The following is a 114,046-nucleotide window of genomic DNA, read 5'->3' on the forward strand; positions in this document are numbered from 1 at the left end:
CTGGTCACCCCATTGTCCCCATGTCTCGGTGCCAGCTCTGCCCTCCTCATGCCACCCTACAAATCATGGGTGGCTGGCCAAGCAGCGTCCTGGTGTGGGACACACCTGTCCCTTGTCTCCCCGTGTGTCACTGCCAGCTCTGCCCTCCTCATGCCACCCTAAAAATCAGCCAAAACATGGAATATACACAGATCTGTCCCCTGCTCTGAAAGTTCCACAGTGACACCTCCCCTCAGCCCCAGCGGGGCTCTCCCAGCTCCCACCCCTGTCCAAGCTCCTCACCCTTGGCCTAAGAGCCTTCCCTGTGGATCTGAGCTCCCTGGGCAGTGCCTGGCACAGCCACCGAGTGCCCTGGCACGGTGGCTTTGGCCAAGGCTCTGGAGCGAGCAGGGCAAGGGGCTGTCCCTCCTTCCCCGTCACCGCATCCTGCGCACGTCAGGGGCAGAGTCCAGCCTGGGATTTGCTCCTGGCAGAGCCAGCAGAGCGCTGGCTCCTGGCAGGGAGTGGGCTCCAGGCGCCCACCACGTGCTGGATCCATCCATGGATTCACCAGGTGTTGGAGCATTTTGCTCAGAAATGGCTTATAGAGTTTTGTTCAGACATGCCATAATCATATACAGCTGATGGAAAAGTAAAAGGCTGCTGTAAGCAGATAATTCTCACAGCCTGTTTCTGTAAACAACAGAAGTTCTCAGGTTGTTTTTAATAACAAGTAAACATCTTGTCCTTGGATAAGTTTTGGGAAAGCAAAAGTTGACAAACATGGAGGCCTTGAGAACTTTCATATCAGGGTGAGAACACAAATCTTGGTTTCAATAACAAACCACAGGTACTGAAAACAAAAGGAGGGGTTAATGTGTAATCTGTGACCTATGGTGAGCTCGGATTTTGTAATATGTATAAGCTTAATTAACACCACTATAAAAAAGTGTGAGTGAGATCAATAAATCGGAGTCGATGCTGATCAACAAAGATGGGTCATCTCCCTTCACTTCAACAACCAGGAGGAGCAGCGAGGGTCACTCCTCTGTTTTGCTTCTCTAAAATCCCAAATGCTGCAGTTTGGCTGCCTGGATGAGGCTGTGAGGGGTCTCCTTGCTCAGGACAGCTGCTCCAAGCACCCCATGGCCCATCAGCAGCCAGGGAGGGAGGTGGCAGCTCTGAAAAAATGGAATTTACAGGCTCAGTATCCAACTGGAGCTGGGAGAAATCTTCAACCAGAACTTTGCAAAAATGGCAGAACCCAACCTTGGTGGGGGAACAGTGGGGACACACATTGGGATGTGCCACCACACTGGTGGGGAGCAGAGCCTGGGGAACAGCTGACACCAGAAGGAAAGGTCTAAAACAAGCAAAAAAGAACATTTTTGCACCTTCCATCCCCTGCCCTGCCAAAGCAGCAGGGGCTGTCTGAAACCAGGAGTTTGGGGGGCTCTGGAGATTCCATTGCATGCAGGAATTCTCTGTCCCAGCTGGATGCCGTGTCCCAGAGCTGGAATCAGCCACCTGACACCTGACAGCTGACACCAGAAGGAAAGGCCTAAAAAAAAAATGGAATTTACAGGCTCAGTACCCAAAGGGAGCCGGGAGAAATCTTCAACCAGAACTTTGCAAAAATGGGCAACCCAGTCTTGATGGGGAAACAGTGGGGACACACATTGGGATGTGCCACCACACTGGTGGGGAGCAGAGCCTGGGAAACAGCTGACACCAGAAGGAAAGGCCTAAAACAAGCAAAAAAGAACATTTTTGCACCTTCCATCCCCTGCCCTGCCAAAGCAACGGGGGCTGTCTGAAACCAGGAGTTTGGGGGGCTCTGGAAATTCCATTACATGCAGGAATTCTCTGTCCCAGCTGGATGCCGTGTCCCAGAGCTGGAATCAGCCACCTGACACAGCTCACCCTGCCATCGACAGGGCTGCAGAGCTCAGGGAGCCATCGCTCAGCTCATAAATATTTAAACCCACAAGGAGCCGTGTGCGCTCCTGTAAAACGCAAACTCCTCGCACAAGCCCAGCTCCCTTCGCCCCAGCACTGAGCTAATCAACATTTGGGGCTCTCCAGACGGATCTTTACAGCTAAAAACCAGGTCAGGGCGAAACTCAAGGTCTTGCAGGATTTCTGCTCCCTCCAGCTGGGATTTGCTGTGTTTCCCACCCCAAAGAGCTGCTGGGGTGGAACCACAGCCGAGGTTGCGTTTCCAGCTGTTTGTTCCCGACACTCCAAGCAGATTTTGGGGGGCACAGCCGGCCCCACACCCTGGGAGAAGCTGCAGCTGCAGCCTGGAGCACTGACAGGCTGCTCCAGGCAGGATTCACAGTTTCGTACAGCATTAAGAGCTGCTGACGCCTCGTGAAAAAACTGTGAAAAGCTTCTATTTTGGGGAAAGTTCCTCTCCTAACGGTGCATCCTGTGGCTTCTCTGTTTCCCTTTTTCTCCTGGTTTCTCTTGCTACGGAGAGCAGAGCAGAAAATAGGCGGATAATGCTGCCAACCAGCCTGGGCTCTTCGTCAGAAAGGGAAAATAACCCTCCAAGCCACCCCCAGGCAAGGAATTCATTCCAATGCCACACCTGGGTGGGGGCCTGGGGCCAGAAGGGAGAAAATGGGACCCTCCTGGGATTTGTTTTTGGGCACAGAGCGTGACAGGGCTTGGTGGGGGTTGGAAATTTCCTGATGAGGGGAAAATGCTGGTTTTGCTCGGTGTAGACCTTTCCCTCTGGTGTCAGATCTTTCCTGGACTCTCCTCCCCCCCAGTCTGCTCCCAGCCAGAGTGGTGGCACCCATCTCCCACCGTTCCCCCATTAAAAAATAAAAGGGATTAAAACATCAAAGAACCAGGAGTCTGTCTCCAAGCAACTGTCTCCAAGTGGGGATGGAGAGCAGAGAAGCTGAGTGGGGAGAAAACTTCTGGAGAGAGGAAGGGAGGGAAGAGCAGGAAAGGAGGAACGTGGGGGTGCCAGCACTGGGAGCTGAGGGAGCCCCGGGGCAGGAGGATCTCCCTCTTTCCTCATCCAAGGCCGGGCTTGTGAAACAGCTCCGGGTTCCCAAAGGCACTTCCACACCCCAGGGGCGAGGGAGGCAGCGCTGCCTCTGCTGCTGCCCTGCAGGGCACAAAGGCGGGGAGCTGACACAGACCTCGGTGCTGGTGAACTGCTAGGACAGCCCTGAGTGCCTTCATGGCCATGCTGGTGACTTGCCAAAACAGCCCTGAGTGCCTTCATGGCCACGCTGGTCACCTGCCAGGAGCCACCAACAGCCCAGACTGGCTGCATGGCCATGCTGCTGATCTGCCAAGAGCCACCAACAGCCCTGAGTGCCCTTGTGGCAGTGCTGCTGACCTGCCAGGAGCAGCCAACAGCTGTGACCGAAACAGCGAGCAGAGCCCGGGGAGAGCTGCCTTTATCTCGGCTTTATCTCGGTTTTATCTCCCCTTCCCATGGGAGAGCGGGGCCAAATTCCCTGCTGGAAAACTCCTTGCCCGCGCTCTCTCGGTGGCTCTGCCTCCTCTCTGTTCTGAGAGCCACCAGGGCACCTCACAGGTCCCACACCCCAATTCCCAACAGCTCCAGGGGGCTGTGAGGGAAGGAAGGGCTGTGTGTGCCACCTGCATCGCCCCTGGGCACTGGCAAAAGCCTCGAGGGTGCTCGGAGCATTCCTAGGGCAGGATCCAGCCCCTCTCCCGCACATCTCGGTGTCTCCTCACACGTGGCTCTGCCTGAGCAGCCTCTTCTCTGCCCTGAGGACCACCGGGGTACCCTACAGGTCCCACAGCCCAATTCCCGACAGCTCCAAGGGGTCCTGGGGGAAGGAGGAGCTGCCAGTGCCACCTGCATCGCCCCTGGGCACCGGGGTCCCTTGGAGCCGTTCCTAGGGCAGGATCCAGCCCTTCTCCCGCACATCTCGGTGTCTCCTCACACCTGGCTCTGCCTCTTCTCTGCCCTGAGGGCCACCGAGGCACCCCACAGGTCCCGCACCCCAATTCCCGACAGCTCCAGGGGGTCATGGGGGAAGGAGGAGCTGTGAGTGCCACCCACACCAGAGGGGCTGCATCGTCCCTGGGCGCTTGGAGCCTCTCCTAGGGCACAATCCAGCCTTTCTCCCGCACAATTCCCCCATTTCCCAACTCTCAGAGCCTTTGCATTCCCCCCCAGATTGCCGACAGAGAAACCCTCACCCTCTCCATTCCCCCAGGGCAATGGGGGATGATTGGCCCCGGGGTTACCTGAGCGCAGCGCCTGCTCTGCTCTCTCTGCTCTGTCCCGCGGCTCTTCCTTCCCTCCGCTCCAGCAGCTCCTTCCCTTTCCAGGTGCAAACTAGCCCGGACAGGCAGCACCCATTTTTATACGCTCGCCCATGTGATCCAAACAAATGCCCTAGGGATGAGTTTTTGCACTGACACAACTCAAGGGGCTGGGACTGAAAACCTGTTGAACCACAATCCCGGCTCAACGGACAGGAATTTTCCACTCGGAGCCGTTCAGGCCGGCTCTGGGTGCGCCGGGGCCTCAGTCTCTCTGCTTCCACCCCAAAAAAATCCTATTTTTGTCCCCCAAGCCTTTCAGACTCGTTCCTAAATGTTTTCTGGAGAAAAACAAACCATGGGATGGTTCCACGGAGGAAGGGATGGATGGGGAGTGTGAAGGAATATGTTTGAGGCACTGATTGCACCAAAATTCTGCAAAGCTTTGAATTTTCTCATGATCTATGGGAAAAATCAAACAAACAAACAAACAAACAAACAGAAACGCCCCACAGCAGCAGATGGCAGCTAGGGTGAGAAATGGGGAGAATCCTTTGCTCCAGGAAAAGGAAAGTGGCCTGGGAATAGCATTTCTGCACAGGCTGGAAGGTGATTTTGGAGCTGCCTCCTGCTCTGAGAAGAAAATGCTGGAATATTGGAATACCTGATGCTTGTGGGTCTTGTTAGTAGCCCAAGGAGCATTTTTATTGCTCAGAAATAATTCTGCTTGGGAAAAGCAGAATAAATCCTTGTTTTCCAGAACTTTGGCTCGCTGGTGAGGAAGGATTTGAGGTTTTAATGGCTTCAGTGGTGACTTAAAAATTTTGCCCAGCCTGAAACTGGGAGCAAAAAAAACTCCCACAGGACTGGGGACACCGGGACAAAGTGTCACCTCCCCGTCCCTGCAGGGAAGGAATCAGGTGCCAGGTGAGCCCGAGTGACCAGAAATGCCCTGGAAAAAGAGAGGGTGAGCTCTGAAATGGGTGAGTCAATGGGAACCGAGGCAGCAGCGGGGAAATGGCCACGGGCCACGGAAAGGAGGCACGAGAGTGACTCAGTGGGAAAGGAGGGAAGCGATGGGATAATGGGGCAGCCCCAAATGGGATAACCATGGGATAATGGGGCAGTGCCATGGGATAATGGGGCAGCACCAAATGGGAAAATGGGGCAGGAGGGGCCCTATTGAAGTGAAGGGAGAAGGACCATCCGATTGATGCATCGAACTCCGATTTATTGATCAATCAGTCACTTTATATAACAGTGTTAATTAACCTCATGCATATTGCAAAATCTGAGCTCACGATAGGCTAACAGAGAAAACTCTAACCACTCCTTTTGTTTTACAATGCCTACAATTGTTTATTAAAAACAGTTCCCACTGTGATATGAGAGTTTCCCAAAACTTCCATATCTGTTCCCAGGGAGCCAGCTTTTCCCAGACAGAGTGCTTTGCTTGTTATGGGAAGACTGTCTGAGAACCTTATTATTTATAAAATTAAGCCTGGGAACTGCTTTAGGAACTGCTTTGCTTCTACCTTTTACTTTTCTCTCAATTGTATGTCTTCATGGCCTTTTTCTATAAGCCATTCTCCAAGAGGGCCCCTCGGACGCGATCCTCTCGCTGCAGAGCCCTGGCACGGGAGCCAGAGCTGGAGCTGATCCCGATGGGTTCGATAAGAGCAGGAACGTGCAGCTCTGCACACACGATGCCAGCCCTGGCCTCACCTCCACCCCGAGGTGCTGCGGGGCTCTCCAGGGTGCTCTGGCCTCGCTGCAGGCGCAGCTTTGCTCCGGCTCGGCTTAGGGAGGGAACTCGGTGGGATTTTTTCTGCCTAATTTGGTGGGAGGCACTAAAAGGCCCCTCCTTTGCAGGGTCACAGAGCAAGGGAAGCATTCCCAGCCCGAGGGATCTGCAGATGGTCCCAGTCTCGCCCAAATTGTTCCCAAATGATCACCCTGGGGGGATCCCAGCCCTCACTGCCTCCAGGCTCAGCCCTGGCACTGGGGATGCTGGTGCTGGAAAGAGGGACAGGTGGAAAAGGGGGGCCTGGCTGGCTGGTTTGGGGACCCCAGGCTGTTTTCTGTCACTTTACAGTTTAGGGTTTTTTGGGGGGTAGAGGCAGCAGGTGTGACCCTGCTGGTGTGAGGAACGCTAAATAGGGGAGATTTTGGGGTCCCCTTCAGAGCCAGGAGGCCAAGGGGCTGCGAAAAAGCATTTGGGCAGGGGAGAAGCTGGAAAATGTTCTGGAAAAGAAAGCTGGAAAATATTATGGAAAAGATGCTCACGCTGAAGGATTCCCTCCCAATATGGGAAGTGCCCTCACTTCCTTCCAGCCCCCAAACTGGTTTTGGGGCATCATGAGGGGGCTCGGGGCTTCCCAGGAAAACACCACCACTAGGACTCAGCTGAGAGCTCATTAAAGCTCCACCAGCCCCTGCTGCAAACCAGTTAAACCCATTTAGGGAAGGGTTAAGCCAGTTCAGAGTGATGTGGGAGCCTATTGAAGCAAAGGTTAATCTGGTATAAGTGCATCAACAGCGGGGATTTGAACCAATTTAACCGCTCCAGCTCCAGGTTTTCCCTGCAGGGTTTGGGGAAGGGTTCAGCCAGGCTGCGGAGAGCCTTGGGAAGAGGGAGGAAACCAAGCAGGGATGGAAGGGAAGAGCTGAATGTGGAATGAACAGCCCCCCCATGCCCAGCCGGGGTTCCACGGGGGTCCCGATGCCCAGCTGGCACAGGGGGCAGCACGGTGGGCACTGGGACCCTCCCAGTCCATCCCAGCTCGTGGGACCGGGCAGAGCCCGAGCTGAGTCAGAGCAGAGGATGCTCCTTCCTCATGCCCTCATCATCCCGCTGCCCCAGGGCTTTCCCACGAGCCTCATCCAGCCGGGCCCTGGCACCTGGGAGCGGTGTTTGTTTATTTTTTGCTGTCATCGCTGAAGGGCTGTAATCACAATTAGAGCGTCCACGAGGCACGGGGCAGAGATTCATCCTCCTTTCCAAGGCCTGGATGCTCAGGAGAGTGGGAGGGGAGGAGGGAAAAGGTGGAAACGCTTCCATGCCGATTCCTGCACCCACACAGGTTGGCAGAGGTCACACCTGAGCGTTTCCCAACGCTTTCCCTCCGAGCTGCTGTCGCGTGTCGGGGTTGCAGCAATTCCCGGTGGCTGCAGGAGCAGGGAATGGGGGATGCTTCATGCAGGAATGTGTGGGGGCCTGAATATATGCATTGTTATGGAGAGAGTCCCTGTTAAGGTCTATGTATTGTAAGATCTATGCATTAAATAAGTGGGTCTTTATGGAGAGAGTGCCTGTAAGATCTGTGTGGGTCCGAGTTGCTCCAAACGAGCCACAGCTGCCAAGTCCTCAGCTGGGCAGCAGCTGCAGCTCGTGAAGGAAACTGGAATAAACAGGGGTGGGTTGAGAGCCCAGGAGGAGCCCCTGAGGAGACACACGAAGGGCTGTGCTGCGGAGAAGAACAGCTTGGTACAGTGTGGGGACTTGAGAAATATGGAATACAACGAGATAACAACAGGAATGTTCCTTAATGCGGGAATTTGGGGAGATCCTGAGGGGCTCAGAGTGTGGGGACGGAGGGATGGGGCTGGGATTGGATTGTGCCAGGCTGTGCCAGCCCTGGTGGGATGAGGAGTGTGTAGGAATGGAGGGATGGGGCCGGGATTGGACCGTGCCAGCCCCGGTGGGATCAGGAACGTGTGGGAATGGAGGGATGGGGCCGGGATTGGGCCGTGCCAGCCCCGGTGGGATCAGGAACGTGTGGGAATGGAGGGATGGGGCCGGGATTGGGCCGTGCCAGCCCCGGTGGGATCAGGAACGTGTGGGAATGGAGGGATGGGGCCGGGATTGGGCCGTGCCAGGCCGTGCCAGCCCCGGTGGGATCAGGAACGTGTGGGAATGGAGGGATGGGGCCGGGATTGGGCCGTGCCAGCCCCGGTGGGATCAGGAACGTGTGGGAATGGAGGGATGGGGCCAGGATTGGGCCGTGCCAGCCCCGGTGGGATCAGGAGCTGCCAGGCTGCGGAGCTGCTGCTGCCGCCGGAGGAGGAGAAGCGGCTCCCGCGCCGCTCTGCTGCTGCTGCGCTGCCTTGTGACTGCGAAATGAATGTGCTTAATATAGGCCAAGGGAAAACATTCTGCCCAAAATAGCAGCCCTCGCCCAGAACGCGCCGCAGCCCCGGCAGCAGCAGCAGTCACAAGGTACCTGCCGTGGCACCGGGGCTGTGCCAGGTGTGCCGTGCTGTGCTGCACATCCCTCCCTGCTGTCCCCAAGGTCACCTCCCCCGGCTGCAGCTCCCCGAGAGCGTGCCAGAGGGGTTCAGGGATGGGGATTGGGGCTGGGGTGAGGGGGTGATGGGGTGGGGGCAGCATCCCCAAATCCTGTGATCCGACGGGTGCTGCAAAGGATGGGATTGGGATAATTCCTGCTGGACCTGAGGTTTGGGGTGGGAAGGGAGCGGCTTTGGGGGCGGATTCCAGGCTCGGGATGGGGATTGGGGTTGGAATTTGAGTTGGGATTGGGGTGGGGTGCGGGGGTGATGGAGTGGGGGCTGTATCCCCAAATCCTGTGATCCCATGGGTGCTGCAAAGGATGGGGTTGGGATAATTCCTGTTTGTGCTGGAGCTGAGGTTTGGGGTGGGAAGGGAGCGGCTTTGGGGGCGGATGCCAGGCGGGGGGGGCTCGCCAGAGGAGTTCAGGGATGGGGATTTGGGGCTGGGATTGGGGTGGGGTGCGGGGGTGATGGGGTGGGAACCGCCTCCCCAAATCCTGTGATCCCATGGGTACTGCAAAGGGTGGGATTGGGATAATTCCTGTTTGTGCTGGAGCTGATGTTTGGGGTGGGAAGGGAGCAGCTCTGGGAGCTGCTGCCAGGCTTGGGGGGCTCGCCAGAGGAGTTCAGGGATGGGGATTGGGGTTGGGATTGGGTAGGGGTGAGGGGGTGATGGGGTAGGGGCTGTATCCCCAAAGACTGTGATCCCACGGGTGCTGTAAAAGATGGGATTGGGTGAGATGGGGTTGGGATAATTCCTGCTTGTGCTGGAGCTGAGGTTTGGGATGGGATGGGAGCAGCTTTGGGGGCTGCTGCCAGGCTTGGGGGGCTCGCCAGAGGAGTTCAGGGATGGGGATTTAGGATTGGGGTGGGGTGAGGGGGTGATGGGGTGGGGGCTGCATCCCCAAATCCTGTGATCCAACGGGTGCTGCAAAGGATGAGATTGGATGAGATGGGGTTGGGATCATTCCGGCTCGTGTAAACCTGAGGTTTGGGGTGGGAAGGGGGCAGCTCTGGGGGGCTCACTCAGCTCATTGCTTTTCCCCAGAAAATATCAGATATTCCTCTTCTCCTGCTGCAATACCTGTGTCAGAGGAGGGGGGGTGATGCCAGGGAAGGGTTTGGGGGTCACAGCAGCCCCAGGGCTGCCCTGGTGCTGCGTTTGTGCTGCCCTGGCAGCTCCTCCTGTTGGGATCCCTGCAGCAGCTGAGCTGCTGTCATCTCCAAAGGCAAAAAGCACCGTGGATCCCTTCCCTGATCCCACAGAGATTCTTGTGGGTCCAACCTTTTCCTGTGGGTCCAGTCCCTTCTGGGGGCTCTGAGCTGTGCCCTGCGGTCACTCCTGCCCTTCCTGGTGACAGGGTTTAATCCAGCCCGACCAGGAAAATGGGCCAGGAGGGGCTGAGAGTTCAGCGCTGGAGCTTTGGCAGGTATCAAGGGAAAAGCCAGAAATCCTCCCCTCTTAATCTCAGGCTGCACCAGGGATCTGCATTCGGTGTCTAAAGCTCTGCTGTTCCAGCCTGCGGCTCACAGGAGGGGTTTGGGGTGGATAAATTCAACCCCCTCACTCCAAAGTTTGCCCCAGCATCTCATAAATGCTGGAAAAACCCCAAAATTCCCTTTAAAACCTGGCTCTTTTTATGCTGTGGGCTCTTTAACCCCTGCCCCTCAAGCGGCTCTGGACAGACCCAGGGGAACTCCCAGCCCCATAAATCTGTCACATCCCTGAAATCCACTGAAAAATCCCCCAAGGAGCAGAGCCAGCCCCGCCAAACCGCTTCAGATGCAAATTTATGGCGTGGCCGGGGCCAAGTGGGGTTTTTGATTCACAAGGCTCCTGCCCAGGGGCTCGGCCAGGACAAGGTGAAGGCGACCTTGGGCTGGTTGGCGTGGAGTTCTTGGCCAGGGAAGGAGGGAAAAGTGAGGACAAGCCATGGAGGAGGGAGATAAGAGGCACAGGGAGCCAGGGCACAGCTGGGTGAGGAGGGAGGATGTGGGTTTTGTTTCCTTTTCTGATTGCTGGGCTTCCTGCAGGGCCCAAACTGAGGGAATTCCCCCGGCCACCGAGGCCCTGCCAAGTTTGCTTGGCTTGCTGCTCGGTATCAGCAGTGTAAATACATTTTTTTAGTGATTTTTCAGCCCTTGGGTGCTGTTTTTTTGGAGTGGACTGTGGAGCATGGAGGTGCCACCTGGAAAAATTCAGATTTCTTCCCACATGAGAAGAAAATTCTGGAATATTGGAATATCTGGTGCTTGTGGGGTCTTGTTGGTAGCCCAAGCAGCATTTTGATTGCTCAGAAATAATTTTGCTTGGGCAAAGCAGAATAAATGGTGCTGCCTTGCTGCTCGGTATCAGCAGTGTAAATACATTTTTTTAATGATTTTTCAGCCCATAGGTGCTGTTTTTTTGGAGTTTGCTCATGTGGGGCATTGAGGTGCCACCTGGAAATATTCAGATTTCTTCCCACATGAGAAGAAAATTCTGGATTATTGAAGGAAGATCTGATGCTTGTCGAGTCTTGTTGATAGCACAAGGAGCATTTTTATTGCTCAGAAATAATTTTGCTTGGGCAAAGCAGAATAAATGGTGCTGCCTTGCTGCTCGGTATCAGCAGTGTAAATACATTTTTTTAGTGATTTTTCAGCCCTTGGGTGCTGTTTTTTTGGAGTTTGCTCAGTGGACTGTGGGGTACAGAGGTGCCACCTGGAAAAATTCAGAAGGAAATTCTGGAATATTGAAGGAAGATCTGATGCTTGTGGGGTCTTGTTGGTAAAAAGAATGATTGTTGTTGGCAAAGCAGAATAAATGGTGCTGCCTTGCTGCTCGGTATCAGCAGTGTAAATACATTTTTTTAGTGATTTTTCAGCCTGTAGGTGTTGTTTTATTTTGGAGTTTGCTCAGTGGACTGTGGGGTATGGAGGTGCCACCTGGAAAAATTCAAATTTCTTCCCAAATGAGAAGAAAATTCTGGATTACTGAAGGAAGATCTGATGCTTGTGGGGTCTTGTTGGTAGCCCAAGGAGCATTTTTATTGCTCAGAAATAATTTTGCTTGGGAAAAGCAGAATAAATCCTTGTTTTCCAGAGCTTTGGCTCGCTGGGGAGGAAGGATTTGAGGTTTTAATGGCTTCAGTGGTGACTTAAAAATTTTGTCCAGCCTGAAATTGGGAATAAAAGAAACCCCACAGGACTGGGGACACCGGGACAAAGTGTCACCTCCCTGTCCCTGCAGGCCATTCACGCCTGGGGACAGCTGAGACATCAACAAAATGGGATGGGAACAAGCTGAAAATTCCAAGAAAATGACAAAATTGCCTTTTTTATGGAGCAGGGAGAGCAGAAAAGCCAAGGTGGGCGCTGGTTTATCTGGGTTTCACATCAACAGGAAAGGGAGGAAGGGGGGGAAGTTCCAAACAATGCTTTCCTGGGAAGTGAAAACAAGATTTTTAATGAACTTTTAAAGTGAAACTCTGCTCGGGAAGTGACGGTTCTGCATTAAATAAACAAAGAGCTGGAGGCTTTGCACGGGTGGGGGAAGCTCTGAGAGCTCCTCACTCTCAGCTGATGGTCATGGGGAGCCTCGAAAATTTTCTATTTTTGCCTCAGCTGCATCTTAAAGCTCCTCTAAAAAATATTGTGGCCCCTTGGCAGTGATGGAACAGCACCCAGGTGGGATGTGCTGGGGGTTTTTGCCTCTTTTGCCCCTTCCTTTCCCTCTCACCGCCCCATTTGTGGCCCCATGGCTCAGCCCAGGTGGAATTTGGCTCCCAGCTCGGCTGGTTTGGCTTTCGCGGGCGCTTTGTTGCTGTTAAAACAAGCCCCAGACCTCTCCCTCCCTTCCCTGCCTTCAGGTGGTTGCCTTTTATTAAAAGCATTTTAATCTCTGATATTAACAGGAAAATAATTTCCTCATCCACCTCTCTGTTTTGTCAGCTCTGAGAGGCTTTTGAAGCTGTTTGCTGGGGATGCAAATGCAAAATATATTTATTTTTGTATGTCTATTTAAATATCTGCTCCCAAATGAATTGATGTTGGGACTGCAGTAATTTTATTCTGTTGATTCCTTCATTGGATTAATTAAATTAATCTTGTGCTGATTACTTTGAAAGCTTTATTTTATTTATTATTTATTTATTATTTATTTATTATTTATTTATTATTTATGGTTTTATTTATGGTTTTATTTATGATTTTATTTTTATTTTTATTTTATTTTTATTTTTTATTTTATTTTTATTTTATTTTTTATTTTATTTTTATTTTATTTTTATTTTCATTTTTATTTATTAATTATTGTTATATAATTTTGTTTGGTTTGGGTTTTAAAATTTTTTTTTTATTTCCAGAATATTGGGAAATATCCCTCATAAATCTGGGAGAACAGAGAGGTTTTAAACAGGTTTTCAATGGTGTTTTTACCCCAAAAAAATGTGAAAATTTTGAAGCCCAGGGCAGCATCTCTTTGTTTCTCATCCCAGCCTGGAATGAGGGGGGAATTCCTGGACTTCCCTGGGCTCTGAACATCACACCCAGCCCGGTGCCAGAGGCTTCCCAGCTGGAAAAACCAGATTCCTGCAGTCCCACAGGGTTTAGTCAGGACAGGGAGCCTGGGAACACCCTGGGGTGGCCGGGACAGGAGCTGGGATCGGGTCTGGTGTCCTGGGAGGGCTGAGCTGGAACAGAGACCAGGCAGAGCTAAAGAATAAAACAGGGATTTATTAAAAGGATCTCCATAGATCCACCTTGGGCAGCACAGGAACCCAGCCAGGGCTGCGCCGAAAATGAACCAAAATGGAATCAAAATGGTCCCAAGATGAACCAAAATGGTCCCAAAGTGGTGCCAAGATGAACCAAAATGAACCAAAATGTTCCCAAAATGAACACAAGATGAATCAAGATGGTCACAAAATGAACCCAAGATGAACAAAAATGGTATGAAAACAAACCCAAGACGAACCAAGATGGTCCCAAGATGAACCAAAATGAACCCAAGATGAACCAGAATGGTCAGAAAATGGTCCCAAGATGAACAAAAATGGTCACAAGATGAACCCAAGATGAATGAAAATGGTTCCAAGATGAACCAAAATGATCACAAAATTAACCCAGGATGAACCAAAATGGTCCCAAGACGAACCAAAATGGTCAGAAATTGAACTCAAGATGAACCAAAATGGTCAGAAAATGGTCCCAAGATGAACCAAAATGGTCAGAAATTGAACTCAAGATGAACCAAAATGGTCAGAAAATGGTCCCAAGATGAACCAAAATGGTCCAAATATTAACCCAAGATGAATAAAATGGTCCCAAAATGAACCCTAGATGAACCAAAATGGCCCCAAAATGAACCCAAGAGGTCCCAAAACAAACATAAGATGAACCGAGTTGGTCCCAAAATGAACCCAAGATGAACGAAAATGGTCCCAAGGTGAACTAAAATGGTCCCGAGATGAACCCAAAAAGAACCAAAATGGTCAGAAAATGAACACAAGATGAACAAAAGTGATCCCAAAATGAACTCAAGATGAATCAAAATGGTCCCAAGATGAACCAAAATGGTACCAAAATGGTCCCAAGATGAACAAAAATGGTCAGAAAATGAACACAAGATGAACCAAAAATGGTCCCAAGATGGTCCCAAGATGAATCAAAATGGTCCCAAAATGGTCCCAAGATGAACCAAAATGGTCCCAAAATGAACCCAGGATGAACCAAAATGGTCAGAAAATGGTCCCAAGATGAACCAAAATGATCCCAAGATGGTCCCAAGATGAACCAAAATGGTCCCAAAATGAACCCCAGATGAACCAAAATGGTCACAAAATGAACTCAAGGTGAACCAAAGTGGTCACAAAATGGTCCCAAGATGAACCAAAACGGTCTCTAAATGCACGAGGTCGCGGGGTCTCTCACTTTTATAAGTTTTGGTCCATCAGCACATTGGAGTTCATTGTCCAATTCCAGCTTTAGGTGATGAAGTCCCATCCTCGTTGTGTGTTTGTGCTCCTGTATTGATTGTCCTTGGTGCCCAGCTGGAGCAGGAATTGTTTTGTCTCCCTGCTCTGTGCACAGAGCTCCCCATCCCCTAACACGAACCCCAAACCCCCACACTAAAGCAGCACAGAAAATGAAAAATACAAAATCTCAAACCTGAGGTGCCATTTCCCCCCACCCCAGGAGCTGGTTTGACACCAAATCTGCCTTTTCCTGCAGCAGGATCCTCTCCAGAGGGGAAAATGCTGCCTGCAGCCTCTGCTGGGGATTTTTTCTGCTTCTCCCAAGCACAAACAGGAGGAGGAGGATGGAGGAGGAGGATGCCGGTGGAAATCACCCATCCCTGGCGTCAGATTTCCAGGAATGTGGCAGGGACAGCAAAGCCAGCAGCTCTGGAGTCACCCTGGCCTGGGTTTGGAGACCACAGGGGTTTAAAAATTAAATATTCCAGTGGTTTCCTGCCTTTCGGGAGCATTACACAGCAGAGGGTGTCCGGCCCTGGCATTTTTCCATGCATTTTTCATCCTGGTAGAAGCTGGACAAGTTTCCTGTTGCCCTTTAAACTCTCTCCTGAGTGGAGGAAATAAAATCTTTGTTAAAAAAAAAAAAAAGTTGTGTTTTTTTTTTTTTTTTTTTTTTTTTTAGGGAGGAAGCCATGGTTTGCCTTACATAGGAAGATGAAAATTTGTAAAATTTTACATTTTAAAAAATGTAAAATAGTTGCTCCCTTGAGTTTTGCTTCCTGAGCATCCCTGGGAGATCCCCCTGCACCTTTTCCATCGGGAAAATAGAACCGTTCCTTTTGGGATGACCTGTGAGAGGCCTCGAGATGGGAAGGGGCTGATTTTGGCTCTGCAAAGGGCTTTTCTCAGCCTCTGGGCTTGGGGGGGGGAAAAAAAAGAAAAAGAAGGAAAAAAAAAATCCCAAATCCTTGTTCTGAGTTCATCCCTTTTTGGGTTCTTGGTGTTGTTTGGGGAATCTTTGCAAAGGGTTCACCAAAAAAAAGAAAACCAAAATACTGCAAAGGGTCTGGAGAAGATCCTGAGCCAGACCTGGGGCCATGGAGCTGCTCCAGGGCTGGAGCTCCTCTGGATCCAGAGAGGGATGGGAATGTTCTCCTGGAGAAGGGAGGGATCCAGGAGAGCTCAGAGCTCCTTGCAGGGCCTGAAGGGGCTTCAGGAGAGCTGGGGAGGGGCTGGGGACAAGGGATGGAGGGACAGGACACAGGGAATGGCTTCAAACTGGGAAAGGAGAGATTGGGGTGGGATTTTGGGATGGAATGAGGGTGAGGAGCCACAAGAAGCTGTGGCTGCCCCTGGATCCCTGAAGTGTCCAAGGTGAGTTGGGAGCACTGTGGGACAATGAGAGGTGTCCCTACCCTGGCAGGGGTGGCTCTGGATGGGAATTCAAGTTCTTCCATCCCAAACCATTCCATGTTTTGCCAGGAGCTCCTTGCCCACATCTCCACCTCTCCCTGCGCCCAACTCCCTGCCCTGCCCCTTGCTCAACTTCCATCCACATCCCCATTTCTCCAAGGCAATCCCTGCCTTCCTCACCATCCCATGACCACATTTCTGGGCATTTTCTGCTGATCGCCAGCTGTGCCCTGTGCTGGGCACCCCGAATTTTCATCCCTCCCCATCCATGTGAGGATGTAAACCCCAAGCCTGACTCAGCTAGCCCGGCATCCCTGGGAAAAGCCTGACTCACGTGAGCCCATTTGCCGGCTCAGGGCTTTAATTACGGGCTGTGCCCATCTCGGCAGCGTGGGAACGGGACCCATTAAGCCCCTACAAGCTCCCGATCATTCCCAATCCATTAATGTCCCTAATTAGTTAAACCCGGCCGCCTCTTTCCCCTCGCCGGGCTCTCCCGTGTTCCCTGAGCGTGCAGCCGCCGCTCCATTATGTAACGATCCCCTCGCTGCTGTAATCCCAACTCACGCCGGGCTCTTTCGCACTATTATTTTATTTCATGTGCCTCTTCCCCCGAGCCCATCAGGCAATGGGCGAGACGGGCAGAGCCCAGCGGGGCTCGCAGCGCTCCTGAGCAGCCCGAGAGGCGCGGGCGCGGTTGGGGGGCAGCGCCCGGGGGTTGGGGGGCAGCGCCCGGGGCCGTTCGGGGCCGTTGGGGCGGTTGCCGGGGGTTAAAGCCGTTGGCAGAGCCGGAGCAGCTGCCCGTCCCTTCCCTGGGCTTTGCCTCTCGTTCCCGGTCCCTTGCGTCCCTTCCTGCCAAGGAAACCATCTCCACGGCAACCTCAAACCTCGGGGCTGTGCCTCGGAGCTGCTCAGCCGTCCCCAGGACCCCGGTAAGTGGCTCACTGGTGGCCCGGGGCTGTCAGGTTTGGCTGCTGGGCTCGGCATTGGGGTGGGCACTCAACCCCCTTATCCCCTTATCCCCATGTCCCCGTGTCCCCGTGTCCCCCTGGAGGCTTAAAAAGGGGTGGCCAGAATGTGGGAAAAGCGCCGGAGGGGTGGCTGGGTCAGCCTTGGATTTGGGACATGTCCCGCTGTCCTGGCTGGGTGTGAGTGCCCGGACAGACCACAGCCATCCCCGACCCCGATTTTCTGTCAGGTTTGGGAGAGCAGCAGGTGGAGATGGGGATTGAGCAGCAGGTGGAGATGGGGTTTCTGTCCCCTCTTGTGTCCCCGGGATGGCGGCGGTGTCACCACGTGGGGACATTCCCGGGGACACGTGGAGGGGAACGAGCACCAACAAGGCTCCTTGGAGCTTGGCTGGGCTCGGGATTGGCCGGAAAAATAAATTTCTCCTGGAAAAGAAGAGTAGGACACAGCTCCGTTCTGGAATAAACGGGATTAAAGTTGTGGAGCTGCAGGAGGAAATGACGGACGAGCGTCGGATTTGGTTCTTTTTTGACTCGGAGATGGGGTAACTGAGAGGTTTGCATCTGTTTGTGTGAAAAACGCCAATCACTTGGTTTTAAAATTTTAAAAGTTTAATAGTAATAAAACGGCTGTAAAAATAGTAATATAATTAGAGTAATAAAATTTGGACAATTGAGATTAGGACCATACGAGACAATAAGAATAAAGAGTTACAGACAGTCCAGGTACCTTTTCTGGGCAAAATAAGCCCAAAAAAGGACCCATGTTAACAGAGAATTAACCCTTAAAAGCAATAACCTGTTGCATATTCATACACCTCATACATGATGCGTAAATTCCATTCAAACACAGGATTCTGTCTGGGCAGTGTCAGCTTCTTCCTCGGAATCCTAAGGTGAGTGAGGCAGGAAGAAGCTGGTTTCTTCTGATAATGGAGCAATAAATTCTCTTTCTCTGAAAGATTTTGGTGTCCTGTGGCTGCTGTCTGGTGCAGATACCTCATTCCTCACTTTAAAAAAATATCCCACATTCATAGTTTCCATTTTAACTACAAAAGTTCCATTTTTAACTACAAAACTACACTTACCATCCTATTAAAATGTTAATACAGCACTACTAATCAATACAACATAATACATATAGTAAATATCTCGTAGAGCCATATAATATGCACTTTTCACAGTTTGCAAGCCTTGAGATAAGAAACTTAGAAATACCATAGAATAGGACAGACTTTGTTGAGAAATAAAACTAGGAGCAAGTTTCAAAGGATGGCCTCACAAATAAAACTAAATACTTTAGAGAAATAGAACTGTGAATGATGCATTAGAGTAAAAGCCACAAGGAGTAATTCCAGATAATGAACTTTAAAGCATTTGCAGTATGGCATAGCAAAAGCTGATAGGCCAAAAAATGTACTGTAATATATGTTTTATATAATACATATATTGTGTGTATATATATATAAATATATATATATATATACACACATATATTATATATATAATATATGTGTTATATGTAGTATATATATAATATTATATATTATATTATATTATATTATATTATATATTATTATATTAATAAAACTTATATTATAATATTATATATTTTTATATTATTACATATTACAATTATTATAATAAAATTATAATTTTATTATTTAAATTTTTATATTTATATATAAATTATATATATATTTATATATAAAAATATATATTATATATATATTTATATATATGGTATGTTTTAATTGTAATTAAAAATAGCTGGCTTCTTACTGTAATGGTGCAAGTTATAACAATTGAATATATAATAGATATAAAAATAATATATATATTAGATATATATGTATGATTTTATATATATATATATTGTAATATATATATTATTATATATATAATAAAATAGATGTATAAATTGAATTATATCTGTATTGTTTCACCCTTCACATGGGACTAAAAATAGAATAAAAGTTTTCCAAGTGCCTCTCAGTTGCCCCATGTCTAAATCAAACCAGACCCTGATCCGACAGACCAGGGCTGGGCTGGGCCTGGGCTGGTTTGGGCTGGGGGTGCTGGCTGCCCTGGGCTGACCCTGCTGTCCCCGTGTCCCCAGGGCAGGATGAAGCTGCTGGGGGCCGTGCTGGTGGCGCTGTCCCTGCTCCTGCCGGGGGCCCGGGCCAGCGAGGCCTCCCGGACCTGCATCTTCCAGACCCTCAGCGAGGCCGACCACGAGTTCTGCCGGTGAGCCGCGCTCCGGGGCCTCTGTCACCTGCCATTCCCTTTGTGTCACCTCCTACCTGGCCTCTGTCACCTGCCATTCCCTTTGTGTCACCTCCTATCTGGCCTCTGTCACCTGCCTGTCCCCTGCCAGTCTGGCCTTCATCCCCTGCCTGGCCTGGCCTCTGTCCCCTGCCTGTCCCCTGCTTGGCCCGGCCTCTGTCCCCTCTCTGTCCCCTGCCTGTCCTCTGAATGGCCTCTGCCCATCCCCTGCCCGGCCTGCCCTCTATCCCCTGCCTGTCCCCTGCCTGTCCTCTGTCCCCTGCCCATCCCCTGCCTGGCGTGGCCTCTGTCCCCAGCCTGTCCTCAGTCCCCTGCCTGTCCTCTGAATGGCCTCTGTCCCCTGCCCATCCCCTGCCATTCCCTTTGTGTCACCTCCTACCTGGCCTTCTGTCCCCTGCCTGTCCCATGCCTGGCCTCTGTCCCCTGCCCATCCCCTGCCTGGCCTGGCCTCTGTCCCCTGCCTGGCCTGGCCTCTGTCCCCAGCCCAGCCTGGCCATCCCCTTTGTGTCACCTCCTGCTTGGCCTGGCCTCTGTCACCTGCCTGGCCTCTGTCCCCTGCCCTGCCTGCCCTTGCCGTTCCCTTTGTGTCACCTCCTGCCTGGCCTGGCTTCTGTCCCCTGCTCAGTCTGGCCTCTATCTCCTGCCTGTCACCTGCCCGGCCTGGCTTCTGTGACCTGCCTGGCCTCTGTCCCCTCCCCTGCCTGGCCATTCCCTTTGTGTCACCTCCTGCCCAGCCTGGCCTCTGTCCCTTTCCTGGCCTGGCCTCTGTCCCCTGCCCAATCTGGCTTCTGTCCCCTGCCTGTCCCCTGTCTGGCCTGGCCTCTATCACATGTCCAGCCTGGTGCCTGTCACCTGCCTGTCCCCTGCCCAGTCTGGTTTCTGTCACCTGCCTGGCCTGGCCTCTGTCCCCTGGCTGTCCCCTGCTCAGCCTCTGTCACCTGCCCAGCCTGGCCATTTCTTTTGTGTCACCTCCTGCTTGGCCTGGCCTCTGTTCACCTGCCCAGTCTGGCCTCTGTTCACCTGCCCAGCCTGGCCATTCCCTTTGTGTCACCTTTTGTCCAGCCTGGCCTCTGTCCCCTGCCTGCCCCTGCCATTCCCTTTGTGTCACCTCCTGGCACAGTTCATCCCAGTGTCCCCTTGCCTGTGAGTTTTGGCTGTTTTGCTCCTTCTCCCTGGATCTGGCATCTCTGGGGTTGTTCCCCAGCTGTGCAGAGGCCCTGGAAGTGACTTTGGCCGCGTCAGGAGTTTTCCATGGAAAGCTTCAGGGGAAAGAGGCTGCTTTTCCATGGAATGCTGGGATGCTTTGGGTGGGAAGGGGCCCTGAAACCCATCCAGCTCCAACTTCCCACTGTCTCAGGACTTAAAACCCATCCAGCTCCAAACCCAACTATCCCAGGCCCTAAAACCCATCCAGCTCCAACCCCAACTGTCCCAGGCCCTAAAACCCATCCAGATCCAATCTCAACTATCCCAACCCTAAAACCCATCCAGATCCAACCCCAACTGTCCCAGGCCCTAAAACCCATCCAGATCCAATCTCAACTATCCCAACCCTAAAACCCATCCAGATCCAACCCCAACTGTCCCAGGCCCTAAAACCCATCCAGATCCAATCTCAACTATCCCAACCCTAAAACCCATCCAGATCCAACCCCAACTGTCCCAGGCCCTAAAACCCATCCAGATCCAATCTCAACTATCCCAACCCTAAAACCCATCCAGATCCAACCCCAACTGTCCCAGGCCCTAAAACCCATCCAGCTCTAACCCCAGACTACTCCAGACCCTAAAACCCATCCAGCTCCAACCCCAACTATCCCAGGTTGATCCAGCCTGGCCTTGGACACTTCCAGGGATGGGGCAGCCACAGCTCCTCTGGGAATTCCATCCCAGCCCTCTCCACCCTCCCAGGGAGGAATTCCTTCCCAAAATCTGCTGAAGAACACACCAGAAGCACAGGAATTCAAATGTCCCTCAGCAGATTTAGGGAAGGCATTTATAACTATAATAATTTATAATAAGGGGAAGAATCCCTTCCCAAAATCTGCTGAAGAACACACCAGGAGCACAGGAATTCAAATGTCCTTCAGCAGATTTAGGGAAGGTATTTATAATTATAATAATTTATAATAAGGGGAAGAATCCCTTCCCAAAATCTGCTGAAGAACACACCAGGAGCACAGGAATTCAAATGTCCTTCAGCAGGTTTGGGGAAGGCATTCAGAATTATAATAATTGATAATAAGGGAAGAATTCCTTCCCAAAATCTGCTGAAGAACACACCAGGACCACAGGAATTCAAATGTCCTTCAGCAGATTTAGGGAAGGCATTTAGAATTATAATAATTTATAATAATTCCCGTTCTCCCACCCTCTCACCCCGCCGGCATTCCCAACCCCATCCCGAGCCCTCCCTGTCACCCATTCCCACCTCCAGCCTCATTTTGCTCCCTGTTCCCTTTTTCCAGGGGGGATTTGGAAATCATCTACCCCGAGGTGGGCGACGTGAGCTGCTCCTACATCCCCAAGTGCCACGGCTACCGCCAGAAGCTCAGCGAGGAGTGGGGCAAGCCCCGCGTGCGCTACCCCTGGGCCAAGAAGGTGAGGTTCAATTCTGCTTTTCCTGGGCTCAGGGGGACTTTGGGAGCTTTTTTCCCACTTTTCCTCATTTATTCAGGGGTTTGGTTGAGCTGTGGATAAATTGAATTGGTTTTTTTTGTGATTTTTTTGTCATTCATTTTTAATTTTTTTCCTGCACTGTGGCCATTAAAACATCTTTTCTCACATTCAGCCTTTGTTTTACTACAGTGAAATCAGTTTTATATTTTATATTAATATAATAAATGTAATGTAATGTAATGTAATATAATATAATGTAATGTAATGTAATATAATATAATGTAATATAATATAATGTAATATAATATAACATAAAATATAACATAACATAATATAACATAACAATATAACATAACATAACATAGCATAACATAGCATAATATATATTTTATAATATATATTTTATAATATATATAATATACATAATATATAATATATATAATTAAATATAATTTATATTATATTTTATAATATATTACATTATATAATATATACACATATATTATATAATATATAATGTAATATTATATATTATATGTACAATATTATATTATACTATACTATATTATATTATATTACATTACATTACATTATATTAATATTATATTACATTATATTACATTATCTTTGTATTATATGCTATTTTTTACATTTTATTTCTATTTTCTTACTTTTATATTTTATGTTTATATATTTCCATACTTTTCTATAAATTTTATATTATATTACATTTCTATTTTTAATTTTATATTTGATATTTTTTCCTTTGGCCATTTACTAAATAATTTTATTTTCCTACACCATACCCATTTTACAGTTATTCCAGCCACGTTGTAGCCATTTAATGAATTCTTTTCACCATATTACCACATTTCAATTTAGAATATTTACTGCATTGTAACCATTATTTCCCCTATAAATGCAGTAATTTATAATTTCCCCTACATTCACTTTTAAAGCAATTAATTAAATTTTAATATACTGTGACCATTAAAGTGGCCAGAGCATAGCAAAGCAATTAAGTTATTTTTTCCTGCTACATGGGCCCACTTAGTAATTTAATTTTTTGCTATTTGTGGCCTCCTAATGATTTAATTTTGTGCTCCATCACGGCTATTTTTAAAAAGGAATTAAATGGCCACAATGTAGGAAAAATAGGAATTAAGTGGCCAGAAGTAGAGAAAAGTTTAATTAATTTTATATCTATGTTGTGGCCAATTAATATTTATAATTTTTGCTACATTTTGGCCATTTCAATTTAGTTTCCTCTACTTTGACGACTTAATTTTTGATATATCCTGACCACTGGATTTTTTTCACCCCATTGTGGCAGTTTCAATTTTTGCCACAACTCAGTCAAAAAAAAAAAAAAACCTCAAAAAACTCAAAAAATTCAATCTAAAATTTTCCACCGCGGATTTTATTTTTATAATTTTTTGTAGTCAACTTTTCAAAGCCCTTCTGGCTTCGGGGTGGGATTTGGGATCGGCGATGAGATTTGGGATCGTGGGTGGGATTTGGGATTGGCATTGGAATTTGGGATTCGCAATGGGAATTTGGGATTCACGGTGGGATTCGGGATTCTCAATTGAATCTGGGATCGGCGATGGGATTTGGGATCGGCTGTGTGATCTGGGATTTGACATGGAATTTGGGATTTGACATGGAATTTGGGATCGGTGATGGAACTTGACATGGAATTTGGGATCGGCAATGGGATTTGGGATTTGACATGGAATTTGGGATTTGACATGGAATTTGGGATCAGCGATGGGACTTGACATGGAATTTGATCTGAGGTGGGGATTTGGGATCGGCATTGGGATTTGGGATCCATGATGGAATTTGGGATCGGCGATGGAATTTGGGATCGGCAATGGGACTTGACATGGAATTTGGAATTTGGGATTTGGGATTTGACATGGAATTTGGGATCAGCGTTGGAATTTGGGATCAGCGTTGGGATTTGGGATCTGTGATGGAATTTGGGATTTGACATGCAATTGGGATCGGCGATGGGACTTGACATGGAATTTGGGATCCACGATGGGATTTGGGATCAGCATTGGAATTTGGGATCAGCGTTGGGATTTGGGATCCGTAATGGAATTTGGGATCCGTGTTGGAATTTGGGATCCGCGATGGAATTTGGGATCCGCGATGGAATTTGGGATCTGTGGTGGGGATTTGGGTTCCGCGATGGGATTTGGGATCTGTGGTGGGGATTTGGGATCCGCGATGGGATTTGGGATCGGTTGGGGGGGGAATCCCTGTGCTGCTGTTCCCTCCTGTCACCACCAGGTGGCAGCATTGAACTGCCCGAGCTCCAGCGCCGCCCGGACTGGGAGGAACTGGGAGAAACTGGGATGAACTGGGATGAACTGGGAACGCCGGGATCTGTGCTGAGCGTGCCGGGGGCACGGGGAGGGGACAATAAATGGGGTGACACTGGGGTATTTTAGGGGACACCCCGCGCAGTGCCCTGCTGTGATCCCAAATCCATCCCAGGATGCGGCACCGTCTCGTAGCGATCCCAAATCCCCGTGGAATCCTCGCTGGCACCCCAAAACCGCCCTATCCCAATAACTTCTGTCATTCCCATGGCAGCTCCAGCCCCGGGAGCTGCTCAGGCAGAAGTCAGCTCTGCTGGCGTTACCTCGCAGTGTGCACAATCCGTTTTTCCGCCTCTTCCCCCCCTCCTGTCTGGGAAGTCTCTTCCCCCTGCGGATCACATGGTTGGAAGGAGAACTTTTCCCTAAAGATGTCTGAATCTCCCAAAAAACCAAAAACTCCTTCTTGCTGGCAGCGGCTGCTGCGCACAGACCCATCGCCGGCTTTCCAGGAGTTTGAAGTTTCCCAGGGATGGATGTGGGCAGTTTTCCCTTTAATTTTAGTCCTGGAAAGCAAAGCAGGGCCGGGAGAAGGGAGGGAACTCTCCGGGGATGGAACGCGGCTGTGGGAAGGATTTTGGGGAGCAGAGCCAGACCCTGCCAGGCTGAGCATCCCAGAATCCACAAAATCCACATGGCAGAATGCACAGAAAGCAGGGGAAGGCAGAGCCGGGAGCTTGGGGGTGGCACCTGTTTATTTCGGGCTGGAATTCCAGCTGTGCCTCGGGGGTGGCAGGTCCCCAGGGAGCCCCTGGCACGGGCGGCGGCTCCCGCTGGCACCGGGAGCGGCTCCGCCGAGGATTTGGCACCGATTCCTTCCGAGACATCTAGGCACATCTTGAGCTGAGGCGGCATCTGAGGACACGGGGCCCCGCTGCCTCCCGGGCTTTGGGGTGGGTTTCTCCTCTGGCCATCCCCAAAAATGCCTCCCCAGCTCTGCACAGCTGGGAATGATCCAGCTGCAGTGTCCACAGTTCATTCTATATAACCTTAAACCCCCTGTCTCTCCTCAATTTTGTTTATTTTTAATAGAAATATACAATTTTTTTTACTCCCGAACCCCTAAGGATGCTTTGGGATAATCTTTTCCCCTCCTAAGCACACCCTAAATTGAGTGGGAACAAGAGCTGCGGCATGAGAGTTGTTTTTATGCTTGATGTGGGTATTTCTAAATGCAGGAAATTTGATTATTCCCAATTTATTCCCAAATGGGAGCGGGAAAATTTGGCAAAGCGGGGAGATCTCCATCTCCCTGTGGTGCTCCAGTGATCCTGGATGGGGTGGGGAGGGCTGGCTGAAGGGCTGGAGATGCTTTTCCCATCCAAATCAGAAAATCTCGGGGTTTGAGGATGCAAACTTGTGTAGGAAGTGTCGGCTCTCTGTGGAACACTTTGTCTCTTCAAGAAAAACAACCACCAAAAAAGCCAAATGCGGAGTGTTTGTTTTTCTCTCTAGAAATATTTATCGGTTTTCTGGAAGGAGGAGGGGGGAATGGGAGGTTTCCCATTCTCGTCCCAGATATTTGGGATGGGTTTGGGGTCACCTTGGTGCCCAAGGTCTGTCCCTGCAGCTCCTCAGGGAAGGGAACATTGATGGTTTGGGGTGAGGAGATGAAAGTGGGGTGGCATCTTGCAAATCTGAGCTCTGACGGCAGCAAAGTCTGGCCTGGGGAACTTCAATGCATCACTTTAGGGTGGATTTGAATATTTTGTCATGTTTAAACATTGAGCTGTCAAACCCAGCTTTATCAAATATCAATTTGCTGCCCAAAAAAACCCCCATTTTGGGGCAATTTGTAGTGCCATGAGGGCACCTGGTGTGTGTGGGGGCATCTCAGTGAGCCATGGGCTCCGGGGAGGGAGTCAGGGATGCACTGCCAGGGACGGGTGAGGGGTTCTGGATGGATGGATACCCTGGAAAACCTTGAACTGCCCTGTGCTGGTGGGCAAAGATCTGGGAATGTCTCTCAGGAGATCAGCCCTGGGATGTTCAGGATGCTGAATCTATGGGACGTCAGTCCTGGGATGTTCAATCCATGGGAGATCAGTCCTGGGATGTTCAGGATGTTCAATCCATGGGAGATCAGCTCTGGAATGTTCAGGATGTTTGATCCATGGGAGATTCAGCCCTGGCATGTTTGGGTTGCTCCATCCATGGGAGATCAGCCCTGGGATGTTCAGTGAACTGAATCCATGGGAGATGCAACCCTCAGATGTTTGGGATGTTCAATCCATGGGAGATCAGCCTGGGATGTTCAGGATGTTCAGTCCATGGGAGAGATCAGCTCTGGAATGTTCAGGATGTTTGATCTCTGGGAGATGAGCCCTGGGGTGTTCAGGATGCTGAATCCATGGGAGATGAAACCCTCAGATATTTGGGATGTTCAATCCATGGGAGATCAGCCCTGGGATATTCAATCCATGGAAAATGCAGCCCTGGGATGTTCAGGATGTTTGATCCATGGGAGATCAGCCCTGGGATATTCAGGATGTTTGATCCATGGGAGATCAGCCCTGGGATATTCAGGATGTTTGATCCATGGGAGATCAGCCCTGGGATATTCAGGATGTTCAATCCATGGGAGATCAGCTCTGGAATGTTCAGGATGTTTGATCCATGGGAGATTCAGCCCTGGCATGTTTGGGTTGCTCCATCCATGGGAGATCAGCCCTGGGATGTTCAGGATACTGAATCTATAGGAGATGCAACCCTCAGATGCTTGGGATGTTCAATCCATGGGAGAGATCAGCCCTGGAATGTTCAGGATGTTCAGCCCATGGAAAATGCAGCCTTGGGATGTTCAGGATGTTCAATCCATGGGAGATCAGCCTTGGGATGTTCAGGATGTTCAATCCATGGGAGAAATCAGCCCTGGGATGTTCAGGATGCTGAATCTATGGGAGATGCAACCCTCAGATGTTCAGGATGTTCAATCCATGGGAGATGCAACCCTGGGATGTTCAATCCATGGGACATCAGCTCTAGGATGTTTGAGATGTTCAATAAATGGGAGATGCAGCCCTGGGATGTTCAATCCATGGAAAATGCAGCCCTGGGATGTTTGGGATGCATCATCCATGGGAGATCAGCCCTGGGATGTTCAGGATGCTGAATCCATGGGAGATGAAACCCCCAGATGTTTGGGATGTTCAATCCGTGGGAGATGCAACCCTGGGATGTTCAATCCATGGAAAGTGCAGCCCTGGAACGTTCAGGATGTTCAGTCCATGGAAAATGCAGCCCTGGGATGTTCAGGATGTTCAGTCCATGGGAGATCAGCCCTGGGATATTCAATCCATGGAAAATGCAGCCCTGGGATGTTCAGGATGTTTGATCCATGGGAGATGCAACCCTGGGACGTTCAATCTGTGGGAGATGAGCCCTGGAATGCCCAATCCTCACTGCAAAACTCTCCTGAGCACGTCCCAATCCCCCTTTGGGTCCCACTGCCCAGACCTGACCTCCAAACCCCAAACACCCAAATACCCAGAGCACCATCCCAAAATCCCAAACCCGGGAGCTGCTGGGGGCCCTTTCCCAGCCCAGGGGAGCAGGAGAACATCTGGGAGAACGGGAAACGCGTCCTCCTTGTCCTGCCTCGATATTGCTTCGCTCAAGCAAAAATAAATTGGAAAAGAAAATTGGCCCCTGCACCAATTTGGGGCAGTTTCTGGATTGTGCAGCGTGGCAAAGCCCCCGACGGTGATGGATCGCTGCATTAACCCAAAGCTGCGTCCCCTGATTCCCTTTTATTACCACTCGTGGTGGCAGACAGAAAAACAGATTACACTGGAGATCAAATCGATAGGAACTTTATTTACTGGCCTTTTAAAAACATATTTCTGGGCTTTATAAAAACATACGGCAGATGCCAGGGATGGGCCTTGTCTCCTTGTTAAAAAGCAATTTACCTGGACTGGAGCTGCTACCTTTTACCTGCTCCTCCAGATTTGTTTTCATCCCAAGGTTTGACAACTTCCTTAGAGCCTTCTTTAGGCCGTGCCACCACTTTTTTAGGATACAGGAAGGAATTGGATTTTTTTTTTTTCACAACAAAATCTAGAAATAAAGTGTTTTTCTCAGGGTTTCTACCCCAAACTCAACTTCTGAAAACTTGTTTTTGCAATGCAGCCGATTTGCACATCCTTGAGCTCAGCTCCTTCCTGCTGCTCCTCAGCTTTTTGGGATGAAGGCATTTTCAAACTGGGATGGAATAGGGATGGGGAAAAGCCCCCGGAGCTGTGTAACCCATGGGATGGGACCTTCAGGGTTGGCTTTGAGCTTTTTGTGCCTAAACCTGTGGCCAGCACCCAGGGGTGGGGCTGTGGGGCTGGAGAGGTGCTGGGAATTGGATCTGTGCCCTTGGGAATGGGAGCCCAGGGAGGGAAGAGCAGGAGGATGAGGAGTTTCTCTCAAGAACCCACAGAAAATCCACTCTGCTTCTTTTCCCCGATTCTCCCCCTTGTGTGAAGCACTTGGTGGCCTGGTTGGGGACAGGCCTGGCTTGGGACGAGCCTGATTCATAAAGAGTTTTGTGTTCCCATTATTTGGGCGCCCATTTGTGTGAGGAAATTCATTTCTTTACACAAAGGCAAGTTCAGCTTTGTTCCATCCCCTCCCGGGGTGCGCTGCAGGGGTGGCAGGAGGGGACGTGCAGCTGGCTGGGGAGGGACCTTTTTGTGGCACTCAGGTTCCATCCCCGCCTTGCTGGAGAAGATGGGTTGGAAGCAGAAGATTTCTGACAGTTTGTGTATCCCTGCTGGCTCATGGAGCCGTCTGGAGCTGAGGAGCCACCAGCGTGGTTTTCCCCCTCTCTCTCAATCCTGTCTGGGCTCCTCGGAAACAATGGCCCAACATTCCTCCCCGCTGCTGTCAGCCGAGATTGCCGGGATTAGCCCAAGCCCCCGGTGATGAGCCCCTCCCTGCTGGGTTGGTTCCCATGCCCCGGGATCGCTCCGTGGCATTCCAGCACCCCCGACTTCACAGGGGGAATGGTGTGAGGGATCTGAGCTTCTACAGGGCCTCGGAGGGCTTTGGAGCAGGGTGGCAAAGCCAAAATGAATGTGTGTGCTGAGGGCTCTGCGTGCTGCCTCAGCACTGTCCTCTGCTGACCCCCTGCTGCCGTTCCATGGGGGATTTATTGGGGTGTGACCCCTCCAAGCCAAGCATTGCCCAAATTCATCCTTTTGGGGAGCAGGAAGGTTTTTTCCCCTTGATGGGAATGGCTGGAGTGGTTCAACATCACAGGGGTGCTGTCCCCTGAGTGCTGAGGGCTCTGCGTGCTGCCTCAGCCCTGTCCTCTCCTACCACCCCTTCCATGGGGGATTTATTGGGGTGTGACCCCAATGGCTCAAGCACTGCTCAAATTTTGGGAGCAGGAAGGATTTTCCCCTTGATGGGAACGGCTGGAGTGGTTCAACATCACAGAGGTGCTGTCCCCTGCGTGTCCTGAGGGCTCTGCGTGCTCCCTCAGCACTGTCCTCTGCTGACCCCCTGCTGCCGTTCCATGGGGGATTTATTGGGATGTGACCTCTCTGAGCCAAGCACTGCTCAAATTCATCCTTTTGGGGAGCAGGAAGGATTTTTCTCCTTGATGGGAATGGAGTGGTTCACCAGCATGACAGAGATGTCGTCCCCTGTGTGCTGAGGACTCTGCGTGCTGCATCAGCCCTGTCCTCTCCCACCACCATTTCCATGGGGGATTTATTGGGATGTGACCCCTCTGAGCCAAGCACTGCTCAAATTTGGGGAGCAGGAAGGTTTTTCCCCTTGATGGGAATGGTTGGAGTGGTTCAACATCACAGGGAGTGTTGTCCCCTGTGTGCTGAGGGCTCTGCATGCCGCCTCAGCCCTGTCCTCTGCTGACCCCCTGCTGCCGTTCCATGGGGGATTTATTGGGATGTGACCTCTCTGAGCCAAGCACTGCTCAAATTCATCCTTTTGGGGAGCAGGAAGGTTTTTCCCCTTGATGGGAATGGAGTGGTTCAACATCACAGGGGTGTTGTCCCCCACCAGGCCCTGGTGCCACCGGAGGGAACCGGGGGGCAGCTGGTGCCACGTGCCAGGAGAGCCTCGTTCCATGAGCAATCCTGGCAGCAATGTCACTTCACATCCATCTCCTGACCTCCCCGTTCTCTGGACCTTTAACCACCCTGGACAAACATCGTTTTCCCCAAGGCAGAGGCCGGGAAGCCCCTCCAGGTCATCCCCGTGCCTCGGCATCCCCCGCTCGCTCCTCATTTTCTGCAGCAAAAAAAAAAAATGTTTGAAGGCGCCGCTGATTTTTCCCTTTGATCCCTGTAAACACTATACAGTAATCAAAGTTTAAGCTGCTTTGGGTGAAATAATTGCTTAACAATCATATAAGACAAAGTGATTCAACAAATGACAATTAGGACTTGTGATCTACAGAACAGATGCATTCAGTGTAGCATATTATAATGTGCTAATAGGAGATTGACAGCACAATAATAGGAGAGAACAGCCACTCAGCCTATAATTCCCAACCAAATGTGAGGCTGTCCACAGAGCTCAAATCCGAACAGGCTGTAAAATTAGAGGTAAGAAGGCACAAGTTTCACAAAGACTCATTAGCAGGTTGGCTGTGAATTTCCAAGGAAGGGGGGAAAATTCCTGCTGGAGGATTTACTCGCGAAAGGAAGGAAGGGGAGGGGGGGAACCTCAACCTCCGCACGTCTTTTGCGCTGGGAATGAGTAACCTCGATCACACTGGGCTCCAACAGGCTGGAGCTGCTGCCGGATGCCAGCCGGGTTTGGGAGCAGAGGGCGGATGCACGGAGCAGACACCGGTGTGAAGGACCGAACGAGATGAGGATTGATATGAGCACGGAGCTCCACCGGGCGTTCCCGACGGGAATTGGGCACTTCCCAAGCCTTAAATGATACTGATGGGTGACAGGGGCACCCTTTAGCCCTGTCCATGGCAATTAAGGCTTGTGCTTTCTCTTTGTGGGGACACGGAGGGATGGGGACGTGTGTGGGGAGTGGAGCTGTCAATCTCCACACGTGCGGAGGCAGGAGCTGGATCCATCCCTGAACCCCTCCACACCCTGGGATAGCATTCTCTGTGTGCTGCTCTCTGCTTCCTTCCAGAGGGATCAAAGGGACTTTAAATTCCCAGCTCTGGTGACAAAACAGATTTCAGCTCGTCTCTGGTCCTTCCCGCGCCCCGCGCACGTGTTCCACCAATGTGGAATTTGGCCGTGTTTTGTTATTAAATAAACATGCCAGAAAATGCACTTTTTGTGCACGGGGGAGGATGAGAAGGTTTGGTAATTAAAACTTCCATCCGTCAACGCTTTGCTCCCAGAGATAATTGTGTGGCTCCCGCAGATGTATGTTTTGTGTGGAATTAGCCAGTGGGAATTGGGGCTGCTGTGGCTGAGGGCATGGGGTGTGCCAGGGGCTGCCCAGGATTCCAGTGGAACATCCTGGGGAAGGTGTGATCGTGCTCTGGTTGGGAATTTGTTGGGAATTTTGCTTTTTGTCTCAGTTTATTGCACGGGCAAGTGCTTTAGATCCACTTTATTTTCACCTGCAAATCCCAAAACTGCAGGGATGCACCTGCCATAACAAATATAGATTTTACATGAATTTTATTAATTGAAGAGCCAAACTGAGTTGAAAAAACAGATAAATCTGTTGAAAATAATACAATTTTTCTTTCCCCTTGCCCCATCCTTGGATTTTCCCAGCATGTCCAGCCTGTGACGTGCCTGTGTGGGCATCGTGGGGCGCTTGGAATTTCGGAGCCTTTAGCCAAGGTGACACTGGAGAAAAAGCTGCAAAGAGCCCTCCCCTCATCCCAACTCCAGGATTTATTTTTGAGGAGACCCTTAGGAAGGGCTGCCCCCGCAGAGGCTGGAGCCCATCTGGGTTTCAGAGCTTCCACGGGGTGATCGATGGCAGATCAATGAGCCCCGAGGGATCTGTCACCCTCGTGGTGTCTCCTGACATGCCCCTGACCTGCCTGGGCTTTTTCAAAAGCAATTAATGGTATTTGGGGTGGGCAGGAGGGTTTATAGCAGCAGGCAGGTTCCTCTCGATGCTTGAAAATTGAATCTGTGGGGTTTGGAATTGTGTTGAATTATGGGGGAGCTGAATATGGCTCCCCTTCGTCTTCCTGGCAGCCTCCTTGTTCTCCTCAGCTTATCCTGATTCCTTGGAGCTTCCCTGCTCTGGTCTTGGACATTTTTTGGGCTGGGAAAGGCCCCAGACCAGCCTGGGATATTTCAAAAGGAATTAATGGCATTTGGGGTGGGCAGGAGGGTTTATACCAGCAGGCAGGTTCCTCTCAATGCTTGAAAATGAAATTGTGGGGTTTGGAATGGTGTTTAGTTATGGGGGAGCTGGTATGGCTCCCCTTCATCTTCCTGGCATCCTCCTTGTCTTCCCAGCTCCTCCTGATACTGTGGAGGTTCTCTGCTCTGGTCTTGGACATTTTTAGGGCTGGGAAAGGCCTCAGACCCACCTGGGATATTTCAAAAGCAATTAATGGCATTTGGGGTGGGCAGGAGGGTTTATAGCAGCAGGCAGGTTCCTCTCAATGCTTGAAAATGAAATTGTGGGGTTTGGAATGGTGTTTAATTATGGGGGAGCTGAGTATAGCTCCCCTTCATCTTCCTGGCATTATCCTCGTTCTCCTCAGCTCCTCCTGATACTGTTGAGCTTCCTTGCTCTGGCCTTGGACATTTTTAGGGCTGGGAAAGGCCTCAGACCCACCTGGGATATTTCAAAAGCAATTAATGGCATTTGGGGTGGGCAGGAGGGTTTATAGCAGCAGGCAGGTTCTTCCTGATGCTCCTGGTGCTTGAAAATTGAATTTGTGAGGTTTGGAATTGTGTTTAATATGGGGGAGTTGGGTATGGCTCCCCTTCATCATCCTGACATCCTCCTCATTCTCCTCAGCTCCTCCTGATACTGTGGAGCTTCCTTGCTCTGGCCATGGACATTTTTAGGGCTGGGAAAGGTCCCAGACTCGTCTGGGCTTTTTCAAAAGGAATTAGTGGCATTTGGGGTGGGCAGGAGGGTTTATAGGACATTTTTAGGGCTGGGAAAGGCTCCAGGACCTCTGGAATTCTGGGCTGGGTGTGCTGAGGGAGTCCTTGCTCCATCACTCTCCCCACTCCAGGCAGGTGTTGCTCCCCCTGATTTTCAGGGGGCTCTGGGAGCATCCAGGCTCTGCTGGGTTTCTCTGGGATGTGAACGCTGCTGGATGGATACAGGGCTGAAAAATCAGGGAGTTGGGAATTGCCGGGTGCTGGGTGGAGGGCAGCGAGGTGTGGGAGAGGTAAACACAGCCTGACCCTGCTGCCACCCTCCCCTGGGATTATCCAGGCATCTCCCAGCCCGGCTCTGGCATCTGGGGCGCCTCGAGCCTGCTCGGAGCCCGAATTTTGGCAGCAGACGCCCTTGAGCAGCCCTTGCCAGGTCCCTTGCTGGCAGGGAATCCTGCTCCGTCCCGCTCTGCCGCTCCAGCTGCACTTCCCAAACATCACCTCCCACTGCAGGGAGCATCCCGGGGAGCTCAGCCTCAGCCCCGGGCTCGGAGCATCACTCGCGGAGCCTTCCTTCCCTCCTCCCCTGCAGCATCCTCCTTCCCCGCCAGCACAAGAGCCTTTTTTCCATGGATGAGTAATTCTTCCCAATTTGGGGGCTCCTTCCTGCGCTGTAACAACCCCGAGCTCGCCTGCCTCGTTCTTTTTCCAGCTGCCATCTCCAGCAGAAATTCCCCTTTTTTTTTTTCTTTTTTTTTTTTCTCCTTTTTTTTTTTCCCCCGGCAGGAGGGGAGGGGCGGGGGGGGATCTCGGTTATACAATCCGGGGTTGGGGCGACTATTTTGGATCCCTCCTTCCTGCCTCCAAATTGCAGCTCCGAATGTGACAAGTTACAAAACACTTGAGTCATTTCTCTCTCTCTCTCTGTCGAGCGCGCTGCCTTTTTCCCCCACAAGGGTTTGGGTTGGTTTAAATTGAAAAAAAAAAAGTAAAAAAAGGAAAAAGGAGGATGGGGATGGGGATGGGGATGGGGATGGGGATGGGGAGGGGGGAAAAGGCGGCTCCCAGCCCGGGGGGCTGCGGGCAGCCCCCACGCAGGAGAACTCGCGGGGCTGTTTATGTAAGATGCTCATGTTCTGCTGAGCTGCAGCGAGAGCTGTTGTCGATTCCCAGGAAAACCCACGGCTGCCCACGTAGGATCTCCCGAGCAGGGTTGTGTAACGGGGAGCCAGGCAGCCGGGAGGGGGGGGGTCGGGAGATCCTGCTTTGGGGAGGGGGGAGAAAGCAGGGATGGCTGCGTTGGAAGGAGTGGGAAAAGTCCTTGGTGCAGGAAATGCGGCTGCTGGGATGTGAAAATGCGCTGCCAGGAGGTTTTGGGGTGCTCTGGGCTGCTCTCACCTCTCAGCACAGATTTGGAATTAATTGAGTCACTGGGTGACTTCCCAGCATCCCTGTTTCCTTTGGATTTCTTGGGAGGAAAGGGATTTTTGTGATGAGATTCAGTGTTGGAGTGGAAGAAAACAGCAGCGATGGTTTGGTGGAGGAGGAGGTGGCCTGATCCTGAGCGCTCCTGCAGCTCCTGGGATCGTCCCAAGGGGAATTTCAGGTTGGATTTCAGCAGGAATTTCCTCATGGGAAGGGTTGTCAAACCTTGGAAGGGGAGGTTTGGAGTCCCCATCCCTGGGGGTGTCCAAGGAACACCCAGATGTGGCACTCAGTGACAAAGTGGGGATGGGGCACAGCTGGGACTCGGTGATCCTGCAGCTCTTTTCCAACCTGAATGATCTGAGGATTTGGGAAAAAATCCCTCATTTCCCAGTGGATCTGCATCACCAGCCTCAAAACCTGAGGGAGGGGCTCCAAACCAGCTCTGCACCCCACCAAAATCACCATTTTAATGCTTTTTTTTTCCCCATAAATCCCAAAAATCGGGGAATGCTGGTGGCTGGTGCTGCTCCAGGCCGTGAGGAGAGGAGCCCTGTCGAGGTGCTGGGATGGGAGCTGCGCGTGTTACATTTTTATCCCTATTTATTCATGCAGAGCCGAGGCGCGGGGCGAGGCGCCCTGCTCTCCATGAGAATGCTCCTTCATTTACATCCTCCCTCCTTCCCCACAACTGAACTTATCCGGGTTATTTTTATTCCTCATGTGTATTTTTTTTCCCTTTTTTTTTAAAAATTTTTTTTAAAGAAAGATTGGGGGAAGGGGAGGAGAAAAGAAAAAAAAAAACAAAAAACCCAAAAAACCCAAGCATCACCACCCGTCTAAATTCACCTTATTTTTACTTCTATTAAAATTTCCCCTCTGGAATTTTGATAAGCCAGAAAAAAATGAGGCACACGAGCGAGCTTCACCCGAGGGGAGAGCCGAGGCCCGGGGATGAGGGGGAGGAATGTGTTTTGGGGCAAAGAGTAAGTTTAGAACTATTTTTCTCTTAACTGGAGCACTTAGCTGCACTGCAAGCCATTCATCTTGTGCTTTAATAACTCATTCTCCCTGCGAGATGGGATATCACAGCCCTGGATATTGCTTTTCTTGGGATCCAGGATCAAAGATGAATCTGCTTCCTCTAATAAAATACATTGGAATTTTATTGGAATTGGAATTGAAAGAGTTTTCTGCACCCTGATTTCCCTCTGTATTTTGGGTGTTGAGCTTTTCTTTGCCCCAAATCCCCCTTGCTGGCCTGGTATTTATTTATTTCCCTTCCCTAACGATGGAAATACAAATTCCCTCATTTCCCCCCATCCCTGGGGGATCTCCAAGTGCTGCCATTTGCTTCGGGCTGTCTCTAATTGATTGATAAATGAGATATTTATGATTTATAGACGATATTTTACATCCTGGGGTATCCCTTGCTGTGGGAGCTGTTGCATTTTTGGGGTGCCATGTGGTTTGTGACCATTTTATCCTTTTCCTGCCACTTTTTAATCAACACTCCATTCCCCTGGAGCAAACATTTCCCTGTGCAGCAGCTTGTGCCTGTCCCCTGGGGGTGTGCCGAGTGTGCAGGGCCGGGGAAGGAGCTTGGGAGCTTTAGGAATCCTGGAAGGTTTTTTCTGGGAGCAGAGGGAGCTCTCGGCTCGCAACTCCGCCGCTTTTTGCTTTTTGCCGGGATGAAAAAAGCCTGGAACAAAACTTGTCCCTTTCATGTTGCCTTTCGGCCCGGCTGTCTCTTAACTACGCATTTGATCTCGGCATCTCGGCGAGAAGGTTCAGAGCCTGATCAGGAATTAATGGGAAGCAGGAATGAAGCAGCGGATCAAAGCGTGGCGGTGGCACCAAAGGGACACGGGGACACGGCCAGGGGTTGTCACCTCCAGGGCTCCAGGGGCTCGTGGGTCTGTGTCTCCAGGGGTTTTCCAGGGTTTGGGAATGCTGGAGGCAGCTTCCCGCACGGATGGGAATTCCCTCGTTAAATAAATATTTGGTGATGGGGAGAGGAGGGGAGGCAGCAGCGCTGCTGAGGCACCCAAAATGATGGGTTCCCAAAAATGCTGGGTTCCCCAAAATGCTGGGTTCCCCAAAATGCTGACCTCCCCAAAATGCTGAGCCCCACAAAATGCTGCACTGCCCAAAAATGCTGAGCCCACCAAAATGATGGGGTCCCCAAAATGCTTCACTCCCCCAAAATGCTGGGTTCCCGAAATGCTGGGCTCCCCAAAATGCTGCGCTGTTCCAAAATGCTGAGCCCCTAAATGCTGAGCCCACCAAAATGCTGGGGTCCCCCAGAGTGCTTCACTCCCCCAAAAATGCTGAGGCACCCAAAATGCTGGGTTGCCAAAAATACTGAGCCCCCCGCAAAATGCTGAGCCCCAAAAATGCTGCACTGCCCCAAAATACTGAGCCCCTAAAATGCTGAGCCCACCAAAATGCTGGGGTCCCCAGAATGCTTTACTCCCCCAAATGCTACACTGCCCCAAAATGCTGAGCCCCAAAAATGCTTCGCTCCTCCAAAATGCTGGGTTCCCCAAAATGCTGCAACTCCCCAAAATGCTGCACTGCCAGAAATACTGAGCCCCCCAAATGCTGCAGAACCCCAAAATGCTGAGCCCCCAAAATGCTGCAGACCCCCCAAAATGCCAAGCCCACCAGAATGCTAAGCCCCCCAAAATTATGCTAAGCCCCACAAAATGCTGCAGCTCCCCAAAATGTTGGGTGCCCCCAAAATACTGAACCCCCAAAATGTTGCACTGCCCCAAATTGCCGAGCCCACCAAAATGCTGCACTACCCCAAAATGCTGAGCCCAACAAAATGCTGGGGTCCCCAAAATGCTGAGCCCAACAAAATGCTGAGCCCTCCAAAATACTGAGTCCCCCAAAATGCTGAGGTCCCCAAAATGCTTCACTCCCCCAAAGTGCTGAGCCCCCAAAATGCTGCCATCCCTTAGGATGCTGCAGCCCCCCAAGATGCCACAGCCCCTCAAATTTTGCACCCCCAAACATTCTGCACCCCTTAAGATGCTGCCCAGCCCCTTCCCCATCACTCACAGCCCAGAGGAGGACAATGACAGAGCCAGGATTGCCCTGGGGTGGCAGCAGCGTCTTGCACCCACCATATTTGCAAAATCAGAGTTTTTCTCCACTAAAACTGTTAAATTCCTGCCTGGACCCGTCTGTTTTGGGGGATAATCCTGGATGGGAACAGGGGGCACGTGTGGGGTCAGGATTGAGTTGGGACTTTGCCCTGGTTTGTGGGGAGCTGCTGGACCTCCTCCCATCCTCGCTGCTCCCGGGAGTTCTCCCTCCTCACAGAGGGGCAGGTCACAGCAGCCTGCGGATTTGCCAAATTTCTTCCAGCTGGAGTGAAAAGCCTGGGAATTTGGGTGGAGAGCTGGCCATGAGGGAGATCAGGGCTCCTGGTTGCTGGGGACAGGAACAGCTTGGCTCCTGGGTTGTGATCAGTTTGGCCTTTTCCTTTTCCTTTTCCTTTTCCTTTTCCTTTTCCTTTCCCTTTCCCTTCCCCTTTCCCATTCCCTTCCCCTTTCCCTTTTTAAATCCTTTTCTTTTCCTTTAAATACTTTTCCTTTAAATCCTTTTCCTTTTCCTTTTCCTTTTCCTTTTCCTTTTCCTTTCCCTTAAATCCTTTCCCTTTCCCTTTCCTTTAAATCCTTTCCCTTTCCCTTTCCTTTAAATCCTTTCCCTTTTCCTTTCCCTTTTCCTTTCCCTTTCCCTTTTTCATGGGATATCCATGGTCCAGGAGAGGCTGCTGGCAGAGGGAGCCGCCGTCTGGCACCTTTCCCTTTGGAAAGTGAAGGAATGTTTGGCAAACAGGACTTTTGTCACCTTTTGGTCTTGCTGGAATGTCACTGTGGGGACAGAGGATGAGCAAAGCCACTCTGGCCCCTGCAGTGACTGCAGCCTTCACACACGTGGTTGTCCCAGCAAAATCCAGTATTTGGGATAGGGATACCTGCAGGTGGATGGGGGGATCCCTGTGGGGTCCCGACCTGAGCGACGCCACCCATATCCCACCCAGACACCTGGAGTTTAAACCCTAACAGATGCCATCTTTCCAGGAAAATCCTTTATAAACCATGTAACCACCCACATCCAGGGCAGGATTTGCACTTTTCCCAAGGGCTTGAGGCCACAAGGCAGAGCTGTGGCCAAGGAAAAGCTCAGGTTCCTCTTTGCACACCTCAACACACCAAAAAACCTCCTCCACGAGGCCAAGCGTGCAATTAAAACCCCGCTACGCGCACACACAAACCCGTGGCAGCCTCCAAAGAGTGAATTAAATTACAATGAAAGGCAAATGCCAGCTCTGGCAAAACCCTAGGAAAGGAGCCATCAGCTCTCTGCAGCGTCCTGGGAATTTCAAACCACGCCAATGGAATTTGGCCGCTCCATTTCATTCGCTGTCAATCAGCGTCTCTGCTACTGATGCTTCCTCCTCGTTTGAGATCCCCCATTTCTTTTGGCCATGCCCAGAGCGCAGTTGTATCCCAGCCAGGCAGCCCTCATCACCAAGCGATTAAATCAGCGGGAAAAAACCCAGGAGAGACATCTCCTCTCAGACATAATAGTAAAAAGGGGGCGGCAGGGACGGGAGGGGGGCGACGGCTCCGGGTCTATTTCTGCTCTGATGTGCCCTGGCGCCTCCAGAGCCTTCCCCGGGTGCTGAGCTGTGATCACCAGCTGCAGGTGGCAAAGCAGGGTGTGCAGGGAAGGCTCCTGCACCAAGCTGGGTTTTCCTGGTGTTCCAAAGTCCCTGGAGTTGGGGGTTGGTTCTGTTTTGGGGCCTGTTTTGGGTTCTGTCCTGCTGCAGCTGTGCTGGGTTCCTGTGGGTGCTGTTGCTGCTGGAGGGATTGGGTTGGGGAATGTGAGCGTCACAGCAGGGCCTGAGCATTGACATGCAAGGGTCCTGATCCCTGAGCACCCTGATATCTGAGGGTCCTGATCCTTGAACATCCTGATCCTTGGGCATCCTGATCCCTGAGCATCCTGATATCTGAGGGTCCTGATCCCTGGACATTCTGATATCTGAGGGTCCTGATCTCTGAAAATCCTGATATCTGAGGGTCCTGATCTCTGAACATCCTGATATCTGAGGGTCCTGATCCCTGAGCATCCTGATATCTGAGGGTCCTGATCCCTGGACATTCTGATATCTGAGGGTCCTGATCTCTGAAAATCCTGATATCTGAGGGTCCTGATCTCTGAACATCCTGATATCTGAGGGTCCTGATCCCTGAGCATCCTGATATCTGAGGGTCCTGATCCCTGGACATTCTGATATCTGAGGGTCCTGATCTCTGAAAATCCTGATATCTGAGGGTCCTGATCCTTGAACATCCTGATATCTGAGGGTCCTGATCCCTGAGCATCCTGATATCTGGGGGTCTTGATCTCTGAACATCTTGCTATCTGAGGGTCCTGATCCCTGAGCACCTTGATCTCTGACTTTCCTGATCTTTGGACATCCTGATCCTTGGGCATCCTGATCCTTGGACATCCTGACCTCTGAGCATCCTGATCCTTGAGCATCCTGGTCCTTAGGCATCCTGATCCCTGGGTATCCTGATCCTTGGGCAACTTGATCCCTGAGCACCTTGATCCCTGAGCACCCTGATCCTTGGACATCCCAACCCCTAAATATCCTGATCCCTGAATATCCTGATCCCTGAGCAACCCAAACCCTGAACATCCTGATCCCTGAGCATCCTGACCCTGAGCACTTGACCCCTGAGCCTCCTGATCCTGGGCATCCTAACCCCTGAACATCTTGATCCCTGAACATCCTGATCTCTGAGCGTCCTGACCCTTGGGCATTCTGGTCCCTGAATATACTGATCCTTGAGCATCCCAACCCCTGAACATCCTTTTCCCTGAACATCCTTTTCCCTGAACATGCTGTCATCCAAGGGTTGTGATCCCTGAGCATCCTGATCTCCAAGCATCCAATCCTCTGAGCATCCTGACCCCTGAGCACCCTGGCTCTGAGCATCCCTCTCTGCAAGCATCCTGACCCCTGATGATCCCAGCCTCCAATCATCCCAGCCTCCAATCATCCCAACCCCCAACCATCCCAGCCTCTGAACATCCCGACCTCTGAGCATCCTGACTCCCAAGCATTCCATCCTCCAAGTCCCCCAGCTGCTGAACATCCTGCCCCTGCAGCATCCTGCCTCCAAGCATCCCTGGCCCCGAGCATCCTGGCCCCATGCCTTCCTCGGGGGCAGCTTCCTCCCAGCCTCTAAAATCGAGTGCTTTAATCACAGGCTGTAAAAGGGACTGTGGAGAGAGGGGGGAAATAATTGTGTGATCCAGGGTTATCAGTTCACCAAGTGTTTCCTGGCCTGGCTTTGGCCATACCCAGGATAAAACTGAGTGATGAGGGCTGCCCTAATGAAAATGCCTGTCCCTAGGAAATACCAGTGTGACCATTCCAACCCTGTTGTGTCCAAGCGTACTTGAACCCCTTTTTCCTGCAGGAATTTGCAGCAGCAGCATGACCCTGGCTTTGTGTGTGTCAGTCCTGGGCTGTTGGAAGTTACTTTTATTTATTTTATTGTTGTTTTTATTTATTTTTAAGGATTTTATGTTTAAACATAAAGATTTAGGAAATCCCACGCTTCTCATCACATCCCTGGGGCAGCTCCAGCCACTGCCACCACACCTGGGCTCAGATCCCAAATTTTCCCACACAAAACAAAACCTCTGGGGCTGGGAATCCTAAACTTGCCATCCCACAGGACCATCCACGAGCGGCTGCACATCCGGGCTGGGGAGTGACGGCTCTGGGGGGTTGTTTGTTTGGGAAACAGGATCAGAAACAAGCCCTGGAGTTGTGGTGTGGCCCCAGCACAGGGCTGGGCCAGCCACTGCTTTTCCATTCCAGAAATGTCACTGAGTCACGAATGACTCAGAATTATAATGGGAGACATTTCCAACCCTGTGCATGACTCGGAGATGTCTTCCAGGGATATTAGAGCTGTTTGTAAAGTCCAGGCCTTGCCCTGGCGCTGTCCCTCCCTCCCTGGCTGCTCGGTGTATCCCCCTTGGCCAAGGTGACAGCCGGGATGTGGCTGAGGATGCTCCTCTGTGTCCTGCAGGATCAGGGGGACGTTCTGTGGGATCAGGGGGATGCATTAACGCTCCCCATCAGGTGGCAGGTGTCTATTAACGTGCCTCCCATCACCGCTGCCTCCAGCCTGCCCTTGACCCGGGGCTGGCCCAGCAGACAGCTCCGTGTCACGCGTGACCCCCGTGGGTGACCTCAGGGATTTTGGCTGCCAGAGGGGGGGATCTGTGTCTGAGCATCATCAGGGCTCACTCTGCCGCCCTTCCCTCCCCTTCCCACGCTGGGAAATTTCCCTCCTGCTCCTTGGGGACAGCTCTATGAGGTGTCCCCCCCTCACGGATGCGGTGGCACCGAGGGGCAGCGCTCCCCTCAGAGATCCCTCAGCGCCTCCTCTTCCCACAGCTCACCTCATCCCGGCCTCCAGAGCCAATTAATTAAGCAGGAATGAATGGAGGGAGGCATTTGATCCAGTCAGACCAGTTCAGGGCTCTGGGTGGCCGGTGTGGGTTCCCGGTGCGATGCCGTGAGCCGCGCGCTTCCCTCCTCGCTGGAAATACTTTCTCACCAAATAGCATTAAATATTCCTGAGCTGTGAACATCTTGGACTGATTTTATTTTCCATAAATAAACTTGTTGGGAGATATTTGGAGATGGGCCTAAGCTGCAGAGCTTGGACTGGCTCCCAAATCTCGCTGCTGTTTGGGCTCGAGGGGTTGGTTCAGGATTGTTTCGAGCTTTATTTCGGTTTCATGGAGTTGGGATTAAAGAGGAGCCCTCAAACAGGACCTTTCCCAAAATCCCTGATCCCATCAAATGCTGTTGATGGCAGGAGAGGGGATCACAGGTGTCCCCTCCCCTGCAGACATGGCTTTAGGGTTGTATCTATAGGGGTGGGCATTTTGGAAGCAGCATTTCCAGTGGGATCAGCTGGATCCTTCCAGAGGTACCAAATCCCAGTTTATTGGGCTGGGACCAGGGATGCTCCATGTTTTAGGCCCTGTGGGGTTTGGGGCACAAATCCACCCTCATCACACAGACAAGGTGCCCCTTGCCCAGCTGGAGATGCCTCCAGCCTAGCCCAGCTGGAAATTTGTTGCTTCCCAGATTGGACAAGCAGAAAAAGAGAGATAAAAAAAAAAAAAAAAGGAAAAAAAACCCCCAAACAATGATGTTTATTTATTTTCCGATATGGGGAAATGAAGTGGGAGAGCTGCAAGGACATGTTTGCAAACCTGCTGCTGGCACAGCTCACCCAGAGGAGGCCGGATCCGGATCCGTGGGGCAGGGAGGTTTATTTAATTCCCGTCCTTCCCCAGCAGGGCCGAGCGTTTCCCTGTGCCTGATTAACAGTGACAAGGACAGGATTGCTCTTTTGGTGAGCGCACATGCTCCCCAAACCCCCGGCCATCCCTCGGCCTCGCCTTCCCTTCTTCTCCCTCAATGCCCAGGTTTACTCCGGGGGAAGAGGAGTCTAATCCGCCCTGTAAACTCTGTCACATCCTCATTAATTTGGCCATGTCTCCCTCGCTCGCCTTAGGGAAGCATCTCATTTTTAACGAGGCTCGGGGGGGGTAAGGGCTTCATTTTGACAGCTGAGGTGGGAAAGGTGCAGCGTCAGGGCTCGGGCAGCTCCGGGGGCTGCGTTCCTTCGGCAGCTCCGGGAACGTGGAATTTCCTCCGGCTTCTCCCCTCACCTGGGCTGAGGCCGCTGCTCCCGAATTTCCTGGGGGTTAAAGCTAGCACAGCCCCAGAGCCCAGGGGTGCTGCTGGTTTTCCACGATTTTCCACTGCCATCCCAGTGTGAGGCACTTCCCAACCTTTGGGAGAACCTGCCTGTCCTGCTAACATGCTGCTTCATCCTTTCTCTCAAAAAAATCCCACTGAAGGGGTTGGTCGCCCTAAATTTGGATTTTTCCTCCCAATCTCCTGGATGCTGGAGCATCCCTGCCCTGTGGTGTCCCAGGACCTGCTGCCCTGGCTAATTCTGGCCAATTCTGGCTTTTTCCCCTCCATTATTCCTAAATTTGAACATTTTGTAGTGAAATCTCATGGCATGGTCTTAATTCCAAAGCATATTGTGGATATATTCCAAATAATTTTACTTACATGACATATATCCCCAATTATTTTTTATACATATATTATATATATTCCTAATATTTTATATACATTATGTATTTTCCCAATATTCCAAATATATAATATATATATAATGTATATTCCTGATATATTATATATATAATATATATTCTAATATATATCCTAAATATATTATATCTATATTATGTATATTCCTAATATTTTATATACATTATGTATTTTCCCAATATTCCAAATGTATATATAATGTATATTCCTGATATTTTATAGATATTATGTATTTTCCCAGTATTCCAAATATATTATATCTATATTGTGTATAATCCAAATATATTATCGATATGATGTATTTTCCCTATTTATTATATATAATATTTATATTCCAAATATATTACATGTATTATGTGTTCCCCCAATTTATTATATATCATATTTATATTCCCAATATATTATATATAATGTATTTCCCCAATTTATTATAGATAATATTTATAGTCCCAATATATTATACATATTATGTATTTTCACAATTTATTATACATAATATTTATATTCCCAATATATGATATATATTATATATATTCCAGATTTATTATATATAATATTTATATTCCCAATATATTATATATAGCACAGCTTTCCTATACATTTATTTTCTATTCCATCTATTTAATGCCGTATCTGGCCCTGCATCCCTGAGTGGTTTTGTGCTCAGGGCAAAGATCCGTGGCTTTTCTGTGTAAGGCCAGCGGCTGATCCGTGGGGATCTTGCTCCATCCTGGGAGCTCTTCTAACCCATTCTAATGCAAATGTGCATTAGCTGATAATCGGAATGTTGAGTGGATTATTTCACCCCCAGACGAGCTGCTGCAAGGCACTTTTTTTTTTCCCTTTTAATATATTAAACCAAAAGAGAGAGAAAAAAAAATCCAAACTAATCCACCCAGCCACAAAGAAACCCAATTTGGGATTAGGATTGATCCCTGGGGATCTGGACAGGAATCAGGATCTCTCTTTTTCCCTCTGGAGGCCATAAATAAATGAAGAGCCACGACCTGGTGACACCCTCTAACAGCTTTATGGCGTGTGCACCGTAATTGCACCAGCAAACATTTGTGTTGTAATTAAAGCCAGGAGCCACCAAACCATGAGAAATCAATTAAAAGGAATCCTGCCTGTGGGAGCAGCATCCCAGCCCTCCTGCCTGTCCTGCTAAGATGCTGCTTCATCCTTTCTCTCCCCACCCCAAAAAAAATCCCACTGAAGGGGTTGATCGCCCTAAATTTGGATTTTTCCTCCCAATCTCCTGGATGCTGGAGCAACCCTGCCCTGTGGTGTCCCAGCCTCGTTGCTGGTGTTGATTTTGGTGGATTTTGGGAGTGGAGGGGTGGCCCTGGGTGTGTACCAATGTCCACATGAGATGTGGGGATTTTTTGTGAGCAGACACAGGTTGGATGGTTGGGTAAAGATGCTGGGCTCAGCTCCTGTCAGGAGAAATGTGCAGGAAATGGGCATTTTTTTCCAGCAGGGTTTGAATTTTGGGGTATAAACAGGGAAGGGAGATCAGCTCTTAGGAAGAGGCCTCTGCCATGAGATCTCAGTAAAAAATATTTAGGGATGATGGGAGAAATCCATGATCACACAATCCCACACCCATCTATCCCCAGAAAGGGCTTTGGGGTTTTTTGGGGTTTAGAATAAAAAGGGAAAGGAGATCAGCCCTTAGGAACAGGACCCTGCTGTGAAATCTCATTAAAAAATGTTTAGGGATAATGGGAGAAATCTACACCCATCTATCCCCAGGAAGGGCTTTGGGATTTTTGGGGTTTAGTATAAAAAGGGAAAGGAGATCAGCCCTTAGGAACAGGAGGACGCTGCCGTGAGATCTCATTAAAAAATGTTTAGGGATAATGGGAGAAATCTACACCCATCTATCCCCAGGAAGGGCTTTGGAGTTTTTTGGGGGTTAGTATAAAAAAGGAAGGGCCATTCCCACTGCAGGAATCTTGGAATGCTGCTGTTGCCTCTGCTCCAACCCCTCCGCATCCTCCCCAGACCCCTTCTCACCCCAGGAGCAGCTTTTGGCTGAGCCCATCGTCCCAAAAAGCGAGATTTGGCTGGAAACTTCCATTCCCCCCATCCTGGGACACTCCACCCACGGAGATCCAACTCCCCCCATGCTCCCGGAGCCTGGAGGAAGGAGCTGAATCCACCAAAACAAACCCTTTCCCTGCACGTGTGGCTGCTTCCCCCGGGAGAGGCTGAGAGAGAGACTGAAGCGCATGTGACAGATGTTAATCGCATCATTTAATGCACTCCTGGAAGGCACTCGGATACAGGGATGGGGAGGAGCAGCAGAATGGAGCATTGTCTCCCATTTCCTGCAGCATCCCCCGGGAATGGGTAACCCCAGGATGCACAGCTCACCCAGGGGAGTGAGGGAGGTGGGAGTGGCAGGGAGGAAATTCAGAGTTTTCTGGTGGATGTGCCCGTTTTGGTACAACAGAGTGGTAAAAAAAGGCAGAGAAATCGGTTTTGTTTGGTTTCCAAAGGGGTGTTTGGGGGGAAAAGTGGAGAGGGTGGAATTGGGATGGTGGGATCATTTCTGATCCACAGCCTGGACTAAACATGGATAAAGGGGAAAATGGGGATTCAGGGATCGTGGCTGGCCCACACCTGAGCTTCCCTGAGAAAACAAGGGATACAGGAGAGGGGAAATAGGGATGGAGGGATCACACCTGAACATCCCTGGAGCAAGCAGGAAATGCAGGAGAAGGGAAATAAGGATGGAGGGATCACTTCTCATCCGCACCTGACCATCCCTAGAGAAAACAGGGGACACAGGAGAGGGGAAATAGGCATGGTGGGATCACACCTGATCCACAGCCTGGGCCAAACATGGATATAGGAGAGGGAAAAATAATGATGGAGGGATCTCACCTGACCCACAAACAGGGAATACAGGACAGGAGGAAAGAGGGATGGTGGGATCATTCCTGATCCATACCTGAGCATCCCTGGACTAGAACTGGATACAGGAGAGGGGGAAATAGGGATGGAGGGATCTCACCTGACCCACACCTGAACATCCCTGGACTACACAGGGAATACAGGAGAGGAGGAAATAGGGATGGAGGGATCACAGCTGATCCACATCTGAGCATCCCTGGAGCAAACAGTGATACAAAAGAGGAAGAAAGAAGGATGGAAGGATGGTGGGATCATGTCTGATCTGTATCTGAGCATCCCTGGAGCAAACATGAGTACAGGAGAAGGGAAATTGGGATGGAGGGATCATGTTTGATCCACACCTGGGCATCCCTGGAGAAAACAGGTAATAGAGAAGAGGGGGAAACAGGGATGGAGAGATCACACCTGATCCACCCCTGAGCCTCCCTGGACTAGAATTGGATACAGAAGGGAAATAGGCATGGAGGGATCAGATCTGATCCACGCCTTAGCATCTCTAGACCAAACACAGATACAGGAGAAGGGGAAATTGGGATGGAGGGATCATGTCTGATCCACACCTGAGCATCCCTGTACAGAATGAGAGACACAAGAAGGGAAATTACTGTGAAAGGATCATTCCTGATGCACACCTGAGCATCCCTGGAGCAAACACCTCCTGCTCGGCCTGGGGAATGCTGAAACCCCACCCGATATCCATCGTGGGTGGGTTGGAGAGGGGAATTGCATTTCCAAGGCAGGAGAAGCATCCCATGGGCTGCTTCCCTGATTGAATTCCCCCTCGGTGACCCGGGAAGGTAATTGAGGCTCAGGGGAGCCGGGGCAGCCGGCACCCACTGGAAATCAGCACCTCCAGGCACCCCCCTGAGCCGGGCAGCAATTGAGGCCAGCCGACTTCGAGGTGCCTAAAAGTAATCAACTTATTGCCTAATAGATTTCTCAGTCATGAATTCCCCGTGCTCCAGATGCCCCCCAATCAGAGCAATTACGGATTTAAATGGAGCTGGAGTCCGTGGTGCAGAAAATGCCCGTTTTAGCGGGAGATTGGCCAGAGGTGAGGGACCTGTAACACCCCTGGTAATGAAAGCTCTTCACAGCTTGCCGTGTTCCACCCGGGAATAATTGCTGCAGCCTGTGATACGGATCCGGCTGCGTTAATGATGCCCTGTTCCTTTTCACAGGACTCATTTCAGCTTTCCCCCCCTTTTTTTTTTTTTGTTTTGTTTTGTTTTATTGGGGTTTTTTTTGGTTTTTTTTCCCCTGGATTTCAAAGCGCCGAGGCGTGGTGGGAATTAACGCGTTAACGCTGTTGTGGGGCTCGGGGTGATTCCAAATGTTGTTCCCGGGATCCATTAACAAAGTGCCGGGGAGCAGGGAAAGGGTGGCTGGAGGGGAATGGAGTGTGACACGGGTGTCATCCCTCTGTCCATCCCAGCTGGAATTTATTCGCCGCGACAGGATGGATTTATCAGAACAAAACATACATCAGGAATTCAAAAAAAAAAAAAAAAAAAAAAAAAATTTAAAAAAATTGGATTGGAAATAAAACTCCCATTAACTTCCAAATGAAAACCACATCCAAGGGAGACAGTTGGCTTCTCCTCTGAGTTTATTATTAAATATTTTACCAGGGAGGGAAGTTCTGAGCTGAGCATCTTTTCCCTCCTGTTCCTGGCAAGAGCAGTTTGTGTGGAGGGAGGGTGAGCTCTTGGTTGTTTTCCCGAAGCTCTTTCTGGGGGTAGCTGGGTGTAGATTTCTCCCATTATTGCCACATTTAAACAGCTTTTTAATGAGATCCTAAGGCAGGGCCCTATTCCTAAGTAATATTGGGAATATATCTCCCAATATATCTCTATCTATCTGGAATATAGTCTATATTTCCATACAGTGCATATACAGAATAAGTGAACATTATATAGATAATACATAGAGAATATTCAGAGAATATATAGAGAATATCGTCTATATTTCCATGTAGAATATATTTTTAAATTCTAGAAATATTTATTAAAATATATAAATATATCTATTATAGATGGAAATATAGATATAATATTTAGCCCAAATATATTATATACTATATATTATATATTATATATTATATATTATATATTATATATTATATATTATATATTATATACAATGTGTTACGTATTATGTACAATGTATTATATATGATATATGTGATATATTATATATTATATAATATTTTATATATACATAATATTATATATTTCATGTATATTCTTATGAATATATAATATATAATATATAATATATAATATATAATATAATGTATTGACCATTATATAATATTATACATATTATTATATATTTTATCTGTTTTATAAGTTATTTTATTTGGTGCATAGGGGTGGGAGTAGGGCCCTGTCTGTTCTTTTGGACGCTCACAACTCAGCAGCAGCAAACTCCAAGCGCTGGGAGGGGGTTCCAGCAGGTAAATGATGCCGTGGGCGGGTCGGTGCCGCATCCCCAGGGATGGAGCCGGACCGAGCAGCTCCGGCCGCTCCTGAAACGCTTTAATTTTTCCCCCAAATGGAACCGAGATGTGTTTTTTCCCTCCGTATCTTTGCTCCCAAGGGGCCCCGGGATTAATTTCCCGGTGTGACCCTGGGGGCCGCAGCCGCCTGACCCTGCCCGAGGGGCCGCGGGGTCGCGGCAGGGAGCGGGGGGACCCGCGGCCGCTGATGGGGAGCGGGGGGCGCTACCAAAATGGCATTTCCACCTCATCCAGCCCCGGATTCAATTACCGGCCCCGGCAGCGCCGTCCCTGGGGACAGCAGTGTCACCGTCCCCCCGCCAGCCCGGGACCCCCGGTGGCCTCGGGGGCGGCCTCGGGTCCCTGCGGAGGGGTCGGGGTGTGCTGGGGAATGAGAATGAGCAGGGGGTTGGGGTGTTGTGAGGTCCCCAGGACGAGGTGAGAGATGAGAATTTGACTTCATGTTCTCAGAAGGCTGATTTAATATTTTATTTCATTATTTCATTTAATATTTTATTATTTTATTTCATTATATTATAATATATATTATATATATTATATTATTATATATTTCATTATATTAGTATATATTATTTTATATATCTCATTATATTATATATAATAAATTATATATAATGTACATATATAATATATTATACATTATATATATTATATATATTATACATATATATTATATATATTATATTATTAAAGGAAATTATATGCCAAAACTACACTAAAGAAAGAGAAAGGAAACATCAGAAGGCTGGAAAATAACAAATAATAAAAACCCGTGACTGACCAGAGTCTCCGCACAGCTGGACTGGGGTTGGTCATTAAGTTAAAACAGTTCACATGCTGGGTAAACAATTCTACAAATCACATTCAGGAGAGTTGAAGCTTCCTGTTTTCCCAGGAGGAGAAATCCTGGTGAAGGGATTTTTCATAAAATATCACAGTGACAGGGGATTGCAGGAATGGGGATTTATCCCTGTAAGGAATCAGGTCGTGGGTTTTCTCTTGAAGCACAGCTGGGGCTTGGTGGCCATGGTACCCTGAGGATGATCCCATGTCCCCCTGTCCACAAAGGGCATGGGCAGAGCCATAGGGCCCTCTCCATGTCTGGGTGATTCTAAGGCAGATCCCAGTGGAGAAGGGGATGGGAGAGAGGTTGGGGAGGCTCCTCTCAGTGCTGGGTGCTGCTGTGAGATCCATCACAAAGAGCACAGGGACATCTGCTGGGCCAGTGGCCACGCTCCTGACCTGGGCCATGCTCAGGGCACCTGCATTTCCCACAGCCAGGTCTGTCCTCATCCCCAGATCCTCCTCCCTCAGAACCACAGAATGTTTGAGGTTGGAAACGGCCTCCAAGGTCACCAAATCCAACCTGTGCCCGATCCCCACCTTGTCACTGAGTGCCACCTTCAGGTGACCCCTCCAGGGATGGGCACTCCAACCCTCCCTGGGCAGTTCCAATCCCTGAGCCCCCTTTCCATGGGGAAATTCCTGCTGTGCCCACCCTGAGCCTGCCCTGAGCCCCCTTTCCATGGGGAAACTCCTGCTGTGCCCACCCTGAGCCTGCCCTGAGCCCCCTTTCCATGGGGAAATTCCTGCTGTGCCCACCCTGAGCCTGCCCTGAGCCCCCTTTCCATGGGGAAATTCCTGCTGTGCCCACCCTGAGCCTGCCCTGAGCCCCCTTTCCATGGGGAAATTCCTGCTGTGCCCACCCTGAGCCTGCCCTGAGCCCCCTTTCCATGGGGAAACTCCTGCTGTGCCCACCCTGAGCCTGCCCTGAGCCCCCTTTCCATGGGGAAATTCCTGCTGTGCCCACCCTGAGCCTGCCCTGAGCCCCCTTTCCATGGGGAAATTCCTGCTGTGCCCACCCTGAGCCTGCCCTGAGCCCCCTTTCCATGGGGAAATTCCTGCTGTGCCCACCCTGAGCCTGCCCTGAGCCCCCTTTCCATGGGGAAATTCCTGCTGTGCCCACCCTGAGCTGCCCTGGCCCAGCCTGAGGCCGTTCCCTCTGCTCCTGTCCCTGTGCCCTCCTGGCAGGAGCTGGGCAGAGCCACAGGGGCCCCCTGAGCCTCCTTTGCTCCAGGCTGAGCCCCTGCCCAGCTCCCTCAGCCTCTCCTGGGGCTCCAGCCCCTTCCCATCTCCCTCAGGGATTCTCCAGACCCTTCCCCAGCTCTGTTTCTCTGTTTGGGACAGTTTGGGACACGTGTGCTGGGTGTTTGGCACCATCCACAGCCTCGATGCCAGCCAGGATTGTGACACTGGGATAATTCCACTTGTGCTGGAGCCTGTGAAAATGCTCTTTCTTTTCACAGAGCAGAATCTAATCCAGAAGAGAGGAAAACACTCATTATTTAATTTTCCTCAGTATTTTTGTGTGCTCATGGGATTTTAATGGTATTAATTATTATTTAATTTGCACTTTGGCAATTCATTTGTGCTGAGCTATTCTGGTATTTGAGAGCCAGCGATGCTCAATCCCTTTTGCATCTCCATTCATGCTGCTGCTCTCCAGCCCTTCTTCCCAGGCATCCATGCCTCCCTCAATCCCATCCACCTTCCTTCCAAGTACTCATCCTGCCCCATCCAAAGCATCTCCCCATTGTCCACCTCCCCCCTTATTTGATTTTCTTTATGATCTCCACCTACCAGACCCCAGCTGGGAAAATCTGAGCAAGGATCATCAGCTTGGAGTCACAGCATGGAGGAGCTGGCACCTCCTGGGTGTTCCTGGTGCAGAACCCCATCCATGGGGCCAACACCCTGCTGTCTCCATGGAAACATCCCTCTAACCCCTCTTAACATCCCTAAATCCCCATCCCTTCACTTCACGTGAGGATCCATCTCTCAATTCCCCTCTGTCCATCTCCACACATTGCAAAACATTCTTCCATCCACATTCCACAACATTCTTCCATTCCATTCTTCCACTGACAGCATCCTTCCAGCCCTCCATCCCCATGAGAGAATCCTTCCATCTCCTCCATTCCTGTCCCTCCAGCTCCTCACGAGCATCACTCCATGTCCACAGAAGAATACCTCCATCTCCGTTAAGCATTCCACCATTCCCATCCCTCCATCTCCATGTGAGGATTTCTCTGTTTTTATCCCTCCATCTCCATGTGAGGATTCCTCCATTTTTATCCCTCCATCTCCATGTGAGGATTCCTCCATTCCCATCCCTCCATCTCCATGTGAACATTCCTCCATTTCCTCCATCTCCATGTGAGATTCCTCCATTCCCATCCCTCCATGTCCATGAGAGATTGCTCCATCCCTCCATCTCCATGTGATATTCCTCCATTCCCATCCCTCCATGTGAGGATTTCTCCATCCCTCCAGCTCCACAGGAGCATCCTTTCATCTCCATGCGAGCACTCCTCCTTTTCCATATGAGCATCCTTTCATCTTCTCCATTTCCGTGCACACATCTATTCATCCCAGGTGAAGGTCCCTCCATTCCCCTTCATTCCCATCATTTCCCCTCCATTCCCCTCCATCCCCTCCATTCCCCTCCATTCCTCTCCATTCCCAAACATTCCCTTCCATTCCCATCCTTCCAGCTCCACGGGAGCATCTCTCTACCCCCAACCCTTCAATTTCTGTGTGAGCATCCTTTGATCCCATATGAAAATCTCTCATCCCCATCTCCATCTCTCCATTTCCGTGTGCCCATCCCTCTATCCCATTCCATCCTCCCTCCACTCCATTCCAGCCTCCTTCCATCCCATTCCAACCTCCCTCCATCTCATTCCAGCCTCTCAATTCTATTCCAGCCTCCCTCTATCCCATTCCAGCCTCCTTCCATCCCATTCCAGCCTCTCTCCATCCCATTCCAACCATCCCATTCCAGCCTTCCTCATCCCATTCCAGCCCCCTCCATCCTCATCCTCACATTTCCAAGCCAGTCTCCTTCCATCCCATTCCATTCTCTCTCCATCCCATTACATCTTCTTTTCACCCCATTCCAGCCTCCCTCTATCCCGTTCCATCCTCTCTTCATCCCATTCTAACCTCCCTCCATCCCATTCCACCCCATTCCAGCCTCCCTCCACCCCATTCCAGCCCCCTCCATCCTCATCCTCACATTTCCAAGCCAGCCTCCCTCCATCCCATTCCAACCTCCCTCCATCCCATTCCATCCTCACTTCATCCCATTCCAGCCTCCCTCTATCCCGTTCCATCCTCTCTTCATCCCATTCTAACCTTCTTCCATCCCATTCCACCCCATTCCAGCCTCCTCCATCCCATTCCAGCCCTCTCCATCCTCATCCTCACATTTCCAAGCCAGCATCCTTCCATCCCATTCCAACCTCCCTCCATCCCATTCCATCCTCTCTCCATCCCATTCCAGCCTCTCTTCATCCCATTCCAGCCTCTCTTCATCCCATTCCAGCCCCTCTCCATCCTCATCCTCACATTTCCAAGCCAGTATCCCTCCATCCCATTCCATTCTCTCTCCATCCCATTCCAGCCTCTCTCCACTCTATTCCAGCCCCCCTCCATCCCATTCCAGCCCCCCTCCATCCTCATCCTCACATTTCCAAGCCAGAATCCCTCCATCCCATTCCATTCTCTCTCCATCCCATTACATCCTCTCTCCATCCCATTCCAGCCTCCCTCTATCCCATTCCAACCTCCCTCCATCCCATTCTAACCTCCCTCCATCCCATTCCACCCCATTCCAGCCTCCTCCATCCCATTCCAGCCCTCTCCATCCTCATCCTCACATTTCCAAGCCAGCCTTCTTCCATCCCATTCCATTCTCTCTCCATCCCATTCCATCTTCTCTCCATCCCATTCCATCTTCTCTCCATCCCATTCCAGCCTCTCTTCATCCCATTCTAACCTCCCTCCATCCCATTCCACCCCATTTCAGCCTCCTCCATCCCATTCCAACCCCCCTCCATCCTCATCCTCACATTTCCAAGCCAGCATCCCTCCATCCCATTCCAGCCTCACTTCATCCCATTCCAGCCTCCTCCACCCCATTCCAGCCCCCCTCCATCCTCATCCTCACATTTCCAAGCCAGCATCCCTCCATCCCACCGAGCCTCCCTCCATCCCCCTCCATCCCCGCCACTTCCCCAGATAATGAGAGCGAGTTTAAAAAACTTAAAGCCTCTTCCTGCCCGCGGTGAGTGACACAAATGGAGTTCATATTTAATCATCTGTTAACTCGTTGTCTATTATAGCTCTTTAATAGCACCAGAGATATTCTTAATGAAGCATGATTTAAGGTATTTACAGCTCTAGGACCGACAGACATCACTCACAGTGTGCAGGTAATGAGGCGTAAAACAGCTCTGGAAACCGTAAAAATGGGAGAGAGAGAGCGAGGAGGGAGAGAAAGCAGGCGAGGAGTTCGGAGCTGAATTGTTCCAGGGTTTGTTTTAAAATGTTTAGGCATTTAAAGTCATTTCAGCTTCGCCGAGGTGTCTGGTAGCACCGAGTTCAGCAATTCCCAGCGCTGAGAGCCCCTGCCTTGCCAGGAGGGGTCTGGCCCCGCGATGCTCCCGAGCTATCTCAGAAATCATGGGAGGGAGCAGGGAAAAAGCTTTTGAGGGTCCCCAAGGGCCTTGTGGGTGCATGGGAGCAAAGCCTGGAATTTCTGGGTGCAGTTTCCCCTTGGTGGCACAGCTCACTGAGGGGACACCATGACCCTTCCCATTGCTGGCCTGCAAATGCCACCCCCGTGCAACGCTTTTAATTCCTTATTTTTTTCCCCCAGAAAAAAAAAATAATAAAAAAAAAATTAAAAAACCCATCAGAACCCAAGCCAAGTTTTGCAAAATAATTTGTGACGGAGGTGCCATTCTGCATCAAAATATTGTGTAGAAAATGTCAAATGTCACCAATCCATGTGTCCCCCCGCGTGATAGTAATTGGGCTGGAAGGCTGCGCTCTGCCACCGCGGCCGCTGGCCGCCTCCTCCTCCTCCTCCTCCTCACTCTGGGCTCGGGAGATGTGTCGCTTCCCGAGTCCGTCCCGGCTGCTCCGGCCGCGCTGTCCCCAGCCCGGGGACGAGTGCGTGGTGCTCATTAGGCTGCAGCGGTGACAAACAGCTCCCGGGGAAAAGGGGGGCAGCTGGAGCGGGCTGGAGCGGTTCTGGGGGTGTTGGTTCCCTCCTGGATTTGGGATGTGCGGCCCCATTCCCTGGTGTTTCCCCTTTTGAGGATTTTGGTGGATTCCCCTCAGTGTGGGGAAGCCAAAGCAGAGTGGGGTCTCTGATTGAGGAATCGCAGCCTGTTGCTCCCCTCCCTCCCCAGAAGTGCTCCAGAGGCACCATCGCCTGCATTTCCAGCACCAGGGACCCTTTGGAATATTTATCCCACTTTCTGGCTGGTTGTACTGGGTGTGTAGCAACCCCACTGCTGCTTTATTGCTGCTACGAGGGAAAACAAACTGTTCTTTCAGAGCAAATAATCCATTCCTTAAAGCATCCCAAGCCCTTAATCTGGGAACAGACCTTTCACACACACTCCTTAACCACCCTGGATGAATCAATCTTCATTAGGACATTAGGCTGCATAAATATTTGGCCGGTGAGGGAGCCCCAAGGGAGAGCAGAGGGATGGGGAGAGCTGCAGTTGGAAATTCAATGAAGTTCCCTTGGGCAGCGGGAGCCAGGCCTGGGAGAGTTGGGTCAAGCCTTCAGCAGGAACCACTTGTCCCCTTGGGCAAGTCCTGCGGAGCAGGGTTAATTTTGCTGACCTGGTTTGTTTTGCCCGTGGAAGTGGCGAGGTGCAGGTGGGAAGGGAGGAGGTGAAATCCTGCAGCTCCTTCCCCGAGCCACAGCACAACTCGGGCACAAACAATTTCTCGGCCGCCAAGGAAGGAGCTGGAATTTCTCTCTGGCGAGGCAGCAGCAGCAGAATTGAGAAGCCGGTGCCTGTTATAGAAACTTTTTAGTACTGGGGACAAGCCAAGAAAAAAGCCCAGATTGATCTCAAATCTCAGCTGGTGCTGGCGGCGCTTCCACCTCGACTCCTGCTCTGGTGGGACGTGAGCTGGACCCTCCGAGCATCCCTGAGGAGAGCTGGGATGTTTCCCAGCGTTCTGGGTGCTCTTCCCAGCTCCCTGCCCTGCTCTGGAAAGTGATTTTGGGATAGATTGAGGCTTTTTTGTTTGTAATTGTGTAAACCCAGCTCTTCCCTGGCTCCATCCCCTGTCCCATCTCCACACCAGTGGGACCAGCCTGGATCATGTCATGCCGTCAAAATCCTCCCCAGCAGGATAATCCAGTCTGGGGCAATGCCAGGCTGCAGCTCCCAGGGAGGTGAAAGGTTTTTTGGCTCAGATACCATCACAACCTGCCCATGATTTCCATGATTTCCTTCAGCACCGAGGGAAATTCCTTAGGAGCTGTCAAGGTGGCAATGGGGCAGCTGGAAATTTCACCTCATCCCTTGAGAGGTGAGGGGCTGGTGCAGGGAACATCCTGTGCTGTGGATGGGGTGAGCTGGGAGGATCCAGACTGGATCCATCCAAACCTGTTCCTTCCCATGCTGGGAAGCAGGCACTGGGGCTTGGCCCAGTTTTGGGATGGAATTCCTACAGCAAAGCTTGGGCACCATCCATCTCCCCTCCACAGAATAAAGCCCATTTTAATCCATTTTTCCTCCATGCCCTGGATAAAGCGATGCCAATGGGACGGGCACACCAACACGGCCACCCCTGGGCTCACCCAGCTCCATGCCCAGCCCAAGTTGGGGATCCCTGGCAGGGCAGAGCTGAAAACCCCCGAGCCCTGCATGTGTGCCGCTTCCATGTGCGCTGGTTTCCAAGGAAACCGCTCGCTCTACATGTGTGTCACTTAACACCCTATTTGCTTTCATTTGGATAAGTCTTTAATTCCCGAGCAGCCCCGGCTCGGCGGGATCTGTTGAGCTCCGTGTGTATCCTCAGCGCACAAAATCCCTCTCCTGCCTCTTGGAAAAGTCGCTGCCTGCTCGGAGCGACTTCCCTAAACCTGTGCCTAATTGGAGCAGCTAATGCTTTCTGCAGGAATAACTGGATATTTTGCTGCTGCTTCCCCCTCTAGAAACAATTAGCAGGGAAATGCAGGGCTCTTGTCACCTGCCACCAGCTCTGCTGCTCCAGCTTGGTGGCAGGTGGAGGAGCAGGGTGACGACGCTCCTTCCCAGGGGTGTGGGGGCAAAGCTGGGCGGTGCAGGTGTGGGTTTGAGTGCTTGGGAAGGCAGCAGCTCCTGTGAATGGTTAAATGTTGATTTTAAAGTGTCCTGGGGTGAGGAAGAAGGGGAGGGTGGCCATGGAAGGGTGACCCAGTTGGTGTCACACATCAGCCTGGAGAGGAGAAGGATCCAGGAGAGCTCAGAGCCCCTTCCAGAGCCTGAAGGGGCTCCAGGAGAGCTGGAGAGGGGCTGGGGACAAGGGATGGAGGGACAGGACACAGGGAATGGCTTCAAACTGGGAAAAGTGAGATTGGGGTGGGATTTTTGGAAGGAATGAGGGAGGGGAGGGGCTGGGATGGAATTCCAGAGGAGCTGTGGCTGCCCCTGGATCCCTGGAAGTGCCCAAGGGAGAAGAGAAAGCTCCAGGGAGAGCTCAGAGCCCATTCCAGAGCCTGAAGGGGCTCCAGGACAGCTGGAGAGGGGCTGGGGACAAGGGTGGAGGGACAGGACACAGGGAATGGCTCCCACTGCCACAGAGATGGGATATCGGGAAGGAATTCCTGGCCAGGAGGACGGGAAAGGGCTGGGATGGAATCACCAGAGCAGCTGTGGCTGCCCCTGGATCCCTGGAAGCGTCCAAGGCCAGGTTGGAACAACCTGGGACAGGGGAAGGTGTCCCTACCCAGGGGATGGAACTGGATGGAATTCAAGTTCTCTTCCAAACCAAACCATTCCAAACCATTCCGCGATCCCATGACACCGATAGGACACACTGAGTGCTGCACTCCAGCAGCTCCTTCATGGCTTGGGCCAAGCAGAAATGAGCAACAAACCTTTGGGGGTGTTTTTCTTCCCCAAATTTTCATTCAAAGTGGCTTTTTCTTCCCTCTCGCCCTTCCTCCCTTCCCTTTGCACAGTGAGATGCCTCCTGTTCCTGTGCACCGGAGGAATTTTCTGATCTAAAGCCACTTTCCTCCTCTCCCAAAATCCCTGGGGGTGGCTCATGCTTGTAAAGCCGAGCAGCTCCCGTGTCACTCGGGGCTGGCTCCCGTCTGCAGCCCTGACAGCAGCTAATGCTGTTAGCCCGTGTAGAGGAGGGATTTCAGCATCGAAAACCCCCAAAATCACCACACTCGGGCTGCTCTGCTGCTTGCCGGCAGTCCAAAACCATCCCCCGGTGTTTGGGGTGCCTGGCATGGCCCTGGGATGTCACACAGGGGGTTTTGGGGTGGCTTTGGGGGCTGCCGCAGCCTCGGAGCGGCGCAGGATGAGCAGCCTGGATTAACTCGGCTCGGGGAGGGCTTTGCTATCTTTAGGTGGAAGGTGAGGGATTGTGGCTCTTAGGGTGGCCGGCAGGTGAGGAGAGAGAAAAATCCCCCGGGGCCAGCCCTGCCAGGGCTCTGACCCCAGCTCCTGTCCCCAGCGGGGTCTGCCCTGCCGGCCCCGGCCGCGTGCGCCGTCACCTTTCTAGGCCACAATCTGTCCCCAATTCCAAGCCTGCTGTTAGCTCCACTTGCACTCTATTCTCGTGTTTGCTGTTATTTTTTAACACTTTTTTTTTCTCCTCCCTGTTTTTTTTTTCCTTTTTTTTTAATAATTTTTTTTTTTTTTTTTTTGCATAAAAACACTATCCTCTCCCCAGAGCCTGCCTGGAGCGAAGGCATGGTCTGTACAACTGCAATTATTTCGAAGAACAGATGGAGTGAGGAGCAGAAAGTCTGTTAATAGTAATAGAAATGCTACATGTTAACCTGGACAGCACACGATGACAGTCCCATGACTACACGTTCTGTTCCCACCAGCTGGGCTCCGAGCGGAGCCGAGAGATTCAGAAACGCCGAGCTCGGCTCCGCACCCTCCCCAAAGTTAGAGCTCAAATTCCTTCACACTTCCAGCGTAGGGTTTTTGGGTTGTCGGGCTTCTTCTCCCCCTCCCCTCCTCCTCCTCCTTGCTATTAAGCGCTGATTTTGGCGCTGTTAAGGAATTTTGCTGCTTTTTTTTTTGGTTTTTTTCCCTCTCAGCCGGCTGCAGCTGGGAGCGTGGTGGGGATGGTGGTGGCGGCTCAGCCTCGAGGTCCTGACCTTCAGCCTCACGTGGTGATGCCAGCACAGCCCCTTTCCCATGCTCACATCTGCAGCCTTGGTGTAATTCCCCCACCCTGGGTGATGCCAGGCTGGGATCTGTGGAGCAGGGCACTCGTCACTCCCGGGCGAGGCACTTTGAGGGAGTTTGGGATTTTCTCTGCAACTGTTGCCTGCTAAATGGGTTGAAATCTGCATTTTCTGGTTAAAAGTGGTGCTGTCTGTGCTCTTCAAGAGGTTTATATGAGATGTGTGGGATGCCAAGGGATGCCTCGAGGTCCTGACCTTCAGCCTCACGTGGTGATGCCAGCACAGCCCCTTTCCCATGCTCACATCTGCAGCCTTGGTGTAATTCCCCAACCTTGGATGATGCCAGGCTGGAGTTTGTGGGGTAGGGCAGTGGCACTCCTGGCTGGGGTGGTTTGAGGGAGTTTGGGATTTTCTCTGCAACTGTTGCCTGCTAAATGGGTTGAAATCTGCATTTTCTGGTTAAAAGTGGTGCTGTCTGTGCTCTTCAAGAGGTTTATATGAGACGTGTGGGATGTCAAGGGAGGGAGGCACAGGTTATGGCAACACCTCAGGGGGTTTTTGCCTCTTTACCCCAACCAGAGGTTGGGAAACAGCAAAAATATTGAGTCAGGCCCAGGAACCTCACTGTGCAAATCCCTGCCAGGTCTCGCAGGGCAGCCACAGAGCTCCAGCCAATTCCAGTGGGAATTGCAGGGCTGAATCCCAGGGCTGTTGGTGACAGCCCAGCCCCCGGGGCGGCTGGAGCAGAGCCTGGCTCCCTGACAGACGCACCTGGAGCTTTTATTCGGATATAGATCCCTTAATCTGCCTGCCTGTGGGATAATCTGGTGCCTGAGGTCCTGCCAAATCCCTGGAGATCAGCAGGTTTTCCTTTCAGAGGTCACTCGCAAGCCAGCTCCATCCTCAGCAGACCAAAATATCCACGTGGGCTCCGTGCTGGCGGCACCTTTGGGTGCTGGGTACCCTCAGTGAGGACCTGGGCTGGGCTCTCAGGGTTTCCTGGGGGCTAAACCAGTGTTATCCAAAAATCCCAGCTCTCCTTGCCCAATTCCATCACCCAGGAGTGGTACCTGACCCTCAGGTGCTGCTCGTTGCAGCATCCCAGGAACACCTTTTGGTTATTTTGAGATGTTTGGGCAGAGTTTGGCTCCCCACAGCCACTCCCACGGAGGATGGGGTACCCAGCTTGTCCCCAACCAAATCTGGATCCCAAAAATACCAGAGTGGCTGCAATCCTGTGCCTCAGGGGGATGTGGTGGGAAGCAGAGGGAATTCTCCTTTGGAGGAGGCAGAACCTACATTGTTCCTTCGGAAAGATTTGGGATTAAATCATCCCCAAGTGATTTTTGGCTTCCCCTGGTGCCCATTCCTCGCTCACCTCTGGGGTGATACCACCAGAGCTGGGGAAGAGTGGAAAAATGTGGATTTGGGGGCTTTTTGCTGTCACCCCATGACCACAGCATCCCCCTCTCCTCTCTTGCAGAACAAGAAATACGTCCTGGTGATGGTGGACCCCGACGCTCCCAACAGAGAGAACCCCCGGCTCCGCTTCTGGAGGCACTGGCTGGTCACCGACATCCAGGTGAGTCCATGGGGGCCATTCCCAACACCCAGGGAGGGCTGGGATCCCATGGGATGCAAACTCCTCGTGGGATCACTCCCAAGCATCCAGAAAGGGCTGGGATCCCATGGGATGCAAACTCCTCCTGGAGAAACCCCGGAGGGGAGGACGAGTGTTTGCCAGAGAAATGTAAATGGTGCTGGGCGTGTAGGTAGGGAAGTGCTTCCTCAGGCTATAAAGAGCCAGGCTGGTCCAAAAATATTGCTGCTTGGGTTTTTGGAGGTTTTTTTTTTCCCCTCCTTCTCCTAAGGAAATGCTGGAAAAAAAGCCCAAAAAACACTTTGCCAACTCGCCACCACCGGTTTTCTCTGCGGAGACAGCGCGTCCTTCCAAACAGCTCCTGCTGCTGGTTGAGTTTTGGGCTTAAAAAAGTGGGTTTGGTGAAAATCTCAGTTAGTTTTCTAGTTTTTGGGGGTTTTTATTAAAAATTGTTTGAATTCAGTGAGAAAACAAAGGGGGAAGTGAGTTTGGAATGAATTGTGGCACTTCCCAGTGCTGTGTCCATGGGATGAGTCCTTCTCCCTGTCCCAGTGTGTCATGGTTTTGCTTCCAGAAATATCTTGGAAAAGCAGTTTTTTCCCCTTCCTGCTTGTTTTTATGTCTTCAAAAAATGAGATGTTGCAGCCCTAAATCAATCTAACTGATAATCTGGGTACTAAAGCCTAATTAAGATATCAATTAATTTGCAGCATGCATTTAACAAGAAATATCGCGTTGTTCTCCTCTATTATTCTCTGAAATTACTGCTGAGGGCTCTTTGTACAGATACCTTAATTAGACTTTTTATTGTTAATGGGCATATTAAGCAAATTAAAACAGGATATTAATACTTTCCATGAATTCCATAATTGGCTGAAAAATAGGAAGCATCGGGAATAATTGCAGGAATTTGTGTACAGGGCTTGGGGTTTTTTTTTTCATGTTGTTTTGTGTTTTTATCCTTCACAGAAACCCTTCTGCATTTCTAACAACAGGGTCCTGAAAGTCTCTCATTAATTTTAATATTTACCAAACGCAAAGGAGCCCAAGCTCCTGTGTTTCCTTCTGTACACAGATCCTTCGGAGCCGTTCCCTCTTGCTAATTATTGTGGTTTTCCTTTTTTTTTTTTGGAGTGTAAAATCCTTTAAGCAAAGAAGGAAAATGTGAGATTCAAACCTCCAGCAAAAATGGAAGGTGGGATTTTTTTCCCCTGGTGTTTGGGTGATGCCATTTGTGATCTCTAAGGTCAAAAATTCTGTGTTAGGCCATGAAAGAGGGCAGGAAAAAGGAGATTTTTGGGAAGGAAAAGGGTTTGTCCCTATCTGCCAGGGATGGGGTGGATCCAAGCCCCAGCAATTCCTTAAGCTTTCTTATCACGAGATAAATACATTTATAAATATAAACACACATATCCGAACAGGGATTTGGCCTCGGTGCTCTTGATGGTCCCTTCCAACGTGAGATATTCACTGACTCCATGCAATATTCTATATAAAACCTAGATATTGATATGATCCCTATAATGATGGGATAAATATATCCCCTCCATCTCCCGTGGGTGTGTGTATGTGTATCTCTCCTCTACACACACAGAAACGCTTTTAAATCCCCCAAATCCCACAAATGCCCAATAAACCACAAAAAATCGTCCGCTATCCCATGAGGACACCGGGACCAAACCCCCTCAGCTCGGTGCCCGTGGCTGGGGGTGCAGTGCGGGGGTCCTGGCGTGTCTGGGAGGAGTTTTCCCGGTCCCCCAGCCCCAAATCCGGGTGCGGAGCCGGCGGGCTCAGCCACATGGTGTCTCGTTGAAATGCAGATCCTTGGGGGGATATGGAAGTCTTGGCTCCGAGGAGCTTCAGCTGACAGCCTTATTTGCACACTGGCTCTAAAATAACCGTGTAGGCTTTACATGACACCTTCTGTTGCTTTGGTGCAGAGAGGGGCTTGCAAGTGCCTTTCTCTGGGAGGGATGGGGCGGCCGGTGCCGTGCCGGGGGGCTGGAGGAGCCCCCGCGCCCGCCGGTGCCCCGGTGTCACCCCAGCGTCGCCCAGTGTCACCCCAGTGTCGCCCAGTGTCACCCCAGCGTCGCCCAGTGTCACCCAACATTGCCCAGTGTCACCCCGTGTCATCCCAGTATCACCCAGTGTCACCCCAACATTGTCCAGTGTCACCCCAGCGTCGCCCAGTGTCACCCCAGTGTCGCCCAGCATGATCCCAGTATCACCCAGTGTCACCCCAGTGTCGCCCAGCGTCACCCCAGCATTGCCCAGTGTCACCCCAGCATCGCCCAGTGTCACCCCAGCATCCGCCCAGTGTCACCCCAGCGTCACCCAGTGTCACCCCAACATTGCCCAGTGTCACCCCAGTATCACCCAGTGTCACCCCAGCATCGCCCAGTGTCACCCCAGTGTTGCCCAGTGTCACCCCAGCGTCGCCCAGTGTCACCCCAGCGTCACCCAGCATCACCCCAGCATTGCCCAGTGTTACCCAGCATGATCCCAATATCACCCAGTGTCACCCCAGTATCACTCTGTCACCTCAGCATTGCCCAGTGTCACCCCAGTGTCGCCCAGTGTCACCCCAGTGTCGCCCAGTGTCACCCCAGCATCGCCCAGTGTCACCCCAGCACTGAGCCAGCATCACCCCAGTATCACCCAGTGTCTCTCCAGTGTGCCCAGTAGTGCTTGGTACCACCCCAGTATCACCCCAGTATCACCCAGTGTCTCTCCAGTATCACCCAGCAGTGCTTGGATACCACCCCAGTATCACCTCAGTGGTGCCCAGCACCACGAGGGTATCACCCCAGCATCACCCAGCATGGCCCAACATCACTCCAGCATCACCCAGCATCCCTTGGGTATCACCTCAATACCACCCAGCATCACTTGGGCATCCCCCCAGCATCACCCCAGTATCACCCAGCATCACCTGGGTATTGCCCTGGCTTTGCCCCAACATCCCCCAGGAATCACTTGGGCGTCACCCCAGCCTCCTCCCAGCATCACTTGGATATTGTACCAGCATCACCCCAGCATCTCTTGGGTATCAGCCCTGGCATCCCTTTGGTACCACCCTGGCATCCCTTTGGTATCACCTTGGCATCTCTTGAGTATCAGCCCAGCACCCCTTGGGTGCCACCCCAGCATGCCTTGAGTGTCACCCCAGTGTCCCTTGGATACTACCCCAGCATCCCTTGGGTGCCACCCCAGCATCCCTTGGGTACCACCCTGGCATCCCTTGGGTACCACCCTGGCATCCCTTGGGTATCAGCCCAGCATCTTTTGGGTACCACTCTGGCATCCCTTGGGTGTCACCCCAGCATCCCTTGCATACAACCCCAGCATCTCTTGGATATCACTCTGGCATCCCTTTGGTACCACCCTGGCATTCCTTGGGTACCACCCAGCGTCCCTTGGGTGCCACCCCGGCATCCCTTGGGTACCACCCTGGCATCCTTTGGGTACCACCTCACCATCCCTTGGGTGCCACCCCAGCCTCCCCCAGCATCCCTTGTGTATCGCCCTGGCATCCCTCTGGCATCACCCAGGCTTTGCCATCCCCCAGTTTGGAGGCAAGCAGCTCCAGCAGCACCAAATGCCACTTCTGGGTGCTGCAGTACTTTGGCACACCACCAGCTTTGGGGTTTGGCTCGGGATTTGCTCTCCCAGGTGGGTTTTTGGGATGGAACCATCCCATCCCCTGGGCGCCGCTCGCCGTTCCTTATCAGCCGCTGCTCCGTCGCCGCTCTGATTGTCAAACACGAGAGATGCTTTCACTCCTATTCAAAATAATTTAAATAAAAATGTTGCTACAAAGTGGAATAATATCTTTTGATGAATGTTTTTAAAGCCCTTTAGGTTTTCATGGTAATTTGCAGTGTAAAATTATTTAGAGATAAGAGCCAAATTAGCTCTTATAGGCGGAGGTCGATATGTCCCGTTATCCATGGAAGCAGTGTTTAAATATAATCAGCCTTTACTCTAATGCAGCATAATTGTTCATTTGAAATAGCTTTTTTTTCTCTCTTTTTTTTTTTTTTTACTCCATTCAATGAGTCATTAAAATATTCAAAGGATAATGCAGTGAATTGGAAATGAATTTATCACATTATCCTGTACATACTGTAGAGCATCAGGTAACCAGGCAGAGTCAGAACCAGTTTACAGCGAATCCCCGGTAAACAAGGTTTTCCATTTTGTATTCAGTGGGGAAAGAAAAAGAAGGGAGAAAATACTGCCCTTCAAATGGAAAGCTTTCCATCTTTATTCCCCCTCCTCGGGGAGGAGGAAGGGGGAGGGCGAGAGCAGCGAATTTGTACTCCACTAAAGCCTCGCCGCTTTAACTTTATTTTTATCAAAATATGTTTGTAACAGAAAGTCGTTATGGAAACGGGTTCTGCCAGCCGGGAGAAATCCTGCGCCAGGATGGAACCGAGCGGGACCCGCCGGGCTCTGCCGCCACCAGCACCGCCTGGATAGGCCCTGAACCCTTCCCAGGGCAGGGCACTGGGGAAACTGAGGCACGGAGCTGCTCTGGGGTGGCACGGGGGAAGTGCATCCAATGGTTTTGATGGAGAACCATCCCCACCCATGGCTCACCCCGGCCTTCCCCGCACTGTGGGTGCAGCTCCAGCCCCTCCTGCGGCTTTGTAGGGAAATGGGGATGCCAGGGACGGGCACTGGCGCATTTGGGTGGCACCGCTGTCCCCAGAGGTGCTGGCAGCGCCGCTGGCCTTGCCCACCGTGTGTTCCCCGGTGGTGGCCGCGCTGTCACCGCGCATGGCGGCGCCGCTGATAAACAGGCTCCGGGTTGCAAGTGTCACCATAGAAACAGGTGCTGTCTTAAGCAAACAAGGGCTTTATTAACCTTAAAAATTATGGGGTTTTTGCACGAGGGAAGGATGGAAGCGGAGCTGCAGGGCGCAGGCTGCCCGCCCGTGCCCGTGGCCCTGTCCCCTGGCTCTGTCCCCATCCCAAAGGGGCGTGTGCTCTGCGGGAAACTTTTCCTCTGTAGCACATGGAACTGAGCTCCAGCTTCTCCAGAGTGCTGGATTTATCAAAAATCAGAGAGATATCAAAAATCAGAGAGAGTTAATTGCTGGCTGCTGCCGTTCCAGCTCCTCAGCTGCTGGGTGAAGAGTTGTAGGGACACCTTGGGGACACTTTTGCTGAGCACTCGTGATCCAGGTGCATTCACCATCCCAGCAGGAGAAAAAAGTCAGGGCAAGGAATGATTTTAATCATTAATTGGTGCTGGAGGGGGGGAAATATCAGCTTTTGGGTACCCTGCAGACAGGGGGTTGCACATTTTGGAGGTGCTGGGGCAGTTTTCCTTGGCTGTGCCATGCAGCATCCATGGTTCCCATGGATCCCTGGAATTGTGAGATCTCTGATCCCCACCTCCCTGGGGGGGAGAAGGTGCAGATGTAGGAGTTGGTGCCCTGCTATTGTTCCTCCTCGCTGGAGCCCTCTCGACTCTGCTTTTTGGTGATGGAACCGAGGGTTTGAAAGGGAAAGAACAGAGGGAAATGTTGGTTTAATTGATGACTTGGCTCCTCAGAATACTCAGTTCCCTGGTGTGAGTTTCTGTCGCTGCTCGTTAATGAAGCTTTTATTAATAAAAGAAATTAAAGGGAAAAAAAAAAACCAACAGAAAGTAAGTAAAGAGAGTGCAGCTCAGGGGGAAGTTTTCTTTGCTCTCCAAGCTCCTATGGAAGGAATTCTTCCCTGTCAGGGTGGTGAGGCCCTGGGATGGATTTCCCAGAGAAGCTGTGGCTGCCCCTGCATCCCTGGAAGTGTCCAAGGCCAGGTTGGACAGGATTTGGAGCAACCTGGGACAGTGGGAGGTGTCCCTGCCCATGGAACTGGATGAGATTTCAGGTCCCTTCCCGCCCAAACCACTCTTGATTTCATGAATTTCCCATCGTGAGAGGTGTTTGAAAGGAGATTCTGTGGCAGCAATGAGGTTGTGGGCTGGCAGGGACCAGTTTCTTCTCCCATGTATCAAATGACAGGACAGAAGTTGTGCCAGGAGAGGTTTAGGTTGGATTTTGGGAAGAATTTTGCCCTGGGAAGGCTGTCCAGCCCAGGGCAGTGTGGTGTGAGTATTCAGCAGGGATTTTAAAGCCATGTGGATGTGGCACTTGGGGATATGGTTTGGGGCTGGCCCTGGCAGCATTGGGGGATTGGACTCGATGATCTCAGAGGGCTTTTTTAACCCAAACAATTCCATAATTCCATGATTCCATCAGCGCCGGGGTGCTCTGTCCAGAGGGAAATTCTGTCCTGGGGATGCTGAGGGTTGATTCCTGCAAATCCCAGCATTCCCACCCCACAGGAGCTGCTGGCTCAGCTGCCCTGCTCAGCTTTGTGCTCACCTGGAGTGTAATTAACACTGCCAGCTAATTGCACTCGCAAAGCCCCTGAGAGAGCTGGCACTGAGCAATTCCCACTGGCACAGCAGGAGCTGGAAGCTCTGCTGAATTTTGGGAATGGCCATCCCAGCAGTGGCTCTGATGAATTTTGGAAATGGCCATCCCAACAATGGCTCTGCTGAATTTTGGGAATGGCCATCCCAGCAATGATTCTGCTGAATTTTGGGAATGGCCATCCCAGCCGTGGCTCTGCTGAATTTTGGGAATGGCCATCCCACAGCAGGGCCAGGGAGTATGGAGAGTGTTGCTTGCACCCTTTGGGGAGTAGGAAAAAGGGGGAAAAGACCCCAAAATCTCCCTTCCTTCTGGTAGGGCTGGCCTGGGACAGCAGCCATGGCTTTGCTCCCAGCTCATCCCTCGGGAATTCTGCTCCCTCCTCAGCACAAAGGTGCCTTTTAGGATAATTACATGGATCCCTGATGAATGGGGCGTTAACGAGGCTCCCAGATTTATCCACACCCCAACCTTGTCCTGACCCTGCCATTCCCTAGGGATGGATTCAGGGTGAAGCCACAGCACCTGCCAGGTTTTGGGGTTATTTGGGATTTTTCCACATTGTCCAGGAGCTGCTCCCTTTGCTCCGTGGCCACAGCAAGGATCGTTATCCACATGGGAATTCAGTTTTTTTTCCCCTCATGCTTCTGTTTCATTTAACATGCAGAGGCTACTAATTTGTCACAATTCAATAAAGCCAAGGTTACAAACACCCTGGCTGCTGTTTATTTAAACGATGGTTTGTTAATTAGCTCCTCATAACGAGGAGAGAATAAATCAGATAAAACCTACCAAAAAAAAAAAACGGCAGGGAGAGATTTTGCAGATTAATTTCATTTTCCAGCTGAGGTATTCCTGGCAGCCAAGCTCCCACTTCCATCCCAAGCTGCTTCCCTGTGCGGGTGCAGGTGTGCGAGGCCTTGGGATGATTCTTGGCCTTGCTTAGTAGGGGTACAAAAAGGACTTTTCTGGCTCTTTTCTGGATTTTTTTTGTGGCTTTTTGTGGCTCTTTTTTGTGGTTCTTTTCTGGCTCTTTTATGGCTTTTTTGTGACTTTCTTCTGGCTCTTTTCTAGCTCTTTTCTGGCTCTTTTCTAGCTCTCTTGTGGCTCTTTTTTGGCTCTTTTATGGCTTTTCTCTGGTTCTTTTCTGGTTCTTTTCTGGCTCTTTTGTGGCTCTTTTCTGGCTCTTTCCTGGCTTTTTTCTGGTTCTTTTCTAGCTCTCCTGTGGCTCTTTTTTGGCTCTTTTATGGCTCTTCTCTTGTTCTTTTCTGGTTCTTTTCTGGCTCTTTTCTGACTCTTTTATGGCTCTTTTATGGCTCTTTTATGGCTCTTCTCTGGTTCTTTTCTGGTTATTTTCTGGTTATTTTCTGGCTCTTTTCTAGCTCTTTTGTGGCTCTTTTGTGGCTCTTTTCTGGCTTTTTTGTGGCTATTTTCTGGCTCTTTTCTGCTGTTGGTTTCTATCCCTCTAACATGGTCACGGTGGGGAGTGACCCTCTGCCCTTTCTGTTTAATCTGAGGAAGTTTGGGATGGGATCAAAACTAATATCCTGAATAAGCTGATGCAGTTGGGAGTTCAGGGAAGGTTTATCTTATCCATCACCATCAGCAGCGCCGAGCTCCGACCCCGTCGCTGGCTCCTGTCACCAACCCGTCCCACCAGCACGGGAAAATTCCATTTACAGCCTGCAAATCCTGTCCTGGGGATGGGGATTCCTTACAAACTCCCGCCTGTGTCGCCTATTTGGGGACACTTGTGAGCATCCAGGGAGCTCAGGAGCATCCTGGTGGCCGGAGGAGAGCGCTGGGCGTACCTTGAGGAGGAGACACTGATCAATGATTAATCGGGCATGTGTGGTTGTGTGGGAGCGATTTGTGTTGGAGGAGGGAAACTCCTACAGCACCCCGGTCATGAATCATTTGAAGAGCAAATTTGTGCAGTTACCAAGGGAACGGAAGAAAGGAAGGGACTTCCCTTGCCGAAATGACTCGCGCTCTGATGCGGCTGAGAAAATCGCTCCAAAAAAAAAAAAAAAAAAAAAAAAAAAACGGGAAAGGGAAAGGGGAAAAAAAAAAAAAAAGAGTCGAAGCTGTGACTAAGCAGCAGAAGTTATGTAAAGTGCTCGCTGGGAAGTGCAGGGGAGGGACAGCACATCCTGCCGCTGCCCACGGCGGTGGCGGGGGGCGGCCGCCGGCCCCTTCTCGCCTCCCCGGGGAGCGGGGGCGAAGCCGCGGCTGGGCCGGGCTCAGGCAGAGCTTGCGAGGGCTGGGGGAGAGCCCCGGTGTCCCCCTGGAGCGGGGCAGTGTCGCCAGGCTGGGACCGCCACGCGTGTGCCACCCTCGGTGTCACCCTCCGTCACTGTCCCCCAGAGAGTGTCCTGCCCCCTTTGGCAGTTTTGGGGTGCTCGGGGTGCTGGGTGTGTGGATTTGGGATTTTCCTTAGGGGATGGGAGGATGTGGGAAGCGATGTTTACATGGGGCTCATGGTGATAACCTTGCCATGGTCAATTTGTCACAGTCAGGACTGGAGCAGTGGTTGAGAGTGAGATCCAACCTTGGTGTCATCCTCTGTCGCTGTCCCCAGGGAGTGTCCTGCCCGCCTGGGCAGTTTTGGGGTGCTTGGGGTGCTGGGTGTGTGGATTTGGGATTTTGCATAGGGAATGGGAGGATGTGGGAAGCGATGTTTGCTGGGGCTCTCGGTGGTGGCCAATTTGTCAGGTCTCAGTCAGGACTGGAGCGGCGGCCTAGGGTGGGATCCACCCTCGGTGTCACCCTCTGTCGCTGTGCCCAGGCAGTGCCCTGGGCAAGGGGGGCAGTTTTGGGGTGCTCGGGACCCCTCATCCAGCTGGGTGCGTGGAGCTGGGGTTTTCCTTAAGGAATGGGAGGATGTGGGAAGCGATGTTTGACGGGGTTCATGGTGATGACCTCGTGGTGGCCAATTTGTCACAGTCAGGACTGGAGCGGTGGTCGAGGGTGGGATCCACCCTTGGCGTCACCCTCTGTCACTGTCCCCCAGAGAGTGTCCTGCCCCCTTTGGCAGTTTTGGGGTGCTCGGGGTGCTGGGTGTGTGGATTTGGGATTTTGCATAGGGAATGGGAGGATGTGGGAAGCGATGTTTGCATGGGGCTCCTTGCGGTGGCCAATTTGTCACATCTCAGTCAAGACTGGAGCAGCGGTCGAGGGTGGGATCCACCCTCGGTGTCACCCTCTGTCACTGTCCTACCCCTCTGGGCGGTTTTGGGGTGCTTGGGGCCCCTCTTTCACCTGGGTGCATGGATTTGGGATTTTCCATAGGGAATGGATGTGGAAAGCGATGTTTGCATGGGGCTCACAGTGATGACCTCGTGGTGACCAATTTGTCGCATCTCAGTCAGGACTGGAGCGGTGGCCGAGGGTGGGATCCTCTGCAAGGGCCAAATACTCATTTTGGGGGCTCAACACGCAAACTGAACGATGCTCACTCAAATTTGAGGATGCTCAGCCAAATCCTCATTTGGGGGCTCAGCACCCAAATTTAATGACGCTCACCCAAATTTGAGGATGCTCAGCCAAATACTCGTTTGGGGGTTCAGCACCCAAATTTAACGGTGCTCACCCAAATTTGAGGATGCTCGGCCAAATACTCATTTTGGGGCTCAACATCCAAATTTGAGGATGCTCGGCCAAATAACTCATTTTGGGGGGCTCAGCACCCAAATTTAATGGTGCTCACCCAAATTTGAGGATGCTCAGCCAAAGGGCACCAAAGCACCAACCTCCCCTCCAGGGCAGGGGATGCGCGGGGCACCTCCAAACCCCAGGAATGCGCTTTTCCCTGGGAGAAAATAAAGTTCCCCTGGGGCTGTGCGAGGCAGAGCAGCGAAGGCTGCGGCAGCGCAGAGATCCGCAGCAGCAGCGGCGGCATCGCCGGAAAGATGCTTGGGATCTTTCCAGCTTCCGCCCGGGAGCCCCCGAGCCCGGCGGGGAGCCGCGATCGCTCCCGAAAAGGGAATGCAGAGGCAGCTGCACGGTGAAGGAAAACCCTGTGCCTGCCCTCCCCTGGTGCCACAGACACCCGGTGTCTGAGCGATTAGTCACCGCCGAGGCTTCCCTCCTCCACAGCAGAGCCTGTCCCCCCACACAGGGAGCCAGCGGAATGCTTAATTGGAGTTCCTCACACCTACCCGGGGGTAGCCTGAAACTGAAGTGACAGCGCCGAGAGAAGCGCTGGAGTCAGACCCCGGAGCTGCGGGTTGCTATGGAGTCCCCGGGTTTGGGTTTCAGGAGGAAAGGAAGGGAATTGTGGGGATGGGTGTAGGGGTGGTGGTTCCATGGGATGGGGAAGGTGCAGGGCTCGTCCCTGAGGGGTTCGGCTCCTTGAGGGGATGCTCGGCCCCAAAAAGGTGTTTTGTGACCCGTAAATGTGTCGGGATGTGGGATTGATGGGAAGCTGTGTCAGGCTGCTGAATCCTGGGGATGGCAGGGCAGGGAAGCTCATCCCTGAATCCTGGGCATGGAAAGGGGCAGGGAAACTTATCTCTGAATTCTGGGGATGGAAAGGGGTAGGGAAACTTATCTCTGAATTCTGGGGATGGAAAGGGGCAGGGAAATTTATCCCTAAAGTCTGTGTAGGGCAGGGAAACTTATCCCTGAATTCTGGGGATAGCAGGGCAGGGAAGCTCATCCCTGAATCCTGGGGATGGCAGGGCAGGGAAGCTCATCCTTGAATGCTGGGCATGGAAAGGGGTAGGGAAACTTATCTCTGAATTCTGAGTATGGTAAGGGGCAGGGAAGCTCATCCCTGAATTCTGGGTATGGCTGGAGTCAGACCCCGCAGCTGCGGGTTGCTATGGAGTCCCCGGATTTGGGTTTTAGGAGGAAAGGAAGGGAATTGTGGGGATGGGTGTAGGGGTGGTGGTCCCGGGGGATGGGGAAGGTGCTGGGCTCGTCCATGTGCTCCTTGAGGGGATGCTCGGCCCCAAAAAGGTGTTTTGTGACCCGTAAATGTGTCGGGATTTGGGATTGATGGGAAGCTGTGTCAGGCTTCTGAATCCTGGGGATGGCAGGGCAGGGAAGCTCATCCCTGAATCCTGGGCATGGAAAGGGGCAGGGAAACTTATCTCTGAATTCTGGGGATGGTAAGGGGCAGGGAAGCTCATTCCTGAATTCTGGGTATGGAAAGGGGCAGGGAAATTTATCCCTGAATTCTGGGGATGGAAAGGGGTAGGGAAACTTATCTCTGAATTCTGAGTATGGTAAGGGGCAGGGAAGCTCATCCCTGAATTCTGGGTATGGCAGGGTAGGGAAACTTATCCCTGAATGCTGTGTGGGGCAGGGAAGCTCATCTCTGAATCCTGGGTATGGGAAAGGCTAGGGAAACTCATCCCTGAATCCTGGGGAATGGATTGGGTTAGGAAAGCTCAACCCTGAATTCTGGGGATGGAAAGGGGTAGGAAAGCTCATCCCTGAATTCTGTGTAGAGCAGAGGTAGGGAAGCTCATCCCTGAATCCTGGGGAATGGAATGGGTCAGGGAAACTTATCCCTGAATCCTGGGAATGGAAAGGGGCAGAGAAACTCATCCCTGAATCCTGGGGATAGCAGGGCAGGGAAACTTGTCCCTGAATTCTGTGGATGGAAAGGGGTAGGGAAACGTTTCCCTGAATTATGGGTATGGCAAGGGGCAGGGAAGCTCACTGGACATGAAAAGGGTCGGGGAAACTTGTCCCTGAATCCTAGGGATGGGAAGGGATAGGGAAACTGATCCCTGAATTCTGTGGATGGAAAGGGGTAGGGAAATTTATCGCTGATTTCTGGGTATGGCAGGGCAGGGAAATCTACCTCTGAATCCTGTGTGGGGCAGCGAAGCTCATCCCTGAATCCTGGGCATGGAAAGGGTCAGGGAAACTTATCCCTGAATCCTGTGTCGGGCAGGGAAACTCATCCCTGAATTCTGAATATGGAAAGGGTCAGGGAAACTTGTCCCTGAATCCTAGGGATGGAAAGGGGTAGGGAAACTGATCCCTGACTTCTGTGGATGGAAAGGGGTAAAGAAATTTATCCCTGATTTCTGGGCATAGAAAGGGGCAGGGAAACTTATCCTTGAATTCTGTGGATGGAAAGAGGCAGGGAAGCTCATCCCTGAATCCTGGGGGTGGAAATGGGTAGGGCAACTTATCCCTGAATCCTGTGTAGGGCAGGGAAACTCATCCCTGAATTCTGGGTATGGAAAGGGGTAGGAAAGCTCATCCCTGAATCCTGGGGATGGAAAGGGGTAGGAAATCAGATCCCTGAATCTCGTGTGTGGGAAGGGGTAAGAAAACTCATTCCTTCATTCTGCAGTGTGGGAATGGGTCAGGGAAGCTCATCCCTGAATCCTGGGAATGGAGCGGGGCAGAAAGCTCCTCTGTGCCTTCCATGCACGAGGAAAAGGGCAGGAAAGCTGATCCCTGCACCCCATGCTCGGGAAGGGGTAGGAAAACTCCTTCCTTCACTCTGCAGTCTGGGAAGAGGGTAGGAAAGCTGATCCCTGCACCCCATGCTCGGGAAGGAGTAGGAAAACTCCTTCCTTCACTCTGCAGTCTGGGAAGGGGGCAGGGATCCCTGCATCCTGTGGGGAGGAGGAGGTTGGGAAGCTCAGCATGGCTGGGAGCATCCCACGGGATCCGGGCAAGGCTTTTCCTTCCCAATGAACTTTGGAACTCTCAGAGGCATCAGGAAAGTCCCTGGTGACCGAGTCCTGGGGTTGGGATGTCTGTCCTGGGGTTGGGATGTCTGTCCCAGGCTGGGATATCTGTCCCAGGGGTGGCAGGACAGTCCCCACACAGCCTGGGTCTGGAGGAGGCAGCAGGGCTGGAGTTGAACCAAGGGATTCATTTTCCTGCCTGGAATTCCCAGTGAGGATTTTAAACCCTTTAAAACCCTTTAAACCCTTTAAATCCTTTAAAACCAGTTCCTCCTCCCAGCAGGGCCAAGCACCACAGTCTGGTTTGATCAGCCAAGGGGACAGAGCAGCACTGGGACCCCCCTAAATGTCCCATCCTCCTCTCGTGGCAGCCCGTCACTTAATCTTCCTCCAAAATATGTTTGGCTTCAACTTCCAGGTGGTTTTTTAATTTAAAATGTGGAGAGTGTGGTCCCAAAACCTGAGTCCCCCTCAGTGCCCCTCACCTGGGGGAGCCTGGATGTTTGCCTTCCCTCAGGAGAGGGAAATTACAGCTTCATTCCCATCAGGAACAACTCCTTTTCCTCAACACAGAGCAGGAAAACAGGATATCGTTTGTGGTTTCATGAAAAAGTCATCTTCTTCTTTTTTTTTTTTTTATTCTCGTCACTTTAGGTTCTATTTAAAATTTGGGTATTCTGAGATGGAAAGTTATTTCAAAAGGGCAAAAACACGTCAAGCTCCAGAAAATGGTGAAATCAGCTCCATGGTGGCTTTTTTTTTTAATTTTTTAATGTTTTTTTTTGGAAACACAGTTCTCCCCCAAACTCCCCCAGTGCAGGATCCTGCATTCGTCCCAGTGCTGCTCAAGGAGCATCCTGGTACCAAAATGCTATTTTTCACCCCAATCTCTTACCCAGTTGATGGTCTGGGTGTATTCCTGAGGGATTTTAGTCCCTCTGGAGTAAAATCATTTTTCATCCCAATCTCTCTCCCCATTCTCTCACCCCAGTTTCTCACCCAGCTGATGCTCTGGGTGTATTCCTAAGGGATTTTAATCCCTCTGGAGTAAAATAATTTTTCATCCCAGTCTCTTAGCCCAATCTCTCACCCAGCTGATGGTCTGGGTGTATTCCTGAGGGAAATAATTTTTCATCCCAATTTCTCACCCAGCTGATGCTCTGGGTGTGTTCCTGAGGGATTTTAATCCCTCTGGAGTAAAATCACTTTTCACCCCAATCTCTCACCCCAATCTCTCACCCAGCTGATGTTCTGGGTGTATTCCTGAGGGATTTTCCTCCCTTTAGAGCCTTGAACCCGACCCCAAACCCGCGGGGGTGGCGAGGCACGATCGCTGCAGCCCCATCGATCCGGCTAAAGGGCCCCTCATCGATAAGGCATCGACTCTCACCGGGCATTCCCACCTTAAAAAGATCATCGAGAAGCGAGAGTTTTCGCTTCGCACTGATTAATTAGTGCCTTGTAAAGGGCTGGGGAAGGAGGTGGCCGGTAAAAGCGAGAACAATTAAATCCTCAATGCCCCGACGCCTCCGAGCCCTCCCCGCCACATCGATCTCCCCCAGCCGCCTCTGGGGTGGGCAGAACCGGGGTCGTATCCCCCAGGAACGGGGGGAAAATGACTTTTCCCGGCTTGGGAAGTGCTGCTGGCTCCCGATGCAGGAGCAGCGGCCGGCTCAGAGCTGGGTTCGTTCAGCGAGAGGGATGGAACAAGGTAGGAGAGCGAGGGAAAACCCTCGGCTGGCTTCCCTTGATGAACTGAGCTAATTTCTCTCTTAATGGTTAGCTGCGGAGCTGAATGTGAGGCTTTCCTCCTGCACAGCAAACCCTCTCCCACACACAGACAAATAGGCTGAATATTTAATTGGAATTCCTCACACCTACAGGGTAAAGCCTTGTCAGTAGAAATAGAGCCCATCGCCAGCTGGCATCCCCGCACGCCACCCACCTTCGCTCGGAAAAAGAAATCCCTCCCCGTCCTCCCCTCTTTCCCACACACCCACAGCACCCCCCGGCCACGCAGGAGCTGCCCCAGCTCCCGGGATCCCTGCCTGGCATGGGGATGCCCGGGCAGCCCCCAGGTCCTGCCAGGGGGAAAATTCCAGCTGCTCATCCTCTGCTGGGTGCTGCCGTGCCCCAAGGAGCCCCCCATGGAAAGTGGGGACCCCAGGGCAGGGCTGGGCTGGTGGCAGGGGATGGGGAGCACCAGAGCAGCCCCGTGGGGGTGCCCCAAGGAAAGTGGGGACCTCCAGGGCTGGGCAGGGCTTGTGGCAGGGGATGGGGAGCATCAGAGGGCACTGCCGGGCTGTCCTCCCCTCTTTCCCACTCACCCACAGCAGCCCCGGCCACGCTGGAGCTGCCCCAGCTCCCGGGATCCCTGCCTGGCATGGGGATGCCCGGGCAGCACCCAGGTCCTGCCAGGAGAAGGTTCTGGTGTTTTCCCCTGCCTGGCACTGCCCTGGTCAGAGCAGCCCCGTGGCAGAGCCCCCCATGGAAAGTGGGGGCCCCAGGGCAGGGCCAGGCAGGTGGCAGGGGATGGGGAGCACCAGAGCAGCCGCAAGGAGCCCCCCAGGGAAAGTGGGGACCCCAGGGCAGGATGGGGAGCCCCAGAGGGCACTGCCGGGCTGTCCTCCCCTCTTTCCCACACACCCACAGCACCCCCCGGCCGCGCAGGAGCTGCCCCAGCTCCCGGGATCCCTCCCTGGCATGGGGATGCCCGGGCAGCCCCCAGGTCCTGCCAGGAGAAAATTCCAGCTGCTCGTTCCCTCCCGGGTGCTGCCCTGGCCAGAGCAGCCCCATGGAGCCCCCCATGGAAAGCGGGGACCCCGGGGCTGGGCAGGGCTGGTGGCAGGGGATGGGGAGCACCAGAGGGCACTGCTGGGTTGTCCCTCTGTGCCTTCCCTGCCAGCCCAGAGTGCTAAAAGAAGCAAATCCCAGCCCTGGGGAGCACGGAGAGGATGGTGGCTGGATGGGGATGTGGAGTCCCCTGTTTGCCAGCCCTGGGGTGGTAAAAGCACAGCTTTCACCGCCCAAAATGACTTTGCTTCCTGTCCCCGTGCTGTCCTGGCTGCTGTGGGATGTGATCCATGTGGGAGCACTGCCATGGAGTGCAGGACCTGCAGGTTCCCCTTTTGGGGCAGGTTCTGGGGTCTCGCTTGGGGCTGCAGGTGTGGGTGACCCAGCCCAGAGGAATCCTGATTTCAGATTTTCCAGGGATGGATGAAGGGGGAGGAGGAAGGAGCCACCACATGTCCCCTCCTGTGCCAGCAGGGACCACCCAGAACCAGGCAGAGCATGGTTGTACTGTCCCCATGGTGGCACTGTCCCTGTGGTTGTACTGTCCCATGGTGACACAGCAGAGCCAGACCCTCCCCTCATCTCTGGGCAGGTCAGGGATGGGGCTGTGTGCTCCCAGCTGGATGCACAGCCCAGGCCTACAGGATCTGGGGTGGGATGATGGCAGTGCAGGGACAGGGATGCTCCATCCTGATCCTTCCTGATCCTTGGGATCACCAGGATGGAGGAGCTGCTGGGGACAGGGATGTTCCATCCTTATCCTTCCTGGACCTTGGGATCACCAGGATGGAGAAGCTGCAGGAATGGTTGTGGTGTCCTGGCCCTGCCCCTTCCCACCTCCATCCCATGGGGCAGTTCTGGCTCCAGAGCATCCCTGGGCAGGAGCTGGGTTTGCTCCTCTTTTGAGGGATGTGGAACATCCTGAAGGAGCAGGAAGGCATTGGGTGATGACCCCTGGGACACTCAGGCACCACATTCTCTCTTTTGTGCTCTGGACTGTGCTTGGGAGAGCAGCACTTGCATCCCACTCCCCTCCCCAAATTCCCTCTGCTTTCCCCAAGAACTGCTCTTTTCTCATCCCCCTCTTTTCCTTTCCTGCTCCTCTTCCCTCTCTCCTTCTCGTACCTCTCTCATCCCAGGTTTCAAAGACCCCCTCCCATCCATCCCCTGCAGGGACCTGCCACCATCTGTGGTTTTTCTTTTCCCTTTTATTTTTCCCCCTCTTTTTAAAGTTTCCCGTGTCTTTGTCTTAACGAGCCAGGTTAAATATTCTGTAATCGGTGTAATAATACACCTGGACCCGCTCAGAGATATCTGCCTTTTGTACTGCGACAGGACATTAATAGTAATTATTCTGCTTTGTAATTGGAGCTTTAAATACTAATTCAAACAGCCAGAGGAAAACCAATTAGTGCTAATTTATCTCTATGTGTTTTGGAGAGCCTGTGTCTGTCATACTGTGAAGAAATAGGTTGGTAATTAGTACAGTTGGGTGGTAGATAGAAGTAATTATCAGATTCTTTCATGTTCTTTAAAGGAAGAGGGGGAAAAAAAAAAAAAGAAAAAACTCTAAAGGCTGCATGACTCTACCTTTCCGAGGAAGTTTGAACCTCGAAGGAAGGGCCCAGCCAGCGCCGGCTCCACGCAACGTTCCCCATGCTCCTGCACGGATCTGTGGGCACCTGGAGAGAGATTGAGCATGGATATGGGGGGTATGGGCATGGACTGGGCACCCACGGCCTCGTGGGGCGCTTTGGGGTGGCCTTGGAGTGACACAGCAGTGACAAAGTGGCAGGAGGAGCTGCACCCTCGGGATGGACAGCGGGATGGTCCTGGGGATGAACCCAGGGAAGGGAACAGAGCTGGGAAGGGGTTGGAGCCCCAGGAGAGGCTGAGGGAGCTGGGCAGGGGCTCAGCCTGGAGCAAAGGAGGCTCAGGGGGCCCCTGTGGCTCTGCCCAGCTCCTGCCAGGAGGGCACAGGGACAGGAGCAGAGGGAACGGCCTCAGGCTGGGCCAGGGCAGCTCAGGGTGGGCACAGCAGGAATTTCCCCATGGAAAGGGGGCTCAGGGCAGGCTCAGGGTGGGCACAGCAGGAATTTCCCCATGGAAAGGGGGCTCAGGGATTGGAACTGCCCAGGGAGGGTTGGAGTGCCCATCCCTGGAGGGGTCACCTGGAGGTGGCACTCAGTGACAAGGTGGGGATTGGGCACAAGTTGGACTCAGTGATCTTGGAGGGCTTTTCCGAGTGGAACAATTCCATGATTCTGCAATTCTATGGCCTCTGCTTTTGAGCTGTGACCTCTGCATGTGGATCCAGCTGCATTTATTTGAGCCATAACTCCTGTTTGTGATTCCTACCCTGCACTTTTGGGCCAGGCCCCACATTTATGGAGCCAGCCCTGGGCATTCAGAATCCTTCAATCCCAGAATGGTTTGGGTTGGAAGGGACCTTAAATCCCATCCCATCCCACTCCTGCCATGGGCAGGGACACTTCCCACCATCCCAGGATGCTCCAGCCTGGCCTTGGGCACTGCCAGGAATGGAGCAGCCACAGCTCCCTGGGAATTCCATCCCAGGGCCTCCCAGGGAAAATTCCTTCCATAAATCTGAGCTAAATTTCCTCTCTTTCCATTTGAATCCACTATTCCTTGTCCTGGCACTAAAATTCCAGATGAAAAGTCCATCTCCCTCTTCCTTGGAGCCCCTTCAGACCCCCTGGAATGTGCTGGGAGGCAGCAAAGTTGCTATTGGAGGCAGATCCTCTGTGTTTGAGCCATTTCTCACAAATGTCAGCCACACCTCGTGCTTTTGAGCCAGACCTTGAGCATTTAGGGGAATATTTATGGTCCAACAGCCCTGGTGCCCCTCACTTGTGTCCCCACCAGCTCTTCCCAGCTTTCCCATGGTTTCCCAGGAGGGAGCAGCAGGTTCCTTGAGGACACCCAGGCCTGTCACACGCTGCTCTTTTTATTTTTCCACTTCTTGGATGAGAAGATCGCGAGGTTTGAGGATTTATTTGTGGTTACTTCAATCTCCCCCCTCCGCCCAAGTTGTGCTATTAAAAAAATAAATAATTCATGGAGTAGTTGTTCCCCCCATCAGGAATTCTGGCCGAGCCAGACCAGGAGTGCAGCAGGATCTGCAGGAATTCATTAATGGCCCATTCTGTGTTTCCTTTCCCCTTTAAAACCCCAGTGGAGTTACCTTGGTAATAATAAAGTGCATGATTCCAGGAGGGAGGGAACAGGTTCTTATTTGGATTAAACGGATTTCTCCTCCTCCCCTCTTTTTACCCCTTTTTATTCCTGCCAATTTAAAAAAAAAAAAAAATTGTTTAGGGGGAAGAAGAAAAAAATTATAAGCAAATGTTAACGCTGGAAAGGAGAAAAAAAAAAGCACATTTTTTTCCAGGGAGGGGTGAAAATGCTTTTGGAAGTGTTCTATGCAAAGAGATGCCGGGGGGCACGATATATCAAAGAAAATATAATACACCCAGGTTAAAACTAATGATTGCCATATAATTAGATGTGAAGCATTGTGCTATAAATGTGTATTCTTCAGCGTGCTGTGATTTTACTGTAAGAGAGAGAGAGAGAGAAAGAAAGACAGAAAAACACAGAACCCAGCAACATACTATAAAAAGCACTCTGTTGACTTTTCGGCTGTTTAGTATTCCTTGCCCGTACTCCCCCGGGAGTATGTAATTAGTGCTTTATGAAGAGTGCATTTAAAGCAGTTTAATATTCACCTCATTCAGTCTGAAACAATGTGATCACTGCTTAGACAAATCACTGCTCCTCACTGACATCCTCTGTCAGAACATTACCTCTGAAAAGACCTTTCAAGAGGCTCCGATGTTAATTAGTTGTCTGTCATGGATAAACAGAGCAGTGAGCAGAAGGGCTGCGCCAGGCCACAGACACACAGGGAAATACTGGGAATGCTCTGGGAATTTTTTTTTCTTCTCCTTCATCTTCTCTCTCCTCCTTTTTGTGAGAATTCCTGGCTTTCTCCCCCGGTTTCGCGGAGTTTGGCATGGCCTGGAGTGGAGCCTGGGTTTTCCCAGGGTTGGGTGAAATCCTTGGGATGCCGAGCCAGGCTGGCAGTGCCAGAGAGGTGCTGGCACATCCCAAACAGATCCAGGAGCACCTGCTGAGCTGCCCTGTTGTAGCACAGAGTGGGAACATCCCAGGCAACATTCCAGCGCCACAACCCAGTGCCACATCCCAATGCTACATCCCAGTGCCAAATCCCAGTTCCATATCCCAATTCCATGTCCCAGTGTTGCATCCCAGTACCAAATCCCAGTTCCGTATCCCAGTGCCGAATCCCAGAGCTGTATCCCAGTGCCAAATCCCAGTGCCAAATCCCAGTTCCATATCCCAGTGCCACATCCCAGTGCCACATCCCAGAGCTGTATCCCAGTGCCAAACCTCAGTGCTGCATCCCAGTGCCAAATCCCAGTTCCATATCCCAGTGCCACATTCCAGAGCTGTATCCCAGTGCCAAATCCCAGTGCCAAATCCCAGTTCCATATCCCAGTGCCACATTCCAGAGCTGTATCCCAGTGCCAAATCCCAGTGACACATCCCAGTTCCATATTCCAGTTCCATATCCCAGTGCCACATCCCAGTTCCAATGTTAATTAGTTGTCTGTCATGGATAAACAGAGCAGTGAGCAGAAGGGCTGCGCCAGGCCACAGACACACAGGGAAATACTGGGAATGCTCTGGGAATTTTTTTTTTTCTTTTTCATCCTCTCTCTCTCTCCTCCTTTTTGTGAGAATTCCTGGCTTTCTCCCCCGGTTTCGTGGAGTTTGGCATGGCCTGGAGTGGAGCCTGGGTTTTCCCAGGGTTGGGTGAAATCCTTGGGATGCTGAGCCAGGCTGGCAGTGCCAGAGAGGTGCTGGCAGATCGCAAATGGATCCAGGAGCACCTGCTGAGCTGCCCTGTTGTGGGCCAGAGTGGGAACATCCCAGGCAACATTCCAGTGCCACAACCCAGCGCCGCATCCCAATGTTACATCCCAATTCCATGTCCCAGTGTTGCATCCCAGTGCCAAATCCCAGTTCCACATCCCAGTGCCAAATCCAGTGCTAAATTCCAGTGTCACATCCCAGTGGCACATCCCACTGCTACATCCCAATTCCATGTCCCAGTGTTGCATCCCAGTGCCAAATCCCAGTTCCATATCCCAGTGCCAAATCCAGTGCTAAATCCCAGTGCCACATCCCAGAGCTGTACCCCAGTGCCACATCCCAGTGCCAAATCCCAATTCCAGTGCTACATTCCAGTGCTCTATCCCAGTGTCAAATCCCAATTCCACATCCCAGTGCCACATTCCAGAGCTGTATCCCAGTGCCAAATCCCAGTGCTGTATCCCAGTGCTATATCCCAGTACCAAATCCCAGTGCCACATCCCAGTTCCATATCCCAGTTCCATGTCCCAGTGCCAATTCCCAGTGCCAGTTCCCAGTTCCATGTCCCAGTGCCAATTCCCAGTTCCATACCCCTCTGCTGTATCCCCAGATCATATCCCAGTGCCACATTGCAGCCCTGCCTCCCAGACCTGGGCCCCAGTACAACATCCCAGCCCTACATTCCTGTCCTCAGTCCCAGCCCTTCATCCCACCCTATGTCCCTGTGCTATATCTCAACCTTGCATCCTGGCCCCTCACCCCAATATTGCATCCCAGATCTGCATCCCAGCCCTGAATCCCAGCTCTTCATCCCAATGCTACATCCCAAACCTTGATCCCAGCCCTTCATCCCACCCTGTGTCCCTCTGCTATATCCCATCCCTGCATCCTGGCCCCTCATCCCAATCCTGGATCCCAGCCCTTCATCCCAATATTTCATCTCCACCCTGCATCCCAGTGCTAAATCCTGGCCCCTCATCCCAACATTGCATTCCAACACTACATCCCAATGCTACATCGCAATCCCACCCTGCATCCCAGCCCTACATCCCATTTTTGTGGCCCAAAGTGGCTCTTTAGCCATTCCAAGGGACTCTTCCCACTTTCCATTGTGTGTAAAATGTTGGATTGTGTGGTCACCTCATCCCAGCTGCTCCTGGTGTTCATTTCTCAGGCAAACCCAGCAGCTCTGGGGCAGTGCTCGCCCTGCCGTGCATCCCTCACCCCATCCAGCCCCATCCCTGCAGGATGCTCCCCCTGCCAGCCCTGGAGCTGGAATTGCTCCTTCCCTGGAGCAGCTCCTTCCCTGAGTCCTTCCCGTGTCCCCCTGAGCGTTCCTGGTGTCCTCTTGAGGGTACAAGGTGGATTCAAGGCACGGTCCCAGGAGCTGCTCCTGGCTCTACTCATGGCTCCTTTGGGCTCCATGGTTGGCATGGAGGGTTTGGAGCCACAGGAACTCCATTACCAGCCCCTACCTGGCAGCTCCCAGGATTTTGCGAGCCAAATCCAGCAAATCCAGCATTTCCCAGGGCTGAGGGAGCCACGAGCTCCTCACTGAGGGGTTTAAGGTGCGCACAGGCCCCAGCACCATCCTTTCCCTCTGTGAAGGAGCAGACACAGAATGCTGCTCCCTCTGCTCCTGGGAATGATAGCCAAGGCTTGAAACCTGGGGTGGGAGCCCATGAGGGGCTCCATCCCCATGCACATCCCATCCTGCAGCAGGAATGCACGGAGCATCCCCACGGGACACCTTCCTGAGCCTTCCCATCCTCCAAGCACCCTCCAGCTCAGGGTTTTTCCCCTTTTCCCTCCCTTTTCCAGCAGTTTGTTTCCCTGGCTCTCTTAGTCACGAAGGTGAGGCCCTGACAGAGACACAGACATCAAAAACAAGAGGTGATGAAACGCCAGGAATAATTAAGTTGCACTAAATCACCGGGCCCGGCGGAACGCTGCCAGGGAGCTCTGGAAAAGTGGAGCACCACGAGTTATTATTAATAACCACCCTGGTGAACAACGACCTATTTCACACCTCTTTTTTGGGAAGGGGTTGGGATGGGGACAGAACCTCCAGCGTGGGGGGCAGCAGGGTGAGGTTTTCCCCACATCCCAGGATATTCCAGCCCAGATCTATCCCGGGATATTCTGGCACGGTCTGGGCTGAGCCCAGAGCAAGTCTGCTCCCGCCAGGGCTCCTCCACGCAACCCCAGGCCTTACGTAAGGGCGGCTTTATCCTGCCTCATCGGGGCCCGGCCTGCAGCTCCCGTTCCCAGTGTGTGGGTGAGCCACTCGCCCCGGGCTGGGAATTGCACAGCTACTGCACCCCTGCCTTGCTCCACGCATGCAATTCCTGATGGGCAGCTGATAGCAGGCCAGGCTAGATTTGTAGGGTGTTTGGGTTGTGTTTCCTTCACACTCCATCAGGATTTATGCTTGGGAATGCTTGGGAAGGGGTTGTTGGATGTGCAGGATCTTCTGCACAGCTTCTGCACCTCTGCCTTGCTCCACGCATGCAAGGGATGCAATTCCCGATGGGCAGCTGATAGCAGGCCAGTCCTGGATTTGTAGGGTGTTTGGGATGTGTTTTTCTCACACTCCATCAAGATTTATGCTTGGGAATGCTTGGGAAGGGGTGGTTGGATGTGCAGGATTGGCTGCCCCACAGCCTCACCTTGGTTGTGTGGTTTAAGGTCCAGCCATCACTGCTAGAGGTGCTGGTGGAAGGGATGCTCCAACTCCCAAAAAGCTGAAATGCATCCCTGCCTTGCTCCACGCATGCAAGGGCTGCAATTCCTGATGGGCAGCCAGCCCTGGGTTTGTAGGGTGTTTGGGATGTGTTTCCCTCACCCTCCATCAGGATTTATCCTTGGGAAGGGGTTGTTGGATGTGCAGGATTTGCTGCCCCACAAATGGTAGCGGGAGGAGTAGGGCGATTTCTAGGTTGAATAGGAGGAAGAGGATGGCTGCTAGGAGGAAGCAGATTGAGAAGTCAAGCAGATCCCAGAAGGTCAAATCCACACTCATATGGGGATAGTTTTTCTGAGTCAGGGGTTATTTGGGTGAGTCAAAATTTAGTGCAGTTAGGAGAATGCTTAGGGTCAGTAAGAATAGGATTGTGTTTATTACTCTTCTCTGGGCTTAAAGCAGATTCTAAGGATTGGAAGTAAATTGTAATTAATATACTAGAAGAGTAAGATCCTCATCAGCAGATAGAAATGCAGAGGAATAATCATATGATGTCTATGAAGTGTCAGTATCAGGTGCCCCACCTTGGTTGTGTGCTTTAAGGTCCAGCAATCACTGCTGGAGGTGCTGGTGGAAGGGATGCTCCAAATCCCAAAAATCTGGGATGTCACTGAGATTTTTGAGGAGAGAAAAGAGATTTTAATGCAAAGATTCCTTCTGAAGCAATGCTTTATTTACCTCATGCAGCTTTAGGGTTTGATCCCACTTGGCTCCATCTCCGCAAGAGCCCAGACAGGTTCAGGCTTTTGGGCTGATTTCGGGTGCCACGTGGCCATGGGTTAAACCTCAGCCCCAATTCCCACCACCTTTGCCACCAGGTTTCATCAGGAAAACCATCCAGAGCTGGTCAAAATCCTCGCTGGCAGGGTAAAGCCGAGGGTGTCGAAATTTGGGAGAGTTGTAAATCTCGTGTGTTTGTAAAATCTTTAAGCCTCCGTCTGCAACGCGCAGGTAAACCTTTAATTCCCTGACAATGCTGAGCTAACTCCCAGCTAAATCCTTAATTCCCGTGCACTTTAGCCCTGTGGATTCTTCTGCCTGTCTGCAGCCCAGGTCTTGTCTGTAGTATCCATCTTTGGGTGTGGAAAAACCCCCCAAAAATGTTCCCAAGGTTCTGGTGCTGGAAAAATCCCCAAAAAATGTTCTCAAGGTTCTGGTGCTGGGAAAATTCCCCAGAATTGCTGCACCTAAAGTTCTGGTGCTGGAAAAATTCCCCAAAAATTGCTGCGCCCAAGGTTTTGGTGCTGCAAAATTCCCTCAAATTGCTGTGCCCAAGTTCTGACGCAAAATGTGCTCAAGGTTCTGGTGCTGGAAAAATCCCTCCAAAAATAGTTGTGCCAAAGTTGTAGCGCTGGAAAAATTACCCCAAAATTGCTGTGCCCAAAGTTCTGGTGCTGGGAAAAACACCCTAAAAATCATTGTGCCCAAGGTTCTGGTACCGGAAAAATTCCTCCAAAATTGCTGTGCCCAAAGTTCTGGTGCTGGAAAAATCCCCCAAAATGTGCCCAAGGTTCTGGTGCTGCAAAAATTCCCCAGCTGTGTCCAAGGTTCTGGTGCTGCAAAAATCCCCCCAAAATAGCTATGTCAACGAATCTAGTGCTGGAAAAATCTCCCCAAAAATTGCTGTGCCCAAGGTTTTGGTGCTGCAAAATTCCCTCAAATTGCTGTGCTCAACTTCTGATGCAAAATGTGCTCAAGGTTCTGATACTGTAAAAATCCCTCCAAAATTGCTGTGCCCAAGGTTCTGGTGCTAGAAAAATCCCTCAAAAATCGATATTCCCAAGGTTCTGTCACTGGAAAAATCCCCCAAAAATTGCTGCACCCAAGGATCTAATGCTGGAAAAATCCCCCACAAATGTGCCCAAGGTTCTGGTGCTGGAAAAATTTCCCAAAATTTCTGTGCCCAAGGTTTTGGAGCTGGAAAAAACCCCTCAAAAATTGCTGCGCCCAAAGTTCTGGTGCTGCAAAAATTCCCCAGCTGTGCCCAAGATTCTGGTGCTGGAAAAATCCCCCAAAAATGTGCCCAATGTTCTGGTGCAGGAAAAATCCCCCCAAAATATCTATGTCAAAGGATTTATGCAGGAAAAGTCTCCCCAAAATTCCTGTGCCCAAGGTTCTGATACTGTAAAAATCCCTCCAAAATTGCTGTGCCCAAGGTTCTGGTGCTGGAAAAACCCCCCACAAATGTGTCCAAGGTTCTGATGCTGGAAAAACCCCCCAAAATAGCTGTGCCCAAGGTTCTAGTGTTTTTGCTCTGTTGATCAAAACATCTAAAATGCTCTTACAACTCTTAAAATTGGGAACAATGATAGATCCTGCATCCCTGAAGTGGCCCTGAGGCCACAACGAGCAGCAGGATGGGGAAAAGGCACCAATTTGTGGTTCCAGCCCTTGTGAAGGGCATTGGCAGTGACACGTGGCGATGATCCCATTGCTGCTGGGGTGGCACCACAGCTGCTGACAGACTTTCCCCCTGATCCAACCAGCTCGGATCCCGGGACAGGGCGCAGCTGTGGGGCCCCGTGCAGGTGCAGGGGACACGGAGGAGCCCGACGGGTTTGGGAGCTCGTGGGTGCTGACAGCCAGGCTGGGATTGGGATTGCTCCACGCGGGTCCCCGCCGCTGGCAGGACGTTTCCCAACCTGGAGGAACCTGTACACACGACCACCCTTTCTTGGGCAATTTTCCTGACTCAAGATCCCATCCCAAATCAGCAGGAGATGGATCTCTGCTGCGTCTTGCAACACAACGCCATCCAAACTGGTTTTCCCATTAATCCTTTCTTCAGTGATTTTTTTTTCCCTTTTTTTGGGGGGGTGACTGTGGGTGCTGTTGGCTCTTCAGGAGGGTTTTTGGTGCTGGTTTTCCTCAGGTAGAGATCTGAGCCCACTCAGCACAGATGAGCCAAAATTGTGTCTTTCAGGACACAATTCCTGAGGCAGGAGGGAAGGGAATAATTCCTCTTGGAACTGGGCAGGTGACGCAAGGGAGGGACTGTCCAGCAGCCTTTTTGTTAATATTAATGTCCCAAATATTGATTTGGAACAAACCCAGAGGACAGCACCGTGTTCCTCCCCTTGGATCCACAGCTGATTTCTGAAGGGTGAATATTTTCATTGAGGAGTGAGTGAGAAGTTGCTGATTTATTTAAGTGCCCAGCAAACCACAGAAATGTGGAATAGCCTGAGCTGGAAGCGACCCACAAGGATCAAGGACGATGATCCCAGTGGGCTGAAAACTCTTAATTACACATCTCAAATATATTTGGAAGCTTCTGTTGTGATCTCCACCTATAAATTAATTTCGGGGGTCTTGGGCACCACCTCCCCTGGGTCCTGCCAGGTGCTGCGCCAGGTCCTGGCAGCTGAAGGGTTACTCAGCCCCATCTGCTCAGCTCCCCATTTCACAAGGGCGGGTTCGGAGTTTTACTACAAGTTTCAGACAATGAAGGTGTGTCTGCGCTCCGAGCCTCGTTTGCCCGTTGTGTAGGCGTCGGGTTCAGCGCCGTCTTGTCAACACTTGAATATGTTGAGCATCACTCACGGGGCATTCTGTAAGAAACCTATTAAGTTAATTACCGAGGCTGTGTGTGTGTGAGAGAGAGAGAGCATGTGTGCTGCTCCTCCTGTAAAAAATTTGGCTTTCTTCGTTGCAAGACACTTGTGATGCAAGCCCCGGGCTCTCGGTGTGATGACATCTCGTCTGCTGCTGTAACTGAGCCGGGGAGAGGGGGGTCAAGGGAGGACCCCCCACTTTTCCTGCCTTGGGGACACTCTCACGAACATTGGGATCTGCTGTGGTGTCCTCGGGTCCAGCCCCGGGGGGGAATTGGGGTGTAAATCCCAAATCTGTGGGGTTTGAGCTCAGAGCGGTGTGGGGGGAGTTTGAGCATCTCAGGTCCTGGTGATGTTTCTGCTTTTACGTTTCTGCTCCGTCCAAATTCCTGGGAAAACGCAGTTTCACAAATCCTGGAGTGGTTTGGGTTGGAAGGGACCTTAAAACTCCTCTCATTGCACCAGCCCAGGGTGCTCCAAACCCCTGGCCTTGGACACTGCCCAGCCTGGGGCAGCCACAGCTTCCCTTGGTTTGGGATCAGGGCTGGGAAAACACCTCTTGCTCTTTGTATTTGCACCGCCATCCTCAAGCACCCCAAAATAATCCGGGTTGGAATTGGGGGGGGGCTATTTTGGGGTGCTGCAAGCTTGGTTTGGGAAGGGGATGGAGCAGGAGGAGGCTGCATGCGAGACACCCCTTGTGTTTCTCCTCTCCCAGCCTTTCCACCGGGGTGGGGAAGGAGCTCGGGGTCTCCTGGAGGGGAGCAGGGATGTCGGAGCGATGCTGGAACTCCGTGACGAGCAGCACGTGCTGCTCCAACCCCTCCATCCCTTCCCGCTTTTCCCCCACATCCCTGCCCAGCCCGGCTGGAACGGGGCCGCCCCCAAAATACCTTAAAAAAAAAAAGAATAAAAGGAAAATAAATATTTTTTTTTTTCCCCCACTCCGGAGCCCGAGCCAGGGCAGGGAGCGGGGCGAGCGCTGCCTCCCGGCTCCCGAGGAGGTTTTTTTGGGGTTTTTTGGTTTTTATTTTTTGGGAGGCGCTGCACAAACAGCCCCCGGCGCTCACACGAGCCCCAGGTAGGGCGGCTCAGCCCCCTCCCTCCCGGAGCATCCCACGGGAGCCGCATCCGTTGGACTTTTATGGAAGAAAGGGAAGTCCGGGCACCGCCGGAGCGGCTTTTGGCAGGCGAGAGCGGCAGCAGCGCTCCCGTTAACCCCTCATCCTCCTCCTCCTGCTGCTGCTGCATTTTTAGGGGGGGATCAGCATCTCCGCGGGCCTTGGGATGCTCAGCGGCCAAAAAAAAGTCCAAATAAAAGCGAATTTGGCTCCTCTGTATTAAACAAATCCACGCAAAGCGCTGCTGAGCACCCCATCCTCGCCGAGCATGGGGAGGGAAAAGTGAGGAGGGAAATTTGTGCAGCTCGGGAAAGTTTCCGGTTGGAGTTTGTGCAGTCCCAAGGGCGGCTCTGGACTCTCCCTCCGAGTGCTGCCAGTTCCAGCGGTCAGGAAGCGGCTTTGGGGGGACTTTGGGGGGGAGGAGAGGCCGAGCCCGCCCGGATGCGCTGGCGGGGCCCGGGCAGAGCCGTCCCCTCCCGTCAGCGGGGGCGAAAGGGAGAAATTTGAATTTTTGGCCGGCGGAAGGAAGTGAAAAGCAAAAGAAAAAAAAACCTTAAAAAAACAGCCATAACAAAAAAAAAACCAACCCCCCCCCCAAAAAAACCCCCCAAAAAATCCCCAAAAACAAACAACCCCCCCCAAAAAAACTCCTAACACAAAAACAACCAAAAAACCCTCAAAAAAACCAAAAACCCACAAAAAACTCCAAAACAAACAAAAAACCCTCCCAAAAACCCAAACAAACAAACAAAAAAAAAAACCCCAAACCCCAAAACCAAACAAATTGCCCCCCAAAAAACCAAAAAACAAAACCCAAAAAAATCACAAAAAAAACAAACAAAAAAACCCAAAAACCCACAAACAAACAAAAAAAAAAACCCAAAAAAACCAACCCCCCCCAAAAAACAAGCAAAAAAACTCCAAAAAAACCAAAACCAAACAACCCCCCCAAAGAAACCGAAACAAAACAAAGCAAAAAAAAAACAAAAACACAAAAGAAACCCCACAAAGAAACAAAAAAAAAAAAACAAAAAAAGCCAGAAACGAACAAAAAAAACGTCAAAAAAACCAAATAAAAATTAAAAAAAAAGAAAACCAAAAAAAAAAAACCAAACCAACCAAAAAAAAAAAGCATCAGAGGAACAAATGAGCCCCCCCAAGCCCAGGCTCCCTCTCCCATCTGATTAGGGAGCCGAAATCCCCAAATTGGCCCGGACGGGAGCAGGCCTGGCACGCGCGGCTTTGATCCTCCCCCGCGCCCGGGCCGGGGCCTGGGATGGGGATCAGACACCCCAGGCTGGAGGAATGTGCAGGGGAGGGGTTTGAGAGCACCCCCGGAGCCCCCCAGGCCGGCTCTGGGGTGGGATTGGTGTCAGGGTGGGCTCAGGGTGCGACCCCAAACCCCACTGGGATCTGTTGGGGGTCAGGGCTGGGTGCAACCCCAAAATGAGCCCAGCATGGCCAGAAAGGGCAGGGAGGGGATTCTGCCCCGCTCTGGGGACACCCCAACTGCAGCTCGGGGTCCCCAACATCACGAGGACGTGGAGATGATGGAGAGAGCCCAGAGGGGATCACGGAGCTGCTCCAGGGCTGGAGCCAGGCTGGGAGAGCTGGGAATGCTCACCTGGAGCTGGGAATGCTCCAGGGACACCTCAGAGTCCCTTGCAGGGCCTAAAGGGACTCCAGGAGAGCTGGAGAGCATCAAATTCCCAAAAGTGGGGAAATCCCGGTGTTCCTTAGGATTTGGGAGGTGCCATTGGTAATGGAGACCTTAAATAGGACACGGTGACTTTGTGCCTGATCCATGGGCTGGAGAGAACTGGGAATGCTCCAGGGAGAGCTCAGAGCCCCTTGCAGGGCCTGAAGAGGATCCAGAGAGACCTCAGAGCCCTTTTCAGAGCCTAAAGGGGCTCCAGGAGTGCTGGAGAGGGGCTGGGGACAAAGTAGAAGCATCAAATTCCCGAAAGTGGGAAAATCCCGCTGTTCCTTGGGGTCTGGGAGGTGCCATTGGCAATGGGGAACCTGAATGGGGCACAGGGACTTTGTGCCTGATCCAAGGGCTGGAGCCACTCTGGAGCCAGGCTGAGAAAGCTGGGAATGCTCCAGGAGAGCTCAGAGTCCCATTCAGAGCTCCAGGAGAGCTGGAGAGGGGCTTGGGACAAGGATGGAGGGACAGGGCACAGGGAATGGCTTCAAACTGGGAAAAGTGAGATTGGGGTGGGATTTTTGGAAGGAATGAGCGTGGGGAGGGGCTGGGATGGAATTCCCAGAGGAGCTGTGGCTGCCCCTGGATCCCTGGAAGTGCCCAAGGGAGAAGAGAAAGTTCCAGGGAGACGTCAAAGCCTCTTCAGGGCCTGAAGGGGCTCCAGGAGAGCTGCAGAGGGACTGGGGACAGGGATGGAGGGACAGGACACAGGGAATGGCTCCCACTGCCAGAGGGCAGGGCTGGATGGCATTTTGGGAAGGAATTCCCAAAACTGTGAGGGTGAGATGGAATTCCCAGAGAAGCTGTGGCTGCCCCTGGATCCCTGGCAGTGCCCAAGGCCAGACACTGAGAGGTGTCCCTACCATGGCAGGGGTGGCACTGGGGGGGTTTAAATCCCTTCCCACCAACCCACTGTGGGATTCCAGGCTGGCTGTGCCTCTCAGAGGGATGTGTGGCTCAGAGGTGCCCCAGGGCCCTGGTTGTGGCTGGTGACCACAACCTGGCTGGTGGCAGCACTGGGAATGTGCCATCCCTGTCCCCAAAGGTGACACAGCAGCAGTTGAGCCTCCCAGGGATGCATCCCAAGGGGAGGTTCCGGAGCAGGCTCTGCTCTCATCCACACAGAAATTCAGGCTACGGGCCTTTAAATGACTGAGTTAGGCAAAATTTGGTGTTTCTCCAAGAATCCTCCGGAAATCTGCTGCTGGAAAAGCAAACTCATCTTAAAGCTACACGCACACAGGGCGAGCAAGTTTTCCACTCTGAAGGAGTGGCATGGAAAAGATCTTCCCAGTCCTACCCAGCCCTTTTCTCTGACCAGGTCAAGCTTGTTCCTCCTGCTGCAATCTCAGGGTGACCTCTTGTAGTTCACCTTTTTTGGGAGCTCTTGTGGCATTTTGGGGATGTCCCATTAGAACTGGGGGTGATGGGAGGGACCCAAGGGGATCCATGGGGTGGGAGATCGTGGTGTGTAAGAGGTGAATTGAGAGATGCAGAACTCCAGGCAACTCTCTAAAATGCAATTAATTGTACACAAAATGCAGTTTATTGTATCCAAAATGCAGTTTATTGTGTACGGAATGCAGTTTATTGTATCCAAAATGCAGTTTATTGTGTACAGAATGTAGTTTATTGTATACAGAATGCAGTTTATTGTATCCAAAATGCAGTTTATTGTATACAAGATGCAGTTTATCGTATACAAAATGCAGTTTATTGTATCCAAAATGCAGTTTATTGTACACAAAATGCAGTTTATTGTATACAGAATGCAGTTTATTGTATCCAAAATGCAGTTTATTGTACACAGAATGCAATTTATTCCATCCAAGAGGTTACAGCAGTCCAGGGCTGTGGGTGACAGAGCTGTGCCCACAGCTGTCAGCTCCAGCTGCAGGCAGGCCTGGAGACCCTTTGGTTTTGGTTACGTTGCATTATTTACTTTTCTTTGATAGAACCAATCTATACCTTAACTATTATTTATAGCCTGTCATGACTGCTATAATTACCATATTCATGTTACTGTTCTCCAATCACTAAAAGTCAGTACATTACAGTTTGAGCTAGAAGTTGTGTTTCAGTTTTCTTGCAGTGGAAAATTCTGAGACTTTTTTTGCCACATTTGCTGCCTTGTTTGCCTGTGCTATCTTCCTGCTTGGTAAAAACATCTTCTTGTTTGGGGTGGGTTTATCCTTTGCTCTAAGTCCTAAAAACTCTTTCTAACCATCACACTCTTTGCTTCTTTGGTTAGCCCAGTGAGACTGGCTCAGCAATTACTTTATTCTATATGAAAACTTGCTTCCATCTCTATTCCTTCATCAGACTCTACATTTAAAAATCTTTCTGCTAAGCATAGATATCGGTGAGAATTTCTCAAACTTTCATCCTTCCCAGCGCTGGTGGAGCTCCTGGGAAGGGCTGGGCTGGTGCCAAGGCCCAGGGCACCAAACGCAGGTGTGGTCTCAGCTGGGTGTCACAGGTGGCATTTGAGCAGCGAGGGGCACAAAGCGCCCTTGTCTTTGTGCTTGAGCCATCCTCATCCCCTCCTCCTCCTCCTCCTCATCCTCTGCTCCTCCAGATCCAGCACCCCTTCTCATCCCGCTGAGCAGAGGTGCAGGATGCTCCAGGGGCTCCCGGCCGGATCCAGAGCCGGACAAATCCCAGCCGAGCCGTGCCCCGGCCGGGCCAGCCCCGGGTCAGGGTGATTCATGCCGCAGCCAGCTCGGCCGGGAGCTCGCCCGGAATTGCGACACCGTGGGGCTGCTGAAGGCAGCCAGCGCCGAGCCCGGCATGCAGGCAGCTTCCTAACACACCCCTGGGGTTGCTATCAACATCCCTGTTGTTCTTAGCGATTGCATCCCTCATTTATCACGCCGGCTTTGCAGCGGCTGCCCAGGGGCCGGGGTGGGACCGTGCAGGGCTTTGGGGTGCAGCCAAATCCCCCCCAATCCCCCGGGGTCCAGAGCAGGGCAAGCAGGGAGTGCACAGCCTGGTGCAACCACCATTTGTTCAACCATCGTTTTATTCAACTTCCATTTTATTCCACCATCATTTTATTCAACTTCCATTTTACTCCAACATCATTTTATTCAACTTCCATTTTATTCCACCATCATTTTATTCAACTTCCATTTTATTCCACCACCATTTGTTCAATCATCATTTTATCCAACTTCCATTTTATTCCACCACCATTTGTTCAACCATCGTTTTATTCAACTTCCGTTTTATTACACCACCATTTGTTCAACCGTCATTTTATACAACTTCCATTTTACTCCACCATGGTTGGTTCAACCTTCATTTTATTCAACTTCCATTTTATCTCACCACCATTTGTTCAACCATCGTTTTATTCAACTTCCATTTTATTCAACTTCCATTTTATTCCACCACCATTTGTTCAACCATCATTTTATTCAACTTCCATTTTATTCAGCTTCCATTTTACCCCACCATGGTTGGTTCAACGTTCATTTTATTCAACTTCCACTTTATTCAACTTTTGTTTTATCCAGCCATCGTTTGTTCAACCATCATTTTATTCAACTTCCGTTTTATTCCACCGTCATTTTATTCAGCCATTGTTGGTTCAACCTTCATTTTATTCAACTTCCATTTTATTTAACTTTGGTTTTATTCAGCCTTTATCTCACTCAACTTTCCCACTTCAGCAAAGCCCTGGTGCTTCTCTGCTGGGATGCAGAGGAAGGGGTAGCAGGGAAACTCCTCCATGAGGTTTCTTGGCAAAGCCACCAGCTTCAACTCCCAAATCCAGCGTTCCAAATCATGCCGGGAGTGCCCTGGCAAAGCCACATCTCCCCTGCCCTGCTGCATTTTTGGGAAAGGAGCCCAGCATCCTGCATCCCATCCCCACCCCCAGCTGCTCCACAATCCTGCAGGTGTTTTATTAAAAAAAAAAAAATAACCAAACCAACAAAATCTCTGTGCTTTTCCAACACAAATGTTTTGTCTGAGGTTTCAAAACCTTCCTTGGTGTCACCACAGCCTCCTCCTCCTCCCCTCTGGCACGGACCCCTCACCTATACCCTGCAGGAAAGGTGCAGATGGGCACAGCAGCCTGAGCCTGGCTGGAAATGCACCCAGCAGAGCCTCCCTCACTGCAGAGGGCCATGCTGGCACTGGCAGTGCCATCCTGGGGCTGCCAGGAGCCTGGCAAGGTCCCTGCCAGGGATGGTTCAGGTTATGGAGTGCAGGGGTTTATTTCTAGATTAAGGAAAGCTTGCAAAAGGCAGGCACGGAGGTGATTTATGTTTATTTTGCTCAGTTAATAACCCGTGGCACGTCCTCCCCTGCGGCGTTAGGGTGGATCAGACAAAGCTGCGTTTAAATTACGACCGTGCCCGATATTTATTTTTTAATATATTTTTATGGTCGCCTTCCCCATTTATTGTGAGCTAGAAAAAGGTCCAGGCCGTGCCAAGAGCTGCCTAAGGATCCTAAAGGCTGCAGGGGCAAATCCTTGGAGTTCAGACCTTGGAAAAGTGGGAGAGGCTCTTCAGATCTGTGGTTTAGAGGTGATATTCCTGGGCCTGCTCCAACCTGAGCCTCCCAAGGGTGACAATGGGACCCCTCCTGCTCCTTGGGACCCTCAGCACATTTCCCCAGGAGTTGTGATGAGCCTCAGGGAATTTTTTGGGATGAGGGTGTGCAGTCAGTGTTGGTCAGTGCCTGCTGGGACAGGGTGTCCCAGCATGACTTTGGGGTTAAAATCACCCACTGTTGGTGCTTGTGGTTGTGTCAGTCCCCGAACACAAATCCAACCCACCCAGGTGTGGCTTTCCTGAGATTCTGGATCTGCCCTGAAAAGAATTCCCTGTAGAAGGAAAAGTGTCTTCTCTACTCTTATTCTGTCTGGATGTGGCTCAGATCTCGGTGGTTTGTAATTTTTCAGGGGCAGACTGACAGGGAACAAGTCAAATATCGCTTGGAATGGTAAAATTCCATGAATATCAAATGTAATAAATGAAAACGATGGGCTCTGGGTGAGGGGGTTGGCAGCTGGAGATGGGGGGATTCCATGTGTCCCACCCTCCTTGGGGACCACAGGGCTGGACTGGACATCCCTGGAGCTGTGAGAGGAGCAGGAGGCTCTGGGGGGAGGATGGATTCCTGCTTCTTACAAAGCATCTGGGCAGTGAGGATCCAGGTGGGAAGTTTGGATGGATGTGTGGGAAATTCTGGGAACCGTTCCTGCCTCAGGCCTGGGGTGGCCTGGCCACGTCTCCATCCATGCCTGGAGAGTGAAACCAGCAGGGAGCACAAAGCCAGGCCCTGAGTCACGGCAGGATCCAGGAACTGGGGCTCTGGGGAAGCACCAGAGGAGAAGGTTTGGGTTGGGAAAGCTGGGCTGGCTCCAGCAGCAAGGGGAGGTTTCTCTGGAGCTGGGTGTGATGGGATCCAACCCCTGTGGGGTCTCCTCCCTGCCCTGGAAGTGCTGTCAAAATACTTTGGAGTGATGGAGCAGCCAGGAGAGGCCATTCCCAATGAAACCTTCCCCATCCTGGTTCTTGCATGAAAACCATTTCTGCGTTTCTCCGTATTTTTTTCCTCTTTCTCCCAATTTCTTCCCCGACGGAGAGCCCACGCCAATCCAGCGGCGCAGCAGGGCTGGCATAATGGGATGTGACATTTCCCATCACAAAAGGCCTCTCAGACTCGGGGCTGACAGGCTCCTTCAGGCACCAAACCCCGGGAAAAGCAAGGCTGGGCTGAGAGCAGGAGGGTCGTGGGCGAGCCAGAGCCCCTTGGGAGCATCCCCTGGCCCAGATGCAGCACCAGGATCCTACTGGAAGGCAGCTGCTGCTCAAACAGGCGGCTGAGCTGGGAAATGCCAGAGTTTGGGAGTGCTGGGAGCTGCCCAGGCCCTGCCCTGCTCCGTGCTGGCCTCCCTGAGCACGGGGATAATTGGAGGGAGAGTTTCTCTTGGATGGCTCCAAGCTCACATGCTTCTTGTTGGAAAGCAGGACGAGCCTGGATGTTTTTGGGAGCTGGGGGAGGAGTGATCCCCCTCCCCAGTGCTGCTGGTTTGGTGGGGAGGAGAAAACCCCAAAATCTTCACCTTCCTCTGCAAGGACACGGTGGAACAGATCCAGATCCACCTGCAATTAGCGTCTCATCCTTTTATTGCCCGTTCCAGCCTCGCAGCGAAGCTGGGTTGCCATCCCCGCGGCTCTGCCTTTGCCGGGATGCTGAGCCAATTCCTCCATGCTGACCTCATTGCAAAGATCACAGCAACGGAGGAGAACAAACCTGGGCTCCCGCTGGGCCGCCTTTGAAGCCGCTCAAACCCCTGTTGGTGAGGAAGGTGTTTGGGATCAGCTTTCCCCCCAATAATCGCTGGTTAACGCCGGGCCCTTCCCGTGGGACGCAGCCCCCGCACCTGGCGGAGCCCCCTCGGTGTCCCGAGGTCCCCGGGCCGGGCTGGGACGCGCTCCCGCTCCAGGAGCAGCCCAGCCCTGCTCGGGTCCCATCCGTCATCTGTTTGTCCTGGTGCCGTGCCAGCGATTGTGCCGATTTCCCACACCCACTTTCCATAAAGCCTCGGTCCTCGCCCGGGCGAATCGCTGGCGAGGGCTCGCCACCCATCCCTTTCCCCTCCTCTGCGATGGGATCAGACACGTTCAGGAGAGGGGGAAGAAAGGGAAGGGGGTGAAAAGAAAACAAAAAAAGATCAAGAGGAAAACACGAGATGACTCACACTGCCTTTAATTTATTTGTGTTTATTTATTTATTCACCCCCCGCCCTCGGCTGCGACGTGCAGGCAAACAGCGAGGGCTGCCCGGGGAGCCTCGCTCGGTGCCCAGGGCACCAGAAATGACAGGGATAAAATTCCCCACTCCTTTGGCCGTGGAAAAGATCGCGGAGAGCAGCTCCTGGCGCTCGAAATGTGTGGCACAGATTTTTTTTCCAGCCTTCCCAGGTCTCTGCACGAGCATCCCGTGCCCCGCCACAGACCGGAGGGTGGGAATATCTAATTCCACCTCCTACACCGTGTCCTCGGCAGGGGAAAGAGAGAAAGAGGAGATAAAAGGCTGGGAAGCTCAAATGGTGTCATTAGGAACTATTAATGCTCTCATAAAAGGGCATTAATAAAGGCGGCAGCTCATCAGTGTCCATTAGCTCGGCTCGTGGCAGGGATCTTCGGGAGCTGCCGGAGTGTGATGCTCCCCTCGCCCTCACCGGCGTGTCAGCAAAGGGGAAAGGGGCTGGAGGGGGGGTTATTCCCCCGACAAACCATTCCCCGAGCAAAAAACAAGGAGAAAATGTCGCAGGGCGTCACACCCCACCTCAATCCCTCCCGTATCCCGACAGCCGTGCCCAGAGTTTGCTCCTTGCTCCCAGCATTGCTGTTTACTATCAAAGAAAAAAAAAAAAAAAAAAAAAACAAACAAAAAAGGCAGGCAGGGTTTGGAGTGCTCATCGCGACTTTCTCCCTCCCGCCCTCTTCCTGTTCTCGCCTCTTAAAAAGGAGTTTTATCCTTTGACTCTCCCATGCCCGGGGCTAGCGAGGAAGCCGCAGCATCTCGGGGCGAGCCGGCAGCGCTCAGCGGCGGGCAGGGCACGGGGAGGAGGCTCGGCCCGGCCCCGTGAGCCCCTGGCAAAGCCAGGAATAGCAGCGCGGTCCCCGCACGGCAGCGGCGCTGCCAGGGAAACCCGCAGTCCGTGCCTTTGATGAGCCGGGGCTGGCAGCGGGCCCGGCCGCACCGAGAGCTCGGGATGGGCTGGGATGGGCTGGGATGAGCCTGGAAGGAACTCGGAATGGGCTCGGGATGGGCTGGGGATGAATTTGGAATGAGTTTGGAATGAGCTCGGGATGAGCTCGGGATGGGCTCGGCATGGGCTCGGGATGGGCTGGGATAAGCTCGGGATGAGCTTGGAATGAGCTCGGGATGGGCTGGGATGGGCTGGGATGAGCCTGGAAGGAACTCGGGATGGGCTCGGGATGGGCTGGGATGAGCTCGGGATGAGCTTGGAATGAGCTTGGAAGGAGCTCGGGATGAGTTTGGAATGGGCTCGGGATGGGCTCGGGATGAGTTCTCGGGATGAGTTTGGAATGAGCTCAGGATAAGTTTAGGATGAGCTCGGGATGAGCTTGGGATGAGCTTGAAATGGGCTCAGGATAAGTTTGGAATAAGCTCAGGATGAGCTCGGGGTGGGCTCGGGATGAGCTTGGAATGGGCTCGGGATGGATCAGTATGAGTTTGGAATGAGTTCAGGAAGAGTTTGGAATAAGCTCAGGATAAGTTCAGGATGAGCTCGGGATGGGCTCGGAAAGAGTTTGGAATGAGCTCGGGATGAGCTTGGAATGGGCCCAGAATGAGTTTGGAATAAGCTCAGGATGAGCTCGGGATGGGCTCGGGATGAGTTCTCGGGATGGGCTTGGGATGAGTTCTCGGGATGAATTTGGAATGAGCTCAGGATAAGTTCAGGATGAGCTCGGGATGAGCTTGGAATGGGCTCAGGATGAGCTTGGAATAAGCTCAGGATGAGCTCGGGATAGGCTCGGGATGAGCTCGGGATAGGCTCGGGATGAATTTGGAAGGAGCTCAGGATAAGTTCAGGATGAGCTCGGGATGGGCTCGGGATGAGTTTGGAATGGGCTCAGGATGAGTTTGGAATAAGCTCAGGATGAGCTCGGGATGGGCTCAGGATGAGCTCGGGATGGGTTTGGAATAAGCTCAGGATGAGCTCGGGATGGGCTCGGGATGAGCTCGGGATGCACCGGCAGGAGCTCGGGATGCACCGGCAGCTTCCCCCCCGCCCCAGTGGGCAGCGACACATCTGGGGGAGCAGGCACAGCTGGAGGGCTCGGGCACGTGCGCACATCTGGGCGGAGGAGGGGCGAGCCCGTGCGGGTGGGTGGGCTGGCGGGGCACATCTGGATGGGCGCTGCCGAGCATCTGGGCGGAGCCGGTGTGCGCATCTGGGTAGCTCGGATTTGCACATCTGGATGGCTCGCATTTGCACATCTGGATGGCGTGGGCTTGCACATCTGCGTGGAGCGGGCTTGCACATCTGCGTGGAGAGGGTTTGCACATCTGGATGGCTCACGTTTGCACATCTGGGCAGGGCCACAGCAGCCCCACGGCCCCGTGTGTCCCCTCAGGCACTTCCCAGGTGTTTCTCCCCTCCCATCCCGCCCTGCCTTCCCCTCCCGCTGCCATCCCAGGCACCCGGACCTGCCCAGGTCCTCACTCATCACCTCCCTGGCACCGGCAGATTTCAGCTCCAGCCCAGCCAGAGCCAGGGAGCCGAAATCCCAGGATCTGATCTGAGCTCTTGGCTCCCTGGTGACCTTTGGGGCAGTTGGCAGGAGGCTGTCCCCAGCCGTGACTCAGGGCAGAGCAGTTTCCTTCGGAGGCAAAGGGAAGCTTTGATCGCGGGGAGCCGAGGCACCAAACCCCGCTCCCCACGTGCACCTTTGCTGGGAGTTATCTGAGGCATCTTTTTTTTGGGATAATAACTCCCAGGGCAGGTTAGGACGGAGGAGGCCTGGCAGAGGAGCGTGTGTGGGCAGGACTGGAATAACGGGTGCTGTAGGAGAGGATTGACGAGCGCTGGGAGGTTGGGAATGGCCGGGAATAGCACAGCAGGTCAGGGGTGAGGTGGGATGTGCAGGGCCAGGATGGGGGTGCAGCTCCTGGTGTTGTCCCTTTGTCACCCATACAGGATGGTTGGTGTCCCAGGAATGGCTCCCTGCTCCTGGGAATCATCCCAGGATGGGGATGGAGAGCCAAACCTGCAGTATTGTCCCTTTGTCACCCACACAGTCCCCACAGGATGCTCAGTGTCCCAGGAAAGGCTCCCTGCTCCCCATTCCAGGACGGGGATGGAGAGCCAAGCCTCCAGTATTGTCCCTTTGTCACCCATGCAGTCCCCACAGGATGCTCAGTGTCCCAGGAATGGCTCCCTGCTCCTGGGAATCATCCCAGGATGGGGATGGAGAGCCAAGCCTCCAGTATTGTCCCTTTGTCACCCATACAGTCCCTACAGGGTATTTGGTGTCCCAGGAAAGGCTCCCTGCTCCTGGGAATCATCCCAGGATGGGGATGGAGAGCCAAACCTGCAGTATTGTCCCTTTGTCACCCACACAGTCCCCACAGGATGCTCAGTGTCCCAGGAAAGGCTCCCTGCTCCCCATTCCAGGATGGGGACGAAGATCCAAGCCTGCAGTGGGACAAGCTCTGTGAGCAGGAGTTTGTTGAGAGCAAAGCCAAAGCTTTGCCATGGGAATGCTGCTGGGAATGAGCACGATCCCACCTGGAATGGGCCAGATCTCCCAAATCTTGGTGTGCTGAGCGTTTGGCTTTTAAGGGAATTATTGTGGCTTTCCCAGGGTGCCACAGACTGGATCCCCAGCCTGGATCTCCACACAGTCTCTGTTGCAGGTGACAGCTGTGTCACCAGTGCCAGGGCATTGTGGATCAAGCCCCTAAATCCCAAAGAGCCAAAGAAAAGCCCTGGCATGCTCCTTCCCACCCACTTAAAGAAAATTCCCTTTACAAGGAAGTGATGAATGATCTTTACAAGGCAAACGCAGAAAATGTTGGGAAATGAATCCCTGGGGAGAAGTGGGCACAGGAGAGTCCATCCCTCTGTGTGTTTCTCCTGAGGACTCCAGTTTCACCTAAAACCTCTTTTTGTCCTTTCAGGGCTCGGATCTGAGGGTTGGGAAGATCAAAGGGAAGGTCCTGACAGGTGAGTGCAGACCCCAAATGAGGGGATGGGGTCTCAGGGTGGCAGTGCTGGCTGGGGTGGGCACACCAGGACACAAGGGGGGGGACACAAGGAGCTCCCTAGGGCACAGCTGGGCACTGTCTGAAACAGGAGCCACTTTTTCTCTAATTTTTTCTAGAGGTAAAAGCGGTTTAAAAACTCCCCAGCAGCTGGAAAGGCTCCAAACCAGTGTAAAAAAGAGGGGGGAGGGTTAAACCCAAAAGAAAAACAGAAGATAAAAGCGGGTGAATCCCAACAACTCCTGTGATGTTCCAGGAACAAAGACTTTCAGTTCAAAATGGGCCAGACGTGGCTCAGGGGAGAGGAGCTGGGGGCTCACCTGGCTCCTGGTGCAGCTTCAGCCCTTTGGTGTCCATCCCTGATGGAGACCAAGGGGTGGCTGTGCTGTGCATCCCATGGATGTCCCTTTGCACCTCTGTCCTCAGCAGCTGGCCATGCCCTGAGCCAGATGTGGGCCCCACATCTGGGCAGCTCCAGCCCGGAGCACAGTGGGGACCCCAAAACCCCCTTTGGGTGCTGCCCATGCCCTGCTGGGGGCTGGGGGTCCCAGGTTTGTCTGGGAGGGTGCAGACAGGGGAAGGGGATGGATGAGGAGGGGTCAGGGTGGTCCAGGGTGTGCTGAGGAGCTGTTTTGGTGGAACCCCTGAGCTGCTCCACAGTGAGGGGTCCCAGTGCAGGGAGCTCATGGCAGAGCTGATGCCAGCCTGGAGGAGGGTGTGGATAACTGGTTCTGGTGGGGGTTTGAGCTCAGAGGGATGCTCAGCCCTTCTTTCTCTTGTGCACCCCAGACTACACCCGGCCCAAGCCCGCCCGCTACAGCGGCTACCACCGCTACCAGTTCCGCCTGTACCGGCAGTCCCAGCACCAGACCATCTCCCTGAGCTCCGAGGAGCAGCAATCGCTGGGTAAGGACCCGCCTGGCCCCGATCCCCGCCCCGAGGGGCCGTTCCAGGTCTGCGGGGCTGGGGATGCCGCGCTCGGCGCAAAGGGATCCTCGCAGGGGGACGTGGGTGAGGTGTGAAATCCTCGCCAGGCAGCAGAAAAACCCTCGGAAAAGGTCTGGTAGCGGCCTGGCTAGCGGGATCGGCAGCAGGGAGGGATGTGGGCTGTGAAATGCAGCCCTAGCTGGCACATCCCCCCAGCCCAGCCGCAGGAGTTGCATCACCTCGGAGCGCAGCGGAGGATAAGGATCAAGGATTGCTCAAACCGGGCTGACACAACGCCCGCCAACTCCCAGCTCCTCCCAAAACCTTTCACGGAAGGGATGGAGCGGCGAGACCCCCAAAACGCCGAGGGAAGCGTTGTTGGTGCTCCGTGCCGGGGCTGCAGGAGCCGCGATGGGCAGGGATCCATCCAAGCGTGGCTTCCTCCCTGCCCTGCCTGGAACTCGGGGCTCGGAGCCTCACGTGGCCTCCACAAGGGAAATTTCCAAACTTTCCCAGCTGGGACCACATGGGCAGGGCTGGACGGGCAGGTCGGGTCGGTGTGTCTGGGCTGCTGTGCCGTGCCCGGAGCGGGGGCTGCCCCGGGGGGCTCTCACACAGCCCCTGCCCGTGGCCGGAGCGCGGTGAGGCTGCCACGAGGCTCCCCGCGGGTTGTCCCTGCCCTTGGCTTCGCTTTCTGGCTCATTAGCTCCGCTTCTTAATGACCCCGCCGATGTCACCCCGCTGCCAGCCCCGCATCCCTGCGGCTCCGCGTTGTCCCCGCATTCCCACCGCAGCATCCCGGGGCAGAACCCACCGAGGAGCTTTTTCCAGCAGGATTTGCCGCTCCAGCCCCCCCAGATGTCACCCCAGGGAATGTCCCCTCGCTGTCCGCAAGGCGGGGGTGGCCGGGCATTCCCCATCCCATCTGTGCTCCCCAGCCCTTCCCGCGCTTCCTGGGAAAGACCCAGCGGATATTTGGGGTATTTTTCCGCAGGATCCGATGCCTCAGCATCGTTTGTCAGGCAGCTGTGGGGCTCGCGTTGAAGGAGCCGGTTAAAGGTTATTTTTAACCCTTTCACTGCTGCATCACATCCTCGGCCTGGCCGGGGGATGCTGCTGGATTCAGGCACTGCCAGCCCATCATCTTTATTGCCAGGGAATGAGCCCTAAAAGCGGCCAAAGGATGAGATTTTGGTGTCTCAGGGGTTTTAAATAAATCCGTCCCCAAGGCAGTGGGATGCACGCCGAAGGATCTGCTGGTGCCTCCAGCCCTGTGGTGCACACAGGGAGGAGGAGCAGACACCTTGGCAGAAGATGGGAACGAGGAGGGGGTGACCCCAATCCCAAAGGATCCCAAAGGATCCCAAAGTAGGAGAGCCCAGCCCGGGCTCTGCCTGGCTCCTCTCCTGCACTAAAAGCGATGCAGGTTCTCCCGGCGATGCCGCAGGCACAGTTTGCATCCTTGCTCAGAATTTCCCATCTTATTTGGCCTCAAATGAACCCTTCTTGTTGCTTTCACTCCGTCCTGCATCTGGTGACAGCGATATCTGTGTCTCACCGGGGCTGGGGACACCCTTCATCCCCATCCCTGGACAGGGAGTGGCACTGGCCGGGCACAGGGAGTGGCACTGCCCATGCCAGCCTCGGGGTGTGTCCAGCCTCCATCCCTGTGCTGGGCATCCCTCCCCCTGGCAGAGCCGAGCCCCAGCAGTTTCTGTTCATTCAGCTCCCAGGAAAATCCAATTCCCGGCTGGCCCTGGGTGTGTTGAGGAGGCCGGGCCAGGCCAGGCCGGGCCGGGGGAGGTGACAGTGCCAGGCGGGATGGCAGCAGCTCGGCCCGAGCCTCCAGAAGAGGGCACTAAAGCAGGACCTGCCCGCGTCGCCTGTCCCTGCTCCTGGAACAGATCCCCGGGAATTGAAAACGCGAGGGGCAAAGCGAGAGAGAAAAACAAATCCCGGTTTATTCTCCCTCCCTGCCTGGCTGTGCAGAGGGAACGGGGACATTTCCACCCATCCCGGCTGGGATGGCACTGACGGGCACCGGAATGGCTGCAGGACATGGACACGTCCCCCTGTCACCCGTGACAATGTGGAAATCTGTTGTTTATGGTCAAGGTGCTTCTCCAAGGCAACTCTTGAGCAAAAATCTCGTTTCACCAGGGAAAAACCCACCCTGATCTTTCCCTGTGAGTGTTTCTGATCAATCCCAGCACCAGCTCTGTGTGACCTCAGGCAAACAACTCAGAGCCTCAGTTTCTCCTCTGAGAAAATGCGAGGGGACGGCGAGCATGGAAAACAAATCCCGGTTTATTCTCCCTCCTCGCCCGGCTGTGCAGAGGGAACGGGGACATTTCCACCCATCCTGGTTGGGATGGCACTGACAGGCACCGGAATGGCTGCAGGACATGGACACGTCCCCCTGCCACTCGTGACAATGTGGAAATCAGTTGTTTATGGTCAAGGTGCTTCTCCAAGGCAACTCTTGAGCAAAAATCTCGTTTCACCAGGGAAAAACCCACCCTGATCTTTCCCTGTGAGCGTTTCTGATCAATCCCAGCATCAGCTCTGTGTGATCTTGGGCAAATAACTCAGAGCCTCAGTTTCTCCTCTGAGTCTGATTCACTTCAGTCTTTGGCCGTGCCACCAAATTATCACCGAGCAGCAGCTCTGTCGCCGCTCAGCACCGAAGGTGGGGACGTTTGGGGTGTCCCCAAGCTCTTCCTGCCGCTCACCCCACTTCCCTCGCAGCCAGGAGTGTGACAAGCCCTGCCTGTGTTTTGGGGAGATGCAAGATAATAATTTGTGGTCTGTGAAATGTCACAGCCGCCGTCGCATCCCGAGGCCACCACAGGCTCTCAATCCACGGGAAATCCCTCAGCTGGGGAATTCAGGCACCCACCAGACCCCGGCTGTGGTGCTGGGCATTTAAATTCCCCCACAGCTTTCATCGATTTAATTAGCACAAAATCTTAATTTCACCTGAGTTTCATCCCTGTGCTTCCACCTCCGGGAAGCCGGGGAGATGCTCCCACATTCCCAAAGCCTCTCCTGCCCTGGAAAGATGTTTTAGAACCGGGAATGGATTTTTCCCTCCCATAAATTTTGCCTCTGGGAGCAGGGATGGGATGATGAACCCGGCCAGCCCGAGCATCCTGTGAGTTCCTTCCTTGACCCTGGAGCATCCCAAAACTCATCCCAGCAGAATGTGGGATGCAGGTCCTTGCTGAGCATCCTGTGAGCTCCTTCCTGGCCTCCATCCCTCTCCAGCTCTGGATCAGGATCGGGGCCGCATTGACTCATGAGCCGACCTTGTGCGCCTCCAACCCGATCCACCCAGCTGGAAAATCGGGTTGGACTGGGCCCCGGCGGGGAGGGAAAGGCTGCGGCCGGGACGGGAGGCGGCCAAGGGCTGCGGGGAGAGCGCGGTGTCGTCCCCCGAGTCCCCGGGTGTCGCTTAATGGTGACCAAAGCCGCTGCCGGCCTCCCGCCCACCTCCGCCGGGACATCATTAATCTTGGCATGGAAGCGTCAGGGCCAACATCGCGGCTGATGAGGCTGATAAATTACAGCCGGGGGGCCGGGGGAGGAGGGGAGCGGCGTTTGGGGGGTGGGCAGGGGGCGAGGGCAGCGCTGGCAAAGCTGTGGGATGGCAGGGATGCCGAGATCCCCGAGCCCAGCGCTCGCCCCGTGCCTCAGTTTCCCCATCGGGCGCTCCGGGCTCGTGTGGGCGTCAGCGGGCACTCCTCTTCCTCCGGCGGGTGTGCAGATAAGAGCCAAGCGGGATGATTTAATCCTTTGGGAAACGAGCTTGAAAACGGACCAAGCCGCGGATGAAACGCGGCATTGTTGTGGCAGCGAGAGGGGACGGTGGCACCGCGACCTCGGCCGGCCCCCTGCCCCTTTCCCCGCTCCGCGATCGCAGTGACTCAGAGCGCCCAGCTGGGTGGTTTGGGATGGCTGGCACAGGGATTTGGTCACGCCGGGATGGGGCTCCAGGATGCACCCGAGGGGTTGGATTTGGTTTGGGGGGACCCCAAATCTGGCACCCCTCTGTGCATCCCCCCCTCCCTGACCACACCCGCGCTGCCCCGGGGCTTTCCCTGGCCGGACCGGGCACAATGGGTGCCAGGGCAGGTAGGAAAGTGGGTCAGGAAAAACCCCGGCCCCGCAGCCCCGCCGAGGCTCTGCCTCCCCCGGCTCCTTTCATCCTCCCCTCCCGGGGCTCCGCGCATCGGCGGCGGCTCGGCCACCCCTGGGACTCGGGGCTGCCGCGTCTCGCTCGCACCCCGGCCCCGCGGGGCACCCGCGCCTCTCCCGGGGGGGTTTCCAAAGCTTTGAAAGCTGCGGATGAAAGGCGCCCACAGGCACAGCGGGAGCGGCCCCCGAGGCTGCTTCCCCCGGTGCCACCTTCGTGGGGACCCCAGCGCGGAGGGGGCTGGGCTGGGACCCCCCAAGGGAGGAGCGGCCCCTCCTGCCGAGGTGGAATTTGGGGCTCCGTGGCCCGGCTGGAGGTGACCCCAGTGCGGTTTGTGTGCTCGGAGGGTGGCAGGGGACACCTGGGAGCCTGCAGGAGCAGCCTGGTGCATTCCAAAACTCATCCCAGCTGGAATGTGGGATGCAGGTCCTTCCCAAGCATCCTGTCAGCTCCTTCCTGGCCCTGGAGCACCCCAAATCGCATCCCAGCTGGAATGTGGGATGCAGGTCCTTCCCAAGCATTCTGTGAGCTCCTTCCCGGTCCTGGAGCATCCCAAATCTCATCCCAACTGGAATGTGGGATGCAGGTCCTTGCTGGGCATCCTGTGAGCTCCTTCCTGGCCCTGGAGCATCCCAAAACTCATCCCAACTGGAATGTGGGATGCAGATCCTTCCCAAGCATCCTGTGAGCTCCTTCCTGGCCCTGGAGCATCCTGTGAGCTCCTCCCCTGCCCTGGAGCATCCCGCAGCTCCAGGGCGCGCTGCCGTCACCAGAGAATCTCCAGAGCTTTTTTTGGAGCTCGGAGCCCGGGGTGGGGAGCAGGTGGGAGCTCCAGCAGCTCCCCGCAGCCATCAGCACCCCTTGGAGGTGATGCTGCAGCTCGGGTTTTGCTCAGCACTTTTGCAAGAGCAAAGGGGACGCTGCGCTCCGGTCGGGGCCGAGATGTGGCAGCAGATAAAGGTGCCAGGCTGCCGCGTGACATTGCAGAGCAGCCAGGAAGAGGAGAGGACAGGTTTCAGATAAAGAACGGGCCCCTTTGCCCACAAGGAGGGGCAGCGTGAGCTCTTTGGGCGCCAGGGAAAGCCCCCCCCGGGCAGGGCAGGATGCTCGCACAGACACAGGCTGGGTGCCCGACCCCGGCAGGGCACAGGGGGATTTCTGCCCCACAGGGGCCGGTGTGAGGGAATCCCTGCTGCCTTTGGACCTGCAGAGAGTTTCCCTGCTGCCCACGCGGGATAAAGCACAGCTGGAGCCGGCAGGAGCTGCCCCAGAGCTCGGGGGTGCTGGGGCAGCGGGGGAGGAGGGTCAGGAATGAGGAACCCCCTGAGCTCCGGCAGCCTGAGGAGCTGCAGCACAGTGAATGCCACTCCGGGGGACGGGGGATCTCCTGTGACACCTCCAGGGGGATTTCCAGCCAGGCCACCCCCGGGTGGGCTCGCAGGAGGGTTTGCTGCAAAGGTCAGTGGGCAGCAGAGGAGCCTGGTACCCCCAGGATGCTCAGATTGGGGTTCCTGTGGCTCCTCCTGTCCCTGGGGCCTCCTGGGTGTGCAGGATGTGGTTTGGGGCAGAGCAGCGGCTGCTCAGGGCTGCTCCCCTCTCCAGCCCTGCTCACCCCCTTTTCCTCTCTCTCCCCAGGCACCTGGGACCTGAAGGATTTCGTGGAGGATTTTCACCTGGGCCACCCCGTGGCCGCCACCCAGTTCCTCACCAAAAACTGCAAGGATTAACCGCAGCCATCCCTCCCATGCCCTGCACATCCCCACAGCCCAGAGCCACCCCTGCCCGGAGCAGAGGGGACCCCAGACCCACCGAGGATGAGCCCACCCTGCTCCCAACCCAGAGCCCCAACCCCAACCCCTCCCCTGCCACAGCCAAGTTCTCTCTCCCTCTGGGGAACCTCCCAGCTCGCCTGGTTATCCCAGGAATTTTGGCATCTCCCCTTCTCCCCCCTTCACCCCGTTTCTGACTTGACCCCTTGCATGTCCCCCTGGCACTTTGGGGACTCGGAGTTTGGTGCCTGAATAAAGTTTGGATGGAGCACACGGGGCTCTGTGGTGGCAGTGAGTGTGGGCAGGGCAATTTGGGATCTGTGGGCAATGGGAGCAGGGGGTGGCCTGCCAGACCCTCGTTTAGGTGAGCCCAGGGTCACCCAGGAGGGCACAGGGACAGCGATGCCAGTCCAGGGGTCCCTTGGTGGCACCGCGTGGGAACGGGCACTGCCTGTGCCCTCAGCCCGTTTCTCTTGGAAAGCAAAACCCAAATTAAAGGCATAAATCAGCAGAGCTCTGCCTACTGGCCACTTAGCCGGACCTCCCCTTTAATTAGCTCCTTAATTAGGCTTTCATCTGAGACTGAGTTTTCTCCGAGACTCAGATTCACCCGCCTGCAGCTCCTCCTTGGAGCACACCCCGGTGTCTGCGCTGTGACAAAGCCACCTCTGCCCTGCCCATGGCCAGGGATAATGTTCCTCTTGGAGCAAACCATGGAGAGCAGGAGCCCAGGACATTCTGCAGGCTGGGGAAACTGAGGCAGGAGGGAATGAGTGGCTCAGGGCTGGGCAGGGAGGCCTGGGGTCCTTCAGAGGGGCTGTGGTGCTCTGGTTGCAATGCTGCATCTCAGCTCTGCCTCAGTGCCTGGAACAGAGCAACCTGATCCCGAAAAAACATCTCTGTGCCATCCTGCTGTCACCTTCCCTGGGTCCCCAACAGTGAGAGCAGATTTTGGTCCTGTCTGGGGGCTAAACATGGATTTTAGTCCCGCACTGAGGGGTTTAAACATGGGTTTCAATTCTGCACTGAGGGGTTAAATGTGAATTTTCAGTCCTGCACTGGGGGCTTAAACTGGATTTCAGGCCTGCACTGTGGGGTTAAACTTGGATTTCAGTCCTGCACTGGGGGGTTAAGTGTGGATTTCAGTCCTGGGGCATTAAACATGGGTTTCAGTCCTGCACTGAGGGGTTAAATGTGAATTTTCAGTCTTGCACTAGGGGGTTAAATATGGATTTTCAATCCTGCACTGGAGGGTTAAATGTGAATTTTCAGTCCTGCACTGGGGGCTTAAACATGGATTTCAGTCCTGGGGTGTTAAACATGGATTTCAATTCTGCACTGGAGGGGTTATATGTGAATTTCAGTCCTGCACTGGGGGGTTAAATATGGATTTTCAGTCCTGCACTGGGGGTTAAGTGTGGATTTCAGTCCTGCACTGCGGGCATAAACTTGGATTTCAGTCCTGGTTTTTAAACATAGATTTCAGTCCTGCACTGGGGGGTTAAATGTGAATTTCAGTCCTGCACTGAGGGGTTAAATATGAATTTTCAGTCCTGCACTGGGAGCTAAATGTGAATTTCAGTCCTGCACTGGGGGGTTAAATATGAATTTTCAGTCCTGCACTGAGGGGGTTAAATGTGAATTTCAGTCCTGCACTGGGGGGTTAAATATGAATTTTCAGTCCTGCACTGGGAGCTAAATGTGAATTTCAGTCCTGCACTGAGGGGTTAAATATGAATTTTCAGTCCTGCACTGGGAGCTAAATGTGAATTTCAGTCCTGCACTGAGGGGTTAAATATGAATTTTCAGTCCTGCACTGGGGGGTTAAACTTGGCCGGGACTTTCCCTGCAGGAAGTGGCTCTGTGCCTCGGAGGGGCTGAATCACACGGGGTCCTGCAGAGCTGCGTCCCCTCCGGGGAGGATCAGGGTGCCCGAGGGGGTGCGGGAGCAGGATCCAGCCTTGCCCTGGGTGCACAAGGCTGGGTGAAGCTGCAGGAGCTGGCGGGAAGGAAAACAACAAAAAAAGGAAGCTGGGTAACACCACAAGGCAGGGAAAAAAAACACGAACCCCGCTGCCACTGGCGCTAAGATTAGCAGCAGAGGAAATGACACTGAGATGTCATGGAAGTCTGCTAAAGTTGGATTTCTCCTTTTTCTCTCCTGCCCTCGGAGCAGGGTGTAATTGGCCCGGCAGATGGGAGAGAGGCTCGGTGTAAATGAGAGGTCAGGGCTGGGCTGACATCCTGAGCCCGGCCCCAGCAGCCTCCCCTGCCTGCTCCTCGGGCCTGCCCTGGTTATTCTGGGGGCAGGAAAGGCAGCGGGGGTTTGTCCTTCTAGGAAAGGATCACCGCGGTTCCTGGGCTTAACTGGGGATGGGACAAATTGGGCTGGGCTGGGATTGGGATTGCTGGGAGCCAGAGGGATCCATGGCCCTGTGGGATGGGATGGAGTGTGGGAATGGAGAATGGGATGGAGAATGGGAATGGGAATGGAATGGGAATGGGAATGGGATGGGAATGGGAATGGGATGGGATGGAGAATGGGGATGGGATGGAGAATGGGGATGGGATGGGACGGGATGGAGAATGGGAATGGAGAATGGGAATGGGATGAAGAATGGACATGGGAATGGGAACGGGATGGAGAATGGGGTTGGGATGGGATGGGATGGGATGGGATGGGATGGAGAATGGAAATGGGAATGGAATGGGATGGGATGGAGAATTGAAATGGGAATGGGGACAGAGGGGAAGAATCGGGATGGGATAGAGAATGGAGAATGGAAGTGGAATGAGAATTGGAAACGAGAATGGGGTAAAATGGAGAATGGAAATGGGAATGGGGACATAGGTGGAGAATGGTGATGGGATGGAGAATGGAAATGGAATGAGAATGAGGAGGGATGGAGAACGGAAATGAGATGGAGAATGGAAATAGGATGGAGAATGGAAATGGAATGAGAAGGGAAATGGGGATGGGATGGGATGGGATGGAGAATGGAAATGGGATTGGGGACAGAATGGAGAATGGGGTGTGATGGAGAATGGAAATGGGAATTGAAATGGGATAGAAAATGGAAACGGGAATGGGATGGGATGGGATGGGATGGAGAATGGAAATGGGAATGGTAATGAGGGCAGAGATGGAGAATGGGGATGAGGGGATGGATGGGGTGGAGATGGAAACGGATGTGGGGATGTGGATGGGACAGGTGGGAAATGGGATAGAGAACAAGGACGGGAGTGAGGTGAAGATGAAGAAGGAGAGGGGAGATGAGATTGGGGATGGGATGAAGATGGAGGAACATGAATGGAGATGAGGATGGGGATAGGATGGAGATGGAGATAAAATGGGATGGGATGAGGATTGAGAATGGGGATAGGGATTGAGAGTGGGAACAGGGATGAGGATGGGAATGGAGAATGGGAATAGGGATGGGGATGGAGATGGAGATGGGGCCAGGAACAATCAGACCAGGAATCTGCCCAGCTGGCTGCAATGTCCCTGTGCTGGGATGCTCCCTGCCAGGACACAGCACCGTGGCCTTGTGGGGGCACTCAGGGCTGCAAACCCCTGGCCAGCCCTGCACCACAAACTCTCACTGGGATTGCACACGAGGCCTCCACGCCGTGGAAAATATTAATTGTGGTTTTCTGGTTCACTTTTCGATTATTTAGAAAGAGTGAAGGAAAAAACTGCCAGGGAGGAAGCCACGTAGAGTCACTTGGTGCTGGTCCCACCCCCTTTATCTCTCCTTCCATTCGCTCACCGTCGGCGCGAGAGAGAAAAGAGAAGCTGAGCCTCTCAGCTGCCTAAATGTAGAAAGTTTTGCTTCTAAATCAGTTTGTGATGGAAAGGAAACACGTCACGTCCCTGGGGAAGTGGCTGGTTTTGAGCAGCCACAACCCCAGCGCCGAGTGCTGCAATGGAACAGCCCAACACTGAAATAGCTCCACGCTCTGTTATTGTCACCCAGAGAAGTTTTTTTTTTTCACTGTCTAGGTGTCATTTTTAGCCTCCAGAGGAAGTTTTATTTGTATTTGTTACCTCGACTTTCCACTGTCGTGGCTTCATGAGTTTTTTGTGTGAAGGGCTGGGAGAAAACAGAGTTGGGTGAGTTCAGGTGTGGGACCCACAGGACCAAAGGCACATCCCAGGAATTGTAGCATGGATTCACCACAGCCCAGCTGCATTCCAAGGCCACAAACCCACAGAAACACACAATCCCAGGGATTTTGGGGGGCTGTGAGCTGAGCTGAGCCCAGGCATGGCTGTGGGATGGATGCATCTCCCCTTTGCTCACCCAGTTTGGGGCTCTGAGCTGGGTTTGGGTTTAATTCCAGCCCCTCCCCAAAGCAAACCCACCCACTCCATGGCATGACTGAGGGAGAAGAGGACGTGGAGTTTAAAAATTAACAATGAACTCGTGAAAATTGAGTGCTGCTGGTGAGGAGCAGCAGCACCCAGCAGCACATGGGGGGTGTTCCTTGCCAAAACTGGGCTGGAGGCCAGGAGAAGCTCGTGCTGAACACGAGCCCTAAGCCAACAGGATAACAATTACCTGGTTTTAATAATCACTGAAATAATTAATGGGAGAAAGTCTCAACCCCTGGGTCTGATGCAGAGGGCTCACCCCAGGAAAATGCAGATTTAAGGCCGGAGCAGGTACTGGGGGACCCCCAAAGCCTCGGTGGCACCTGGGGATGGCACAGAGCTGGCAGGAGCTTGGCAGCAGCTCCCCCTCAGCCAGGGACTTGCTCAAGAAGGGATTAGCAGGATCAGCTGATGATGATCTAAGCGCATAACTATATCAACCTGCGAATTAATTCTGATATCTCACACCTCGGAGCTCCTCTATCTGCACATCTCCGCGCTCCCCAAGCGTTCCCTGAGCTCAGCCCGGCTGCACCCCCCGGGAAATAGGTCAGGAGGGATAATCCCCAAATCCCCACGTGCTGCTGCCGGGGCCGGGCAGCGCTGCCCGATTTGGGAGCCGACGTGGGAGAATCCCGCGGCCAGCTGAGCCCCACGGGATGCTGAGGCACCCGGATCGCACGTCAGCCAGGGGTGGGCGACGCTGGGGTGATCCAGGGAGGAGCTCCAGCCTCCATGCCCGTGCTGGGCACCCACAGAGCCCCGGTTTGGGGGTCCCCGCCTGCGCTGGAGCTGCTGTTGGGCCTGGGCGGGCCCTGGGAGCGGCAGCTGGGCCGTGGCAGGAATTTAGGGCTCCTGAAGTAATAGGTGAGGCCGGAAAGGTGAGCGCAGGGATGTGTCCCCACCTCTGTGTCCGTGCAGTGGTGGTTTCGTTAGTTTGCAGTAATAAATTATTA

The 114,046-nt window shown here is 52.4% G+C and overlaps 1 protein-coding gene across 1 annotated transcript; it reads left to right on the plus strand.

The window, feature by feature from the left end:
• The first annotated feature begins 16,620 nt into the window (after positions 1–16,620).
• PEBP4 (phosphatidylethanolamine binding protein 4) lies at positions 16,621–108,988 on the plus strand. Its single transcript, XM_054294676.1, has 7 exons — positions 16,621–16,834; positions 18,990–19,117; positions 21,625–21,757; positions 61,021–61,119; positions 101,741–101,786; positions 102,614–102,730; positions 108,582–108,988. The coding sequence occupies exons 2-7, from the start codon at positions 18,996–18,998 to the stop codon at positions 108,671–108,673; spliced, it is 609 nt and encodes a 202-aa protein (XP_054150651.1). The 5' UTR covers positions 16,621–16,834; positions 18,990–18,995; the 3' UTR covers positions 108,674–108,988.
• The last annotated feature ends 5,058 nt before the right edge of the window (positions 108,989–114,046 follow it).

Source organism: Melozone crissalis, unplaced genomic scaffold (genome assembly GCF_028551555.1).
Source record: "Melozone crissalis strain CALT ecotype California unplaced genomic scaffold, PUWL_Pcris_2 ptg000295l_1, whole genome shotgun sequence".
Taxonomy (NCBI): Eukaryota; Metazoa; Chordata; class Aves; order Passeriformes; family Passerellidae; genus Melozone; species Melozone crissalis.

Excerpts from the sequence above, each read along its gene's own strand:
- PEBP4 (XM_054294676.1), top strand. The coding sequence starts at position 18,996 with ATGAAGCTGCTGGGGGCCGTGCTGGTGGCGCTGTCCCTGCTCCTGCCG. Across the intron at positions 19,118-21,624 it reads GCCGACCACGAGTTCTGCCG|GGGGGATTTGGAAATCATCT; the intron begins GTGAGCCGCGCT and ends CCCTTTTTCCAG. Across the intron at positions 102,731-108,581 it reads CGAGGAGCAGCAATCGCTGG|GCACCTGGGACCTGAAGGAT; the intron begins GTAAGGACCCGC and ends CTCTCTCCCCAG.